Raw genomic sequence first — 133,034 nt, 5'->3', positions numbered from 1 at the left:
AAACGTAATATGGAAGTGGCAGTGTGCTAGGTATTATTGGAAGCACACATTAAGTGCTTTACACACACTTTAAACCCTGCAATCTAACGTACCTTGGCTCCCTCAGCTCTATACTCTGGTTCTCCTGACCTACAGGGCGGCACCGGGGCTGGCCAGAGTGTGTGTGCGACATGAAGGCGTAATATGCCGACCATAACTCTTCTTCATAACACACCTTACACATAGAGGAGATCCGTGTTGACAATTTAGCGGCATGGTCGCTATATTTAGCAAGTAGGGGCGCGCATTAAAAGTGAAAGGCAAGAAGTGTTTCTTGCGTCATGCATTTATTCGGTAATTAAAATACAAGTGGTCCACAAAGGTGAAGTATCTGCCGCACAGGATCTCCATCTCTCATTGTGCAGCAGACACACTCCTCCTTCGCCTGGCAGCACCTGCCTTCCTGGTGAAACACTCACAGGTGTCCAATGTGTGGCCCAAGGGCTATCTGTGGAAGGTGGCTCATTGGAGAAATAAAATAAGAAAATACCAAACATTACAAATTCCCTTTGAGAAAATACATGTCACAAACGCCAATTCCGCTACTTTACAGAGTGAAAGATGACATATTAAAGGAAATATTGCATTATTAAGATATATTATAATTTATTATTATTATATATTATCATACCACTGGCTTATTTGGTCTCCAAAAATGTACACAATATCGTTTAGTGTCAATTTGTGGGACAATAAACAAAAAACGCCCTGCATGGCTTTGTGACTTGGTTAAATAAAAAAGTTTGTTTGTCCAGTCATATTTTTTCATTGTATGTTTCTTAAAATTAATGTTGAAATCTCGTCTTGTTTCGTTTCATAGACCCAATCTTGTGTATCGTCTCGTCTCATGAGTTGGGTGCCTCGTGACACCTCCAATATTTTTTCATTGTACTATTCTTAAAAGTAAAGTTCAAATCTCATCGAGTTCTCATAGACACAATCTCGTGTATCAGCTCGTCTCATGACACCCCTATTTGATTCTCATCCCTACACATGAGGCCATCATATTAAAGGGGACCTATAATACTTTTCTTCTTTTCTGACCTATAAATGTTGTTACAATGTCGTATTTTAGTGTTAAACAATGCCAACGCATCAGATAATGAGGTTTGCGCATTTGGAACTTAGCCCTGAAAGCAGTTTTGGACGGGTCTGCATGCTGGGGTTTTTTTAACACCTAGTTCCATTGACGTCAATGCAACCCGGACTGCCTTATATCGGCATGCCCAGCACCCCCGCTCTGCTTCGCTTTGTTCACGGTGTTAGCACGTTGTGCAATGTCTCCCAGGAAATGTTTGTTCGGGTTGCCTAAAGAGGCAAGCATCAGGCAGAAGTGGTTGGAGTAGCTGATTCCCAGCCAGCAAGAGAAAAACATGCTCATCTGTCAGCGGCACTTCACATGGGACTGTTTTGTGAACATGGGCCAATACGAAGCTGGAATATCCACCAAACTGTTGCTGAAGTCCGACACCTTTCCAACATTACTTGGTCGTGTTGAAGAGTCTGAAGAACAAGCTGTAAGTAACAATTTATCAGTGCCCTAACTGTGTTTATTTTGTGTAATTAATTGGACAAAAGGGGTTCGGCAGCTGTCCGGGAGTCCTCGTGAGCCCTTGGGAGTGTGACCAATCACAGCGGAGTGGGCTCGGCAAGAGGCGTACCTGGAGGAGGGCCGGGGTTGGAGTAAATTACACAGACTGTTTAAATCACACAGAGTCTGGAAGATCTCGAAAGCTTTCTGTGCGGGTTATCATGTGTAGCTGCTCTATAGGAATCCAGAACTCAATACAAAGGTCCGAAAATGAGTATAGGAGTATAGGTCCCCTTTAAGGTACATATTAGTTACAATATTAGGTAGGGTCAAATTATATTGGTACTCCTCTGGTCAAAAGAGTGGTACCCCCCCACCTAAAAACAAAAGCTGAAATATTAGGTGAACCAAAAACATTTATGTTCACATTTTGGCTAAATATTAAGTACACCTGAGGCCAAATTATTGAGAACGCTCAAAATATTAGGTACACCTGCAGCCAAATGATTATGCACACAAGGCCAACATATTCGGTACATCAGCACACTCAATATTAGGCAACTATGTTGCCACAATACAAAGTACAAATGAACCCACAATATTCTTTGCTGCTGAATATTAGTTACACCCACGGCCAAATATTACGTGCGCCTAATGGTGTTACACGGAAGGCCAAAATGGCCGCACGGTGGCCGGGTGGTTAGCATGTTGGCCACACAGTCAGGAGATCGGGAAAATCTGGGTTAGAATCTCTGCTTGGGCATCTCGGTGTGGCGTTTGCATGTTCTCCCCATGCGTGCATGGGTTTTCTCACATTCCAAAAACATGCATGTCAGGCGACTGTAAATTGTCCATTGGTGTGAGTGTCAATGGTTGTTTATATACACCCTGCAATTGGCTGGCGACCAGTCCAAGGTGTACCCCGCCTCTCGCGCAAAGTCAGCTGGGATAGGCTCCAGCATACCGCTGCGACCCTAATTAGGATAAGCGGCATAGAAAATGAATGGATGGAAGGCCAAAATATTAGATACGCAATTGGCCTAACTATTTGGTACACCCGAGTCCAACATATGATACGTTCAAAATATGAGGTACATATGAGCAAATTAGCACACACACAAGGTCCACATATTCATTTTTAGGTACACATACAACCCGAATATTCTTTGCAGCAAAAATATTAGGTACACATGCAGAAATATTAGAATTTGCTTAAATATTAGGTATCAAAGATACACCAGATTCCAGAATATTAGGTATAACCGAAATATTAGGGCTATAGGAAGCCACAATATTTGGTGCAGTCAAAATACAAGGTACAAGTACTGAACTAATATTCAATAATAGTACAGATTACACAAAATATTCATTACAATAAAAACAAAATACAAATAATAATACAGTTAATAAAAAATAACAAATGTGAAAGACTTATGTTATTATTGAGGAAATGTTATCATTAGTCTATCACATTGTCTACACATTCTGAGGCCTCATTATTAACTATTATATAATGGTCTATGTCTCGTAAAAGTGTTATTGTGTTATATTTAATCTCGTATTGTACCAACAACATGCGTCATTCTCAGTTATTTTTTCCTTTTTGCTTTTAAAAAGGTTGGACTCGAGACCAAAACAACAACGTGACGTGAAAGAAAACAGACGTCACGGGGATCACAACACTCTTTGTGATGCTGCGTTGAGGCATTGCAATGGGAGTGGATGCTAAAATTAGCCACTTGAGGGCTAAATGTTATTATTATTATTATCATTATGAGGATTGACACTTTTTGTGATTAAACATCATAAACTGTATGACACTTCTGCTCATGACAAACTACAATTCTAACGTCTTAACTGAACAATTTGATATATTTTTGGGCGTGTCTTCCTATGTTCGCTATCCTTTATTTACCTTTGGCTTGCTCAATGTCACATATCCTTTGAAATATATTGACAAGAGTTGGAATGTGCCTCGAACAAAAGAAATAAGGGTGTAGAGGTGTGAGACTGACAGCCTGACGCCCTACGGCCTTTACCCAGGGATTTTAGCTTTGTCCATCGATATTGTCGCGCCACATTGCATCAAAATGCATCATCCCTTTTTGAGTCACATCAATGCTCCTTCTGCCCGCTCCTGCTGAGCTATAAGAAGGATTTCGAAGATGCACCGCCACTTAAGAAGGTGTCTCCGACTGGAGACAAGTTGAAAAAATTATTTTTAAAAAATCAGGACAACACATTGGAAGAGCAGATACATTTCATCTTTGAAGGCCTTGATATGTTTATTATTATAATTTAAGGTAAGTTCATTAGTGTTTTTCTTTTTTTTTTTTTACTGTACAATAATCATTTATATGTAGCTAAGTTTTACATAAAAAAATATTCTATGCAAAATTTGTTTTAAAAAAAACCTAAATAAAAAATAGATAAAAATAAAATTTGAGCTTGGGAGATTTTGTTGTAGCACTGCACTTACACACGATGTAATTTATATTTTATTTTAAATATTTCAATATTCTTTTTTGACTTGAATGTATTAGGTTATTGTGTAGTTTACATTTATATATCTTTAGTGAATTTTATTGACTTATATTAATTTATTCTGAATTAATTTATGTCTTTATCTATTATATTTCATTGTACTTTTTATATCTAACATTTTGTAACTTTTTGTTCAATTATTGTATGCATAATTTATTTTATGTATTTAAAATTGTATTTATCATTTTCTTAATTTTTTGTACTGTACTTTCATACCAATTGTAGGTGTTTGTATTGTATTTTATACTAACATTATGCATTGTCTTTTTATATCCATTTATGTATTTTTTATGGTATTTTCGTTATTTCTTCTTTATTTCTTCTTTATACCCCAAGAAACTGTAGATAACTCAGTAAAGCATAAATGTCTGCTAATACAACAATGTATTTCATATTCATAATATGTATTTTTTAATGTATTTGTATGTATTTTTTGGTAGTATTTTTCTTTTTTTATTTTTTTTTACCTCATGATACTGTCGATAATTTCAGTAAAGCATAAATCGCTAAGGCAGAACAACGAAAGTTTAAAAAAACATTAGCATCCCCAATCACCAGTGTTCGCTTTAACAAGAACGAGGCATAACTTTTTTTTAAATTCGGATGAATAAAAAGGTTTTTACTCAGCACATATGGCACCACTTGACAAAAAAAACCCACATTTTTGGGTATTCAAGCAAGAATGTTTTACTCGACAGATTAAAACCTATGCAAGATGGTCATCAGATGGACCCTAACAACGTTCCTGATTCTAACAGGTAAACTGAACTGGTGAACTAGATATAGCTCATCTGTACTGTATCACTTTTGCCACAATGGAGATGTTCAACTTAATGAATTATGTATTTGAAATACTTATATGAAAAGTGGCTAAAACTATTTCTTTACATTTTATTTTTACAAAACGCAACCCAACATGAATAAAAGGTTTCAGGATAGCCATTGCACTGGCAACAACATCAAGTCTGACACCTGCAACAACAACAATGAAAGCAGTGACAACACCAGTGAAAACAGCTGCTGTAACGACAGCAGAATCCACAACACCTGCTGAAACTACAGCAGAACCCATACCATCAGAGGCAACAACTACAGAGACAACACCTGATGAAACAACTACAGATCCTACAACAACTGCAGTGACCACACCTGTTGAAACAACTACAGAATCCAGAACAACTGCCGTGACAACAGCCGTTGAAGCAAGAGCAGAACCCACCACAACAGAGGCCACAACGGAAGGAACAGCTGCTGAAATAACAAGAGAACCCACAAAAACCGAAGCAACAACTGCAGTGGCAACACCTTCTGAAACCACAGGAGAACCCACAACACCTGCTGAACCAACAGCAGGACCAACAACACCATCAAAGGCAACAACTGCTGTGACGACAGCCGATGAAACAACAAAACTAGCAACAACAGAAGAACCCACCACAGCAGAGGCAACAACTGCAGAGACAAGAGCTGCTGAAAAAACTGCAGTGACAACACTTGCTGAAACCACAGCAAAGTCCACAACACCTGCTGCAACTACAGCAGAAATCACACAATCAGAGGCAACAATTACAGTGACACCTGATGAAACAAATACAGATCTTACAACGAAATCAGTGACCATGCCTGCTGAAACAACTACAGAATCTAGAACAACTGCCATGACAACAGCGATTGAAACAAAAGCTGAACCCACCACAACAGAGGCAACAACTGCAGGAACAACTGCTGAAATAAAAACAAGAGAACCCACAAAAACCGAAGCAAAACCTGCAGTGACAACAGCTGCTGTAACCGCAGCAGAACCCACAACACCTGCTGAAACTACAGCAGAACCTACACCATCAGAGGCAAGAACTGCCGTGACAACACCTGATGAAACAACTACAGATCCTACAACGACTGCAGTGACCACACCTGCTGAAACAACTGCAGAATCCAGAACAACTGTTGTGACAACAGGTAGTGAAACGATAGCAGAACCCACCACAACAGAGGCAACAACAGAAGGAACAGCTGCTGAAATAACAAAAAGAGAACCCACCAAAACCGAAGCAACAACTGCAGTGACAACACGTTCTGAAACCACAGGAGAACCCACAACACCTAGTGAAACTAAAGCAGGACCTACACCATCAGAGGCAAAAACTGCTGTGACAACACCTGCTAAAACAACAATCAAAGCAACAAAAAAAGCAACAGCAAGTGCAGTAACAGCACCTACCGACACAACAAAACTAGCAGTGACAACACCTACTGAAACAACAACAGAACCTACAACAACTAAAGCAACAACTACAGTGACAACGTCTGTTGAAACAACAACAGTATCAACAACTGAAGCAACAACTACACTGAAAGCACCCACTGAAACAACGCTATCAGCAACAGGAGCAACAACACCTGCTGAAACAATAACAGAATCCACAACAACTGTGGCAACAGCTCCAGTGACAGCCCGTTCTGAAACAACAACCATCGGAACGTTAATGGCAGTGACAACGTCCACCAAAACAACAACAGCCACTACAACAGAGGCAACGACTGCAGTTACAATACCTGCTGAAACAACAATCATAGCAACAAAAAACACATCAAGTGCAGTAACAGCACCTACTGAAACAACAAAACTAATAGCAATAGCACAAGCTACAACAACTGAAACGCCTGCACAGACAACTTCCCCCAAAACAGCAACCATCACTGCAACAGAGGCAATACCTTCAGAAACAGCAACTACAGTAACAACAACAGAATCTACAGCTACTGTAACCAAAAGAGTGACTTTCAGGTCAATTCAAAGCACATTCACAAATGACTTCCTGGATCAGTCATCTGCAGCTTTCCAGAATAGAGCTAATTTGATAACACAACAGGTAAGTCATTGTGACAAATTAAGACAACATATTTCACACTGTTTCAAAGCAATGAAAATCAATACAACCTAAGTTCATGTGTCTTTTTTGCAGCTTGAGCCAATATTCCTGCAGGCTTTTCCTTTATCTTTCAAGGTCCTGATTATAATTGCATTCAGGTACAGTCATATCATCATCAATATTAAATATAATTGTTCAAATATTGTATTTGATTTTGATGTTCAATCTGCAGAAGTGGGTCAATCATCAATGAAATGGATGCTCAGTTCACAACCACATCTACGCCAAGTAACAACGACGTTTCAAGTGCCTTGTCCACTGCAGCTTCAAGTATCACTGGCTTTGACATTGACACAAGTTCCATTACTGTTGCTTCAACAACAACAGATGTCACAACTCATGCAACAACAGCAGAAACCACCCCAACAGAAGCAACAACAGTGACAACACCTGCTAAAACAACAACAAAAGCCACAACAAATGAAGCAACGACTGCAGTGACAACACATGTTGAAACAATCATGCTAGCAACAACAACTGAAGCAACAACTGCAGTGAAAACACCTACTGAAACATCAACACTAGCAATAACAGAACACACAAAGAGTGACGAAGCAACTACAGTGACAACACCTACTGAAACATCAACTGTAGCAACAAATGAAGCAACAATAGAGCCTACAACTGATGCAACAACTACAGTGACAACACCTGCAAAAACAACAACTGAAGAAACAACTACAATGGCAACACTTGTTGAAACAACAACCACCGCTACAACTGAGGCAACAACTATAGTGACAACACCTACTAAAACAACAATAGCAACAACAAGTGAAGCAACAACTACAGTGGAAACACAAACTGAAACAACACTATCAGCAACAGAAGCAACAATTCCAGTGACAACACTTGCAGAAACATCAACACTAGTAACAACAGCTGAAGCAACAACTATAGTAACAATTCCTTCTGAAACATCAACACTAGTAACAACAACAGAACTCACAAAAACTAAGGAAGCAACTCCATTGACAACAGCTACTGAAACAACAATAGCAACAACTGAAGCGACAACTGCAGTGAAAATACCCACTGAAACAATGCTATCAGCAACAGAAGCAACAACTACAGTGAAATCACCCACTGAAACAACACTAGCAAACACAGAAGCAACAAGTTTAGTGACAACACCTACTGAAACAACAACGGAACCTACAACAACTAAAGCAACAACTACAGTGACACCGTCTGTTGAAACAACAACAGTATCAACAACTGAAGCAACAACTACACTGAAAGCACCCACTGAAACAACGCTATCAGCAACAGGAGCAACAACACCTGCTGAAACAATAACAGAATCCACAACAACTGTGGCAACAGCTCCAGTGACAGCCCGTTCTGAAACAACAACCATCGGAACGTTAATGGCAGTGACAACATCCACCAAAACAACAACAGCCACTACAACAGAGGCAACGACTGCAGTTACAATACCTGCTGAAACAACAATCATAGCAACAAAAAACACATCAAGTGCAGTAACAGCACCTACTGAAACAACAAAACTAACAGCAATAGCACAAGCTACAACAACTGAAACGCCTGCACAGACAACTCCCCCCAAAACAGCAACCATCACTGCAACAGAGGCAATACCTTCAGAAACAGCAACTACAGTAACAACAACAGAATCTACAGCTACTGTAACCAAAAGAGTGACTTTCAGGTCAATTCAAAGCACATTCACAAATGACTTCCTGGATCAGTCATCTGCAGCTTTCCAGAATAGAGCTAATTTGATAACACAACAGGTAAGTCATTGTGACAAATTAAGACAACATATTTCACACTGTTTCAAAGCAATGAAAATCAATACAACCTAAGTTCATGTGTCTTTTTTGCAGCTTGAGCCAATATTCCTGCAGGCTTTTCCTTTATCTTTCAAGGTCCTGATTATAATTGCATTCAGGTACAGTCATATCATCATCAATATTAAATATAATTGTTCAAATATTGTATTTGATTTTGATGTTCAATCTGCAGAAGTGGGTCAATCATCAATGAAATGGATGCTCAGTTTACAACCACATCTACGCCAAGTAACAACGACGTTTCAAGTGCCTTGTCCACTGCAGCTTCAAGTATCACTGGCTTTGACATTGACACAAGTTCCATTACTGTTGCTTCAACAACAACAGATGTCACAACTCATGCAACAACAGCAGAAACCACCCCAACAGAAGCAACAACAGTGACAACACCTGCTAAAACAACAACAAAAGCCACAACAAATGAAGCAACGACTGCAGTGACAACACATGTTGAAACAATCATGCTAGCAACAACAACTGAAGCAACAACTGCAGTGAAAACACCTACTGAAACATCAACACTAGCAATAACAGAACACACAAAGAGTGACGAAGCAACTACAGTGACAACACCTACTGAAACATCAACTGTAGCAACAAATGAAGCAACAATAGAGCCTACAACTGATGCAACAACTACAGTGACAACACCTGCAAAAACAACAACTGAAGAAACAACTACAATGGCAACACTTGTTGAAACAACAACCACCGCTACAACTGAGGCAACAACTATAGTGACAACACCTACTAAAACAACAATAGCAACAACAAGTGAAGCAACAACTACAGTGGAAACACAAACTGAAACAACACTATCAGCAACAGAAGCAACAATTCCAGTGACAACACTTGCAGAAACATCAACACTAGTAACAACAGCTGAAGCAACAACTATAGTAACAATTCCTTCTGAAACATCAACACTAGTAACAACAACAGAACTCACAAAAACTAAGGAAGCAACTCCATTGACAACAGCTACTGAAACAACAATAGCAACAACTGAAGCGACAACTGCAGTGAAAATACCCACTGAAACAATGCTATCAGCAACAGAAGCAACAACTACAGTGAAATCACCCACTGAAACAACACTAGCAAACACAGAAGCAACAAGTTTAGTGACAACACCTACTGAAACAACAACGGAACCTACAACAACTAAAGCAACAACTACAGTGACACCGTCTGTTGAAACAACAACAGTATCAACAACTGAAGCAACAACTACACTGAAAGCACCCACTGAAACAACGCTATCAGCAACAGGAGCAACAACACCTGCTGAAACAATAACAGAATCCACAACAACTGTGGCAACAGCTCCAGTGACAGCCCGTTCTGAAACAACAACCATCGGAACGTTAATGGCAGTGACAACATCCACCAAAACAACAACAGCCACTACAACAGAGGCAACGACTGCAGTTACAATACCTGCTGAAACAACAATCATAGCAACAAAAAACACATCAAGTGCAGTAACAGCACCTACTGAAACAACAAAACTAACAGCAATAGCACAAGCTACAACAACTGAAACGCCTGCACAGACAACTCCCCCCAAAACAGCAACCATCACTGCAACAGAGGCAATACCTTCAGAAACAGCAACTGCAGTAACAACAACAGAATCTACAGCTACTGTAACCAAAAGAGTGACTTTCAGGTCTATTCAAAGCACATTCACAAATGACTTCCTGGATCAGTCATCTGCAGCTTTCCAGAATAGAGCTAATTTGATAACACAACAGGTAAGTCATTGTGACAAATTAAGACAACATATTTCACACTGTTTCAAAGCAATGAACATCAATACAACCTAAGTTCATGTGTCTTTTTTGCAGCTTGAGCCAATATTCCTGCAGGCTTTTCCTTTATCTTTCAAGGTCCTGATTATAATTGCATTCAGGTACAGTCATATCATCATCAATATTAAATATAATTGTTCAAATATTGGATTTGATTTTGATGTTCAATCTGCAGAAGTGGGTCAATCATCAATGAAATGGATGCTCAGTTCACAACCACATCTACGCCAAGTAACAATGACGTTTCAAGTGCCTTGTCCACTGCAGCTTCAAGTATCACTGGCTTTGACATTGACACAAGTTCCATTACTGTTGCTTCAACAACAACAGATGTCACAACTCATGCAACAACAGCAGAAACCACCCCAACAGAAGCAACAACAGTGACAACACCTGCTAAAACAACAACAACAAAAGCCACAACAAATGAAGCAACGACTGCAGTGACAACACATGTTGAAACAACAACCATTGCTACAACACAGGCTCCAACAACAGTGACAACACCATCTGAAACAACAACAGTAGCAATACCAACTGAAGTAACAATTGAAGTGAAAACACCCACTGAAACAATGCGATCAACAGCAGAAGCAACAACAATTTCAGTGACAACACCTGCTGAAACGCCGACAAAAGCCACAACAACTGAAGCAACAAGTGAAAGGACAACACCTACTGAAACAACAACAGAACCTACAACAGAAGCAACAACTACAGTGACAACACCTTTTAAGACAACAACTATCGCTACAATTAAGGCAACAACTGCAGTGACAACACATGCAAAAACAATCATGCTAGCAACAACAACTGAAGCAACAACTGCAATGAAAACACCTACTGAAACATCAACACTAGCAATAACAACTGAACACACAAAGAGTGACGAAGCAACTACAGTGACAACACCTACTGAAACATCAACCGTAGCAACAAATGAAGCAACAATAGTGCCTACAACTGATGCAACAACTGCAGTGACAACACCTGCAAAAACAACAACTGAAGAAACAACTACAATGGCAACACTTGTTGAAACAACAACCACCGCTACAACTGAGGCAACAACTATAGTGACAACACCTACTAAAACAACAATAGCAACAACAAGTGAAGCAACAACTACAGTGGAAACACAAACTGAAACAACACTATCAGCAACAGAAGCAACAATTCCAGTGACAACACTTACAGAAACATCAACACTCGTAACAACAGCTGAAGCAACAACTATAGTAACAATTCCTTCTGAAACATCAACACTAGCAACAACAACAGAACTCACAAAAACTAAGGAAGCAACTCCATTGACAACAGCTACTGAAACAACAATAGCAACAACTGAAGCGACAACTGCAGTGAAAATACCCACTGAAACAATGCTATCAGCAACAGAAGCAACAACTACAGTGAAATCACCCACTGAAACAACACTAGCAAACACAGAAGCAACAAGTTTAGTGACAACACCTGCTGAAACAACAACAGAAGCCACAACAACTGAAGCAACAACTGCAGTGACAACACCTACTGAAACATCAACGGTAGCAACAACTGAAGCAATAACTACAGTGGCAATACCCACAGAAACAACACTAGCAACAACAATTTCAGTGACAACACCTGCTGAAACAACACAAGCCATGACAACTAAAATAACAACAGAACCTGCAACTGAAGCAACAACTACAATGACAACACTTGCAGAAACATCAACACTAGCAACAACAGCTGAAGCAACAACTATAGTAACAATTTCTTCTGAAACATCAACACCAGCAACAACAACAGAACTCACAAAAACTAAGGGAGCAACTGCATTGACAACAGCTACTGAAATAACAATAGCAACAACTGAAGCGACAACTGCAGTGAAAATACCCACTGAAACAATGCTATCAGCAACAAAAGCAACAACTACAGTGACAACACCCACTGAAACAACACTAGCAAACACAGAAGCAACAAGTTTAGTGACAACACCTGCTGAAACAACAACAGAAGCCACAACAACTGAAGCAACAACTGCAGTGACAACACCTACTGAAACATCAACGGTAGCAACAACTGAAGCAACAACTACAGTGACAACACCCACTGAAACAACACTAGCAAACACAGAAGCAACAAGTTTAGTGACAACACCTGCTGAAACAACAGAAGCCACTACAACTAAGGCAACAACTGCAGGGACAACACCTATTCAAACAACAATGGTACCAACAAGAGAACCTACAGCAATTGAAACACCTGCAGATACAACTACTGAGGAAATATCTCCAGTGACAACACCTTCACAAACAACAACAGCAGCAACAATAACCGAATCTCCAGCCATAGTGACCAAAAGAGTTACTTTCAGGTCTCCTCACAGCACATTCACAAATGACTTGCTGGATCAATCATCTGCAGCTTTTCAGAATAGAGCGACAATGATAACACAACAGGTAAGTAACAAATTAATCTTGTTCCAAAATGCTTCTGAGGGGTGTACTGTGAAGAGAGCTTAGTGGGTTAGCAAGGTCTATTGAGTCTACAGCCAGGCTTGCCTGTTCTACAAAGGTGGCTCTCTTGTAACGCGGCTATATCACCATGGTAACTTAGGCTAACTTTCAGCATAAAATCATCTATAAAAGCCCCGCTATTTCACTGTGTAACTAAATCAGAGATGGTATCACCATTTGTTGAGAACCTGGTGGAGCAAGAGTAATTCGGGCAGCACTACGACAAGAGTGGCTTTTTCAAGATCGCACTGACCCGCTAGCATTCCCTGATGAAATTCTCTATGAGAGATACAGCTTTTCAGCCGAGGGAATATGCGACATTTGCTCACTTTTTGAGCTGAGCGTCAAGAATAAAGTGCAATATGAAATATTAATGTTAGCAGACGTATATGTCACAGGAGTGACATACTGAGACCATTAGTCTTTTCATACTAGAATATTTGTTGGACAAATAAGTGCTGAGGCATTAATCAACTGGAATAAATCACTTTTTTATTTTAACAAAAAGGAAAAACCTGTCACAAAACATGTCAACACTGCCATCTAGTGGTCACCACGAGGTACAGTACGTGAAATATCCAACCATCCGTCTTCTACGCCACTTGATCCTCATGAGTCTCGCGGGTATGCTGGAGCCTATCCCAACTGATTTCGGGCAAGAGGCGGGGTACACCCTGGACTGGTCGCCAGCCAATGGCAGGGCACATGTTGACAAAAAACCATGCACACTCACATTCATACTTATGGACAATTTAGAGTCGCCAATTAACCTAACATGCATGTTTTGGGAATGTGATAATGACATAACCAGCACTGTTAATGCTGGCTGAGCAGTTTGCTGCTTAAAAGAGATAGTTCAGATTTTTTGACATGAAGTTGTATGACATCCCCATCAGCAGTGTACTACAGTAACAGTGACTTACACGCCCTCTTGGTCCTGTGAGTCCAGTTCTGGTCAGAGATCCGTGACGAGGAATGTAGTTCCGCTTAGTTGCTGGGGCCATTTAAGTAAAGAGTTGGGCTTCTCAAAACAATATGCGTTCAGAAGAGTAATACATTTGCATCACAAAAAATGCCTCCTCAAAAAAAACAGTAGAAATATAAAGCAGAGCGTTTTGTGAGATCTGATTTTTTTGAGGAGGCATTTTTGTAATGCAAATGTATTACTCTTTTGAATGCATATTGTTTTGAGAAACCAAACTCTTTACTGAAATGGCCCCAACAACTACGCGGAGCTATGATCCTCGTCAAGGATATCCGACCAGAACTGGACTAATAGGGGAGGGTAAGTCACTGTTGCTGTAGTACACTGCTGATGGAGATGTCACACAACTTCATGTCAGAAAATCCAAACTATCCCTTTAATGCTATTACAGCTTTGGTTCTGTTGCTGCTGTGTTGTATAATATACTTATTAATAAATGACCATGTGATTGAATTGAATATGAATAAAACTTCAGTTCATGTTTATTTTTTGCAGCTTGGGCCAATATTCCTGCAGGCTTTTCCTTTGTCCTTCAAGGTCCTGATTATAATCGCATTCAGGTACAATTGTTTGTCTAACTTGAATACTAAATAGGATTTACAATACATACAGTACTACAGTATTTTGGTTCTTTTTTTTGCAGAAGTGGGTCAATCATAAATGAAATGGACGCTCAGTTCACAACCACATCGACGCCAAGTAACACGGATGTTTCAAGCGTCTTGTCCAGTGCAGCTTCAAGCGTGACTGGCTTTGACATTGAAACAAGCTCCATTACTGTTGATTCTACAACAGCAGATGTGACAACACTTGCTGAAACAACAACTGTAGCAACAACAGCAGAGCCCACTACAATGACTGAACCACCTGTGGAAAAAACAACTACAGTAACAACACGAGATGAGACAACAGTTGATGCTGTCACTGTTGCTACAACTGAGGTAGCAGCAACTACAATGACAACACAGACTGAAACAATTCTAGCAACAGTAGAAGCAATAACAATTTCCGTGACGACACTTAATGAAACAACAGTAGAACCCACAACAACTGAAGCAACAACTGCAGAGATAACACCCACTATCACAAAGCTAGCAACAACAATTTCAGTGACAACACCTGCTGAAACAACAACAGAATCTACAACAACTGAAGCAACTACTGCAGTGACAACACCTGTTGCGACAACAACAGAACCCACAATTGAAGCAACAACTGCAATGAAAATACGCACTGAAACAACGCTATCAGCAACAGAATCAACAACAATTTCAGTGAAAACACCAGCTGAAACAACAACAGAGGCCAAAACAACTGCAGTGACAACACCTTCTGAAAAATTAACACGAGCAACAACAACTGAAGCAACAACTGCAGTGACACCTCTTGAAACATCAACAGAACCTACAACAATTGATGCAATAACTACACCAAAAACACCTACTGAAACAACACAACCAGTAACAAAAGCAACAACAAGTTCTGTGACACCTGCTGAAACAACAACAGAAGCCACAACAACTGCAGTGACAGCACTGCCTGAAATAACAACAAAACCTAAAACAACTGAAGCAACAATTTCAGTGACAACACCTGCTGAAACTACAACAGAACCTACAATGCCTGGAGCAACAATTACAGTGACAACACCTACTGAAACAACAATGGTCGCAACAACTACAGTGACAACACCCACTAAAACAACACAAGTAACAACGGAAGCAACAACAATTTCAGTGACAACACCTGCTGAAACAACAATAGAAGCAACAACTGCAGTGACAACACCGACTGAAACAACAGAATCAACAATTGAAGCAAGAACTACAGTAACAACACCAACTCAAATAACCCTAGCAACAACAGAAGCAACAACAATTTCAGTGACAACATCAGCTGAAACAACAACTGAAGCAACAACTGCAGAGCCCACTACAACAAATGAACCACCTGCAGAAAAAACAACTGCAAGAACAACACAAGATGAAACAACAGCCATTGCTGAAACTGTTGCTACAGCTGAGGTAGGAACAACTACAGTGACAACACTGACTGAAACAACTTTTGCAACAACAGAAGCAACAACAATTTCAATGACAACACTTACTGAAACAACAACAGAACCTACAACAACAGAAGCAACAGCTACAGTGACAACACCCACTGAAATAACGCTAGCAGCAAAAGAATCAACAACAATTTCAGTGACAACACCTGCTGAAAGTACAACAGAACCTGCAACAACTGAAAGAACAATTACAGTGACAACACCTACTGAAACAACAATGGTAGCAACAACTACAGTGACAAAACCCATTAAAACAACTCAAGTAACAACAGAAGCAAGAACAATTTCAGTGACAACGCCTGCTGAAACAACAATAGAAGCAACAACTGCAGTGACAACAACTATTGAAACAACAACTGAAGCAACAACTACAGTGGCAACACCCACTGAAACAACAACAGAACCCACAACAACTGAAGCAACAACAATTTCAGTGACAACATCGACTGAAACAACACCAGTAACAACAGAAGCAACAACAATTTCAGTGACAACACCTGCAGAAAAAACAATAGAAGCAACAACTGCAGTGACAACACCTACTGAAACAACAACAGAATTAACAACAATTGAAGCAACAACTACAGTGACAACACCCACTGAAATAACACTAGCAGCAACAGAAGCAACAACAATTTCAGTGACAACACCAGCTAAAACAAAAAGTGAAGCAACAACTGCAGGGACAACACCTAGTGAAACAACAGTAGCAGCAACAAAAGCAACAACAATTTCAGTGACAACACCTACTGAAACAACAACAGAATCAACAACAATTGAAGCAACAATTACAGTGACAACACCCACTGATAAAACCCTAGCAGCAACAGAAGCAACAACTGCAGAGATAACACCCACTGTCACAAAGCTAGCAACGACAATTTCAGTGACAACACCTACTGAAACAACAACAGAATCAACAACAACTGAAGCAACAACAATTTCAGGGACAACACCTACTGAAATAACAGTAGCAGCAACAGAAGCAACGACCATTTCAGGGACAACACCTACTGAAACAACAGGAGCAGCAACAGAAGCAACAACCATTTCGGTGACAAAACCTACTGAAAAAACAACTCGAGCAACAGCTACAGTGACAACATCTACTGAAACAACACTAGTAACAACAGAAACAACAACAATTTCAGTGACAATACCTGCTGACACTACAACAGAACCTACAACTGCATTGACAACACCTACTGAAACAACAACAACAAAATCAACAACAACTGAAGCAACAACTACAGTGACAACACCCACTGAAATAACCCTAGCAGCAACAGAAGCAACAACAATTTCAGTGACAACACCTGCTGAAATAACAATAGAAGCAACAACTGCAGTGACAACGCCTACTGGAACAACAACAGAATCAACAACAATTGAAGCAACAACTACAGTGACAACACCCACTGAAATAACACTAGCAGCAACAGAAGCAACAACAATTTCAGTAACAACACCAGCTGAAACAAAAAGTGAAGCAACAACTGCAGTGACAACACCTACTGAAACAACAACTGAAGCAACAACAATTTCAGTGACAACACCAGCTGAAACAATAACTGAAGCAACAATTACAGTGACAACACCTACTGAAACAACACTAGTAACAACAGAAGCAACAATTTCAGTGACAATACCAGCTGAAACAACAACTGAAGCAACAACTGCAGTGACAACACCTACTGAAACAACAACAGAATCAACAGCAACTGAAGCAACAACTGCAGCGACAACACCTACTAAAACTACAACTGGAGGGACAACACCTATTGAAACAACACTATCAACAACAGACCCTACAGCAAATGAAACAACGACTGCTGATCCAAGAACTGAGGAAATAACTCCAGCAACAAAATCTTCACAAACAACAACTGCACCAGCAACAACAGAGTCTCCAGCCACAGTCACCAAAAGAGTTACTTTCAGGTCTCTTCAAATCACATTCACAAATGACTTGCTGGATCAATCATCTGCAGCTTTTCAGAATAGAGCGACAATGATAACACAACAGGTAAGTGATAAATGAATGTTGTTGTTCCTAAACGCTCCAGTTATTGCTTCTATTCAGTTCGGACTATAGTTGCTGGGTGCATGTTTGACAACAGCAAACCTTGTGATGTAGTTTTTTAAAATTAATTCCTAAGATGAAAGAAGCTGTATTTACATATTATGAGCTAAGAATTACCAGCTTTATTTACCTCTTTAGCTGAACAGTTTGATGCTTAATGCTACTACAGCGTTGGTTCTATTGCTGCTGTGTTGTATAATATACTTGTTAATAAATACCGATGTTATTGAATCGAATGTGAATAAAACTTCAATTAATGTTTATTTTTTGCAGCTTGTACCAATATTCCTGCAGGCTTTTCCTTTGTCCTTCAAGGTCCTGATTATAATCGCATTCAGGTACAATTTTTTGTCAAGCTGGAAAACTAAATATTTTTCACAATACACACAGTACGAAGGTATTTTTGTTCTTTATTTTGCAGAAGTGGGTCAATCATAAATGAAATGGATGCTCAGTTCACAACCACATCGACGCCAAGTAACACCGAAGTTTCAAACGTCTTGTCCAGTGCAGCTTCAAGCGTGACTGGCTTTGACATTGACACAAGCTCCATTACTGTTGATTCTACAACAACAGATGTGACAACAACACTTGCTGAAACAACAACTGTAACAACAACAGAAGAGCCCACTGCAACAAATGAACCACCAGCAGAAAAAACAACTGCAAGAAAAACACAAGATGAAACAACAGCCGTTGCTGCAGTTGTTGCAACAACAGAAGCAACAACAATTTCAATGACAACACTTACTGAAACAAAAACAGAATCCACAACAACTGAAGCAACTACTGCAGTGACAACACCTCCCAACATAACAACAGAACCTACAACAACTGAAGCAACAACTACAGTGAAAACATCCGTTGAAACAACAAGCATCGCTACAACTGTGGCAACAAAAGCAGTGACAACACATGCAGAAACATCAACGCTAGCAACAACTACTGAAGCAACAAGTTTTGTGACACCTGCTGAAACAGAAGCCACAACAACTGCAGTGACAGCACCGCCTGAAATAACAACAAAACCTACAACAACTGAAGCAACAACTACAGTGACAAGACCCACTGAAATAACGCTAGGAGCAAGAGAAGCAACAACAATTTCAGTGACAACACCTGCTGAAACTACAATGGAACCTACAACAACTGAAGTAACAATTACAGTGACAACACCTACTGAAACAACAATAGAAGCAACAACTGCAGTGACAACACCTACTGAAACAACAACAGAATCAACAACAATTGAAGCAACAACTACAGTGACAACACCCACTAAAACAATGCTAGTAACAACAGAAGCAACAACAATTTCAGTGACAACACCTGCTGAAACAACAATAGACGCAACAACTGCAGTGACAATACCTACTGACACAACAACAGAATCAACAACAATTGAAGCAACAACTACAGTGACAACACCCACTGAAACAACAACAGAATCAACAACAATTGAAGCAACAACTACAGTGACAACACCCACTAAAACAATGCTAGTAACAACAGAAGCAACAACAATTTCAGTGACAACACCTGCTGAAACAACAATAGACGCAACAACTGCAGTGACAATACCTACTGACACAACAACAGAATCAACAACAATTGAAGCAACAACTACAGTGACAACACCCACTGAAATAACACTAGCAGCAACAGAAGCAACAACAATTTCAGTGACAACACCAGCTGAAACAACAACTGAAGCAACAACTGCAGGGACAACACCGACTGAAACAACAGTAGCAGCAACAGAAGCAACAACCATTTCAGTGACACCTACTGAAACAACAACTCAAGCAACAACTACAGTGACAACATCTACTGAAACAACACTAGTAACAACAGAAGCAACAATTTCAGTGACAACACCTGCTGAAACAACAACTACAGTGACAACACCCACTGAAATAATCCTAGCAGCAACAGAAGCAACAACAATTTCAGTGACAACACCTGCTGAAACAACAACTGAAGCAACAACTGCAGGGACAACACCTACTGAAACAACAGTAGCAGCAACAGAAGCAACGACCATTTCAGTGACAATACCTACTGAAACTACAACAGATCCTACAACTGCAGTGACAACACCTACTGAAACAACAGAATCAACAATAACTGAAGCAACAACAATTTCAGTGACAACACCAGCTGAAACAACAACTGAAGCAACAACTGCAGGGACAACACCTACTGAAACCACAGTAGCAACAACAATTTCAGTGACAACACCGGCTGAAACTCCAACAGAACCTACAACTGCATTGACAACACCTACTGAAACAACAACAGAATCAACAACAACTGAAGCAACAATTACAGTGACAACACCCACTGAAATAACACTAGCATCAACAGAAGCAACAACAATTTCAGTGACAACACCAGTTGAAACAACAACTGAAGCCACAACTGCAGTGACAACACCTACTGAAACAACAACTGAATCAACAACAATTGAAGCAACAACTACAGTGACAACACCCACTGATATAACCCTAGCAACAACAGAAGCACCAACCATTTCAGTGACAAAACCTACTGAAACAACTGAAGCAACAACTACAGTGACAACACCTACTAAAACAACACTAGTAACAACAGAAGCAACAACAGTTTCAGTGACAACACCTGCTGAAACTACAACAGAACCTACAACTACAGTGACAACACCTACTGAAACAACAAAAGAATCAACAACAACTGAAGCAACAACTACAGTGACAACACCCAGTGAAATAACCCGAGCAGCAACAGAAGCAACAACAATTTCAGTGACAACACCAGCTGAAACAACAACTGAAGCAACAACTACAATGACAACACCCGCTGAAATAACCCTAGCAGCAACAGAAGCAACAACAATTTCAGCGACAACACCAGCTGAAACAACAACTGCAGGGACAACACCTACTGAAACAACTGTAGCAGCAACAGATACATTGACAACACCTACTGAAACAACACTAGCAACAACAGAAGCAACAACAATTTCAGTGACAACACCCGCTAACACAACGCTGGTAACAACAGAAGCAACAACAATTTCAGTGACAACACCTTCTGACACAAAAATAGAAGCCACAACAAGTGAAGAAACGACTGCAGGGACAACAATTACTGAAATCGCAACAGTACCTACAACAACTGAAACAACAACTACAGTGACAACATTTGTTGAAACAACAAGTATCGCTACAACTGAGGCAGCCAAAACACGTGCAGAAACAACAACACTAACAACAGCAACTGAAGCCACAACTACAGTGACAACACCTACTAAGACAAGGCTAGCAACAACAGAAGCAACAACAACTTTAGTGACAACACCTGTTGAAACAACAATTATCACTGCAACTGAAGCAACACCTGCAGTGACAACACCCACCGCAACACTAACAACAATAGAAGCAACAACAAGTTTAGTGACACAACCTTCTGAAGCAACAACGGAAGCCACAACTAAAGCAACAACAATTGTGACAAGCCCTTTTGAAACCAAAACCATCGCTACAACTGAGACAACAACAGAAGTGACAACACTTGCAAAATCAACTAAAGCAAATACAGTGACAACAACTGTTGAAACAACAATGTTAGCAACAAGAGAACCTACAGCAATTGAAACAACAACGGCAGATACAAGAACTGAGGAAATAACTCCTGTGACAACACCTTCACAAACAACAGCTGCAGCAACAACAGACTCTCCAGACGTCGTAACCAAAAGAGTTACTTTCAGATCTCTTCAAAGCACATTCACAAATAACTTGCTGGATCAAACATCTGCAGCTTTCCAGAATAGAGCGACTATGATAACACAACAGGTCAGTGACAGATTAATGTTGTTGTTCCTAAATGCTCCAGTGAATGCCTCTGTTCAGTTAGGCTTTCTATAATTGTTGGGTGCGTGACTGACGGCAACCTCCTGTTGTTTACAATGAAATCATCAGTACTGTAAATGCTTGCTGAGAAGTTGGCTTCTTACTGCTATTACAACATTGGTTCTGTTGCTGCTGTATTGTACAATACACAGTAATCTCTTCCAGGCCCAACCGTGATAGGTCAAAGTAGGATTCCTTATTATAAATCAAATATTTTTGTAGTTAAAGAATAGAAAACCTGTTTACAACCTTCTAAATATGTTTTTTAACATTATTAAAACCCTCTAGACATTAAATAACACCCCTATAATCACCTTTACACTCGTATTACCCACTACAGTAGACATAATAAGAGTAAATAAGCCATTTAAGACATAAATGAGACTCGTGCTTGTATGTGCTGCTGTAAATGTCTTCCAGGCGGGGAGGACAGTAGTGACCTCGGTGGTCAAGTGTTTGTGCTTGTGTCTAACAGTACAGTAACATTAGTGACACCTTGTGACCAGTGTAGAATACTACATATCACGTCTTTGAATGCATCCTCTGAAAACACAGCAAATGATGTGCAATTTGCTTGAATTTGCATATTATTTCACTATTAGTAGGCCGTAATCAACTACAAAACAACAATTATTTATTTACTTATTTATTTATATAGACAAGACATGAGAGTGAAGCCGTGCAATTCGAACCCTGATGTGGCAAGGGATGACTGTACTCATTAATAACCATGTGATTGAATTGAACATGAATAAAATTTAAATTCATGTTTCTTTTTTGCAGCTTGGGCCAATATTCCTGCAGGCTTTTCCTTTGTCCTTCAAGTTCCTGATTATAATTGCATTCAGGTACAATTGTTTGTCTAACTACATATGATTTACAATACCATATTAACCTTTATATTGCTTTCAAAGTTCTCTTTTATTGATTTTCAAAGTGTATACAAAACACAACAAAAAAGTCAAAAAAGTCAAAACACGTGGATCAACATTGCAACTGTCAGAGCTTACACTTGTCACATATTGGGTTAATTTGTGGAGAGATTTTAGCTAATTGGACTTAACTTAAGAATAATGCACTCGACACACCACTGTGAACTGATCAAGGTGTGTCAAGCGCACACTGATGATAAGTGCAACCCCTCAAAAGCTTTGGTCCACATTCCATCATCTAGTAGTGTTTGAAGATATTGTTCCCATACGATTTTTATTTTAGAGAGTGAAGAAGAGTCTATATTGGAAATCAAACACATTATGCATGTAATTGTCCCTTTTTCTGTTGGCTTAAGGAACGTAATGTCATCCATAGTGGTCGTTGGGGGTTTGTTAGGGAGCTATGGTATGAAACCTTTAACATAATTCCTAATTTGCAGATAACTGAAGTGGGTTGGTGATATAAAATTCTTTGATTAGTTGTGTGAGAGAGGCAAATATATTATTTTATATATATTTATAAAGTTAGTTAAAAGTCCTCTGAGGCCCCTCTCAGTGCCATGCTTTAAAAGCTTGGTCTATTGTTGAGGGTATGAATTGATGATTTGAAACAACCAAGCTGGAGTGTATTACAATGTTTTGTTCTTTATTTTGCAGAAGTGGGTCAGTCATAAATGAAATGGACGCTCAGTTCACAACCACATCGACGCCAAGTAACAACGAAGTTTCAAGCGTCTTGGCTACTGCAGCTTCAAGCGTCACTGGCTTTGACATTGAAACAAGCTCCATTACTGTTGATTCTACAACAGCAGATGTGACAACAACACTTGCTGAAACACCTGCTACAACTGTAGCGACAACACAAGCAACAACAAAAGAGGCAACAACGGCAAGGACAGTAGCTGCGAAAACAACAACTGCAACATCTGCTGGAAGAGCAACAACTGCTGTGATTACACCTGCAGAAACAGCAACAACTGTGACGGCAGCGGGAACAGCAATAACCGTATTAACCACACCTGTGGGAACAGCAACAACTTCAGTGAGGACACCTGCTAGAACAGCAACAATGGCAGTGATAACACCTGAAGAAAAAACAACAACTGCAACAACACCAGTGGAAGCAGTAACAGCCGCAGTGACATCAGCTGCTGAAACAGCCACAACTGCAGTGATGACGCCTGCAAAAACAGCAACAACCCCAGTACCGACATCTGCAGTAACAGCAACAACCCATGTGCTGACACCTGTGGAAACACCAACAACCAAAATGATGACACCTGCAAAAATAGCAACTACCCCAGTAATAACACCTGTGGAAACAGTAACAACTGCATTGACATCACCTGCAGAAACAACATCAAGTGCAGTGACGACAACTGCTGGAACAGCAACAACTGCAGTGACCACGCCTGAAGGAACAGCAACAACCCCAGTGATAACACCTGCGGAAACAGTAACAGCTGCATTGACATCACCTACTGGAACAGCAAAAACTGCAGTGACAACATCTGCAGAAACAGCAACAACCCCAGTGATAACACCTGCGGAAACAGCCAAAACTGCAGTGACGACACCTGTAGAAACAGCGATAACACTTTTGGACACAGTAACAACTGCAGTGACAACACCTGCAGAAACAGCAACAACTGCAGTGATGACACCTGCTGGAACAGAAACAACTGCAGTGACAACACCTGCTGGAACAGAAACAACTTTAGTGATGACATCTGTAGAAACAGCCACAACTGCAGCGACAACACCTGTCCAAACAGCAACAACTACAGTGATGACACCTGCAGAAACAGCCACATCTGTAGTGACAACACCTGCTGAAAAAATAACAACTGCAGTGATGACACCTGTCGAAACAGCAACAACTGCAGTGATGACACCTGCTGAAACAGCAACAACTGCAGTGACAACACCTGCTAGAACAGAAACAACTTTAGTGATGACATCTGTAGAAACAGCCACAACTGCAGCGATAACACCTGTCCAAACAGCAACAACAGCAGTGATGACACCTGCAGAAACAGCAACAACTGCAGTGATGACACCTGCAGAAACAGCAACAACTGCAGTGACGACACCTGCAGAAACAGCAACAACTGCAGTGACGACACCTGCAGAAACAGCAACAACAGCAGTGACGACACCTGCCGAAACAGCAACAACTGCAGTGACAACACCTGCTGGAACAGAAACAACTTTAGTGATGACATCTACAGAAACAGCCACATTTGTAGTGACAACACCTGCTGAAAAAATAACAACTGTAGGAATGACACCTGTCGAAACAGCAACAACTGCAGTGATAACACCTACAGAAACAGCCACAACTGCAGTGACAACACCTGCTGAGACGGCCGCAACTGCACTAATCACACCTTCAGAAACAGTATTAACAGCATCGACATCACCTGCAGAAACAGCCACAACTGTAGTGACAGCACCTGCTGAAAAAGCCACAACTGCAGTGACGACACCTGTCACAACAGCAACAACTACAGTAACAACATCTGTAGAAACAGTAACAATCACACTGACATCACCTGCAGAAACAGCCACATCTGCAGTAACAACACCTGCAGGGACAGCAACAAACCCAGTGATGACACCTGGAGGAATAGCAACAACTGCATTGACATCACCTGCTGGAACAGCCACAACTGCAGTGACGGCACCTGTCGAAACAGCAACAAATGCTGTGACGACACCTGTCGAATCAGCGACAACTACAGTGACAACATCTGCTGAAACAGCCACAACTGCAGTGACAGCACCTGCAGGAGCAGTAATTGCGACATCTGCTGGAACAGCAACAACCGCAGTGGTGACACCTGCTGGAACAGCAACAACCACAGTGACGACAAATCCAGCAACAACAAATGTAGTGACCAATGCAGCAACTACAACTGCAGTGACAAATGCAGCAACAAATGCTGTGTCAAATGCGGCAACAACAAATGAAGCAACAAATGCAGCGACGAACACGGCGGCAAATGCAGCCACAAATGCGGCAGCAACAAATGGAGCAACAACTGAATTGGCGACACCTGATGGAAGAGCCACAAGCGCAGTGACGACAAATCCAGCCTTAAGAAATGTAGTGACAAATGCAGCAACTACAATTGCAGTGACAAATGCAGCAACAAACGCTGTGTCAAATGCGGCAACAACAAATGAAGCAACAAATGCAGCGACGAACACAGCGGCAAACGCAGCCACAAATGCGGCAGCAACAAATGGAGCAACAAATGCAGCGACGAACACAGCGGCAAACGCAGCAACAAATGGAGTAACAAATGCAGCGACGAACGCGGCGACAAACGCAGCCACAAATGCGGCAGCAACAAATGGAGCAACAAATGCAGCGACGAACACAGCGGCAAACGCAGCAACAAATGGAGTAACAAATGCAGCGACGAACGCGGCGACAAACGCAGCCACAAATGCGGCAGCAACAAATGGAGCAACAAATGCAGCGACGAACGCGGCGACAAACGCAGCCACAAATGCGGCAGCAACAAATGCAGTGACGAACACAGCGGCAAATGCAGCCACAAATGCGGCAGCAACAAATGGAGCAACAAATGCAGCGACAAATGCGGCAGCAACAAATGGAGCAACAAATGCAGCGACGAACGCGGCGACAAACGCAGCCACAAATGCGGCAGCAACAAATGGAGCAACAAATGCAGTGACGAACGCGCCGACAAACGCAGCCACAAATGCGGCAGCAACAAATGGAGCAACAAATGCAGCGACAAATGCGGCAGCAACAAATGCAGCGACGAACGCGGCGACAAACGCAGCCACAAGTGCAGCCACAAATGCGGCAGCAACAAATGGAGCAACAAATGCAGCGACGAACACAGCGGCAAACGCAGCAACAAATGGAGTAACAAATGCAGCGACGAACGCGGCGACAAACGCAGCCACAAATGCGGCAGCAACAAATGGAGCAACAAATGCAGCGACGAACACGGCGACAAACGCAGCCACAAATGCGGCAGCAACAAATGGAGCAACAAATGCAGTGACGAACACGGCAACAAATGCAGCAGCAACAAATGGAGTACCAAATGTCGTGACAAACACGGCGACAAATGCAACCACGAGAATAGCAGCTGTGGCTACACCGGCAGTGACAAGAAAACCAACGACAGCTCAGGAAACAACACAAGTCAGAACCACCGCCACAGTTACAATCATAATAACAAGAAGAGTATCGTTTCGATCTCTTCAGAGTACATTTACCAGCGACTTGCTCAACCAATCGTCACCGGCTTTCATAACAAGAGCGACAATGATAAGAAGTCAGGTAAGTAAAAGAGTAATACAGGTGGTCCTCGGTTTACATTCTTCTGTTGTGAAGCTTCACATAAATTCTTAATTCAGTACTGTACAAGAAGAAAAAGAGAACGAGTTACATGCACACGGTGGAGTACTATGTAGGCGGATTAATACGTAGTCATGTCACTACATTGATAGGAAGGACAACTTCACTTTTGTTCTTTTTAATTAACTTTCACCTCCATTATGTCCTCCAAGCATGAGGCAGACTTTTAAGGTGGCAACATGTAAATGAAATGGAAAGGGAAAGTGAAATTAGAATTCGGGTCAAAGACTCAACCATCATGAATGATAAAGATGGTATTCTACTGTGAAATGGACAGTGATAACTAAACTTCCTCCTCACAATAAGCCTGTCTCTTCCTCGCTTGCAACATCCCTTCCATTGTGTAAATCAACCCCCGGGATAAAAGTAAGGAATATTTCTCTTTTTTTATTACAGTTTTATTGAATTCTGATATTTAATCTTTTTATTACTGTATTTTATATGTCCTTCTTGTGATACGTATATACTGTAGTACGAGTGACTCGGGTGTTAATTTAGCTATAATTCAGGTATACGTTTGTGGCTTACATCACAGTCTAGGAACGGAACTCGTTCGTAACCCAAAGACTACTACGTTGAAATACTACAATTTGAAATGTGACACCTGGACATACACCCTGGACTGGTCACCAGCCAATCCCAGAGTTTTTAAGACAGTCGATGCTGAATTTATTTCTTGTTTTTTTAATTTTGGCAAATGAATATACCGGTAGGCTATATACTGTATCATGTAATATAAATTACCGGTATGTGTGTTTGGTGGTAAAAGGTTTAGATTGATATTTGTTATTATATTATTTATTGTTATTGTATATTTGTTATATTATTTTCTTATATACACAGTGATGTCATAAATGAATGGAGAAAAATGTTTTTTACTCATAATAAAATAGTTTTTTTTATGTTTTTATTTTTTAAAAATGAATAATAATTAATATTTAAATATTAAAATAGCATATTTTAAAATAAAAACATAAAACTTTAAACAACAAATTTAAACTGAGCAGTTAAAATATTTTTTCTGAAATATAAATATCATATATTATTTAAATACACATCACTGTCAGCCATAAATGGAAGAAATTTTTGATACACTTTAAAAATACAAAAAATAATGATAACAACATTGAACAACAAATGCATTTTAATATAAAATTACCTAAAATCTTTTTTCTTTGCAGCTTCATCCTTTATTCCAAATCGAATTCCCTTCCACGTTCCGGCAGCTGATTATTGTGGCATTCAGGTAATTTATTCAACTTTGCGCAAAAATCATACATGTGATGTTTTTAAATGTTTTTGTTATGACTTGTGTTAGCTTTAATTATGTTTTCAGGTAATTTCTTAAAATATATTTACAGAAACGGCTCGGTCATCAATGACATGGACCTGCAGTTCCAGAACACATCACCAAACAACACCGCAATTGCTAACGTTTTGACGAGCGCCTCGTCGAGCGTTAGCGGTTTCGACATCGAGCAAGGGTCCATCACAGTGGATGGAATTGGTACGGAATTTTGACAAAGGAATGATCTACAATTTTTATACAAAGCCAATAAATTTGCCATTCTTTGTTTTCAGTTTCAAGTGGAGCCCCCCTCAGGATCAACATGGTCACTGCATGCTGTCTGGTTGCGCTTTCCTGGCTCCTATCACATCAACAATAGTGTTAAATGTATTTATTTATGCCAAAAAGGCAAGTTTTATGAACGAATTCAATCACTAAAACTGTCTTAAATGCACTTTCTGATGTATTTACTGTATATGAAATGTAACTGCTACATTTTTATAGTAATTTATATATAAATATACAGTATGTTATTATTTAAAATGGCATGATCACAATACAAACTGTGTTTTGAGTGTTATTTCGTGTTGAAAAAAGGCGTGCAATACACAATTGCTGCAACAATAACATGGCCACAATGGTTGTTATGACAAATGCAAGAGAATCAGGTTTTCACACCTATGCAGCTATGTCACAACGAGCCACAAATGAAAGGCACTTTTCTTTATGATGGTATTGGAATTATGAAGAAAAGTAGACGGACATACAATGCGGGTGACACATTTCCACAAAAACACCCACGCCTCTTTACAAAGGTGACAATTGACAGAATGATACACACACACACAAAAAGCTGCAGTGTCAAGCCATGACATTTTTTAAAGATATATTCCTGATCAAAATTTTAAGACCAGTTGAAAAATTGCAAGAATTTACATTTTGGACTGTTGGATCTTAAGGAGGTTCTAAGAAGAGCTTCAAAATGCCCAAAGAAACACAGGACAATCCTCAAATGGAGGTCATTAGTGGTGCCAAGTGCAGTCCGGTGGCATCTGTGAGTGAGGAGTTTTAAGAACAAAAAACATCTTCAAAGGCCTCGTCTCCTTCAACACCACAAAGGTGATTAACAACAATGGCGAGTGTTTTTTTTAAACATTATATTTCTGCTTTCAAGGGGTTTTGCGCCAAAGTACATACCTGACATGTTAGAGTCACATAAACCATCTTAGGTTCTGAGAAGCTCAGGGAGCGGTCTCCTGTGGGTACCCCGAGTCAGGACTAAACACAGTGAAGTTGCATTTCAGTTTTATGCTGCTAAAATCTGGAACAGTATTTCAGGAGATGTGCGACAATCCTCAACTTTGGCAATGTTGGAATCCAGGCTGAAAGCACTTCTATTCAACTGTGCATTTGACAACTGACAGTATTTTGATTTATTAGATTGTATGTAATGATTTTATGTTTTTTGGAATGATTTATGGAATTTAATGTAATGATTTTAGAATAATTTTATGTTTTATGTAATGATTTTAGAGTGATTTTATGTATGAACTGTGCTCTATAAATAAACTTGCCTTGCAGCATTTTAAAATATAGATAATCAAAAATATATATTTTAATTTTAAAAAATTGTGATTTTCATGTTGTAATACAATGCACAAAAATTAAAGTCGAATTTTTTTAAAAATTTTTTATTACAGACTTGACTTAAATTTGATTTCAATGAAATAGCATAAGACATGTTTTCCAAACTTTTGACTGGTACTGCATGTACTGTATGTATATTTTTTGGTGGTAATATAAACATGAACAACACACCATGCACACTCACACAAATGGAGAAAATATTTTCAACGACATACACATTTATTTACTTTAATCTGTCAAACACTGTATGAAGATACCGAGTGTGTATGTGGTTATGTTCAGTGGCGGAACCAGTAATTTTTTGTTAAGGCGGCCAAGGTGAGACCATTACTCACATAGGGGTGGCAATAAGTTGACACCTGAATTGTCTAGATGGCCAGTGGCCACTGCTTTTGAAACGTCTATCAGAGCAATTAATACTGTGGCTGAGCAGTGTGCCGAGAACATGTTTTCAATGAATAGTGTCTGGATTCTGCTCCCAATCATGGCGGTCAAGCCCCCCCCCACCGCATAAATACGGAAGTGGATGCCGATCGCACCGGTTGTCTTTGACGCCTTCGTTTACACGCCCACTCATGCTGCTACCACTGATCTAAAAAAAAGACTGGATCGAGCTTCTATTGTTTTATTTTTGAAGCCAATGGAAATTTGCGGCGGCCATCTTGGTGAGACGACTTTGCTGTGAGACAACAGTATGGCAACGCACTGGTAAAACTTTTCAAAGTAAGAACTTTTCAAAGCAAAGCCGTTCAAGTAGTGGCACATATATCAGGTCAAAAAAAGGTGCCAAGTAAAAGTACTTACGAGTGGAAGGTTCTTGGGAAGTGCTTTTTAAGTTGTGTTTCCTCATCCTCGCTTCCTTCACTGGCACTCCTGATGTTTTTGATGATTTTTCACTAATTCTGCGTTCGTATACCAGCACAATCACAAAGCTGTGGCGTGTAAGGTGGTCTCACCAAGATGGCGGCGATCGAAAAAATCTGGCTTCAAATTTTGGCGCGTGAAAACAATAGGTTGCTCGATCCAGTCTTTTTTTAGATCAGTGGCTGCTACAGAGAGCTTCCGTTATTATTTCCATTATGTGCTGAATCACGCTTCAAAATTTAAGTCAAAGTCAACATAGCGACAAAACTTGACCGGAACCGAACAAAGTATTAATGGAAAACTTACCTGCCGCTTGCAGTTCATGCAGGACGCGGTTTTATTGACAGCTCCTCCACACCACTGATCTGTATAATATATCTGGATAGCTCATTGGCGATGACTTGTGAAGCCACACGGCCGCCATATTGCTACTCGCAAGAAACACTTCTCGGGCAAGCTTTTGCATTCGTGGTGAATTTATTTTATTAATTCGGATTGGACACAAATTTCGACTTAAGATGCCTGTATGTGCAGCTATTAACTGCACAAATCGTCAGTTCAAATGCTGTGGACGAACATTTCACGTGTAAGTATGATTGAAATGTAGATTTATGATTGATAATTTAAGGGTTTTGCACTGTCGATCTCTCAGATATTTTCGATCGTGTAAAATTCCTCTGATTAAATGTATGTCCAGAATTGATACGTTTATATAGCTCTATAATAGCTAAGAGGAAATTTACGTACTTTTTTGTTATATCATGATATATGTATTTTTTTAAGGGACGAAGGTTGCGTTACTTGAAGGAATGAGAGAATCTCAGTGTTTCCATGATGCTTACCAGGCATTGTATACAGTGCAGTTAGCAAGCCAGTTTGCATACAATTGAGCCGGCATGACCCTTCATTTGGATAAACAACTTTTCTTTTTTTTTGCTGCTGAATGACTGACGTAAAAGGATTCATTTATATGATATGTTCTGGAAAATAATATTACTGAACATGCATACCGGTATGTTTGAGATTGCAAACAACGTATTGTCTTACCCAAAGCGTATGGTTTTGTTTCAGTGTTGTTGTTTTTATTCTGTGTGTGTGTGTGTGTGATTGTATGTGTTTATGGTTATTATACATTATGGTTATCACATATTATTCCTGTGGTTTTTGTTCAAATGTATTTCTATATCAGAAAAGAGGTTATTTGTGTTTCATAACACAAACAAAAAAAAATAAAAATCAGCAAAATGTTAAATGATTTTAAAACTTGTCCAAAGTCTCTCTCTTTTATGATTCATATTTTGTACAGACGAGAGAATAGTGAGTTGTATGAAAGTAAGAATAAAAAAGTAAAGGATCATGACCATGGATTTTAGTGGAAAAAGGGATGGGCTATGCTATGGCTAGTTACAATTAAAATCTCTTTCTACAGTAGAGGAGTAAAACTAAAAGGAGAAAAAGTACATTTAATATAGCCAAAAGATAGAGAATAACGTATCAAATCGTTTTTAAGGGACGAAGGTTGCGTTACTTGAAGGAATGGGAGAATCTCCCCGCTTTTTAATTTAAAATATAGATGTTCTGCGAGCCTCTTCATCTGCTTTGTACACTATGTACACTGTGCCAATGTAGTCGCGATGTGAGTGGTAAGATGGCGTCTCTTTGGCTTCAGCGGCTTGCACTCCACCGTGAGACGTATGAGCTATCCAGACTTATTAGTACAGATCAGTGCTCCACACGGAAAGTTATGTGCTGCACTGAAATGCGTCCAAGCGGAAACGGCGGTTAGGCCGAACTAATGTTCTGCACCACAGAGCCGTGTTTGTCAAAATTGTCCCCCAGCCGTGGGGGAGACCCACCACTGGTCATATCCATTGTGCAACACCCATCAATCACAGAAAGTGAAGCGAACTGCCTCTAGGTCATGTGGTTGAAATACAGTACCAGTCAAAACTTGGGGGACACTTTCACATTCCAGAGCAGTCCATGATTACAAATTTGACTTCAATTTGTAATAAATTTGAGCTTTTTTTATTATTATTGTAATGAATTACAATTACAAATAAATATAATACAGTAATAATGAATTAATAGATATTATTACAAATTAATTAAAAAAAATTCCTCAGGAAGCAATTAATTGTGATTTATTTAATATTTTATTTAAACGCTATGTGAGGAATCCTTATTATAATTAATTATCAATATACTGTAACAATGTTTGGATCTAACAATAAATTATAAACATATTGAAAATGATATAATACAATAATGGTAAATAATAATAAATAATAAACATCATATTATTACAAATTAATAACAAAGGTTTTCACAGTCAGCAATTAAATCGTTCACTGTGATGAATTCGCGCATTATTATCTGCTGTGAACCGGAAGCGGAAGCAGCATGGATTAGTGTGTGTGTTTTTAGAACCGTTTAGACGTGTTGTGTACGTGTGTGTACCACCATCTGTGGACGAAGAAGTGGGACAAGGGGAGGCAGATGGCAATGGTGGCCGGGCTTCGGTGCTGCTTGCTCGGACACAATCAGTGATGAATTAGTGCGTCATCGCGGAGGGATATTTGTGTATTTTAAAGGAACTAACAATGGTTGACAACCGCTACGCCACCGCTCTGGTGATCGCCTGCGTGCTCAGCATCCTCGCTACCGTCTACCTCTCCGTGGCCGTGGGCACACAACACTGGTACGCGTACAGCAGCCCCACGATACGTGAGGAGGCCAACGTGACCGAGCTACGGTCCCTCTACGAGGAGTTCGCCATGGAAGGAGAGCTGGACGAGAAGACGTACAGCGACACCTTGTTTAGGCTCAACGGCACCGTGGGCCTGTGGTGGCGCTGTGTGCTCGTTCCAGACAGCCCTCACTGGTACAAGGATGCAGGTACGAATGGGATGGGTCGATCAGGGGCGCGCCTGAGGGATTTGGGGGCGGAGGGTGGTGTCGTATTTTTAATATGTGGGCTCAAGCAGACGGCAAGATATTCTCCACATGCAAGTTCTCTTTATTACTCCATACGTCACACTCCCATGACCAACTAGTTCACCTTCCGGTAACATCCGGTCTTCAAAATAAAGGCACACCAGCAGACATAACTCACTACTAGACGGCAAGGTTTTCAAATGTGTCCAAACTTTTGACTGGTGTTGAACATGTTTTTTCCTACAAATAATGACGCAAATCTAATTGCATGTACCAGTCATGTTCTTGTGACATTGTTCTTAAAGATTGGCACCAATACACTGTCCATCATTTCTCCTTTCGTTCTCTAAGACATTATTGTGTAAAATATGACTCCTTCTCACCAAAACACGTCCATACCTCCACAGGTATGTCATCATGGCCTACTGCCTTCCCATTATTCATCCTACTTTCATCTTACTGATGCATGGAACTTCCTCATTTACAGCAATCACAGCTTCCACCCTTCTCTCTTTCATTTTCCACTTTCAAGGAGATCAATTGACAATGGTCTACAGCCAATCAGGACGCAGAAAACAATGGGTGGTGCAGACAGATGAGAGAGGGAAGAGAGAGACACTCAACATCCCACAATAAAATTCTTCTTAAAGGGCCAGGCTCGGCCTGTAACTGCGTTCACATGCTGTAATAAAAAAAAATGAAGCACTCAGAAAATTCCACAAAACAGCGAATCCGCAAAAGGTGAACCACGGTAGAGCGAGGGAACAGAATTATACAAAAAGGCCTGTTTCAGGGACTACAAAATGCATCAACAATTTAAAGCTCTTGTGCGGAAATTGAAGGTGACCAAGCCTTGGTCGTTGGTGCAACTAATTCCTACAGGTGTTCCATGTTCTGGAGTAATTACTACCTCCTCTGCTTGCATAAAAACAGTGTTCGGAACACACTGTGGTGCTATACCCTCGGGAACATCAGCTGAACAACATTGAAAAATGGCAAGGAAAAAGGAATATATATATATATATATATATAATTTTTTTTTTTTCAGGTGCCAAGATGTTGTTGGAGTGCAGGAGCTTCACCGTGCAGCAACAGCTCACTCCAAAATACAAGGAACCCGGCAACCACAACAGTGGAGAGGACTTGCTGCGAACATGTAAGCAATGTTTTTCTTGTTGCTGGGCAGAGTTCATAGGGTCTCAATCATAACTGCCTTATAAGCCTGTTTATATACATAGACATTTTTATTCAATTTATACAGTTATTGTATTTTTTTTTTACATTTAAACGAAATAAATGCTAATATGCACGTAACCATTCGTTACCTCCATCTGCATGTCTGCGACCTGTTGCTTGTCAGATTAGATGACTGGTTTCAGTCATCACTGCACATCACGCCATTAAAAACACTGCAAGTAAGCCACTAAAAATAGGGATTTTTATTTTATTTACATATTTTTTTTAATTTAAAAATTGTATTTATTTGACAAAAAAAAAAAACAACTAATATTCACATTTCCAATCGTTTGTTCATTGTGCATGGCAGTGACTTTTTGCTAGGAAGAGTTCAGCATGCTTAAGTGTATTTTTTCATTGGCCAATAAATGGCCAGTTTTCTTGAGCCTTATGAACACTGCCTAGCAACAGCTGGCAGGGACAGGTGACCAGCAATAACAATCTCTAACATTTTTATTCTTAAGTTTTATGACAAATAGCTTAGCAATGTCTGTGCAATTTATAATTTGGAAATTGGAAGTCAAATTGGGATACGCCCATCATTTGTTTTATTATTATTATTTATATATATATTTATTGAAGACTTGTATATAGCCATTCAGTGAGTCCTGCCCTTCTTTACCTTTTGTTTGTAGACTTGTGGAGATTCCAGTTCCTTCTCCCGCTTGTTTCTCTGGGATTAGAAGTCTTGGCAGGCCTGATCGGATTCTTCGCCTGCCTTTGCCGAAGTCTCGCCCCGACACTCGCCATCGGTGTACTTCACCTGCTAACAGGTAAGGTAGCTTGCGTGAATGGCGAGTGTCACAGCAAGACCGTAGCCCAGCAGGGATGAACTAACGTTGTGTTTTATTGTTTTTATTATTAACATCATTGGATTCTTTTTTTTACAATTAAAAATGATTCAGCAGAGCTAACTGGCTAGCCATTGACATTCAAAGTGGTTGCCTAGCAACAGTGCCACAGAGTGCAAGAAAACAAAATTCTTCGGGCCAAGGAAATGGAAAAATATAAAAATGGATAACAAAGAGATCAAGAATCTTAGGAATCTTGGGGAGGAAAACAGAGCACTGCGCCATGATATTAAGGTCTTGGAAGATGCACTGCAGGAGCAGTCTGTCAAGGAAGATAAAGACGCAAAGGAAAAAAATCATTAAGCAAATGAAGCATACAATGGATGAGATGGAACAGAACACACAAATGTGTAATTGTGACTGGGCTCCGAATTACACCCAGGTCTTATGCCAGGGCAGTTGAGAACAGAGGATAAATATTAAAGATCAGATTTATTTCAGTGATTTTTTTTTTTCCTTGACAAAACGTTCAAAACGATGGGAATCGTACAGAAAATAGATTTATAACAGTTGAAGGGACAATTATAGTGGTTAGCATGTTGGCCACATAGTCAGCAGAGCTGGAAGATTTGGGTTTGTATGTCCTTTTGGGCATCTGTGTGTGGAGTTTGCATGTTCAGTCCAGGGTGTACCCCGCCTCTTTCCTGAAGTCAGCTGTGATAGGCTCCAGCATACCAGTGAGGACAAGCTGTATAGAACATGGATGGGTAATATAATACAATAATATTTATTGAATGTTATTGTTTGAGGGTTTTTTTTGCCGTTTTTCATTATGACAGATGAGGGTCCCCACTTCACTAAAGTAAAGGTAACTGTAATCCCTCGTTTATTGTGGTTAATTGGTTCCGGGCCTGACCGTTCTAAGTGAATTTCCATGAAGTAGGATTCCTTCTTTATGAATGGAATATTTTTTGCAGTTAGAGCATAGAAAACCTGTTTCCAACCTTCTAAATACCAGTTTTAACATTATTAGAGCTCTCTAGACATGAAATAGCACTCATATTAGCCAGACAAAATAAATAAACCATTCATCCGCAACAGTAGCCTATGCTTTTATTAGGTATTATTGTGCCTGTTGTGAGATCATTCAAACCTGCAATAAAAGGCTGTTGTTCAAGCGATGAAGTCTGGTGTTTCTGTGTCTCACCGACACGGAGTGACCAGTGCAGAATACTGCATATCATTCACAGGATCTTTGAATGAGTCTTCTGAATGCCTTATATTTGTATTTTAGTTCATTTGTAAATTTCTATGCTTGAAATGCTTCATTTAGGCAAAAAAAAAAATAGGTAAAATTTGTTTTACCGCAAAGTAGTGAGGGACGACTGTATTTCAGATACTATGATGGTAACGGACCATCCGTGTTATGCCTCTGCAGGTCTTTGCTCCTTAGCCACAGTGTGTTGCTACTTAGCCGGGATGGACCTCCTGCACAGGGTCTCAGTTCTCCCCGACAAGGTGGATGGCTCGCTGGGTTGGTCCCTGTACTTGGCACTCATGTCCTCGCCGCTCCACATGATGGCCGCCGCGCTGCTTGTGTGGGCGGCGCGCAGCCACAGTCGCAACTACTACCGCATGAGCGCCTACCGAGTGGCCTAAAGCCCCCACCCACCCCCAAGCTGACATGATTGATTTATGACGCTACAGAGAGGATGTGGGTTAATCCAGGACCTGACGGATTATCATGCATCTCTTCAGGGATCAGGGAAAACCCACTGGACGTAACATTAGGGGCACTAGAAACATTCTTTTTGTCAATAATAGCTGGGATTTTAATCACAATAGAGCAGGTTTCATTTGGTTAAGCAGCAAGCTTTCATGTCTTGTCTATACCACTTGTGTTCTCAAGAGGTGATAGTGACTCACTATTATTATTATTATTATTATTATTATTATTATTATTATAGGGCCACACTGAAAAGAAAATTACATATTGACAATGAAGTCGTCCTATTACAAGAAAAAGCTTTTTACTTTACTTTTACGAGAATAGTCATATTTTTACAAAAAAAAACATCAGAATTTTATGGAAATAGTTGTTTTTTTTTTAAGAAATGTAACACTATTCAGATTATTCAAAGGAACAAAAACATTATATAATGAGAATAAATGTCATACTTAAAAAAATGTAATCTCATGAGAGTAAAGTCATTTTTACAGAAAAAAAGTGGAAATAAAAATATGTACTATAACAAGAATGAGGTCATATTTATAGTAAAAAAGTGCGAGTACTGGAGAAAAGTTATTTTACAAGAAAAAAAGATGTAATATAATGAGAATAAACGTTGTAAACATAAAAATAAATAAAGAATAAAGTCATATTTTTTTATGGAATATGGTGGAATTACCACAAGTAATATAACAAGAATAAAGTAGTATTTTGGGGGGGAATTTATTTTATGAAAAAAAAATAATACATGTATTTTGGGAGAAAAAATATGTAATTTAATGAGATTAAAAGTCTTTTTTTAATGAAAAGTATCAATACTACTCTAAAAAAAATACATAATATAACAATAAACATCTTTAGGAGAAAAAAGAAACTTATGAGAGTCATTTTTACAAGAAAAACATAAGACTACAAGAGAAAAGTTAATCTAATATAATATCATGTGAGAATATTAGACCTTTTTTTTTTTTAGAAAAAACATCAAATTAACAACAAAAATTGCATTATCTTGAAAATAAAGTCAGACTTTTATTCGAAAATTGCAGCAAGAATGCTGCGACAAAAATTGTAATAGTATCACAAGAATAAAGTAGCATTTTGAGAAAAAAAGATTGAGAAAAAGGACAATGTTGCAACAAAAGTCATATTTTAACGAGAAACGGTAGTAGCAGTACAGGAAAGACAGCATCTTATCAGAATAAAAGTTTTACAAGAACAAGATTACAAGAACAAGTCATACTATAACAAGAATTTGTTTTCAGGTTGGTATATTACAAAAAAAAAAAAAAAACTTATAAAAACATAACCATAATGTCCCATTTTTACGGGTTGTAACATTAAACGTTATTTTTTTTCTCCAAAAATATAACCTACTCCTACTTTATTCTGGTAACATCATGTATTTGTTTCTCCTACTATTTTGTAGTATTTCAAAAAATACAACTTACTCTCATTATAGCGCGCATTTTTTTCCTCATTAAAAAAAGAAAAAACTTTTTTTTGTACAATTACGTCTTTCTTACAATATTTGGACGTAATTCACGTTAGATGACAGCTTGTTTCTCACAATATTAGGACTTTATTCTGGCAGCATTATGTCTTTTTTTTCTTAAAATCACGAGTCATAACATGGGCACCTACTTCCTGGAAAGAAATATGACATTCTGGTAAATGTATGATTTTATTTGACTTTTTTTTAAATATGAAGACTTAGTTTTTGTAAAAGATGACAGTTTTTTTATTAAAAAAAAAACAACTTCTGGTAAAATTACAGCTTTTTGTTGTAATATTATGACTGTATTTTGGTAACATTACGACTTGTATCCTTACTTATCTTGTTTTTTGTCTTTTCATTGTGGCCCGAACTATGTACGTTATTTTGTAAATTAAGTTGCTATTTATTTACATTTCTTTGCATATTTGCTTTGTCTTTTCTACTACTCTGTAGGTTTTTTTATTTACATTATTTTACGTGATTGTGCTTCTTTGTTTTCCACATTCACTGAAAAGGTTTCTTTATTTTTTGCAAGGCTGTGATTCCATAGAAACACTACAAGAAAATAATGCACAGTGTTCCACCGTTTATCGCAGGGGATAGGTTCCCAAAATAGCCCACAATAAGTGAAATGCGCGAAGTAGCCATTATTTTATATGGTTTAAGGCTGTAAAAGTCCTGAATTGAATTTTAATGATCAACCTACAGGCAGGACACAAGAAATGATGAAGTCACTCACGCGTATTTCTCTCCTGTGACCGTGCCCTTTGTCCTGTCCCCGTTCCGCTGTAGTGTAGCGTTTTTGTATCCTTGTTACATCTCGCTGCAATCCTCCTCCTTCGAACCGAAGATTCATTTACGAGCTATCAAGTTAGCGATGACACAGGGCACACGGCAGGAAGGAGATTGATTGACAATGGTCTACAGCCAATCAGGTCGCAGAAAACAATGGGCGGTGCACACAGGCGAGAGAGGGCATAGAGAGACACTCAACTTCTCCACAGTGCAATTCTTCTTAAAGGGCCAGGCTCAACCTGTAACAGCGTTCATATGCTAGAATTTAAAAAAAATTGAAAAAAAAGCACAAAAATAATTCGGTAAACTGAATCCGCGAAAGGCGAACCGCGCTAGAGCAAGGGAACACTAACCGGTTTTAATGTCGAGCATCATGAATGTAAATGAAAGGCCACAATATTGCGATAAAGCTATAGCTTGTAATGCTTTGCACTTCAATTATTTTTTCATATACTGTATTCTTAGTAATCCAGTCGTGAAGTTAAAGAGAAAGAAGAAAATAATATATAGTATTTTATATATTGAAAACACTGCTTCCTTTGTTGGTTAAATATTACATTTTTATGTGTAAGTGAACAATTTTCTGCTGTTTTTTTATTTTTATTGAAATGTCTTGTGACTGACACAAATAAATATTTTTAAATTATGTTTTCATTGTCCGGTGTCGTCATTATTATAATAAATGTATAAATAAATGTCCTAAAGCGGCTATGTTTCTTACCAGGCATGTTCTATAGTAGATCAATTTGCTTATGAGGTAATAAAATCTGACATATGCTTCTTAAAATAAGCAAAATATTCTGCTATTACAGCTCGTTAGCAGATTATTTTGGTTGTTAAGATCGCTCACATATTGGTGTTATTTACAATAATGAAATTCCAAAATAATCAAATTCTCCCCATTTAATTATGACTAACATGAAATCTAAAACAGTTGAAATATAGTTATATACAGTTCCTTTCTATATGTTAGACAAATTTGTTTGTTTTTAAATGTTTTAATATTTATTTAATAATTTTTTTTTTTTTAGAATTGAAATCTAAGCAAGATCTAAAATCAAGGGTATTTTGACTAACAAGATATATTTCATACTTTGTATGCTAGACCAATTTGAGTACAATAAGTAGTAAAATTGGAGATGCTTGAAAAGAAACCAGGAAGCAAGGTTAGGTTCAAAGTAAGTTACCATGGTTTGACTTACCTCTCTTTCTGGAATAGAAAACCCAGAGTTTCCCTCATCTCAGTGTTTTAGAGTTTTCACCTGCTTTCTGGAATACCCTCAGGTAAGTAAATCATGACTGTGGCTGATACCCTTTTCAGGCTGAGACAAAGGTGTGCGGACCTCTCACCAAAGCCCGCTGCTGAGTGTTTTCTTTCACTTAATTGTTAACACTAGGGATGAAACACTGTAAAAGTCCGTCCTGCACCGGACAAGCCACCTTTTGGACTGGAAGTTATGCCATACATGTTGCACTGTGTTGGTGTCTGTCCAAGTTGGCGAACTGTACCATTTGCCACATTGTACATATTTCAGGGGACAGTGGGACAGTCTGCCTGAATGCGGATGAAAAAGCGAGGCATTCGGCGACAAGTATACAGTACATCGGAGAGTATAGGTGACATTAGCCGCAAGGCCCCGCCCGTTAGTGACGGTGACGGGCTAATGTGACCTGGCGGATCTCCTCAGCTACGTGCACCCCGCTTCCTGGCCTCGACGTTGAAGTGTGGCGCACCCGTTTTTGAACACTTCACCTACGTAAAAGAGACAATGAGACACTGCTGCACACTGCAGCTATGAACGCTGCACTTCAGTAAGGTAACTTTACTAAAAATAAAAATAATCATCAACCTGTTCAAACTCTTACTGTTTCACTTGTAACTTCCTACAAAGAAAAAACAGTGCAAAGACATAGAGTGTTTTTAGATATTACACTAATTTGTCACTTTGTCACCTGTAACACAAAGCTTATATACTCTAACGTATACCGTAGTACAATATACTGAATACTTTGAAAAAGTCAAGTAACACTATTTTTTTCAAGATAATAGTAACATTTCAGGACGAAAGTTGTGTTTTACAAAAAAAAAAAAAAGTTGTATTTTTTTCAAGATAAAAGTTGTATATTTACAGGAAAAAAGGGAATATATTTTTAGACGTTGGAATATTTATATATTCATAAAACGAAAAATGAAATCTTACAAATACAGGTGGTTCTTAGTCTACGAATGAGGTTCGTTCCTACGACCGTGATCGAACTTATACCTAAATGACAGCTAAATTAACACCTAAGTCACTCACAGTGTACATGGAACACCAGGACATATAGAATACAATAATAAGTTGTCTTGCACACTGGACGAGGCACTGCGAGGGAGGGAGAGACAGGTTTCATGTGCATTTCATAGGAGCAGATCCTATCTTTATCCTTCATAGTGGATGCTGCATTGGAGCACCTTGGACCGCGCATGCAGCCGACCATCTCCAATTTCATTTTTCCCACTTTCCTTTTTTTGGCGGGCTGCCACCGGAAGAGTCTGTCTCACGCTTGGGAGACATAAAGGAGGCTAAAGGTAAAAAGTTCATGACAATGAACAAAAATGAGGAAGCGTAGCGACCCGACTCCATATGACTCCATCTATGTACTGTATTACTCCGCATACGTGTTCTTCTGCTAGGAGCACGCAACAGGTTCTCTTTTTTTTTTTTTTTTTTTTTACAGTGTTAATAATTTGTGAGTGTTAGTAACCATGAAATGTTGTAAAATAAGTCCACCTGTAAAGATGGATGATTTTTTTTTGTGAAATCAAAAAATAAGATGGAATATTTCGAGATGCAAAGCTTTAGGCAATTAAAAAGTCGGAATATGATGATTAAATTCAGATTTTTTTAGTAGACAAGAGTTGTAAATATTATGAGACTACAGTTGTATTAAAAAAAAAAAAGTAGCCCATTTTTGACAATAAGAATATCGAAAAAAAAAATGTAAAAAGTTGCTCTTACGTTAGCATGTGTTTATTTTTATTTATCCTAGAGGATACCGAGGGCAGCAATAAGTTGACATGAGCGAGGCTACATATCAGGAAGGCCTCATTTTCTTCTTCTTCTTAATATTATTATTGTTATTATTAGTAGTAGTATTTAATATATACAACAATAATAATAATAATAATAATACATTTCAATTGTAAGCTCCTTTCTAAAAAGGACACTGCACAAGATAAGCAAGGATAAAAGGATAAAAACATGAACAAGTAGAAGGGCAGTGCAGAAGCAGTCATAGGGAGTACGCTATGCAGTCTTGAACAGATAGTGACTCAATGTTTTGAATGTCAGATGGTAATGACTTCCAGAGTTGGGGAGCAGAGAGACTGTAATCTCTGCTCCCCATGTTGCTGAGGCGGGCAGGAGGCACGGTGAGGTGAATAGAAGCGGAGGATCTGAGGGAGCCAACTGGAGTGGTGATATTTTGTATAGACTTTTTTTCCCCATTTACAAGCGTTATTCCTCCTCTTCTTCCGATTGGAATCTCACGTCCTGATAGTCTTCTTTGAGTACCCGGACCGCTGGGATGGTGAAAGTGCGCTTGGTGGCAAGGTAGAGAGCGACGCCCTTCTCGTAATAAGCGCATTCATTGATGAAGAACGGGTAAAGAGCTTGGCTGCCTTTGTAGCTCACGCTTTGGCCTGAAAAAGTCTGGAAGAGGGGGTCTCCAGGGTGGAGGAGGCAGAAATCTCTGTCCTGTGGAGGAGACGAGAGGGAGAGGGGTCCAGGTTTCAGTTGGGATCCTTCCCTTTGCATGGTTGAACTTGACCTTCACTTTTGTCCACTTGCAATCGCTCTGATTTCCATCCATCCACCCATTTTCTATGCCGCTTATTAGGCGGCCTATCCCAGCTGACTTTGGGCGAGAAGCAGGGTACACCCTGGACTGGTCGCCAGCCAATCACAGGGCACATTTAGACATATAGATAAACAACCATTCACACTCACATTCATACCTATGGACAATTTAGAGTCTCCGAATGGAATGTGGGATGACCCAGAGAAAACCCACGCACGAGAAAATGCGGAGATTCAAACCGGGTCTTCCTGATCTCCTGACCGTGTGGCCAACATGCTAACCACTCGGTCACTGTGCGGCCCATGCTGTGATTCCATCCATCCATTTTCTATGCCGCTTATCTACATTAGGGTCACGGGGGTATGCTGGAGCCTATCCTAGCTGACGTCGGATGAGAGGCGGGGTACACCCTGGACTAGTTGCCACAGAGAGCAATGAAGAACTTCATGCCGTGTCTCCATTCTTTCTGCTATGACGGTGCGCTCTGTGCGATGAGGCGTTCAAGTGTACTCGTAATTGTGAGTGTTAGGCGCTAAGTGTTTTTCATTTTCATTCACATACCCCCAATGACAATTGGCGTACCGCACTTTGGGAAGCTAGGAGCTACGCTATATATCAAGAAAAACTGCTGTACTACAGCAGTAATGAGATATATTATGCCAAGCAATCGAGACCTGTTCGATTGTTGACACTTGATCGACACTTAGCAGACACAACTCAAAGAGCTCTGTTCGACACTCCAGCCATCCTCATTCTTAACCATCCTGTACTAGCATATTAAAAATAATAACTTAAGGGACATTTTCCACTTGTTTTATCGCAAGGCAAAACTCCTCACAATGCTCCGGACTTTTCCCCATCTACTGCGGGTTTGTACCTGGAGTTGAGGATGAATGGCCGCCGTGATGTTTTGCGTGTCACCATCTCTCGGATAGTCCACGTGCCCAACCGTGGTGAACACGTCCACTGGTCCCCCTTTGAAAACGACGCCTAAAACCGCAGACGAATAGCGTGATAAAGCACTAGTTTGCATGTTATTTGACATGTAAAACTGTTTTTTTTTGTTTTGTTTTGTTTTGTTTTAATAAATACCTGAGTTGAAGAGACGCACCCAGTCGAGAATATGCTGAAGACCTTCTTTCATGGCGGAGTAAATGTTAGACCTCACCACACCGTGAGGCTGAGGCCCGATCTCTAACGCTGCATTAGATATGAATTTGTAAATATGAGAAGAATAAGATGATGCAATTGCCTCTTAAACTTACCAAAACCATGTTTTCCAACTGAAGCCACGGAAAAAGAATCCTTGTCTGGGACATCCAAATGAATGTACCTCACTGGGATATCTGGCATCTCTCTCTGGAACAATACAGAACTCCACTTATTACACCATTTTTATTATTTGTATGATATGAGCCAAATATTGATTAAAGCTAGATTCATTCATACAAAAAAATGTAGATACTATGTGGGTTTTTTACAGTTAAAATCAAACATTTTAATCATTGTGTTCTTGTCAACAAACATTGACCACATGGTCATTTATTATATTACGTTGTACAACACAGCAGCAACAGAGCCAATGTTGTAATAGCGGTAAGGAGCGGTAAGCGGTAAGAACTGCTCAGTCAGAATGAATAGCACTGACGAGTTCTTTGTAAACAACAGTGCACCATGAGTTTCATACTAACAGCTGATTTTAAAGCACGTAGAGGTACATAAAGCTGCTGGATGCCACCACTCATGATACTTCAAAAGGCTGTGACTGCCATCTTGTGGAGTTAAAAAAACTACATTAGTAGATTTCCTACAGCAACAGCTGCTAATGCCAATGTTGTAAATAGAGACCTTGTGGTTATTTATATTTTTGCGGACGACACACCCCTGCGACTAGAAGAAACTTGAACAGAGGCGTTAAGTGGTACATTTACATGTTTTTTTGGCGCTTACCTGTAGGTGGCGGTATATATGCAGGCTGATCCAGTCACAGTCAGAGAAGTTGATAAGACACAGGCCCATGTTGGATGTGCTGTTGTGGAGGTCACAAACTAGGTCCACGGCTCGTGGACTCCCTTTGGGGCCAAGCATGGCGTTCAGCTCTCGGGCGCGGACTATTTCATAGGGCGCCGGATCGGGTAAAGGGCCGCTAACAGGAGCAAAGATATGGAAAATCAGTGGGAGGTGGTTTAGAGACAATCCAGAACTTACTTGAGGGCGGCATGGGTGAAGCAGCGGTTGAGGTCGGTGTCCAGGTAGCGGCGGCAAAGCTCGGTGGCCAGCGGGTTGGACAGCACCGTCTGCATGGACACATCTTCGTCTCCTGTTCCCACCCTCAGCATCTCCCTCACGAGGTAGACCCCCGAGAGCTCATTTCCATGGGTGCCGCCGCAGACGGCAACCCGGGACAACCCAGGCAAATGGACATTCATCTTGGACAGATTGCAGTAAAATGGGTGAAAAGTAATGAAAACATTTTTTTGAAAGGGAGATTTAACATCTTACCTTCCCTGCGTGTAACCTTTCTCTACCCTCTCGCCCTGGCGTTTACCCTCTGGCACCCTCTCCCAGGGCTTTCATGGCATGTTCACTGACTCAGCATTCTCCTCTCTCTCTTTTACAGGCTCGACGTAGCTGTTTTGTCACCGCACTGCACGCTATCGCAAAGGCAAGCAGGGTGTGTCCAGCCTGTCTTATGTCAGAAGAGAGACTGCCTGGTTTGTGCTAGGGGTGGGCGGTGCTTCAAATTTTGGTATTGATCCGATACCAAGTACATACAGGGCCAGTGTTGCTGATACCAATACTGATTACATTTTTTACTTAAAATTTGTCAAAATCATTGAATGATTGTGATTTTGCCTTTAATTTATTGATCATGATTATAATCTGAATAAAACGCAGGACAAAGATTTCACGCAAACAAAAACATTTGATCAACAACCTTATCTGTGAATAATTTAACAATATATAAATGAATATGTAGATAATGTAACAATAAACAAAATACAATTATTCCCTTCATTACATACAATTTTTGAGCAAACTGAAGTCAATATTGCAAAATTAGTAAATTAAAGCAAAAACTACTACAGTATTGGCTCATTTAAATTTTTGCCACCAAAGCCCTCCTCATTCAAGCACTTATTCCCCAAGTTTTGTAAGCAATATATCTCTTCAATTGCCATTGTTGCCCAGGTAACAAGCTAAATGCATAGAAGCGTAATCCAGCCTTGAGCCCAATAGAATGCCTGGAACACTTTTTAAAACACATTTTAAATTATAAAATATATAGGTACTTACCACTAATGAATGAAAATGAAAAATGGTCGATAGAACAGATGGAATTGAAGTTACAGTCTAGCCTTGAGCCTGGTCATTAGGATAGCGGTACAACCACGCTTCTGTCTCCTGTGGCGCCGCTGCCATTTCCCCCTAAAAGGGCGAGTGGTGGCATGCGGCTCCGTAGACCGTTTGGTTGTCCTGGCTAGCTGTCAGAGAAGGCGTTCCACCAAGCAATGTCTACGTAATCCACACTGCTTGTTGTAATTCCACTGATGACGTACGATCATACTGTATATTAACTTGTGTTCGCCAGCATGTTTTGAGGCCAGATTGTAAGAAAGTTCCCAAGTACACCTGTAGCCATCTTGCACCGATGTCACATCGTAGATGTATGCTGTACTGTATGTTGTATTATTATGCTGTGTATTTTATGCTTTCACAAATTTATAAATGATTACTAACTTAGTGTGAATGAGATGTTTCCTGTAAAAAACTGCTAATTTTCAGAGAAAAAAACAAAAAACAAACGTCAATTATTAAAACTGTAATTTGTCCTGACCAAAAATCCGCTAATTTGTGGGAATTGCAAATGCTGAATCGTGAACTGTGGGGATCCACTGCAGATCAGGAGGGGAGCAGACTCAGCGCGGAATGTCTGCAGTCATCAAAGCTTTCATAGTCGAGCGCACTCCGGCATTGTAGTTTCCAGTGAAATTTCTGTGAAACACTATACTTCCCACAATCCTTGTGTTTTGTTTACATTTCTTTCTGTCACAGCGTCCTACAGTGTCGACAAGGAAGAGGAGCTGCTCTGCCTGCAGTTTTTGAAAAGCAAAGGGGAGGAAGGTGAGTATGCCATGCTGGTGCAGGACATGAGTAGTGGTGCTGCTGAAAAGCATTTTCACTACGTCCAAATGTCATCAGAAAAATTCAGTGAACTAATTCGGGGAGTCACCGTTCATCAGTCATCGCTGCACAGAGGACGGCTGTGCAGCAAAAATGCAAACCGGTGTCACATATAAAGTCGTGTCAATGTGAAAAATGAATGCTGAGCAGAAGGTGTCGGACGTTTCGCTTCTCATCCAAAGAGCTTCGTCAGCGAACTAATAAGTGCTGGTAGCCTAGGCCTTAAATACAGTAAGAGTGGGCGGAATTGGTGTGTCAACACCCTCCTCCTATTGGTTCCTTACACTAAGCCTGGGCGCAAATTAAACCTCAAACCACCATTCTGATTTGGTGGTTTGAGGTTAATTTGGACCCTGTGTTCAGCAGGTTACTGAGACCGAAACCCACAGCTCTTAGTCTTGCAAATGAGGTAGAGCCAGGGCCGAGCCAGAACAATAGATGCTAACGAGCCAGTATCAGAGTCGTTCATACCCAACTCAGGGAGCGACACTTCCCTTTTATCGGAGGTGCTAATGTCAGGAGAGGATTAGACCACTACTCCGCCCAGGCTTAGTGTAAGGAACCAATAGGAGGAGGGTGCTGGCACACCAATTCCGCCCACTCTTACTGTATTTAAGGCCTAGGCTACCAGCACTTATTAGTTCGCTGACGAAGCTCTTTGGATGAGGAGCGAAACGTCCGACACCTTCTTCACAGAAGTACAGATGACGGCTCAAGAAGCCTTTTCCTCGATGGACAACTCCTGTACGACTGAGAGCCTACACAGACGAGCAGTGTTTTGTGTGACACCAGAGTGCGTAGCGTCAGAGTGGTAGTAAAATTTGAGCTTTCGCGCACATGGGGCTTGCGGATTCTGTTCTGTGTATGTTCTGCCTGAGTATGTTTGTGCCTTTTTCTATCCTATTTGTGGTAATAATATTGCATCATTCCTTCATTTGATGCAGTTTCAGCCCTAAGAATGATGCTACAATTAGCATTCACATGGTAATGTTTGCTTAACTGTTTAAGGCTGAATTCTAGGAGGAAAAATATGTAGTCATGGTGGAATCAAAACAAGATAAAAACAGTTTGACATTACAGCATTTATTATACATTTTGTTGTTTTTTTTAATACAAAATACCTAACAATGTTATGGAATCTCCCTTTTTTTCTCTCTGAAATTGAAGACCGTCTTCTCAGTTTTCAAATACATATGGACTTTCTATACATTTATAAAATCAGATTTATTCACAATGCTTTTTTAAAAATTCTTTGTCATTGTTTTAAGTACACTTACAAACAAAAACAACATAACATACTTTTTGGTGTACTGCATTTTAGTTTAGATAGATCACACACTAAAAACAAGTATCCACTTTAAAACTGTTTTTGACAACTGATTCAAAATGGCATCCAATCGTTGCAATACTACAAGTGAGAGTGACTGAGAAGGCGAGGTCTTCTTTTCCGATACTTAAAAAAAAAAAACTTCAAATCCACCCCAAACCAACAAAAGTGATGGAAGACACATTAAGACACAGAACTCTTATACTGTAATTTCTCCCTTAAATTCATGAAGGCCACCAAATTTTTAACATTTATTATTATTATTATCATCATATATATTTATAATTTATATATTAATGTTTTTTAAGCACAGAATTCAAGAGGAAACACTATGTTATCGCATTAAGATAACTGTCTACAATGGATGTGGAAGCACTACTCACTTATTGGGGACGGGTGGGTGTCCTTCGACCAAAGGGCGTCGCCCCCTCAACTGGGGGCACCTCCTTCTCAGTCAGAAAGCAGCAACTGTCCTCCTGGGAGGTCTCTTAGAATAGACAAGGGGGACCCAACCACTCGGGGGGACTGGTGGGTGGCCTTATTCAAGTTAAGGCTGGGGTCAAAATATGTCTGGGCATCCCTCCCAGCAGCCGCGATCCTTTGCTTCCCAGTAGCCCCCCTTGTAGATGTGGACTTGCTCACCCGTAATGCGATCCTGGCAGCGCTCAAACCAAAGGGCCTTGTAGTTGTCGTGGGGTCCACCTGGGAGGAACAAATAATTATCTTAATAGTATGCAAAAACCTGGACAAAGGAGTAAAGCACGAGCTGAGGCTACTACTTGCTTTTTAGTGATGTATCAGTAAGAGAATCCTCATCGACAGCTTTAGGAAAAAGAATCAGGTCGTAGAATTTTTGCAGAAATATTAACGTTAACAAAAACGCAATCTAACCTTCGTCCGATTGGCCAGAGGAGCGCTGGCTGATGGCCTCCCGCTCGCGCTCCCGTCGGGCAATGCGCTGCTTCTCCTCCAGACGCTGTTTCTCAGCGTTGGCCTCATCCCAGCGGCCGTCCTCCATTAGCCGCTGGTCAGGGCGGCGCCGGCTGTCAGTGGGCGCTATGGGCTCCTCCGGCTCGTTCAGTGTGAGCGCCAGGTCAGTGAAGTAGTACATGGTTTCTGCGCCCTCACTGGGGACCAGCAAGACACCAACTAGTTAGCTACTGTGTTAGCAGGTGTGACAGATATCACCATGTAACCAGTATGGACTGAACGAAATAAATTGAGGTTCCCCAGTTTAGAGTAGTTGGCACCTCAATACATCTGAATCCACAACTTTGGTAGCCTCTACATGGGCGTTTTTTCCTTTTTTCCCCCACATTTGAAGGCTTAGCTCAGAGTTTAGTATTTATACAGTGGAACCTCGGTTAACGTCCGCCCCAGTTAGCTTGTTTTGCGGTTCACGTTGAAAATGTATGCCGCAATTTTGCGTGCATTCGGTTAACGTTTGTTTCGTTTCCTTCTGGAACGAAATAATGACACTAACCAAGATTCCACTGTATGTTGAAAATAAAAGTGTTGTTTAAAATGAACAGGAAGAAAGATTTCAGCCATTTGATTTCCCTCAGGGGCAATTAAGTATCTACAGAGTGTCCCAAAAAATGTATACAAACTTTAAATAATTGTAAACTAGGTGTTTATCATAATTTGTTCAATTTTCGAAGTGTAAAACAAATTACAAACATAATTTTATTGTTTTGTCACCGACCCCTTCTCAAACTGACGTCCGTCGTGGTCCAGACACTGCTGACCACGCGAAGCAATGGAATTGCACACATCACGAAACAATTCGCTTGGTTTTTGCGTGCATTCACGTTCAATGGCTGCTGTCAATCCAGTGACTGTTGCAGCTCTCATAGCGTAGACTTTGGCGTTTAGGTATCCCCATAAAAAAAAGTCTAGTAGTGTCAGGTCTGGTGAACGCGGGGGGTATTCAACGAAACCCCTCCGTCCAATCAATCTGTTTGGCAAGATCTCATCAAGGAAGGATTTAACATCACGATAGTAGTGTGGGCGTGCTCCACCTTGCTGAAAATAAAACTCCTCGTCTTCAAAGTCTTCTCTAATACTGTATGTGGTATGACAGACTGTTGTAGCAAGTGTATACATTTTTTTGGGACACCCTGTATAAAGTATCAATCTACAGGGTAACTCTACAGGGTTCCACAGGGTAAAGTAGTTAGCACCGCAATACAAATTGAATTGCCACAATGTTGGTAGCTTAGAGTGGATGTTTTTAGTTATATTTTGCTTTTTGTTACTTTGTGGAAAAAAAGCATAAAAATAGGTCCTCAGGCTAATACTTTTACATTAAAATTACATGTATAATAATATAACCATTTAAGTAAAGTCATAAAAATAAATGAGATGATTATTCATATTTAAGATCATTAAAGATTTTTGTTTTTAAATGACAATCCCAACATACGGTGCTGATTCTCAAGCTACTACTTACAGTATGTATTAATATGGTATTAAACTGTTTAGCTTTGATACGCAGGCTAGTATTTATATAGTATGTATTAAAAATAAAGGTCTAACATTTTCTGACACCTAAAATGAACAACCATCAATGTTACCTCATATTTATCAAGGGAATTTCTTTAAATGACCGCCTCTTGTTATTGCTGATTTGCTTGTTGAAGGTCTCTACTTTCATGGAAGTGGTTTCAAGGTGAAAAACACTCTCTAGGCTAATCTATCAAAAATATGAGTACAAAACATTAAAAACTGCCCCAAGAGATGACAATGAGTGAAATGAAGGCACACTTACGGTAAAGGATTCCTCCTCCACATCTCTCTGGCTTTCAGGGTCTGGTAGACCGTCTTCTGCTTGCCCTCAGAGCCATTGTCGCCTCCTCCTCCTCTGCTGCTTTGCATCACCCTTGAGAACTCCATCTTCTCGTCCCACGTCCCCGACAGCACATAGTGGGCCTTGCCCGTCTTGTCCATCACCACGCCCGTCACCTGTGGACAGTGTATGGACAATGGGATTTGAGAGTCACCGCTCTCCAGAAAAAGTAATTAGGCGTGAAAAGAGCATTTACTCACTTTTCTGGCGACATCTCTGGAGAAGTAACTGTAAGGTGCGAATTTCAAATGGCAGCGGTCTTCGGTGGTGTGGTTTACTACGTCGATCTCTCCTGACTAGACAGGAGGTGGAAACAGGAAAATGTTACTTGCTGGTTCATGCAGCATGACAAACACATCACAAATGGGTCGTATAAATACTGTGATTGCTCCTTCTGCCAGTTATTGATGCTAACTGCCGTCTTGCATAATAGAAATGAACCAAAAGACTAAAAAATAATCCACAAAGTCAAGTATAGTCACTCATGTTAGTACACATGCACAACACAGAAGTGTCACATAATTAATGCAATGCTCCTCCCACCATCATCTGATACAATACAAATAAACAGAAATACTTGAAATAATACACAGTCAAATACGCAGGGGTGGAGACATACACACCATAGACATATAACCGATACAATCGCGCCTCCCGCCAGTTATCAGTGATAACCGCCACCTTACATAATAGACATTATTCTACAAGTCAGTACATTCATTCATTTATTCATGCTTGGACACATGGGAAATGTAGATTTAAGGCTGGATTATACTTTCCGCTCAAACGAGCCGCACAGCTCTGCTCAAGAGACCGTGTGACTTTAAACTACGTGCGGCGTCTGCTCCCAAACTGCAGGGAAAAGTGTATCTAAAACATGCGTCTACCACCGTACTAAACTAGAGCGGAAGAAGTTTGCCATTGTTTACTTGACTTCCAACATGGCGACACTTGTGCGTCTACTTCTTGAAGAAGAAAAATTGTGTTGTATTTATTCGCTGCTGCGACAGAAAAGGAAGAGAAGGTGGTCCACTTGTCCTTTGAATAGGAGGAGTGCTGCAATCGCAGCTCATCATTCTTCCCAACACAGGGACTTGTAGAATGTGCTTAAAAAAAGGCATGCTGAACACGGCAAAAGAAAATAAACTAACAACTGGACTTAAAACACAAATTGTTTCAGTGTTTCTTTATGCTTAAACTAGTGTGCGTCAGGGTAAGCTGCCTCATATAACTGCCAATATTTCTGTATTTCTTCAGCTGCAAGGATCTCCTGCTTGTCTGCCATTTTTTCTCTGCGTGTCTGTATGCGTACGTAGTTAGAAAAAATTTGGAGGTGCGTGCAGCAGGAATTTTCCGCGTGAAAAGGGCCGCTAGAGGGGGTGTGGGTGCGAAAATGACATTTGTCCGCAAGGAGCTGCGTGGACCTCGTGGATTCAAAAAGCATAAGACGGATTTAATGTGATAACTCCTCCTGCCAGTTGATAATAACTGCCACCTTGCATAATAGAATTAAACTGAAAGACTCAAAATAATCCTAAAAGTCAACTACCCTCACGCATGCAAAGACAATGCACAACCACAGACGTGTCATATAATTAATGTGATCACTCTTCCCACTAATTATTAATGAAAACCATCACCTGATCGATCCAGAGTTTCCCAACAATTATGTTGTGCACTGTAGTGGTAACTTTCTTCCACGTGTAGTGATTGTTGCTCTTCTCAAAGGTGGCATGGATTGTGCCTGCGGGGACCAACACACACAGAAAATAAACCACTGTGTTTAATTTACTATATTAATTACAGTGGAACCTCAGTTAGCGTCTGCCCCAGTAGGCGTGTTAACATACCAAATTTATGCCATAATTTTGCCTCAGTTTGCATACATTCTCCGATTAGCGTACATTTTGGCGAGAGTCTTGTCATGTTATTAACACACTAGTTGAGTCCAACTGTTCTTAAGGTATTTTTATAACAAAACGTCCTCATTAGCATCCTATTAGCTTGTCACTACATGGAAACAGGAACCGGAAGTCAGCTACGTCAACTATAAAAACGTGTTTCGTGTTATTATGTTTGGCTTTCTGGAATGGATTAATTGGATTTCCATTATGGTTTATGGGAAAAATGTATTTGGTTAGTATTGCTTTTGGTCAGACCTTGTGGAATTCTAACCAAGGTTCCACTGTATGTCATATTCTGAAACTAACCTAATGGCATGATGGAGAGGTATTTGCCTCTGAATTTGCTGGCAACTGTAATTTCCTGCCTGAGTGTCCAGCCTCGGTCGGAAATCACATGATGGGCTGCAGCCGGTGGGTGGTGACTGACCTGGGGGAAGAGTGCCATTTTATCAAGTGTTTCCCCAAATGTAGACTAGCTTGGCGGGAAACTTGCTGCCCCTACCTGCTCACAGAGGGAGCGGTAGCCACTCTCTCTCCGGCGGTCCAGCTCATAGGTCTCGCCCAGCAAGGGATTGAAGGGCTTGCCCGTGCGGTGGACAGTGGTTGAGTAGGAGGACACGGAGAAGGCGGCAACATAGCACATTTGCTCCAGGGAGCTGTGGCACTTAGCAGCCTTGTCCAGCAGCTCGTGGTACTCCAGATCCTCAGACAGCCGCTGCAGCATGGAGATAGGCTCGTTGAAGTTGACCTGAAGGACAGTAGGAGAGAACGGTTAAGTGTTAAAAGGATTTCAAGGGAGGCACAGCCGCCTGAAAAAAATAACATTGAACCACCGTTTGAGCCAGCTCAACTTCTCACCACATCCTTGAACATATGCTCTGCATGTCACTTTTGCAGCCTTACATTGGTTCCCAAACTAGGGGCACACATCTCGCCCTGCAAAATACCCAGAAGGGCAGCACACAACCCCTTCCCTTGACCGCACCTAATTTGAGAACCATCCAAATGTGAAACACTCACAGGCATGGGGATCTTTGAAAGCTCCTTTCCAATGCAGTTCTTCATGATGCTCCACAGGTTGAGAGAGTAGTTGGGTTTGTCCGGGATGCGTTTACGTCTCTTCTTCAGGGGCCCAAGTTCCTGCGAGGGCGACTCCTGGTTCATTGCGAGAGGTTCCTCATTGAGCTGGAAGTCAAAGTAAACGTAAACATTTGTATCAAAATTTAACCAAAATCTTTTCTTGTTTTTTTGTTTGTTTATGTCACCATAGGAGAGTAACAATGATGCAAATGACCAACCTGGAAAAAATTGCAATGTAGCTTTGTATAGAGACGAAAATGCTTCTTGTAATTTCCAATGTACATGTGTTCTTTGTTTTGCAATGCATGATTAACTGAGGTTCACAGTCACAAATTTCAATGGGTGAATTTTTTTTCAAGACAATTTGTTTGAATACACTTCATTTCATTGTTTATTTTGGAGACTTCAACATGTAAAGGTTTCTCCATGAGCATGGGCCGTATCGGCCGATATTCAAGGCTGCAATATCAAAATTTAATCAGAGCAAAAAAGCTGCATAGGACACCCCTAGTTTTTACACAGTTTTGACCCTGGAACAGATTCATTCAACTGCTACCATTGCCACTTACCGACTGATCATCAGAGCACATTTCGCTGTTGAAACCGCTTGCATTACTGCTCGACCTCCTGGGAAAAGATAGCAAATCCAACAATTAAAAAAAGAGCGTTGTATGGGAAAAAGCCTTCATTTTGCATGTACTAACTTATGGAAGTGAGGATCTGCGGGAACAGTGATGAACTCGGGCGCCTCCTCCACAGCATCAAAGAACTCATTCTCGTCGTCCTCATCGCTGGCCTCTCCTTTAACAGCTCCGACGGAACCTAGATATTCATATTATGCTAATGATGTATTTGATTTGATTTGCATCAATTAGTTACCTTTACTGTCAGCGCTGGTGGCGTTGGCCTGGGCCGCTCCCCTGAATGCTCGCTCCAGGTGGTTGTGCTGCTTGGCCAGCTGCTCCAAAGTCTCCTCTAGCCTAACCCGCTGCTCCCGCTCAGCCTGCAGGGCCTTCTGCCATCGCTTGCTGTGGGCCTGAGCCAGCGCTAAGAAGTCTCTGCAAGCCTGAGTCGCAGAAAACACCAGGGAGGACAAGAAAGAAAACAAATATAAATCAATAGCAATGATTCGTTTTACAATGTTTGCCATATTTACTATACTACTATGTTACGGCAGAAAATTTGGTCTGCAGAAGCAATCAATGTTGATTTAAAAGCTAATAACCAAATTCGTTTAAAGTGTTAAGTATTTGGGCTAAAACAAATTGCAGTCCAAAAATCATGTCACTTGAGCAAAAACCTTTTAATATTAAAATATTGTTCACGTTATAATTCTCTGAGATACAGTAAATACAGTGGAATACGTTTTTGAACAGACAGCAGTTAGTTCACATTGGTTTCTTCCATTTGTGCAGATTTTTATTTAGATTATTATATCATATGATATTTTAGGTTTTTATCTTGTCTTTCTTATCTTATACAGTATTTTGCTGTATGACTTGACTACAATGGTTAATCTAAAATAGGTGCAATTTGTTAGTTGCTGTGATAGAATCCAAGTTAATACTGGCATGTCGCATCAACAACAAGCTGCCAGCTTTCGAGAACCAAAGGAGGTGGATGTAGATATTAACACCATTGATACATTAAATTCATGGTATGGTAGAAACACCACCCCAACATCCATCATCATTAAGTTCACCAACAGAACCGCACTGCTGAAACAGGGAAGGAAGCTGAAGGGTACAAACACCTACATGAATGAGCATCTGACAAAGTGCGAGAGCGACATCGCCAAGAAAGCATGCAAAATTTAGGGCACTAGCAGCGTCACTTGCAAAATCTACATCAAGTTGAATGGATGACCAGAAGCAAGAGTACTTTTATGTCAGATATCAAGGACCTGGATGAATGTTAAAGATCCCAACTCACAAAGAATGATGCAGTCTGACAAAATACATTCATTTGCATTTGACACCACCACCACGCTACAGAGGATCTGGAATTAGGAACACATTTATCTACATTCACGATACAACAGAATGGATTGCTGAACAGGAAGCTGTGGAATACAAAACATTTTGCCACACAGACCACAAACAACTGTATTTGGGGAATGATATTTAGTCAATATTGATTCGGTCATATCCTGTTAAAATTCCAGCATGTTTTAATGGACCTTACTCAGCCCCAATGCGTTTCAGCCATCCGGCCAGTACAAACATATGGTGTTTACAAAGAATAAGGAAGAAGATACATACACACACACACACACACATATATATATATGTGTGTGTGTGTATATATATATTTATTTATTGTGTAGAAAGTAAAGTAAAAAGTTATATATATTTAAAACTTTGTCTTGTTAAATACAAAGCTTTGTGTTATTATTGGCTATTGGCATCAACATTTCAGCTTTTTCTCATTGTCCCTTTTGCTCCATTTTTACTGTTTTTTTTACATTTTATTTTGTTTCTGCAGTGATGCTATTTCAAATGAGCCATGGGCCGCGGATGGCACCCGATCCGCACTTTGGCCACCCCTACTTTTGTAGATCTTCGTCAGGGTCGGGCTTGTGGTGTGGGCTCTATGAGCAAACTACACCTCAGCTTGTTGGCTCAGTGTTGTGGGTGAGCGATGGTGAGGAGAGCGAGAGACTGGTAAATGTCGCCCTAACGAGCTGCAGCTCAAAGGTTTTTTTGGAGGCGCACGTCTATGGAGTTATATTTGTGCCTTAATTTTGAGGTAGCAAAGGCATATTTGGAGCCATATTAACATGTAGGCGCATCGCTGTGTGCTCTGTCTCTCTCTCTCTGGCTGCCTCCCTCCCTCCCTTAACCTTGCGGCGAGACGATCCGCTGTACGTGCGCTGATACCTCCAGTCAGGTTTTGGCTGGACTTTGCGGGTTGTGTGCCTGGAGGGCGGCGAGGTGTACAGGCGTGTTCGGTAGTCAGAATGCGTGCCTGTTGGTCACTCTCCGGGAGGGGAGGGCACTGTTGTAATAATACTTTCTTTTTTTCTAATATTCTCGCGATCATAATTACAATTAAAACCTTGTGATAGTCCAAAAATAAAGTATTTTTTATCAGATAGACAGTTGTAATACGATGACAGTCATATTATTATGAGAAATAAGTTGTAATTTTATAAGAAAGTCTTGATATAATTCTAATTTTGCGAGACAAAAAAAATCATATTTGTTTCATTCAGATATCTTAGCATATATTGACCCTGAAAGTGCCCCCACATCCTCCATTTTTCCAGATGTCAGCAGCTTTTTATGTTTCATTTTAAAAATCATTGTACACAAAAGCTAGGTTTATGTTTTGCATTGTGTTGCCTTACCATACCTAAAATTAACCGAACCTTAAGCCAAGGTTGGTACCGAACCATGATTATGCCGTACTGTTGCGCGTTACACAATTAAGTCATACATGCTAGGAAATCCTTTTAAGGTGAAAAGAATACATTTTCCTAATTTTACACGATAAAAAAAAATGTACTTAATGAAATGATAAACTTACGTTTATCATGGCATTGGAGGTGATGCGGAACAGCGTGGCCCTTTCAGTCACCTGACGAATCTTATCCCCCGCCTCGCCAGTCAGACGCAAACTGTCCAGTTCCGATAACGACCTAGCGCAGAAAGCGAAAGGGGCATTTTCATAATACCGTGTAACATAAAGAAAACATGTTTTAAAAACAATGAAGGTCTAACCTCTGCAGAGCGGAGCCGTGCTTTGAGATGAGGTCGTTGCATGTGCTCAGATCCTCCACCTTGCTTCCTAAGGTTCTTAGCGTGGACTGGACTTCAGAATTCTGCGACCCGCCGCCTTGTCCGGGAGCCGCAGGAGGGGACGAGGGGGAAGGGTCGTCGCCTGAGTCATCTGGTTCCACAATGTAAGTGAGAAGACAAAAAAGAGCGCACATAAACACCTTGCTGATTTGAATTAAGTAGGTGAAAGGGGAGAGGGAACAAAGATAAAGTGCATTCACATAATCAGCAGTCAGAAGTCAGATAGGATGTACTATGTTTGGGGGTGGGGGGCATGTTCTATTTTGCACAGAAAAAGGTGCTGTTAAGAGTCCTACCACATCAGCTAAGACACAATTCTCAGCTGTAGTCATCATCACACTATCACAAAAGAATGCAAGGTATGATAAGATATTTTTTGGCGCAGACGGTCTGAGGAAAACAACTATAAAAAGGCAGGGGGGACTAGCAATCAGGGCCAACTCTCTTTATCTCCTTCTGGTCAGGAAGCCGCAGGAGGACATGAGGAGAGACAGTTAGCCCGGATATCTGAAGAATGTGAAATTATTGTCTGAATTATTTTCAATACATTTTGTAAATCTTCAATTGTAGTGCAAGTCTTCTTTTCTTCTCATAATTTGAGATTAACAATTGGAGATTAAGGGGAGGTTACATTTGTTTAATTAATTTAATAAAGTGGTGCTTGTGGCCTTATTAAGGTGCGGAGAATTTAATCTCCAACACAGTATGCCGATCACATGCTATTCCACGGAAATCGGCCGATATTGATCCGTGGCTGATTGATAGGAGCATCCCTAATATACATGTGTGTGTGTGTATGCGTTTAGATTTTGTAGATGACAAGCAAGTGTTTTGCCTCCATTTCTTGTCTAACACTAGTTAATTATAAGTCTTCACACATTTTAACGTCTTAATTTGGTTTGTTGCTGTCCCCATCTCTTTGTGCCTGTGATGTCACATGCAAGGCAGCAATAGAAGAAACACAAGCTTTTTGGTGTTTAGTTTTTTTTTTTTACTTACCTGATTCCGCCTGAATGCGGGCCGCTTTGGCCTTGGCCAGCTCGAGCGCTGTGATCCAGCGCTGGCGCTCCACCTCGCAGCTGGCTTTCAGGTGATAAGTCTGTGCGCCACCGATGGAGATGACAAAATTGCACGCATCATCCACAGTGATGGTCGCTGTCGCCAAGTTGATGGTGCCGCGGCACGTGTGACCCATTTCCGCCTGAGTCCTTTTTCATTAAAAACAGATAAAAGGGTTCATTTGTGTAGTAGAAAAATTCCAAATGACTATATGAATGTTAATACCTGTAGTACGACAACAAGCCATTGCTTAAAACAAACCACCTCCGCTGGTAACCCTTAATGTAGTTTGTCCATTTAAACACCCATCCCTTGTATGTATCTCCAGCAGGGGTTGGAGTGGGTGTCTTTGGGGTGGGCTCAGACATCACAACCCCCAAAACCCAGAGACGAATACACAGAACCTTTGAAGTCAACACAAGGACATTTTTAAATGATGATTCACTGCTGTTTGGGCCCTATAGTGTCTGTGTTTGTCGCGTAACAGGTCAAAGTTCAACCCAGCTAGCCGACTTACAAAGTTTGACAGCTAAATCTAGTAAACAACCAATAGTTTTCACTTTGAGAGAACATGTGTTTCTAATGACACATTTTGTTACCTTGACGTGTCCTAAAAGTTCACCCAGCGAAGTCACTGTTAATTGTGACACCCATACACTCAATGTAAGATGGCTACTTATTAGCTCACAGTGGTGCTAAAGTGAACCCAACAGGAGGTGGCTCGGTGAAAAAGCTGGAGAGAATACAGCGAAAAAGACGTCCGAAAACAACAGCTGCGGTGGTTATAAACAGATAAATCACCGGCGACTGTAATAAACATCTCTCAACACGCGTGTAGATAACGTTTCACTGGCTAGCTCCTCGTAACTATAAGCTAGCTAGGCTACTTCTAACTAGCCTAATGGTAGCAGCTAGCTGTGGGTGTAACACGAATTGTGCCTCGTGTAGAAACAAGCAACCAGCGCAAACGTAGAACATCTTAACTGGCTTAACGTGCTACGATGGTGGCGTTGATTGTGTCCCGTCTCGAAACAACCACCTCAAACTGGTAATATAATCATAATTATTACGTAGAGACGACATTAAATACACGCTGTAAGGTTATTTAGACAGCAGTCAAGTTTACTGTCAGAGTAATGCCACTTAGCCATGTTATTTTTTCCAATGTATGCTATTTATTTTCCGATTAATTGAATAAACCGCATAGAAAATGGGTGGATAGATGAATGGTCACTATTCTTACTAGTGGACAAATCGTAATTCGAGTTTTCAGGAAAGACAATTGCATGAAACTTCGCCATCACGTAGGACTTTGGACCACTTTGTGTGTAACAAAAAAGACGATTTTTTGGAGAAAAAAAATACTATATGCGAAAAAACTACATTACATTCCATTTTCTATGTTGCCGTAATTGCGGTCTTTAAGCTTTACTATTTTCTTTACTATTTTTACCATCATACAATTCTGAAATTGACCAACGTTTTCAGGAAAAAATAGCGTTTAAATCACAAAACTTTGCCATCGTACAGGGCTTTTGAGCCGTTTTGATCAATTTTAAGGGAAAAAAATCTTCATTTAACAACGTAATGATTTCTATTATACATTTGTCGACTCTGGAATTTTCGGAAATGTTGAAATCAACTGAAGTTTTTGTGAAAAATGTGCATTTAAACTGCACAAAACGTCAATGTTGTCGATGTTGTCATCTATGTTTTTTGGTTTTTTTTGCTAACATGTATTCACTTTTCGTGAAAAATAGCAGAATATAAAAATAACCAGCGTATTTGACTCAGAAGACAGGAATATTTGCATATCGTCACATAATACCCAGTCATGTTCTTATATATTTTAACTGTTTTCTTTTTGGATCTGGACCAGAGTACCCAACCATAAGTGTGAACGCAGTCTAAGCAAACAAAAGAGGAGGAGTTGTGATGACAATTTAAAGATAAAGAGTTGTTAAACAGCTGATAGGAAATATGATTAATGAAATATAACGAATATTATTTTAAAACATGATTCAAAATACGAATCATAATGTCAAACAATATTTTCCAAAAGCGGATCTAGAAAAACGTTGTCAATTAAAAAAATGTAAATCAACAATGACAAAAAAATGCGACTCCGGTGGGACTCGAACCCACAACCTTTGAATTGCTACATTCTAAGATCTAGAAGTCCAATGCGCTATCCATTGCGCCACGGAGCCACCTGTTGGACATTCGTGCTACAGCACATAAAAGGTCTATGTCATTGGTCCATACGGCAGCCTTTCTGGGATTATGGCACATTCAGGAGAATGCCCTAACGATAGACATAAATACGCAGACGCCGCATCGAGCGCTATACCTGATGTTAACGTCATCGCCATGTTGGATGTGTCACGAGTCGGAGCGGAGAAGACGCCTCATTCATGTACTGCATGGAAGTGTACGACTCGTTTTACTGCCCAAACCAAATCCCAGGGAACAACCTTTCACATGAAAGACAATTACCTTTGTTAGTATTTGCCTATAGACTGCACGATTACGTCATTATAACATCATTTGAGAGCATAATTTCCCGACGTTGTGGAAATTCAGTATTTATTTTACCAATGTTACAAAATTTTGAAATCTGTAAAATGAAGTCTGTGATTATTTCTCTCTGACAAAGCATGACTTGAACTTTAATTTGATACTTCATTCACTTAAATGCTGCCATCATTAGCTACCAATAGTTTACTGTATGTCCTTTTGCCATCATTAGATTCTCTCTGTATTATCTCAAAATCTGGGCAGTCCTGACATTGCAGTTCAGGGGTGTCCAAGTAAACTGTGGGAATTAAAAGTGACGTCAATAGACGTCAATAAGATGAGATGGACAGGTCAGCTGTCTCGCCTTGCACACGGTCACTGCTTGGCTGAGGCTGATGTAAGTGTAGTCCTCTTGAATTCTCTCTCGATCACCCTCTCTGTCATGCTCCTAAAGCTGTTTCAAATTATCATCATGAGGAGCATACACTGTGGACTCCAGTTCCTCCACAATAGGCTGTTGTGCAGGGCTTTCCCACAATGCATGAGGTAAAAGGGTGTAGATGGCCAGTTGCTTCCTCTCCCCATTTTCTGTGAGAACACTCAGGCCCAACTCTCTCAGGACATCCTTATCTCCAGAGGAGAAGGCAGGGTCAAAAGCAAAACAGTCTTTGAGTGGAATCTTTCAGCATCCAGGAGCAGGAGCATCATGGCCCGGCTGGTGACGTGCAGACACACACGAGGAAAAGGTGCCCAAGCCGTAACACACGCACTGCCGTGGAATTATTTTGCTATCTAAACTCTCTTGCAACTTCTGTGAGACTTTGACAAATATGTGTGGAACATATATTACAACACAAACTTTCACTGTTGTCCGGTAAGCGTATAATGCATCCGAATACTTTATGTGCGGCACAGCTTTTCCACTGCTCGCTACACTCGCTCTATGAAGAACAGCGACCTCTATCGGCTGGACGGCTTCATCTCTCAAAATGGCTGCACGGGGTGCATTATGGGATATGTAGTTTTGTTATCATTATCCTGAAAAGAGAGTAAAAAAGCAGTTTATAAACGGCGTCACGTGACTGTATTGAGTAACATAAACGTCTTACAGTGTGGATATTCATCAAAAATAGTATTACTTAGCTTCAGTGTTACATTACGGCTGTTTAATTGTCGTGGGGTCGAAGAAGTTAGCGTCCAAAAACGAATATGATTGGTTTATGAGAGTCACGTGACGGCGGCTAACGCTAAAGCTAAGCATCCCTTGGCTTTCCGTTAATGGAAAGGCGAGCTCGCTTAAATGCCTGCGAATATGTCAGAGAATAATTGCTGACATTTAGGTCCCAAAATACACTCAATGTAAAGGTTTTGTAAGCGTTTTTAAGTGCTTTTAATCGGCGTGGATTGGGGATTTGGATTACTGCTGGATTATTATTGGCCTCCTCACGCAGTCGCTAATTAAATAACCGGAAAACAACACTAAGGTAAGGCTCATTACTATTACTATTATTTAGATTATTTATTGTTTATTACACGCATGCGCACTTTTCCACCACCAAAAAGGTGATAAAGGTTGTATTATTCCTCTGCCAACACTAGGCAGAACAAAAGGATTGTTCCACATAGGCCCAAATTCCACTACAGATTGTGTGGGGATTAATTAAAAGGGCTCTATTGTGCTTCCGCTTGATATTATTATTATTATTATTATTTAAATAAGTCAATATTGTAATGTGCAACATTATAACTTTATTGCCCATAAGTACAACAGAAACGGGGGGCGTGCATTACAGTACGGTATTTAATATATTTATGAAAATACAAATAAACAAATAAGTCAACATCTAGAGAAGTAAAACAATAAATGCATTAATAATATAAAGCAACAAAATAATTTAAACAATAAGCAAATTTGAGTACAATATGTAGGTAATTATTTTTTTTATAGATTTGAAAATGAGGGGTTGAAAAAACACAATGTAGGGCTCCATGAGTGCATCCAAGCATATCATAGCAACCCCCAGATAGCTACAGCTGTGAGCTGCATAAGGATGACATCATCACAATCTGTTTGGAGGCTATAGTCAAGTTTTATAAACGCCTGTGTGGCCACTAATTGCTATTAGCAGATTCTGTGAGACCGTGCGCATTTTCTCCCGAGAAGCGGTGAGCTAATAAACTCTGAATAGTTGCCTGGCGTCTCTGCAGCTCAATAGTTGTAAAAGTACACAGTACGTATGTAAAGTAAAAGCCCCTGGGTATGAAATGAAAATGTACAGTAATGTAGCAGATACCGTGACACCATGCGAATCTGCCCACAGAGGCGGTGAGCTCATAAACTCCTGGTCCTATCTGCAGCTGATAAATAAAGTTAAATGCCACTCTAGCCATGACTTGGTATCATGACAGGCACAGTGTGACCATGCAAACCTGCACATTTGACGCTGTAAGCCAGAAAAGAAACACCTTACCCTTATATATACTCCTGTTTTTCTCTGCAGAAAGGGTAGCACATCTAGGAACTGCAGTGTCATAGCAAGAGACCATGCAAATGTACCCATTAGTTGCTGTAAATCTAAAAAAAAGTGCCTTACCCTTAGTAAACGCTTCAGCTTTTTGACACTTGAGTAAATAAACACCTCTAGCTACTGTAGGAGGACTACCAGTATGATCGCACATACCGTGAGACCATGCTTATAGCTCCCTTAGAGGGTGTAAGCCAGAAAATAAACACTCTACCCGAATAAATGCCTGTTTTTTGCTGCAGTTCAGTAAATAAACGCCCTTGGGGAAGTCAGTATGATAGCAAGTACCGTGAGACCATGCCAATAGCCTATTCGTGACTGCTTCATGCTATTCTTTCCAGGAAAAAAAAATGTCTTTCCGGCGGGGCGTGGTCAGGCAGAGCAAGTTCCGCCATGTGTTTGCTCAGGCGTGGAAAGCCGAGCACTGCATCGACGATGTCCGTGTGTCCCGCGTCACTTGGGACAGCCCGCTGTGTGCCGTCAACCCTAAATTCATTGCTGTCATAGTGGAAGCTGGAGGAGGCGGGGCCTTCCTCGTCGTCCCCATCGGCAAGGTCCAGTTAGCGTCTTCTTTGATGCGATATTTTTTGACAGGATTGACATTTTTTTGTCCCTAAAACAGAGCGGCAGGATCGATCAGTCCTGTCCAATGGTGTGTGGACATGCCGCGCCTGTGTTGGACATCCAGTGGTCTCCTCATGATGATAATATCATAGCAAGTGCCTCAGAGGATTGCACCGTAAAGGTCTGTTTAGTCTTTTCTTTAACTGCAGCTGGCTTAGCATGGTAGCATAGCTGGTTAACGTAGCAGGTTAGCATCTTTCCGGAAGTCCTTTGAAGATCCCCTCGGTCTATCAGAAACCAGCAGTGACTTACATGATCTGTGATGCAGGTGTGGCAGATCCCCGACGGGGGACTGATGGCACCCATGACTGAGGCTATCGTCACCCTTGAGGGGCACAGTAAAAGGGTGGGCATCTTGGCGTGGCACCCTACCGCCTTCAACATCCTCTTAACTGCAGGTAACACAATCCTTTCATAAAGTTTTTTTTTTAATATATATATAAATATATATACAACAGAAAGTCAGAAAGCCCTGACGGCAGACAATTTTCAAAAACAAAATAGTGAAAATACATCTCTTTTTACCATTTACCACATTTTTACCACAGCTAAGAATGTTGAAATTGGAACTGAAAAAAAAATGTGAAAAACAATTACAAAATCTTATTTTTTTGGTTTTATTTCTTTCATTTTTTAATTTTATGTAATTAATGTATTAATTATTTTTGTATTTATTATTTAAGAGCTTCATTCATTTAGTCCATTAACTGATACCCATCGTCACTTGTTTTTGAAGTTTTGTTGTTTTGAAGTGGTTGTTTAACTATTCCATTAAACTGTATTAAGTTGGTATTTTTTGACATGAAGTTTACATGCCCATCAGCAGTGTAGTACAGCAACATTAACCCCCCACTCCCAAGTTTCACCTAAAATCTCATTAAATGTCTTAAATATGATTTAGAAAGATCTTTAAAATATATTAGGAGTACTTTTAGCGAGAACAACCAGCTAGTGTGCAGTGCTTGCAGCAAAGACAAATTACTTGTATAAGATGGGTAAGTGCTGTGATTGGCTGACAACCAGTCCAGGGTGTACCCCGCCTCTCACCCGGAGTTATCTGGGATAGGCGCCAGCATACCCCCGTGATCCTAATTAGGATAAGCGGCATAGAAAATGGATGGATGGAAGATGGTTAAGTGCAACTTTTTGGAGCTATTAATACATACAAATATATAAAATCATGTCCTGTCATTTGTCTTTCTTTCAATAAAATTCAGTAAAACTGGGCATATTCCAGACATAGCTGCACATTGTGATTAATTATGATTAATTAATTTTAAACCCATGATTAATCCTATTAAAAAATGTCATCATTTGACATTAAATTTAATGCATACACTGTACCTTTTGCAAAAAAACTTTGGCATCACGTCCCTGGAATCTCGTGGAATGGGTCTTAAATTGTATTTATTATGGTCTTTTAAAAAAGGTTGTGATTTTTTGTCTTGTTGAAACTTACAGAGACACGGTTATTTTATTTTTACATTTTGTTGACTAATTATATCAATATGTTTTTATTAATTTCAATTACATTCATCGTATTTATCAAAGTGTATTGTTTTGCGGAGTTTTTGTTTTCTTTTGTTAATGAATAAAATTAATTTTCTTTATTTATAATTTATTTTATTTATGAATAATTATTTTATTAATGAAGTTGAATTGACAACTGCTAGAGCTGGCTGCAGGTTAGCTGACTAGCCGCAATATACGGCGTCACTTGTTTTTAAGGTTTTGTTGTTTGAAGGTCATTATGACCATTTTATTCAAATAAAATTAGATTAAATATTTTTTTTAAAATGGTATATCATATTTTATGGAGTTTTTAAATTCTGTTCACACATTTTTAAAATGAAAAATAAAGCATAATAAATTAGTTGGGTCAACTGCAGCCAGCGCTAGCCACATGCTATGTGGCTAGTTGCTATACACGTGGACACCTTTTTTAGTGGTCAACTTATTTTTTACAACTTTTGTATTGTTCAATATGTTCAAATGTTGCCTGTATAGTTAATCAAGAGTTTACCAAAAGGTGCAGTTTGACCCTGGAACAGATTATTTCCTTTGGGGATAAATGTATTTTAATCTGTTTTCTCAACGCCCTAAAGGCTGCGACAACATGATTCTGGTGTGGAACGTGGGCACGGGGGAGTTGGTGTACCAGCTGGCCGACGCCCACCCGGACCTGATCTACAGCGTTAGCTGGAACAAGAATGGGAGCGCTGTGTGCACTGTGTGCAAAGACAAGGCCTTACGCGTTATCGACCCTCGCAGGGGGACCGTCCTTAAAGTAATGATGCTTATAGTCACTAGGGAGAGTGTATAATACTGTATTATGATTATCCTTATTGTTTATTCTAAGGTGAAAGAGAAGGTCCATGATGGTACTAGACCCATGAGAGCCGTGTTCCTCTCTGATGGAAAGATCTTGACGACGGGATTCAGCCGCATGAGTGAGAGACAGCTAGCACTATGGGACACGGTAATTAGTACGAAAACATATAATTTTACAATGGACTGTTCAGATTTTGAATAGTTGATGATGCTAAATGTGGTAATGCTAAAATGGGTTCCTGCTAAATGTAAAGATCTTAAAATGCGGCATTATATGATAGAAGTACAATTGCAAAAATATGGCAACCCTAAAATGATACAGTACAATCATGCTAAATACGACAATGCAAAATGTAGCAATGTGATGGTGTTAAAGAACAAGGCTAATACACGACAACAATAAAATGCCACAACGATAGAATGAAATGATGCTGAACGGATTGACGGAATGGAAAATGCGATGATGCGACAATGTTAAAATGCATCAGTGCTAAAACGCAACGTTGCTTAATGCTAAAGATGGAAAAGAGTCTTGCACGACCTTTGACATGGTTTTCCAGCGTATGTAAAAGAAATGTCCAGTCTCACTTTTTGTATGTTTTGTGGGGGGGGGGGTTTCCAGAAAGATCTCTCTGAGCCGATGGCCGTACAAGAAATGGACACGAGCAACGGCGTACTTTTACCATTTTATGATCCAGACACCAACATGGTTTACCTGTTGGGAAAGGTTTGTTATTATTACCTCACCACAAAAAAACAGCTTCTTTAATAACCCCCCTTCAGACTTGGCAGTTGTCATGTTTGTCCTTCAGGGTGACTGCACCATCCGCTACTTTGAGGTGACGGAAGAATCACCCTACGTTCATTTCCTCAGCCTGTACAGCAGCAAGGAGCCCCAGAGGGGGGCAGGCTACCTCAGTAAGAGAGGGGTGGACGTCAACAAGTGTGAAATTGCGAGGTAGGATTAACGTGTGTGTGTGTGTGTGTGTTGGGGGCGGGTGTGGATGTTTTTTGAACACTTGTTGATATTCTACACAGGTTCTACAAATTGCATGAAAGGAAGGTTGAACCCATTTCCATGACGGTTCCAAGAAAGGTAAGGCGCTCTAATGAAACACTGTAGTAATACTGTGACAGATACCCCCGAGGGAACCGGCCCATCCATCCATTTTCCTTCATCTATTCCCGTGCGGGTTGCCAGGTGCGGATGTCTTGAGTGGAGAAGCTCAGAATTTTCTGACTCTGGTCAGAAAGTTATACTGCGACTGGTATACCAAAAGAGACGGGAAAGTGTGTCTCAGGCCATTTGTGGGAAAAATAAGGCAAAAGGGATTATGTAATGAGAAGCTGAAATGTACTAAAAACTAATAATGACACAAAGCTTTGTCTTTAAACATAATATTTTTTTTAGCCTTTTTACACACAAAAAATATCAGTGTGGTATAAAATGTCTTCAAGGTTGGCAGGTCTCCTACAGCTCCATTATCCGACTACGACTGGTACGTTAAAGGGGACAGATCTATCCAGTCATTCATCTGCTTATCATGGTCCCTGTTGCAGTGAAACTCGAGACTTCGTAATACTGCCAATAGTATCCCAAAGGGGACCAGGAAATTCATCATTTTCCTCCACTTATCCGGATCCAGCTAATCAGTTGTGACAGCCTGAGAATTGCCTATCTCCTAGGTGTGTGTCTCCTAGGGGTGTGAGACCACCTCTTGGTTGGGCATGGATCTGGATTGCCCGTAGTAGTGGGCCTTTAAATCCCCACAAGGGGGCACCAGTCCACAAAACACATGTCCTGGACGGTTCCCAACCGGTTCACAAAACACATGATAACTGGTTAGACATCCTCCAGGACCCTGGCAAGGGTCTAGACCGGTTCCAGTCCAGTCAAAACTTGCATACCAAAAGGAACTGAGTCTGGGTAGAAACGGGTATTTAGTCATATGTAGCTGCTAATGTGATGCCCTGGTTCTTGCAGTCTGATCTGTTCCAAGGAGACCTTTACCCTGACACAGCCGGCTTAGAACCGGCGCTCCTGGCAGACGAGTGGATATCTGGTCAGGATGCACCCCCAATTTTGATGTCCCTAAGCGGAGGCTATGCGGCACCGCCGTCCAAGCATAGAGACACCATCAGGACCAAGCCCAAGCTCGTCTCGCAGGACTCCAGCACCGGGGCGGCACCCCCTCCAACCTCCACGCCTCCCGCCAAGGAAGTTGAGGAGGAGGAGCCACGCATCGCCGCCAGAGAGACATCCGGGAACATGGACAGGTCTAAGAGAGAGGTCAGTCTACATGTGTTAAGAGTTTAGAAAAAATAGTCGGCCATTATAATTTTACATTAATAACGTTGGAGTATAACAAGAAAAATATTGAATGTTGTATTACATCAACTATCCGACATAAAAGGAAAATAGAAAAGTTATGTTCCATAAAAACCCTGAAATTTCACAAGCGAAGTTATGATATAACAGGGAAAAAAAACTGAATTTTACTGTAATCTGTAATGTTAAGAATAATTTTACGAGAACCAACAAACTTACTTACTTAGTTACGTTACTTTTACACAAAAAAGTCATTTTCAGAGACTCAAAGTTGTATTTTTAGAAATACAGTCATCCCCCGCTACTTCACGGTTCGAACATCACTCCATCGTGTTTTTTTTTAAAGAATTAATTAATAAATGATCACTGTTTTGTGGTTGAGTATATAGCCTATTAGTCCAAAAATAATGAAAGACAAGTCATATGTAGTATTGTGGTCACTAGGTGTCAGTAGTGTTACACTAAAGAGACATTATCTTACATTACATTACCTTAACTCTGTATGTAGTCAGCCAAATTTGTATATTGCCACACTAAATTTGGATGTAAGCAGAATTAAGTCGTAATGTCACAGGAAAAGACGTGTCATTTTACAACTATAAAGATGTAATATTGAAAGAAAAACATTTTTTCAGTGTTATTTTACAATCATGACAGAAAGAAAGACATAATATTCCAAGAAAAAGTCTTTATTTTAAGAGAATCAAGTCACATTTTTGGGGGTAATAAAGTTTTGTTCCCCAGAATAAAATTGTGATGTGGAAAGTGGACCTTTACGTCCACAACCTTTCCATTTTATGAACAAAAATCTGTGTTTTTAAAATGATATAAAAACCTTATAAAAGAGGGCACAAAATGTTTATTTTTATTCATGTTTTCCAGGATGATGTGTTAAGCGAACTGCTCTCGGAGATGAAGGCGCTTCGTGCTGTTGTTCTTGCTCAAAGTCAGAGGATTGAGCTTCTGGAACGCCAGCTAGCTCGCATTGAGGACGGCGACGTATAAAACTGTTATTATTATTATTATTATTATTATTATTATCATTGTTATTATTATTATTATTATTATTATTATTATTGTGATTATTAGACTTTAAACACAGTGAAGGGTACCAAATTACTGTAGCACAGAGTGGCACATCATCTGCGATAATGATGATCTTTTCACCATTAGGGCTATTTAATCAGGTAGAATGCTGCTATGATCTGTGGTGATATCCCAGACCTCAACATGTTTTTTAATGTAGTGTGTGAAAGAATTTTGTTGTGTTTTTTTTTTTTTTTGTGAGCCACATTCCTCCATAAAATAATATTTTTTAGCGTTAAAGACGTGACCTCTTTTTAAGACACGTAGCAACATGGCGGTTTTTATTATGTGAAATACTCAATGAAATGTGATTGTGTTTTGTTTGTTTTTTTTTAGAGGGATGAAGTTGTCACTAAAATTCCACCTCAACATGCACTGATCTTTCTATGTGGTTGTAGCGACTGTTCAACTAATAAATGCTCCTTTGAATTCCTTCAATAAACTGTCAGGTTTTTTGTGTGGAAAGGATAACATAAAAGCAGAAAATGAAGTTGTAACTTTAGGGAGAAAAAAACTAGTATGACAAGGAGAATTTTCCAAGAAAAAATGTGTAAAAATTTGACTACCGTACTTTCCAACATCTATGACAACAAAATGTGTACATGTTTCAGGGGGGATTCTGGCACAATAGATACTTTTTCAAATACTGGAAGATTTGAGCCTGTCGCTTGGCTTTTCAATGAGAATATATACATTTTAAAGAATAATCTACTTATTTTTTGCATTTCTCATGTGTTTAAACATAATTATTAGCATCACCTAAAATGCATTTAGTTTTTAATGCCAAACAGAACAGTAAATGCATGGGGAAGAACAAATAATGCGTGTGTTTGTGTTATCAAATGGGGGAAAGGGGCTCAATTAAAAAATACAATCAAATGTACAAGTAGCACGTTTAGTCAGGCCCATCGCTGCAGGGTGAGAATGCGGCCACCGACCGGCAAGGGGGCGCTAGTCTAACTAACATCCCCTCTTTCCCTGCTCGCCTAGATCTTCTCTCTCTCTTTAGGATCGGGTTACGCTACGCCCCGTGTTTATTAAGCCCGGGTCAGTGCGCCGTTAGCCGCGGGACAACGGATGGTCGAATTGGACACCATCAGCTGGAGAACCGCAGCTCCATGTAAGTAATATGTGGTTCAGCAACAAAAGTCCATGTTTGTAAACGATGTTTTGGTTCGCGGCGAGAGTTTTATTGTTGACGTCAGGATAGGTTCGACACAAGTGGTGCCTCTGAACGTGCAAGGTGTGGTTTCATTTTCGGCTCGTGCACTTAATACCGGCGTAATGCAATGAAACTTGGCCCGACTTTTGTGCTGGGAAGCCTGTTGCTTTCCCCGAGAAGCCAGGCAGGAGGAGGAGGAGGAGAAAAAGGAGGAGGAGTCGAGAAAAGCGGATTGTCCCTCGCTGCAACTATTCAAAATAAGAGTTAACGCTCACAACAATGCACAGTTCATTGGCGAATGTTGCATATAGTCTGTTATTGTTCTATAAAATGGGTTCTACAGCTGGGTTCCGGGACTGAAGTCCTCTACCTGAAGCTGGCTAATAAGTGAACTGACCTGTGGATCATTACTAGCTGGTATATGCCGATAAATAACTCTGAACGTCGTTAAGTGTTATTTTTAGTGTTCAGTATGCTGACAAACAAAAGCACACAAGTATCACGATACAGCGAGTACGTGACACGGGGTGTATTGGTGTACTATAACTGTCCATACAAAGTTAATCACTAACAATATATTTTCAACTCTATTGTCATGATCCGGCGATTGTGTGACATCACATACAGTACATTGTTTTTAACGAATTCACTCATGAAAATATTGCAATATCCTTCCAACTGTAGTTTCATGATCAAGGTAACCAATGACAACAATTCACCATCATATCACAATACAGTATACTGTATTTCCAGCTATGCTACAGTATGCAGATTATGTGATATCAGACACATAGGCGTACGATACCTGTGGATATCAAAGTTATATAATGATGTAATGTTAACCAATAGCAATACATGAAATTAAAATTCAGTGATGATGTGCTAACAAATACTTTGGTGTACAATACCTGTCGATATCAAGTTAACTAATAACACTAATTCATGAAATTATAGCAGTATCTTTCCAATTATAGCGTCACAATGGAGCGATTATATGATACTGTGTGATAACCGACAACAATAATGTTATCTTGATGTTATCTTTTAATATGATCTTGTAGCAGTATACAGCGATTGCATGATATTTGATAAATCAAAGGAAAGCTGAGAACTGATAACATGGTACGATATGATATCAAGGTAACCAATAGTAATATAGCGAATGTGTGATAGTCAAAATTGTGTGATATCAGGTACAACAACATTGACACTGTTATATTGGTATTGTATCAATATGATACTGTATATACTAGATGTGGTATTCGATATATTTGAGGAAAATGTACACTACACGATGATATCAAGGTAACGGTTAACAGTAATATTGTGATATCTCCACAGCAATTGCACCAAATCAAAAGACACAATTACATGATATCAAACACCAGTGATATTGATACAGTTCTATTTATACTGTATTATTACATTACATTAATATTAGAGCTGCCTTCCTCTAAGGATTTTCATACTTAAATCTGATTTGTTAGATTTTGTCCGTAGTCGACTAATCGTTGTTGGTTTGTTTTTCGTTGTTTTTTTTTTTAAGATCAGAGCTCATGGCGATCCCGACAAATAAACAGATCTCATTTGCGACTTTTTCCACCTGAAAGAAAAAGACTCAAACACTCAGATAAACATATAAACATTGTAGATGTGCAACAACAGTACCTTAATTTATTTAGTGACACTAAACAACAACACGGTTGCTGTCGCCACACATCATAAAAGTGCACAAAAACTAGGAACAACATGGCTTGAAAAACAACAACTCTCAGTTAGTAGCCTAATTTCTTGCCTTAAAATTCACTGTCGGGATATAAAATGAAGTTGGCATAACAGCATTACCTGTTTTAAATGATATTCAGTGTTCTATGATGATCTTTGTGGAGTCATCCTTAACCTTTTCAAAGTACTTCCACACTTTGGATGATTTTATTAGTAGCCATTTTGAGCAAAAAAGTCCACACTCAATCTTCCTAGCGTTCAAAGCTACCGCTCACCTCAGCTCCTTTGGATTGGGCCCCTTTGGATTGGGATTGTAACTTGTGCTGACACGTACGTAGATGGGCCAATGACTGATCGCACAGTGACTGAAAATTGGGGAGGCTAATGTTATGTTTTGCTCTACAGGCCTCGAAAACCCAGATAAAGTGTGAAAAAATCCTATCGATGGGGAGAAATCCCATTCCTCCAGAGCTCTAAAAATGATCGAAACAATGGGTGAGTCTGCTTTTCTTGAACTGTGGCCTAAATTACAGCTTACAATAACAAATATGTCCGCATGTAGAGAAGCTAGCATCAGTTGTGTAACTTCACTAGAATGCTGTGTCTGCACATTGAAGCAATTAATGTAATAAGATTACTTGTGTAGTTCCAATAGAAGGGAAAAAGACAACATGCTGACGCTCAAGTGTTGTTAGCCTTTGTTCAAACAACAAATCGGCTTTGTGCACGCCCGATTTGATGTTAGTCACAGTCAGCCAGCACTGGAAATTGCTTCATTTTTGGCCAGATGACAGCATCATGCTGGTCCATCCCTGAGCTTATACTGTATATGCAGGGTCTGGCAAGCATGCAGGATATTCATTTCTCCACTTCTTCATTTCTACCCGATGGGCAGGGAGCTCTGAAAACAACAATTTTGATGAAAACTGAACGCTAGTTAAGCCTACATGCAGTTCATTGTGCATGGATAATGACTGACATGTACACTGGCCAATAGCTGATTGAATGGTGACTGAAAACCTCGCTAATGACTACCAGACTGTACATTTGGTCTGATAAAATAAGTACTGTAAATTTCTGACTTGAGCGCATGAGCACACCTGAATATAATATACTGTAATGTAAAGGCAAAAAAGTATTTGTACATATAGGCCACACTATATACATATAGGCCGCAGGTGTCCACATTGTAACGGATATTTACATAGAAAGACACACTATAAACTTTGCAATCCTACCTACACTCGGTGTTCTCAGCGTCACTCGTCACGCGCCAATGAGTGAGATGGGGGGGAAAAAAATTCCATCAGCATTCAACAGTTGCCACGGTCCCAGCAGAAGCTGTAGTAATTCTACACGTGATCAAACTTACTTAAGATTTGTCAGATCAAAAAATGATCACTGCATAAGACTTTGAAACGTGGTATTAGCATCCACCTCACTACTCCAGTTCACAACTTCATGAATCTACACTCTAAGCATCATGGGAACTGTAGTTCTTTTAGCCATAAATTAGTCACATCATTGTTTAACATGCAGGGTTCAAAGCGTGTGAAAAAAGTAGCGGCTTATAGTCCGGAATTTACGGTATATAAAATGACACTCAATGTTTTGCCGGAAAATACATATACAAACAACTAAAATAAATAACATTTACTCACAAGTTAATGACATTTACACACCCTGGGGGACACCACAACCAACCATGGGTGCTGTATACAATAACTTACATGTAGACCGACCAATGACACTTGAGAATTAGCCAGAAAATGCAGAAATAATTAAAATAATAACATTTACCCACTAGAGGCAGATACACCTGCTAAATGACACCATGGCCAATCAATGGTCCTGTATATGATGACTGACATGTAGACCAAACAATGACAATCAACATTTTGGCTAAAAATGAATAAATGACTGAAATAAGTAACACTTACTTATCGACTTATTTACTTATATGACAAAAACACACAATGACTGACGCCACGGTCAGTGCAATCAGAGGTGCTGTATGATGACTGGCATGTAGACCGACCAATGACAGCGTGAACAGTGACTTCAAAATGGGCGGGAATTAAACAATGCAGCAGAAAATATTGACTATTTAGATGGTGTCTTGACTCATTATGGTCAAAATGCGTTACAATATTGCATAATTTGTGGCCCCAGCTAACTAAACACTAAAGCTACCCTCCATGAATGAATAATGGCTGCCCATGTTCTGTCCTGCCTTTATCTTTACACACACACATCTGTCACTGAAATATGCGACGTCTTGCAGACACGCAGCGCGCCTTACAGGCGGTGGAGCGTCTCCAGGCCAAGCTGAAGGAGCGGGGGGAGGTGCCCACCGAGGAGAAGCTCAGCCTGCTCAGGTCGGTGCTCCAGAGCCCCCTCTTCCACCAGATCCTGGCCTTGCAGAAGACCGTGCAGCAGCTCAAAGACCAGGTAAACTACACACACTGTATCCAGATGACTTCCGGGGTGACATCATCAGGAAGGTTACAAGGTGACGGCCATTCATAGAGACTCATAATGAGTTCCGAGGGGACGCTTGCCAAGGCCAGATGGTTGCATTATAGCTGGTTAGTGCAGTCATAAATAGTACTCAAGGTTGGCTACTAAAACAACAACAGTCTCTGCTGTTTTTATGTGTCTACCGCTAGATCTTCTACAGTCACAGAAAAAATTATGACATTATAGATTATTATTATTCAGTTTCTTGTTCATTTTAATGCCTGATACAATTAAATGTAGCTCAAAAATAGCTCATAAGAGTTAAATTTTTTGGCAGTACAATGCTATAGCTATTCATGTAAGAACACAGGAGTGGACAGGAGTGCTCTTCTGTTTTTAGGGCCCTACTGCAAAATGATGTACTAGCGTTTGACTAGTGTGTTTGCAGTTAGTCCTTAAGAATAGTAGAGCACTCCCGTCACATAAAGGATATTTGACTTTTTGCAGTTGGCCCTTAAAAACAGCAAAGCACTCCTGTCACCTAGATCAGGGGTGTCCAAACCTGTTCCACCAAGGGTTACATACAGGAAAATTTAAGGATGCTTTATGTGACAGGAGTGCTTTGCTGTTTTTATGTGTCTACCGCTAGATCTTCTACAGTCACAGAAAAAATTATGACATTATAGATTATTATTATTCAGTTTCTTGTTCATTTTAATGCCTGACACAATTAAATGTAGCTCAAAAATAGCTCATAAGAGTTAAATTTTTTGGCAGTACAATGCTATAGCTATTCATGTAAGAACACAGGAGTGGACAGGAGTGCTCTTCTGTTTTTAGGGCCCTACTGCAAAATGATGTACTAGCGTTTGACTAGTGTGTTTGCAGTTAGTCCTTAAGAATAGTAGAGCACTCCCGTCACATAAAGGATATTTGACTTTTTGCAGTTGGCCCTTAAAAACAGCAAAGCACTCCTGTCACCTAGATCAGGGGTGTCCAAACCTGTTCCACCAAGGGTTACATACAGGAAAATTTAAGGATGCAGGGACCACTTTGATACATTTTGTGGATTAATATGGCACTTTCACGTTAAAGCAACAAAAGTAATGTATATTATAACACAGCAGATCTCCAAACAATACCCTATCAGCCTGGGTTAGTGTAGCATGTCGCTAAGGTGCGTGCATGCGCTTTGTTACCAAAGAGGATTAAAGTTCCAGTCTGCTACTTGCACATTGAAGAAATTCTTTCTGCCTCACTTCCCACACACACACACACTCACACACACACACACCAGAGAGCGGCCTCTTTAACTACTGTGGCCTTGTCGCCATAGCGACACAAGAGACAGAAAACGGACGGATGGGTGGTCAGATAGCCTCGCAAACCAAATGACCCATCTAACCTCCTATTCAGGTGGTTTAACCCTTAAGAGGTCCTTAAAATACTCACCCTAACCACAGAAAATTTCTGCTTCCATCCGATTTATAATAGAAAATGATGCTCAAAATCCTCACGACCAAAAATGTCTGCTTCCCAAAAACTGCTGTGAAAATATTATCCAATAAATTGATTTATTTTTGCATTTTATACAAACCTAAAATATACAGTACATGTCAATTCCGAATTATATTTTTGGAGGGTTTTAATCCTTTAAAAGCCAGTGTACATACTGTAACTGTTTTTCCTGCTTGCTTTGAATGGGGGAAAAATTAGTACCATCAGTTGGACAAATCTAAAAATAAAAATCTGAAATTTTGTAGTCCCAATTGAAATCTTAATATAAAGGAAATAAATGTGTGACAAATTGTATTTTCAATGACACATATTTGGTCATGAGGTAAGTGTGTCGCTTTTTGTGGTCAATGAAGGTTTTTTTTTGGGGTGGGGGGCTATATTGACCTATATTCATTTAACACAGCCAAAAAGTAAAAAAACAAACTGTCAGAATCACAGAGGATATCGTAGTTAAGGGTTAAAAGTGTTAGAGGAATGTACTGTACAGTCTGTACTAGCAGCCCTTTTCTAATCTAAATTCCACTCAAAAGCCTCCCACTGCATTGCTCGCATATTTTCATCTCTCCTTTTCTGGCCCCCCAGTTTTTTGTTTTTTTGCTATGCTTTAGTAAAAAAAAAAATTACCTAATGCACAAAATGCTAATCAAAGATCCTCCAAATGACAGGAGTGCTCAGCCGATTTTAAGGACCTACCTTAATGATGCTATATACTGTAGATTTGCACTGACGCCACTTTTTTTGTCTGACAGGGGAGTGTCCCACCAGCTTTGCGTGGCAGTGACTTCAGAGATCACGTGACGCCGGTGCAACAACACAACGGCAGCCACGGCTCTCACTCGGACATCTCGACAGCGGCGCCTACCGTCAAGACACCATGCCAAGAATTCAATCAGATTATTCAGACGATGGCGCAGGTATGACCACGCCTAGCATGCTTTGACGCTACCATGATGTGTTCAAAGACCAAATGTTAATGTGTGTGATGCAGGGGCGCTATGTGGTTCACGTGGACTTGAACAAGCCCGTGTCGGGAGCTGGTCTGGGATTCAGCGTGGTGGGTCTGAAGAGCGAGAACTGCGGCGAGCTCGGCATCTTTATCCAGGAGATTCAAGCGGGGAGTGTGGCTCACTGGTACGCAAATGCAAAGTCAAGAAAAGCCGCACAATTTTGACAAAATGCCTCAAAGGGAAACAGAAAAAAGAGGTTTCAGCAAATCTCATTTGATAAGTGTACAAGTGATGGTAAAGAAATATGATGGAAACCATGAAACAGGAAATGGAACTCACTACACTGCTCAGTACAAAAAGAGCAACGCAATTTATTTGCAGTACTACTACTTAGTGACAGTATTATCGCTCTTACTGTTTCTTGTCTACTTTGTCCTTTTAACTTTATTTTAATATTATTTACTTTGATTAAATGGTCATTTAGTGCAATAAGCAATATATTTTAGTTCCAGCAATATCTCTGAAAAATGCCACTAGGTGAGAGTGTTATTGCTCCTCTTTCCTCTCCATTATGTGCAAGTAGTTACTTTAATTTATTTTATTTTTTAAGTACACACAACCATTTTAAGTACAGTCACACCAAAAAAAGGACCTAGATGGCGGTATTATCACTTACTTGTCATTATGCATAAGTAGTTTTACTTTATTTTAGCTTTATTTTGATTACTTGTAAGGTAATCTATAAATCCCCTAGAAGGAGACATTCATTTGTCTTAACATAAAGCATACACACACACTGACATCCTTATACAGCAGTCTACTGTACTGCTCTGCTCATTACAATATGAGCAACTCAATTTAATTACAGTCATACCAAAAAGGCCACCATGCGGTAGTACTTTTGTGCCTGTTTGCCTCCATTAAGTGTGAGTAATTTTACTTTATTTTCTATTTAGTTTGATTATAAAGCTGTCTTATTGCTTTGCCCAGTGCAAGAAGACCAATACAATTTAGCAACAGTAAAAAATGCCACTAGGTGACAGCATTATAGCTCATGTTCCCTCTCCATTTAGTAGTTTTACTTTATTTTACATTTGGCTTATGCAGCCATCATACTGCTCTGCTTAGTACAATATGGCCGCCACAATTTAACTACAATAAAACCAAAAAAACACTACTCTGTGGCAGTTTTAGTGCTCCTGTCCTCATTATGCAAGAGTAGTTTTTCTTTATTTTAATTTTATTGTACAGCAGTGTTACTGCTCTGCTCAGTGCAATAAGAGCAACACTTAATCACAGTAATAATGCAAAAACGATGCTAGACTATTGCTCTTGATTCCTCCCATCATGCATGAGTACTTTTACTTTATTGTGGTTTTATTTTGTTGATTTATACAACAGGTTTAGTGCCCTGCTCAGTACATTAAGACCAACCCATTACAGCATTGCCTTTAAAACACCACTTGGTGACACCATGATCGCTCCTGTTCTCTCTCCATTACGCATGAGTAGTTTTATTCTTTACATCTTTTTTTTAACTACACAGTAATTAAGAAACTAACTTAAGAATTCTAAAATTGCCTACAGTCAAGTGTTATTTATGTGATGAATCGCCTTAACGCTTTGAACAGTAACTTTAGTGCTGATTCTAATAATGTCCCACAGTGTGCCAAGGTTAACAAGCGTTTTTCTTATTTCAATTTGATTTAACTCCTGCTTTCCTGCAGCGATGGCAAACTAAAAGAAGCCGACCAGATTCTGGCCATCAACGGCCAGCCCCTGGACCAGACGGTGACCCACCAGCAGGCCATCGGCATCCTGCAGAAGGCATCTGAGAGGGTTCAGCTCACCGTGGCCCGAGGACCCATACCTCAACTGGTCAGAGAAGCTTGCATAACCGATTAGACCTTCATTTGTAATCATCCACCATGTTTTTTTTTTCCTAGTGGCAACATGTGGAGACCATCGAGCTGGTCAACGATGGGAGCGGTCTGGGCTTCGGTATCGTGGGAGGAAAGACGACTGGCGTTATTGTGAAGACCATACTTCCTGGAGGAATTGCGGACCAGGTAATAACACATATAACATATATATTTGTATTTAATGTCATATGTTCATTAATTTTATCATTTTATTATTTAGTGTTGTTCTTATTATTTATTTATTTATTTTGTTTCTTACATTTACATATTTTAAAATAACGTTTAGAGTTTTTTGATTAGCTCTTTAGTAATATAATTGATTATTATTATTTTATCATTGTGTCAAATGGCCACACAGTGGCGCATAGTCAGCCGTTTGGGCATCTCTGTCTGGAGTTGTGGCTTGTCTGTTTACAGCGCCACAGGTAGGTGTGCCTTATGTATTACATCGTTTCCACCCAATAACACGTTCCCGTGTGGATGCGGCTATTTACTGATCTGACACTGTGTGTACGCAGTTTTTTTTCAACCCGCCAAAAAAACATCGAAGAGCGTTCTCATGTGTGCAGGGCCTAAACTGTTCATTGGTGTGAATGGTTGCTTGTCTGTATGTGATAAATGATTGGCTGGCGACCAGTCCAGGGTGTACCCCGCCTTTTGCCCAAAGTCAGCTGGGATAGGCTCCAGTCTACGATATAGAAAATGGATGGATAGTCATAGGAAAATTCTAAAATCATAAACTATTAAAAATCTAAAATATATTTTCACATTTTATATTATATTATATTACATAATTATTATTATTTACAGCATTATTTTAACGTGTATATCAGGGATGCTCCAATCGATCAGCCACCGATTTCCGTAAAAAATTGTGTGATCGGCACAAGCCGATAAATGCCTTTCAACGCTGATCACAGAAGCCGATCACCTGTGGCTAGTATTATTGCAGACCGCAGCGACCCTTTCATGCAGCGGAGTGTCTTGCCCTAAGTAACGTCCTGGGCAGCGTCATCCTCCCACTTTTCTTCAAAACAAAAACAATCATGTCTGCTGTGTGGAACTGCTAACACATGCCACAAAAACTATCTTGCGGCGGTAGTACGTTAAAAAGCTTTAATACAGCATTTGAAGTACAGCATTCAAAGGAGTATGGTGAGTTTTGGAGGCTCATGGTGTGATCATGAGTCAAACGGCAGCTAACGCAGCCATGTGGCTAAAACTCACTCGTATGTGTGTGTGACAGTAGGACTGCTAAGCTAATAACCCAAAAAATAATTAGTTTCAAGTGAGTGTTTTTGATTCTGTTTGGGTACCAGAGCTAGACAAACAAAATGAAGTTACTAACTGTACTATGTTGTCCCTCAACCACTATGAGACACGATTGTTTTAATTCATTGTTGTGTGGGCCTCAGGATGGCCGCCTGCGGAGCGGAGACCACATCCTAAAAATCGGCGACACCGACCTGTACGGCATGGGCAGCGAGCAGGTGGCACAGGTCCTGAGGCAGTGCGGCAACAGGGTGAAGCTGGTCATCACCAGGGGTCACGTGGACGTGGACAATCCCTCTGTGTCCGCCTCCACGCCAGTGACGGTCCAGCAGGAGGAGAAACAAGTGGTGGACAAGGTTAGTCGTCGCTTTAAAACAGAATGATGTGAAGTGCCATGATATGATATGTTATGATCATCTGTTTGTTTTTACAGGGCTATGAGGACGAAGGGACGGAAGCTTTTGATGTCAGCCTCACTAAGAACAACCAAGGGCTGGGGATCACGATTGCCGGTTATGTTGGGGATAAAAATTCAGGTGAAAAACTAACGTTACGCTATGCTATACTATGCTATGATATGCTGTGTTATGCTATGCTATGCTATGCTATGTTGTGCTATGTACAGATGTACATTACGTTACGTTACATTATGTTCAGTGACGTGCGATGAGGTTCATGGCTCGTGAGAGACTGACTCCTTTGGAGTTTTTTATGTTAATACAGCTTACTCATTAAGAGGATAACCACAACAAGAGGAGAAGAATAATTCACTTTGGTAAAAAAAAGATCCTTCTTAGACCCATTTATATATATATATTTTTTTATAAAGTAGAAAACATTTGTGTTCTTACCTTTTATTTATGTATGAAGTACATGCAGCCTATCGTTCTCCAGGAAAAGTTGTGATACTCTGTTGTAAAAGTCTGATCACCTCCTGGTGCGCTTGGGAATGTAATCCCCCATCAGTCAAATTCATTCATTCATTCAGCAGAGCATAAAAATATATCGGATGCATTTGATTTTCTGCTAGGTAGTGCTAGCAGGAAAAAAAAAAACAAGAAATTTAAAAACTAACAATCTGATAGTTTTCAAAATTAATTGTAATTGTTCTTGACTCCTCAGAGCCATCTGGTATTTTTGTCAAGAGCATCACAAAGGACAGCGCCGTGGATCAAGACGGACGTATTCACGTGGGAGACCAGATAGTAGCTGTAAGTATCTCTAATTAATAAAAACAATAATTGTTATGAGTATCATTTTTAACAGTATGAGCACTGTGTGGACTTGCATAATCATGATGAATTAACAATTCATGTCTCATTCATTTTGCATGTGAAAGGTAATGTTAATGACGTTCAGTACAAATTAGCATCAGTGTTCATTTTGACAACAGTTTTTAATTTCGTTTTAGTCTTGTTTTTGTTTTTTTTTTACAAAAATGTATTTTAGTTTTAGTCATACATTAGCCATCTAAGTTTATTTAGTTTTAGTCAACACAATTTCACAACATATTAGTTAACTACAATTACAGCAAAGTTGACAGTTTAGGCAAATAAAATATAAAGTGTAAAGAATAAGGCATCATAAAGGTTTCCTTGCAACCACACTTATTCAGGCTGCCTGCAAAGCATCTAAATAACAAAATTCATAACAAAAATGTAGACCTGCTCACAGTGAATATATCAGTGAGTCAATAGTTGCACACTAACTTTAGTGTTATATTATTTTACCTGAAATTAAAAAACATTCAAATATTTTTTTCAGATATTAAATAATAAAATGAATAATATGACACAGTACAACTACTGTATGAAGCAATAAACCAACTCTGCATCACTCACTTGGCATTTAATGTAACTGTGCTCTTTCTCAGCAATGCAACAGCAGTAAACATAAGATATCAAAACAATAACCAATTATTGTGCAAAGTATCTCTTCTTTTTGCTTCACTTGTCAAGATGACTCGCCTGCAGATGGCGCTTTGAGTTAGTTGTGTTTTTAGCAGGGGTTTAAACTGTCTTGTTCTCCATAGCATCAAAAGTGACATCCATATGTCTGCTCTTCTTTTTCTCCCAGGCGTAGACATATTGCAGCGTGTAACCTGTTACTATACTGCAGCATATGATATCATTTTCACGGTGGAAAATCCAATAGCCCAACCTCACAAAGAGTCATTCTGATTACTGTAATTTCTATCTACAGAGTGCACTGGTATAGTTGCCACACCCACTGAATTTAAAGAAAAAAATGATACATATACATGTACATGATTGTACATTGTAGATTGTCAACCTGTATTTCTTTTGATTAATTATGTTTTTTCATCAGGAAATAAAGGCAGTTGACAAAAACTAAATTGATTTAGCACCAAAATTAACACTGATTAGCATGACTAGTGTTGTACTTACTTCCATTTATCGCCCCCTGCAGGTGGACGGCGTCGACATCCAAGGTTACACCAATCAACAAGCAGTGGAGGTCCTGCGTCACACGGGCCAGGCCGTCCACCTCAAGCTGATCCGCCGGGGCTTCCGGCCTGAGGAGATCCCCCCCGCTGTGGCCCCCATCATCACCGTCCTGCCCTCGTTGGCTGCCATCTCCCTACTAGACCAGGGAGTTATAGAGAGGCAGAAGGAAGCAGAACAAGGTAAACCAAGGGTCGACACATGGTGCTGTCACCACCTGACGCCAAAATATTACAGCATGTCAGAATGTTATGTGCGTCTGCAGCCAAACTGTTAGGTACATGTCAGCACAAAAGATTCAGTGCATCCAAAATATTAGGTACACATTAGGCCAAAAAGATTCAGGTTCAAGAAAAATATTTGATGCACATTTAGCCTAAATATTGGGTACGCCTGAGGCCAGAATATTAGCTACAACCGAGGACAACATTTTAGGTTCATTTGTAGCCAAATGATTAAGTCCACCCGGAATATTAGGTCCACCCTAGACCAAAATATTACAGACATAATATTTACATTGCAGATTTGCTCCACCCAATAGGTACACCTGCAGCCAAAATATTGTGTTCACTTGTAACCCAAATGTTAAGCATAGTGGGGGCTAAAATATTGTACAAGAAAAGTACTAGTTATTCATTTGGTCTAAATATTAGTTTCACTTGAGGCCAAATATTAGGTACATCTGCAGGGAAAATACTGTCACTTAGTGGCGTTTCACAGGTCTTGCTGGAATTAGTGTTGTGCATCGTATAACAAGTGTATTTATGCTAGCATCTGTTTATTAAAAGTAATTTGTGTGTGTAATTCATACTTTAGCCATTGTATCAGCCATTGCTCATGTTGTATGTCCTTTTCTGCAATTATCATCACGCACAAAAACAATAAGAACCAATATTAAAAGCCCAAACACATTTAATGCACATAATAGCAATGAGCTACTTGCTAATAGTTAATTAAAGGTACCAGAGTTTGGGTTTGTAGTTTTGCTGCAGTCGAGTCGCCAGTCAGTGGCTTCTTTCCAGGCCTCTAATCTGTGTGTGTGCGTGTGTGATTGTTCTTTTGTGTGTGTTCTCAGATGAAAAACAGACAAAGAGCCAAGGACCCGCTGCTGTAGATCAACTGACAGAGGACAAACAAGGTAGGGGGTTTTGTGTGTGGGTGCGTGTGGGTGTGTGGTGGGGGCTGGGGTTGGCGGAAGGGGGGCTTTCTTTCACAATGCTAGCTAAGGGCTGCATCCTAGCGATGCACCATTACAAACACAGTGGTACTGAATTGTATTGTATTTTTTTACTTTTTACTTTATAAAGGAACAACGCTGACACACTACGAAGAGGAGGAACTTGTGAAAAAGTGGCGGGAGATTCTGGGTGCAAACAATGAAGTTGTCGTAAGTGAAAGCACACACTAAAGTGTCAAAAACTAAATGCACATTATTAAATGAATTGTTAATCAATAGGTGGCTCAGGTGGAGAAGTTCAGCGAGAGCAGTGGCCTGGGCATCAGTCTGGAAGCCAGCAGCGGTCATCACTACATACGCTCCGTGTTGCCCGAGGGCCCTGTTGGCCGCTGCGGGACGCTTTTCAGTGGGGATGAACTTGTTGAGGTAACCAGAAAGAAGACGCGAACATTTTATGCTGTATCAAGTAATACACGTGCCGACACTTTTTGTCTTAGGTGAACGGTATTTCCCTGATTGGTGAGACTCACAAGGAGGTGGTCCGGATCTTGAAGGAGCTTCCCCTCTGTGTGTACATGACCTGCTGCAGACCCACCCCCCACCAACAGGACAATGCTTCTAAAGATGAAGAGTCAGAAGCATTATCTGCCAGATCGAAATTAAAGGTACTTTATTCCCTGGAAACGAACTCTGTTATTATTGAGGGTCAACCAGTCGGATCATTGATCCCGTTCACCACCTCTTTGATTGACATGTTGATTTAATGAATGCTGTGTAAATAAAAACAGCATTAATTCTATTAATTATAAATGACATTAAATAACAAAATCAAATATAATTGACTCATTTTAAGAAGGATAATGCAAAATATACATTGGGTCATGATATAGTAAGTATATTGGTCACATGGAGTTATTTGTTTGGTGTCAATTTGTCAGAATTAAATAATAAAGTAAATATGAATTAATTAATTAAAATGTGAAATAATTAAGTTTCCCATTAATTGATCTTAATTCATATCAGGAATGATTCATATATTTCATCACACTTATTAAATGATTTAAAGGCATTTTAATTATGTGTTTTTTTTATGTATTTACAGTTTTATTTATTTAATGTATTTATTTTTTATTTAAGGTAATAGTTGTAATATAATTATTTTAAATTATACCTCACAATTTAATTAATAATAAAAAAATATCACTAAATATTTACATATTAATAGTGTTAACTCAGATTTTATTTGGCTTTATATTTATTAAATTTTGGTTTTTAAAAATGTATTTTAGAAATGACCTTTGTAAATTAATGTCCAGGTGAAAAGGCTGACATTGCAGTACTTCATAGCAAAAAGGTTCTGTTCTTTCTACAGTACTGTATAAGTTGTCAACAGGTTGATTACGTTATCCTCAGCTGTCAGCTACTATATTGGTTCTCCACGCTGGCGAGCATGATGGATGAAGTCCTCACAAAGAAGCACTCCGGTTACGCCTCAGCAACACGAGCTGGGAATATGACACCTCAAATAGGCAGCGAGTGTTTTTTTATGTCTTCTAAAGGCTTGAGCATTCCAAATAGACATTTTGTTTCTCTTTGCAGAAACCAGTCGACTTGAGCAGCATGCCGCTGTTGGAGGTCGATACGGCATTGAAGACAGAAGAGGTGACAGCGGACAACGCGACCCCCGAGACGATCGGATCTCCGCTGGCCATGTGGGAGCTGGAGATCCAGAATATTGAGTTGGAAAAAGGAGCCGGAGGACTGGGATTCAGCATTCTGGATTACCAGGTGGGATTTATACTCTTGATTACGTTCCACCAAACAAGTAAAACTTCAGTGCAATGTGGATTTCTCTGGAAAAATATCCTTTAGGGTCAGAGAAAATGAATTCAAAGTCAAAACTAAAGTCAAAACTTGGTTTTCAAACGTCCCAGTTTTTGACGAAAACTTTTGCCTTGCTTCTCATACACAGTCTCGGTTATTGGACAATATTGTGAGGAACAAACTGTTGTATTTTCTCCTTTGGCACGTTGAATCTTGTGATATTAATTAATTAAAGATGTGGATGGATTACTCCCAGCATTGCATGTTTATTTAGCCATCTTGGATCACAAACCCCACACCAAATCTCATAATACATTGTTAACACAATATACTACGGTATCCTGCAAGGCATCCTCCCTCTCTGCCCCTCGCTGTCTTCCCAACAAGAGTCTTAAATAAAGTAAAAGCAATGTTCTATGTTCACTTATCCATTTCACTTGTCATTTATAATTATTTGGCAATCTTTTCTGCATGTAAAACTCTTTAAAATGTGTTTTTGTTCATATTTTTGGGACGTCTGGAATGGATTAATTGAATTTACATTATTTTCTACGGGGCAAATTTTTTTGGTTTTCGTACATTTCAGTTTTCATTTAATGAGATTCTCTGGCGTTTTGCTATAGGACCCGTTGGATCCAGCCAAGACGGTAATTGTGATCCGCTCCCTGGTCCCTGACGGTGTGGCCGAGCAGGACGGCCGCCTGTTGCCGGGCGACCGCCTGATGTACGTGGACGACACCGACCTAGAGGATGCCAGCCTGGAGGACGCCGTTCAAGCGCTGAAGGGGGCCAAGCTGGGCATGGTGCAGATCGGCGTGTCCAAGCCTTTGCCCGTACGTAATTTAAATCTACATGAACGGCTGTGCTGATGGGGGGGTCTAGTTAAGGAGGGTTTAAGATGGTTAAAGCTTACAAGGGTTTGAATTTTTCTTGCTTTGCGTCACGGTTCAGAATGAATTTTCCTAGAGTGCAACATGTTCATGGCTGCAGGAGGTGGGATTGCACACCTTGAAAATTCCTTTTTGTTCCCATTTTGTACTGCATCTGGATTACCAGTGTCAAATTCAGGCAGATTACAAGCCTCCGTGGGAGTTATCCTGCTCTCCTGCAGGAACACGCTCCTCCGAGGGCCCATTTTCTCTCAAAAATGGAGCCTGACAGTTGTAATCCGCCAATACAGCCTCTTTTTTTTCAGTGTTTACTATCTGGGAACTGTACCGTGGTGGTTGTTCCATATCGCCAAATCCCATTACAAATACATGTACCATTACACCCCACCATCATGATTTTTTCTTTCTCTATGGAGAACCCTCAAAGATGAAATGTCTCCACTTTTCCTCAGGGGATAAGTGGGAATTCCTACTCACCAAAGCTAGTAACGTCATTTGACCTCCGAGATTCAGACGATGAAGGGGAGCTGACCGGTGGCGTCCTTTTCCGAGCAGAGCCGGCATTGGTTAGTTAGTTTTTGAAGCAACCCTGAATAATCACAAAGGGGACGAAAACCAACAACAATTAAACACTTTTGGAAGATTTTTATTTTGCAAATCCTCCACGCTTTTGCATTTGGTTAAACGTACCTCTTTTTGTTAAATAGGTCGACACTGGTGACGTGGACGACAAGATGCTGGAGCGCACTTTTTACGCCGAAGAGGACACCTTTGAGGCGTCCATGCTCGCTCTTCACGGTAGTAGCTCTGACCTGGATTACCTGAACTCATCCACACCCAAGGTTAGCTGACAAAACAAACCAAAAAAACACCAATCAAAGATCCTATGTGACAGGGGTCCTTTGCTGTTTTTAGGAATCTGCTGTAAAAAAAAAAAAAAAAAGTCAAGGAATCTCGATATGAGTCCTTCTCTTCAAAAACACTAGTTAATAACACAAATCAAAAATCCTCTGTGTGACAAGAACGCGTTGCTGTTTTTAGGAATCTTCTTAAATAACGCTCATTGCTCCCAAGTTTGAGCATTCTTTGATGTCATTCATGGCCCAGATTTAGCCTGTGGAGCAGTTCAACAGCCCTGGAAGAAAGCCATAATAACCTTCTTTTTCCTTTGTACAGTTGACTGCCTCAAATCGCCTCAACTATACACCATCGTCCCCGACCGACATCACCGCCCGCCTAGGGGGTGCTGATAACTACCTGTCAGCCACAGAGGAAACGATGGAGCCTTCCGACTCCTACAGCCCGTTTAGTGACCCGGAGAGCAGACACCCTCAAGTCCAGTCGGAAGAGATGGTTCAGTCCACTCTCACATTTGTGGACAAAAAGATGTTGACACAGGTAAACATCAGGAATGTGTTTCATTCATTTTTCAACAGCAAATTTATTGAGGTTGAATCAATAGCTCCTCTGCTGGCTGCAGCCAAGTACTGACGCGCTAAATCAACAATCAATGTGTTGATGAATTAGAAGGACGAGGAGGTGGAAACCAGAGCATGTGCAGACGATGATGCAGAAGAAGCGGCGATGTCAGGAAGCAGCTTTGAAAGGACCATCACGGTTGTCAAGGGCAACTCCAGTCTTGGTTTGTGTTTAATTCCTCACATTTACTTAAGTTTAGATATACACAACTTTTTTTACGTCAGTTTGCCTTCAAGTCAGTCCCAAACTACAAACTAAATAGATAAATAGATAGATACTTTATTCAATCTGCTTCTGTCCAATCAGCTAATAGGGTTACATTTACACTGTAACTCTATTTTACAGTGTATTATAATATATCATTGGAAAAAAGTATTGAAAAAAGTAAAAGTCTCCTCTTTGATGAATGCCTTACAACAAATAGATGCCTGGTACTCTTTGCAGTTCAGTAAAGAAACTTAACCAGCCTCTTTGTGAGGAATTGTGAATGTATATTAATTATTATTACATTGTAATTCTACCATTTTTTATTTAATGTTATAATATTATATATAATTTGGAATAAGTAATACATTTATTATTATTATTGTTATTATTATTATTTTACTGTATTTTATTATTATTTTTATTTTACAAGTATTCATAAGTAGTTTTTAAGTATTCATACCTGTCCAGTGGACACTTACAATATCAACAATTGTAATAATAAAAATAATAATAACAATAGTAATAATAATGATCATGCTTTAAAAAAAAAAAAAAATTAAATAGATTTTTACATTATATTACTATTATTGCTGTTGTTTTTCTATTAAATTACTGTTATATTTGAATAAAAAAAAATTAAACATCCAACTCGATATACCGCATAATATATTATTTATTTAAAAAATACTACTACTGCTAATATATATTAGGGCTATTAACGCGTTATAACCTTCTATTCCCTTTAACAACACTATCTAACAACACGTCCTCAGCCAACACCATAGGTTGAGGAAACAGGGTTGTGACAGTTGATGTGGAGCCACAAGCAGGAAAAAATATTGAGCAGAAATGGGCAATAGAAAAGGGTATTTTGAATGGTAAGAGAGATGGCTCTCTCGACAAGACCAAAGGTTATTTGTATCTACTGTCACCGTGAGTTGAGTCATCACGGAGTACGCCGACTCAAACGGCACTTTTTATTGACTGCGAGCTAAAATTTTGGTTACGAGCTGCTAGTTACCGGCAGGCATTTCCAAGGACAGCTATTTGGGGGCTTGTGTCAATGTGACACATCTTTATTATAATTATTATTTATTTGTGATTTATTAGCGTTTGTGCTTGAACTGCTGTGTCTGGCAAAGATGACAGAATAAAAGTTGCATGTTGAAAGACCCGCGGTTTCTTACACATTGCTGAAGTCGCCAGACTAAGAAAAGTGTGAAAGAAAATGTGTGTAAAACAGTGTTTGTGCTTGCGTGTGTCTCTGTAAAAGTGTTTGAAAGTGAAGTATAAGCTATAGCCTGAGTGCGCTACAGTATGTGGGCGCTGTCCTAGTTCTGTCAACTACTGACTCTTTTTGAGCACTTTCTTTTGTTAAGTGTCAATATTTATTTTAACACCCCATTTCACTTATTCGGTGGGTGTTTTTGCAAACCTTTATTTGTAATCTTAGTCACAATTATATTTCATGAGATTATTTCCTTGAAGAGAATGATGAGTGTGAATGATGATTACTTTACAAATGTCTGCTTGTTGTACATTGTGTTTGTCTTTTATATGTTGAGGTCCATTTTGTTTTGAGCTGTTTAAAAAAACAGAATGTTTAATAAACAAAATTTGCATAAAGCAAACATATTATGCAAACTATGATATGATCTTTCAAACGTACACTTATTATAGGTTAAAAAAACCTCTTTCTATCTGCGATTAATTGTGATTAGTTACAAGCTAACTTGGAAAAATCTAGCCCTAATAGCAGCCCTAATATACAGTATATACACTGTATATATCATCAGCCCTTCAATGTCTTCCTGTTCCCTTAGCAGAAAAACAGACCCAAAGCAATAGCATACATACTGTATATATACATATATATGTATGCATATGCATTATGCATTATACAATATTTACTTATTGCTATTATATCATGTACCTTGATAGGGATGACAGTAAGCGCCATGAAGGACGGCCTGGGTATGCTGATCCGCAGCATCATCCACGGCGGCTCCATCAGCCGGGACGGGCGCCTTGGGGTGGGTGACCTCATCCTGTCCATCAACAGGGAGCCCACTGCCAACATGACCACCACTCAGGCCCGCGCCATGCTTCGCCGGCACTCTCTCATTGGGCCAGACCTAGGGTAAGAGATCATAGTTAAGACCTTTTTATAATTGAACCTAATGCATAAACTGTATAATTGACTAATAGCGGGATTAAATGATACGAGGAGTGGATTTTGCTTGCCTAACTAAAAAACAAGGCACTGTTGTTTGGTGCATACATAAAAAACAATTCTTCACATTCTAGATCGGCACCCGAGGATGATCTGTGCCCGTTTTATGTGTGAGTATGACTAATCGACCTGATCCATCTAAATTCGGAATTAGTGTGAAACTTGAATCATGTACGAATCTTAATTTCACTACTAACCACTTCAATCTTGAGTTTGTAAACCTGTGAATGGACCACTCTCTCTGCATGTCTCGCTGCATGTTTGTGATACCACTAATGGCTAAAGTTAGGGTCAGAAGTTTACATACACTCATCATGGGAATGAATATCATCAATTTCATGCCTTTAATGATTAATTTGAACCATTTTTTTTATGGAGTGGATTTATAATACAACATACATCTTCAATGATCTTCGGTGATTTTTAAACACATGAACTGGGTGCAGAGGTTTGAATTTATTTTGGAAATTACACATGGTCAAAAGTCTACATATAGGCTGAAATACTATATACACATACCCCCACTAACACTGGGTTAAATATCCCTGAGTAAGTTTCACCTCAACACCTCAACCAGACACCTCAAGCTTCTGGCATCATTCTGGCTGATATTAGACAACTCTTTTTGGCAGAAATATTCATTTAAATTGATGATCCTAGCATGGCTTTCAAGCATAGTCTACAAATGTTCATCAGTTTTGATGCCGTCCAGCTGTTGAGTTGAAGTTTATGCAATCAGTCAGTCAAGCTGACAAGCAAAAAGTTTATAGAGTTTTATAGCCTTGTCAAGTTAAAAGACACTCTGGAAAAGATGGGCACCACTTAATATAACATTTAGATGACTGCGTGTATATACGGTATTTGCGCCTAGGGATGGAAATAATATAATATAATAATATTTTAACGATCAACTATGAAGAATTAGCAAGTATTTTGCAGAAAAATAAGCATATCTGCTTCTTTCTGGACGTATGGTGTCTCCAGCCGTGGAGAACACCCTCTCAGACAGGGGTGGAGGGCGCCTGCGCACATGGAGAGAAAATGCAACATTCACTCAAAGTTGTCGCATGCTGTGTGTGCAAATGTTTCTGCATATTGGTAATATTTTCCTCCCTTTGATGAAGTATCCACTTTGCAAATATTGGAAGTTGCCCTGCTGTCATCCTTTCTCATGAAATGTAACCAAACTTTTGAGCGTTTGTGAGGTTGGGGGCCATGTTTCCTGCTGGCTGCACTGGTGAATGACATCGCCATGTGACGTCATTCGCGCCCACTGGAATCAAAAAGGGAATCATTTGCAAAATGTACAAATTATCTCAAGGAACTGAAAAACTGGGAACTCAATTCCCATCCCTATTTGCACCTGCATAGACTTTGGGCCCTGTGTAAATGACAGAAAATCCCAAATCCCAAATAAATTCAAATTTGCACAGCCAGTTATTGTTTTTTAGTATGATTCCATCCATCCATTCATTTTCTATGCCGCTTCTCCACATTAGGGTCGCGGTGGCATGCTGGAGCCTATCCACCTTGCGGAAAAACAACAGTGGTTCAAATAATTCCAACTTCTGAAATTTACGTGGCATTCACTCCCATTTTTAACAATCATTGACGATGTACTGTACATTGTATTATCATTCCATTTTGTGTGAAGAACCATCCAATCATTAATGACTTATTCATTTTTCATCCTTAATGATCTATTTGAGCCAACATTAAAGCCCATGATGAGTGTATGAAAACATCTGAACTGTATATTGATCTAGAATTAGTTTATTCATGTATTTATGTTTGTGTTTAGCATCACGTACGTCCCTGCCGAGTATCTGGATGAGTACAAGAACAGCCTGGAGCAAACCACAGACAACGTCTTCTCTGAACCTCCGCCGCCGATCTCAGCTCCAAAGTGCGTGCTATCTAGTTTAAAATAAGGTGGAACAGTGTTTTTAGGAAAAACAAGACCATGTTTAAGTGTCTTCTGTTGCTATTATAGGGATGTTCCTAACCTTCCAGAGCGGGAAGATGGCGAGGGGGAGGAGAGTGTGACTTATAGCAACTGGAACCAACCTCGACTGTGAGTACACCAATTTACAATGTGATGTGAATTTGTGAAGGGTTTAATATAAAAACAAGATTCACCACTCTTTCGTTAATGTTGGTATTACTGTTTTTTGGGGGGAGGACGGGTTTTTACATATAATAGTGATGACAATAGTATTAGTAGTAGTAATAGTAATGTAATTTTGTAGTTTGAATAAGTTTCTATTATATACTGTGTGGGTGTGGGTGTGCGTATGTGTGTATATTTAAAAAATTATAATTTCATACCAATATTTATATTAGTAGGAGTATTATTATTATTATATTTTAATTTGTTTTTAGATTTGCATGTTTTAATGTATACTACTACTATGCTATATACAGTATATACTATGAATTATAATGTATACTACTACTATTAATAATAATAATAATAGCAATAGTGGTAATTATAAATGTAATTTTCTTCTTTTTGATTTGTTTTTTTGCTTATTTATTATAACACTATGTTGCTATTATTATAGACTATATTTTCAATTTATATTGATTTATTTAGATTTGAATATTACTAATAATGCATAAGAACCCCTTGGTGCCAGGTGTTGACTGTTGTACTACACACCTCCTCAGTGTGGAGCTTTTCAGGCAGCCCGGCAAGTCTCTGGGCATCAGCATCGTCGGGGGACGAGGGATGGGCAGCCGTCTTAGCAACGGCGAGGTGATGAGGGGCATTTTTATCAAGCATGTCCTGGAGGACAGTCCTGCTGGGCACAATGGTACCTTGAAGACTGGAGACAGAATTGTAGAGGTAATTTTTTTTAAAGTTCTACTTCTTCAAGCTTGAAGAGATACAAAATGACGCTACCTGATGTCTCCTGTCAGGTGGACGGCGTAGACTTGAGAGATGCCAGTCATGAGGAGGCGGTGGAGGCCATACGCAAGGCGGGCAACCCCGTGGCCTTCTTGGTGCAGAGTATCGTCCACAAGCCCAGGGTAAGCCTGAATACAAATTACTAGACAGTAGAATATTTATATATAATGCATCATGTTGTGCAGTGTGCATCAGTGGCGGCGGTAGAGTCCAGTGAGGACAATGTCGCACCTGTAACGAAGGACAAGAAGGACAAGGTTGGTGTGACAAGAAACACGGTCTTTATTTTATAAAGACTATTTTTTTAAATATTAAACACTGTGTGTTGATAGTTGTTTTGTCCTTGTCTAAAGTTATGGTTGTGTCCTCTTCTCTGTAGGAGGCTGACAGTCACAGTAGACTTGTCTTCCGCCTCTCCCCAACTAACCCTTTTACTCCTACCCCGTTTAAGGTTTGTGTCTCTCCGTTTCCGCTTTCATCATCGTGCTCCTGCTCTGTGCGTTTGTGTGCATATAGCCTTCAGAAAAACACACAAAACATAGATTTTCAACTTTCGGAGGCATACTGCAGTGTCCTTGCATGCACATGGAAGTGTCTCACTGTTTGTCTGCGTCAAATCACCACATTTCAATGTAGTTTTTTTCCCTCTGTTGTTTTTAAGGACCTAGTGCATCAATGCTAGTTAGAGACCCTCAATATGATAACACACACTTGTTTTAAGGAAGTACTGTAAAAATGCTAGTCTAGTCTATGTGCTAGGAGGGCTCGGTGTCTGACTGCACTGAACAAAATCAGAAAAGTAGCTTACAACAACATCGAATTAAAAGCGCACCACTGGTATGAGCGTGGAGTTTGTTTTCCAGAGAGAAGATTATCACGTCGATGTTTGATGTGCAGGTGCCAAGCAGCTATTTGAGGTGATGCACCGCTCGAACTCAACACAGATATAATATCATCAAACCTCACCTTTTTGGAAACAAGAATGAGGTGAAAGAAGAACGGGAAAAATATCAATCTATTTGTGGCAGCATCAGAGAAAGATATGCGGAACTTTCACTCGGAGAACTATAGTGCGTTCAAAGACGCCGAACAAAGTGGGAATGAACGCAAACAATGAAACAAAACAACCTAAACGTACAAATACTGTGAGCTTTACAACAGTATATTATTTTTCCAATACAATAATAGTGCTTGTTTCCAAAATTCGTATTCCAAAATGTAGTTACTGACAAAACTATTTTTAAACAAAACATGTCTTTTTGTGTCTTTCATTGCTTCTGAAAGTTTTCCACTGCTCACTTTGGTGGGGACCTCTGTTCTATATGACAGGAACTCTCTGCTGTTAGAAGGACCTATTGCAAAAACACTAGGAACTAGGAACTCCTGCAAATCTCTTGTCAAAGATCGTCTCTATAGCTGGAGTGCTCTGCTGTTTTTTAGGACCGACTGCAGCCTGTTGCTGTTTTACATTTAATCACGTACTAGCCAGAACTAACATAAATCAAGCCTATCAACTCCTCCTACAAAGAGTATTGATCCCAAACAAAAAAATGTGTCACCGTTTGCAAATAAGGTTGTTTTCCCAACAGGCAAAGAAGTGTGAGACAAAAGACGTCCTTGGTGGCGGCGGCGGGAGCGGCGTCCTGGCCCTGCCGGTGGTGCCGCATGTAGGGGAGACGGACACCGACATGTTGACGGAGATTCCGGGCTGGATTATGGAAGATGCTGAGGAGGGGAATGATGAGGAAGAAGAGGAGCTGGATGAGTTTGGATACAGCTGGAGTGAGTACAGTGTTATTACTGTATGTACAGTGGGAAAAATAAGTATTTGATTCCTCTACCAACCAGCAGGCATTCTGATCCGCACAGATTGTTTATGTGTCCATAAAGCACACAAATTAGTCAGAAAGTACTCTTCATCTCAACTTGTTATGTGGATAAAAGACAACTGTCACGGAAACTGTCTCTCCCATTCAAACCCCTCCATCACCATGGGCAAGACCAAAGAGCTGTCAAAGGACCTCAGGGAGAAGAAGACTTGAATAGAAGACCATCAGCAAGAAGCTTGGTGACAAAAAGACCACTAGTGGCATAATAATTCACAAATGGATGAAATACAACAGTCAGTCACCGATGGTCTGGAGCTCCATTCAAGATTTCACCTCGTCGGGTAAGCATGATTGTGAGAAAGGTGAGGGACCAGCTTAGAATGACAAGGGAGGAGCTGGTTAATGCTGTCAAAAGAGTTGGGACCACAGTCACCAAGAAAAGCATTAGTAACACACATTGATGTAATGGATTTAGATCCTGCAGTCTCCTCAAGGTCCCCCTGCTTGGGAGAATGTGATACGGTCAGATGAGACCAAAATTTTTGCTTTTTGGCATCAACTCGACACAACATGTTTGGAGCCAGAGAAATGAAGAATATGAGTCTAACAACACCATCCCTACTGTCAAACATGGAAGTTGAAACATTCAGCTTTGGGGCTTTTCTTCTGCTAAGGGAACAGGAAGACCGTACCAAGAATCTTGGTCGAGAACCTCCTGGCCTGAGCCTGAACACTGAAGAAGGGTCGTGGGTGGGACTTAGGCCATGACAATGACCCAAACGTATCGCGCCATGGCTCAAGAAGAAGCGTCCTGGAGTGGCCTTAATCCATTTTAAAATCTGTGAAGCAGATGCAACTTCGATTTGAAACTCGAAAGCTTCAGAATTTGGAGAGTGTCTAAAAAGGAGTGGACTAAATTCCTCCTGAGATGTGTGCAACCCTAGTGGCCAACTTCACTCCCTTTTACACTCTTGTTCTCTCTTAATAAACTTAACCATTTAAATAAATGTACAATAAAAAAATATGGATTGCACATATCTTCATAAAGTGGTAAATTTACAAAATCAGCAGGGGATCAAATACTTTTTTCTCACCACCGTATTTAATACATATTCAGTGCCTTATCACTAATAAATTACTGGTAAATTATTACAATATCAGTATAAAAACTATGTTTCAGAGAACGTCATCCAGCGCTATGGCAGCCTGCCAGGCGTCCTGCACATGATCGAGCTGGAGAAAGGCAAGACAGGTCTGGGCCTCAGCCTGGCGGGCAACAGGGACCGCTCCCGCATGAGCGTGTTCGTGGTGGGAATCGACCCTGCGGGAGCGGCCGGGACGGATGGACGCATGCTTGTCGGGGATGAGCTACTGGAGGTAAGATAGAGTTTACTGGTTGATTATTTTTGTTTAATTGTTTTAATTATTTGTTTTTCTCCAGATTAATGGGGAGGTCCTGTACGGCCACAGTCACCAGAATGCATCATCCATTATCAAAAGTGCCCCATCTAGAGTAAAAATCATCTTTATCAGGTAAAAAAAATGAATAAGTCCATCCATCCATCCATTTTCTATGCTGCTTATCCTAAGAAGGGTCGCGGGGGTATGCTGGAGCCTAATAAGTCAAAACTCAAAACATATACAGTATTGTTAATATTATTATATTAAAATATGTTATTTTAAGATTGCGTCTATGTAATCACGGTCTCTCCCAATTGTAATGTTATCAACATCCACTAGAGGAAGCAAGTGTATCATACTGTAAATCTTTTTGCACTTTTAAGATAACATAAGCCAGTTGTCCCCAACCTTTTGCAGCCCACAGTGAAGAAGAGAGTCTGAAGTTTGTTTTCCAGAGGGAAGATGGTAATAGCGTGGTTTGATGTGTGTGATTGACAGGCGAAGCACGTTTTTATTTTTGCTGCTGCGTGTTGGTTTGGTAGTGGACAACACTGTAAATATAGTCTCACAAAAGTAATTGGATGGGACTGGAAACAGCATCTTCAATGCCATTGTGGCAATGCCATTTAATCCTAAATGATGGAACAACAAATGTCTCCATTTGTCTACATTGTTACAGTTTCCAAAAAAGAAACCTTGGAAACTATTGTATTTCATTTTTATTTATTATTCCAATTATTATTATTTTTTACTTTTGGAACAGGAACACAGAGGCGCTGGGGCAGATGGCGGTGGGCCCGGTGAGAGAAGCTGAGGGAGATACATTGGAGTCCCATGTGGAGGTACAAGAAATGTTGCATCAACAAGTGGTCAGACACAGCAGTAGAGTCCCATCATACTCTGAAAATAAACTTTTAACACACACTTGAATGACATTCAAATGTGAAGTGGACCAGTTTATACCAAGAAAAAGTATGTAATATTGCAGTTAGTTGGTGTACAAACTGCAGCTGTATCTAAAGAGTGGACCAGAGACAAATTGCAGAATGCACTGTATTTATTATAATACACGACAGTCGTCCATCACTACATCGTGGTTGGAATATCACTCCCTCACTCAATCGCGTTTTTTCAAAAGTTAATCAATTAATAAATGATCACAGTTTCATGGTTGACTATGACCTATTATTAGTCACAAATATTGAAAGACAAGTTATATGTAATATTCTGGTCACTAGGTGTCAGTAAGGTGACATTGATGAGGCATGACATTATATTACCTTCACACTGCTCGTAGTAGAGTTGTGAACGATAAACCGATGCGACTGGATATCTGGTTTGAAAAGCAAGCGACGCGGTTGCATCGGTAGCAGCCTGCTGGATTGATATGAATCAGCCATAAATCCTTAGATTAATCGATTGTCGAGACATGGGCCTGGTATCGCAAGACTAGCAACTGGTTGACAGTCCATCACTTAAACAACGCGAGAGCCCGGGCTGCACATGCGCCGAAGCTTAGCATGACTGAAGACAAGAATGGATTTAAATAGCAGCAGCATGCTAGCTAGTCCAAGGGAAAGATTTTCAACACATCAGCAAGACATATGTACATCGTAGCAATGTAATTTATCTTATTTATTATGTATTGTGTAAAACTGAGAAAGGAACAACATCAAATTAAAAGCATTGTCTGGAACTGATGTCCATGTTTGTAAACTTCCCTTGCAATCTCCAAATGTTCTCAATTGGATTTAGAACAGGGGAACACGCAGGATGGTCCAAAAGAGTGATGTTGGACATTGGACATCTGGAAGATGTCAGGCGGGCATTGTGAACTGCAGCGTTGTCCTGTTGAAAAAGCCAGTATTTACCACACAGACGAGGGCCTTCAGTCATGAGGGATGCCCCCTGCAACATCTCCACATAGCCAGCTGTTGTTGGTTGCCCCTGCACAACCTGAAGCTCCATTGTTCCATTGAAGGAAAAAACACCCCAGATCATGATGGGGCCCAGTTCCACTGTGCTATGTGGAAAACATCTCAGGAGGGATCTCCTTGTCATGCTAGTAACGTTGGAAGCCACCAGGACTGTCAAAGTTTGGTGCTCTGGTGCAAACTGCAAACGGGCGATTTTGTGGCGTTGACAAAGATGAGGCCTTTGAAGACATTTTTTGTTCTTAAAACTTTTCTCTCTCAGATGCTGTCTGATTGTTATTGGACCGCACTCAGCACCAGTAACAACCTTCATTTGGGCTGAGAATCGTCCAGTGTCTTGACGGACAGCCAATCGGATCCTCCACTTTTACCACTTGACTTTTTGGTTCCACAACCCTCAGGATCTTAAAATGACCATCTTACTGCGTCCAACCTCAGCAGCAATGGCACGCTGCGAGAGGCCTTGCTTATGAAGCCCAACAATCTGACTGCGTTCAAAAAGAGAATGCTTTTTTGCCTTTGCCGTCAAGAGATCACACGCGCATATATTATACAGTTTCGATTGCACCATATACAGTAACACAGTATTATTTTAATTATACTATGTCTCCTCACAGCCAGAAACTGCTGCCAATGGCAATGTGGACGGCGCCGCAACGCTAAAGGTGAGTCGCTTACTTCCATAAAAACAATACCAAATAATAGACTGTATTCTTGGAGGTCTGGCCACAAGGAGGGAGGGAGGTTTTCCAAAATGATCATGTCAGAAAAAAAGTAAACAGAAACATATCCTAAGTATTGGGTTGGGACCTATCATTAAAGAAACCTATTTATGTTGTGGTCACCATTAAGGAAGAAGATGAAGGGCCCACAGAGGTGAAAGTGCATAAAGAATATAGTGTTCAGTACACTGAAGACTGCACAGGAGGCGCCGTGAACGGGGAACCAGAGCTTGGCTACACTGTGGAAATGCTTCAGAACAACCCAAACGAATGCCTACCCAGCGTGATTTCCGGCAGTCACCTGGAAACAGCCAGGAGTGAGTTATAGTTCTTTCTTAAGGGTGATAGTTAAACAACACATTTGCTGAACTACCTAAACTATGTTCCTTTTAAGGTAATTGCTGTTCATCGGTTCAAAACAACCCAGACGAAGGCCTCGCCAGCCTACCCAGCATGACTTGTCAACCGGAAACATCCACAAGTGAGTCATCTTTCCTTCTTCAGGGTGATTAACAAAACAACACATACACCAAACTGTGTTCTTTTTTTAAGGTCTTAGCCATTCATCAGTTGAAAACAACCCAGAAGAAGACCTCACCAGCTTACCTAACGTGCTTTGTCAAATGGAAACGGCCACGAGTAAGTCAACCTTCCTGCTTCAGGTTGATTAAGGACACATACACCAAACTGTGTTCTTTTTTAAGGCTATAGCCATTCACCGGTTCAAAACATCTCAGAAGAAGGCCTCTCCAGCCTATCCAGCATGCATTTTGAACTGGAAACAGCCATAGGTGAGTTATCTTTGCTTCTTAAGGGTGATAATTAAATGACACATACACTAACACTGTTTTTTTTAAGGTCATAGCCGTTCATCAACCCCTTCTACACTAGCCTCCGACCCAGCCACATGCCCCATCATTCCGGGCTGCGAGACCACCATTGACATCTCCAAAGGCCGGACGGGCCTGGGGCTCAGCATCGTAGGGGGATGCGACACCCTGCTGGTAGGTGGAACGACCACTTATCTGACTTATCTTTTCTGACTTTTAGAACACACAATTTCTTGCAGTTTCTTCCCACTTGCTGTAGGTTTCCCACCCATGACTTAGTGGCACAATTTATAATCTATTCTGTGCTTGTTCAAGCTTGGCAGTTTTGCCACCACAGAGTATCCATCCTGGGATGTGATCTCTGACGCGAGTATTTTTTTTTGGCGGGTTGAAAAGAATTTGCATCCACACAGTGTCAGAACTCCTGGGTCAATAACAGTGTTGTGCAATAACACCAGAGGAGTTGCACAGTAGGGGATGTAGAAGTAGGTAGCTTCACTTTCTACAGCTGATGGACTTCTTTAGACAGCAAACTAGTTCAATCAACAGCGTCTCTGTTGGTTGCAGTCAAGTACTGCACTCCATTGATCATGTCCATTCTCGTCATTTTATACCGTTACTTGTTTCCTGCGAATAAATGCTAACAATGCAGACTTTTTCCTCTCTATTCCTGGCTACAGGGGGCCATCATCATCCATGAGGTCTACGAAGAAGGTGCAGCCTCCAAGGACGGCAGGCTGTGGGCCGGAGACCAAATCCTAGAGGTGTGCTTTTCATGAGAAAAATAAGGAGAGGCATTTCCATTCATGCATGAGGTTTAACCGAGGATCAAGTAGAAGCGGATTGACGATAGAAGTGACCTGATTAATGGAAACAGATTCCGATATGTGGTATCTAATAAAGTAAGCCTGTAAGGCTTGGTTGTCAGGGGTGAAGGTCAGTCAATACGCACACTCATATGACTACACGCGTCTGAACTTTTCAATCACGCAATCACGCAACGTCTTTTCTAGGGGAGGCTGGGGGAAAACATCCAGTTTTATCTGAAGTGACGCCGTGCTCTTGTATTGCAGGTGAATGGTATCGACCTGCGCGCAGCAAGCCATGACGACGCCATCAACGTGCTACGCCAGACCCCACAAAGGGTCCGGCTGAGCGTCTACAGGGATGAGGCCCAGTACAAAGAGGAGGACTTGTGGGACTCGTTCACCGTGGAGCTGCACAAGGAGCCCGGACAAGGACTGGGACTGAGCATCGTTGGGAGGAGGTACTAACCTACCGTAATCAAAAAGAGCTATAATGCAGTTATAGCAACATGCTAACTAGGCACGCTTTAAAAATGCATGATTGTTTCAGCTTTACTGTAGCGGACCAAAATGAACTCTTGGTGGAAATGTGTCATTCTATCAGCTTTACTGTAGTGGACCGAGCCAAACTCTTGGTAGAAACGTTTCATTGTATCGGCTTTACTGTGCCAAACCAAACACACGAAACGTGTCATTGTCTCAAAAGCAAATAAATATTACTGGTACAGTGCTAACATCACATCGTGTGTCAGTTGTAATCAGACATACTAGCTGTGTATCCGACTAAAGTGGACTAATATATTCAGTAACTAGCAAAATGAAATTTTACAAAAAGTTCACACAATTGGTGTATTGTGATATCAGATATCTGACAACGTTGCATCAGAAATTAGTCTGCAATTTCCACCTGAAGTAAATGATAGCGTTGTAAATGATATACAGATAAAAATATAATATAGTTATTTACAAATTATTTTATTTTGGATTTTTTTAAAGTGTTTTTTTTTATCATTGCACCTGAACATTTCCCGCGGCCTGGTGATTGGGGCCTTACAGCATGCTAGGGGATATGATGTGCTCCTTTACACGTTTGAAAATACTGTAAGAATAACACTTTTATAGAGGTGGCTTCTTTATTTTATAATGTAAGAATAACAAATGTAACCATTAAATCAAATTGAATCAAATTGTTCTGTTTTTAAATATTTTGTTTTTGAATCGTATCTTAACCCGTGTATCTAGATGCGTATCAAATCGTCTACCACAAAGAGGTTTACATCCCTAGTAAATATGTGACAGAAAACAGTTTAAAGTCGTCATTGCAATTTCCCATATCTGATGGTCCTCTGTCTGAGAGTAGCAATTCTATTGCACCGGGTCAAATACTTCAGAAAATGCTGAACGGATCCATGCTGCTTGGTGTCTAAAATGTTGAATACTCGTAACAAAATGTCCCATTTTCCTTTTGTTCTTCAGATCGCGGGACCAAAGGTAAAACCATGACTACCGCTCAGTGTATCATATGTGCTAATCATAGGTAGAGCAGATAGAAATACCCAAAGACATATATACATTGACACTCACTGAGCTGGTTGGTGCATTGCTGCGATACGTCAACATGTCCACAATATTGGATGTGGCAGATCTGCCCGTAAAGTAATGCAAGGAACTGGAGCGGATTTCATCAAGCTATATTCAGTGATTCATATATACATACAGTACATATACAGTATGTCTACCACTATACAACTACAGCTGACGGATGTTTACCACTGCTTTCTCACCTCTCTTTCTTTGGGAAACCTACAGTACAAGCCAAAAGTTTGGACACACCTTCCCATTCAATATATATTCTTTATTTTCATGACTATTTACATTGTAGATTCTCAAAACTATGAATGAACACATGTGTAGAGTGTGAAATAACTCTAAATATGTGTTATATTTTAGACATATATTTTTTGTCTTTGAATTTTTTTTGATAGTGCTGCAAACCCTCGGTGTTCTCTCAATAAGCTTTATTAGGTAGTCACCTGAAATGGTTTTCACCTCACAGGTGTGCCTTGACAGGTTTACTCAGTGGAACTTCTTGCCTTATTAATGAAGTTGGGACCATGGGGTTGTATTGTGTGTTTCCTGTGGCATGTACAGTACATAGTACATGAAAAGTTATCTAAGCAAATAACAATCACAGTAGCCAATTTAGCTAAAGAGAAAAGACTTCCTTGTTGTCTGGAGGCTGGTTTCACCGCAGGAATCCACTGTATTATGCGCGGGGCTTCACAGTATTAGCCACAATGTCAGGAAATTCTGTTCATAAAATTATGTTATAATGGCCAAATACAATCAAAAGTCATTTTTCAGTCTCACCTATGAAAAGTAATCCCATGAGATCTGGTTTGGACTCTAAACCGGTTTGTACAATTCCATGCAGCACATGAATGAGGCATCTTGTTCCTTCTCTCTCACCACATCCAATATGGCAGCGACGTTCACGTATGATTCAGTGCTCAATGAGGCGTCTACGTATATATGTCTATGGAACTACCCCACCAAAAAACCTTATCTTCTGTCATGCGCAACCCATTCCTTACAGTCAGTAGATTTTTTGAGTTGAAGTGTCCTCAAATCACAGATGAAACTGTTTATCTGGTAGGAACGACACAGGGGTCTTTGTCTCAGACATTGTCAAAGGAGGCTTGGCGGACACAGATGGCCGACTCATGCAAGGCGACCAGATCTTGACAGTCAATGGCGAAGACGTCCGGTCCGCTACTCAGGAAGCTGTCGCCACTCTTCTCAAGGTACTTCAGATACCAGATATCCAGTCGCATCGGATTCTACCGGAAGACGGCATATTCTCAATGTAACTTTTTTCCCCTGGTTGCAGTGCTGTGTCGGTTCTCTGAAGATGGACGTTGGGAGGTTTAAAGCCGGACCCTTCCACTCAGAACGGAGGCTGTCTCAAAGTAGCCAGGTGATCCCTCTTGCTAACTTCACACATACACTAGCCGGAGAAATATAGTGCTGGGAGTTGTCCAACCTGGAGGAGGCCCCAGGGTAGAACTAGGACCCGCTTGAGGGTCTATGTCTCACAGCCATCCTGTGAACACCTTGGTATACCCACGGTGGAACTTTAGGAGCTAGCCCGAGACAAAGAAGCAACCCTAGGAAAGAAAATAGACAGATGGACCCAGGACTTTTGTCCAGAGGCTTGTGAGCTTGATAGTCTGTGCAGGGCTGTAACAGGCTATTGTGGTGAAGATTTTGTACCTTCACCAGTTTTGCGTAGTAAACGAAAGGCCAAAATTGTAAATACAAGTGGCTTAAATTAACTTCATCTGCAGGGTGTCTAGGCTTATCTTTAATGGACGGAGTGAGGAGTTCGGTCATGCGCCGCAGGCACCTATTCCAGGCATGACTAACTGTGAGGGATCCACTGCTGAGACAACAGGAGGTGGCCCGAGACGGGGAAATTTGGGCATCTCTACTTAGACTGTTGTTGTAAGAAAATGGACGGGTGGGCTCAGGACTTTTGTCCAGACGCTCTTGAGTTCAACAGACAGATCTGTGAAGTACTGTTTAGGACTGTTGTGGTGAAGATTTATTAGCCGATCTATGTTTGGGGACTATGGCTTATCTTTGCCTTGGAATCCATGCGTTGGAACCACAGGAGGTGACCTGAGACAGGAAGTCTGAGCATCTTGACTGTTGCTGGAAGAAAATGGACAGATGGACTCTTGCCCAGAGGGTGCATGATGGAACGTGTCCATTAAGTGTTTTCACACTGATTTCTTGCATTTCAGACAAGTGAACCAAGCAGCTCCAATGTGGCCTTGGACGTAGGAGGTGACCCAGACAAGCGGAGCAGCATTCAAGAGCGTACGCATCCTTCTTTCTGAAAATAATGGGAGAAATAACATCAAACAAGACTTCCGATGTTTTGTTGTTTCCAGAGCACCAGGACGACGTGAGAATGGTGGAGTTTACCAAAGGCCCCAGCGATTCCTTGGGGGTCAGTATCGCAGGCGGTGTGGGTAGCCCTTTAGGGGACATACCCATCTTTATCGCCATGATGAACCCTGGTGGCCTGGCGGCACAGACACAAAAACTGAAGGTATGGGATTTGCAATTCATTTGGCTTGCAAATGCGCATACCGAGAGCCCCCCCAGATTTTTAGCGACGTTGACAATGGCTGCTTTGTGCGACGCAGACCAGAGAAGGCTAATGAATCACCCACTCATGAATTCAGATGGTTGGCGCCAACAGAAGGACTCATTGAACACAATTACATAGCCTCATCAAGCAGCTGAACACAATGTTTTGCTGTTCTCCCATGTGGCAAATTCTGTTTGTACAACAATGCGGTGAAAAAGCGTACATTGGTGAATTCTCATATAAGGGCACTCAGACAACCATGTTTTGTTTAAATACATTTGTTAGGGAGAATCCTTACAAAAAATGTGTCAATACATAACTGAAAACTCATTAAATTTTGCCAAAATTAAAAATAAATATTCATTCATGAATTAATTAAGTAATCATTTTAATTTCTCTGTTGCGCCTCAGAGATCTTTAACATTTAGAAATAATATCAATAAGCTAAAATAAAACGTAATAAATTAAATCAAATTAAAAGATAAAAGGTAAAAACATGTACTTCATCCTGCTGGATAATATTAACATGTACAATATTCTTCTCGAGGTCGGGGACCGGATCGTCAGTATCGGTGGAGCCTCCACTGAGGGTATGAGCCACTCGCAAGCAGTCACGCTCCTCAAGAACGCCACAGGGACAATAAAGCTGCAGGTGAGATGACGCAATATCCACAGGAAATAAATCATTATATATATATATATATATAGCTACTTTTTTTCCCACTTACTTTTTTTCCCCACTTTGAACCCTGCGTCTTAGACAGCAGTGCGGCTAAGTTATGGCTAAATACTAATCTCATGACACCTCCTTTACTTCAGAACTACGAATTGTTTAAATACTGGTATATATATATATATATATAAAGCAGAGAGAGAGATTTTAGATAACAGTGAAATCTACATTTAATTAATTAAAGGTGGTGGCAGGTGGTGATAACACTGTGACGGGTCCAGCTCAGGATCAAGTGGTTGGGGGCCTCACAGCAAGCTGCATCTTTCAGGATGATCTCAGGTTTGAATCCACTGTATCATGTATGCAAATAATGTAGATAACTGACAAATCAAATGCACAAATACACCAGTAATCAAGCAGAGGTGGGCTGCCTGTGGCCAAGTGGGCCATGTCCGGCCCGCCAGATTGCTCAAATTCGGCCCGGCTTGAAAGTCCAAAAACTTTATGAACTGTTAGCATGTCTCATTGTGTCCCCATCAGCCCCCCTCAATATAAGACCATCATTCTGGAGAGAGGATCCGACGGGCTGGGCTTCAGTATCGTCGGAGGCTATGGCAGCCCCCACGGGGACCTGCCCATTTACGTGAAGACCGTTTTTGTAAAGGTGTGCGCCATGTCATTTGTTTAAGACAGCAGGCCTTGAATAATTAATTGACGTCTTTTTATGTATTTGTGAAGGGGGCAGCAGCAGAGGACGGCCGCCTGAAGCGCGGGGACCAGATTATGGCCGTGAACGGGCAACCACTAGAGGGTGTCACGCACGAGGAAGCCGTCGGTATCCTGAAGAGGACCAAAGGGAGCGTCACGCTCACTGTGCTGTCGTAATTTTGACATTCCGTTGAAGTATTTCCCCGATATTAACTGTGAAATTGTTAATTTTTTCAGATTATTTTCACTTAAATTGACGAGGACAGCGCACTGGAGGCCACAAGCCGATTAGGCAGAAATGAACTGCTAATGATTTATTATGTATTCTATCAGTGTTAGATCCCCCTTACTCAAGTATTAATGCAAATACATATAAACTGAGTGATAAATGGCACGATAAAGCTGCTATGATTAGTATTTCATCAAAATATCATTATTAGGCATTTATGTTGTCTAGTCTAGTCTTACCACCTTTGTGTGTGATGCAAGAACTGTCCAAGCGACAGAATTCAATTTATTCATGCTGAATTTGAATAAAAAAGTGACCTTTTCGAATTATTATTTTTTGATTACTTGAGATCTCTATATATACTTCCTGATCAAAATTGTGAAGATGGTTTCACGGCGAGAGAGAGAGAGAGGGCAAACTGGTGTTCTTGCGTACCACCAGTGGTCCGCGTACCCTTGTTTGGCAAACTATGCAATGCATCCCAGATTTTTGTGATGTTGTTTAGCCAACGTTTTCAGCTCAACACCCTCAAAAGACATTGCAGGCCCACACACCTCAGTTTGGAAAACCTGGTTTAGATATGCTTTATTATTACTGTTGTATTATTACTTCTTTTACCTTAGCGTAGGCATGGGTCCATTTGAGACGTGCTTCAACAGAGATGCTGAACTTCTAAGCGTGTTTGGTGAGGTGGGTTCATTATAACACGCAGCTATCACAGCAATCAGAAATGGAATGAAATCAGAATGTTGAACAAATGCTTTGGATAAGGTAAGTATGATGGTCGACTATAACGTGTAATAGCAGTCAACTAAAGTGTGGCTTCCTCGTCTTTCCTCTCACCTCTTCTCCTCCCTGACACAAGCAAGTGTGCGCCCTTCATAATTTCCATAGTTGCCCACCTATGCCCATGTAACCAGTGCCTCCACACTTCTGCAGTCAGCAACCTAAACCTGTGTTCCCTCTTTTATTGCGGGGGATAGGTTCCCAAATTAGCCCACAATAAATGAAATCTGCAAAGTAACCAACTTTTTTTTTTTTTTTTACAATGATTATATGTTTTAAGGCTGTAAAACCCCTTACCATTCACCTTTTCCACTTTTCTCAGACAGACATTATTTTTATCACATTTCGCTCTTGTTTAAACATTCTCAAAGAAGTTCAAACCTTGAACTTTTAATGATCAACCTACAGGTAGGACACAAGAAATTATTACAAGAAATTATTAAGTCACTCACTTGCATTTTTTCTCCTGTGACTATGCCTTTTCATCCTGGCGCCGTTCAGCTGTACTGTAGCGTTTTTGTATCCTTGTTAAAACATATTACTGCAGTTTTCCTCCTGTTGCAGTCCTCCTTCGAACCAAATATTAATTTACAAGCTAGCAAGCTAGCTATCACACAGAAGACACGGCAGGGCGGCAAGAAGGAGATTGATTGACAATGGTCTACAGCCAATCAGGATGCAGAAAACAATGGCCGGTACAGACTAGCGAGGGACGAGACACTCAACTTCACACAATGCAATTCTTCTTAAAGGGCCAGGCTCTGCCTGTAACAGCATATGCTGCAATTTAAAAAAAAAAGGGTGAAGAGTTGTCAAAACATGCACCCCTACTGAATTGCCTGAGCTATCATTTTACGGATAAAAACACCACTAGGTGGCCCTGTTATTAAACCAAATTTGGACTGACTTGAAATTTCTCACAATGCCCTCTCCAAAAGAACCACTGTAACTTTAGAGTGTCTGGCCGAATCGCCACAACATTTGGTAACACACCTTTAGAGGACGTACAAGCAAGTGTGTAAAATTTGAGCAGTACTGGTTGAGATCAAGCAAAATGTCTTTGCATACAACCTAATTAGCCAAATGTCATTGACCATTTGTCGAATGATAATAAAACTTTGAGGACATTGTATAACATGTATGCTGGTTTGCCTTCGAAAGCATTTGACCACAACCCATAGGGGGCGCCACAAATTTTGGAAACATTTTCACATGACTTTAGTTTTTTTTGCACTCCCTTTTGTGGAGTCTGTTGTGGGGGAGGTGGGGCTTCATCTAATGAGATGTGGGGGTGGTTCTGATTCACCGGGCTGTGTAAACAAAACAAAAACAGGTTTATTTGGAGGTTTCTTCACCTCAAGGTCAGACTCAACAGCTGTGAGAGAGCACCTGTTGTTGGCTTCCGAGCAGCAGGGTCGCACCCACCCTGAGGAAGTCAGATAGGTTAGTCTTGTTTACTTAAGGCATGTCAGGACAAGGCTACCTGATTTAAAGTGTATTGTAGCCTAACCAAAGTTTTATCTTGTAAAATATCCCAGGAACAAAACTTACTGTAGACTTAGACTTTACTGATCAACAAGGGAAATTGCTTCAAAGACTTGACAAAAAGTCGACACATTGCACACAGAGTGATAACTCAAGAGGCGTCATTGTGACTTCCAAACTTATGTCACATACTACGCCCCTGATGGGATGCCATTCAACCGGTCTGACAGATACACATTGCTGATGATGACCATTAGGGGACAACTGAGCAAAATGATGATGGTAATAATTGATATTTTGATATGTATATTTGATATTTTTGAATATCCTTTCATTCATTCATTCTATCCCTTGTCCTGACTTGGGTTGCAGGGGTATGCTGGAGCCTATCCCACTTGACTTTGCGCGGGAGGCTGGGTTACACCCTGGACTGGTCACCAGCCAATCGCAGGACACATATAGACACTCACGTTCATACCTACAGTTGCCGATTAACCTACCGTGTATATTTTGGACTGTGGGCGTTAGCCCGAGTACCCAGAAAGAACCCACACATGCACAGGAAGAACATGCAAACGGAGATTCGAACCCAGAAAATTACATATATATAATACATAATACATATATAAAATGTATTTTTCATTTGTATCATTTATTCATTCTTTGAGGATTGGCTGCGAAAAACTGCAGCATTCTACTGCCTTAATGGGAGGTGTCAAGTTACTATATATGGGAATGGCTACAAGGATTTTATGACATCAGTTTACAGGCGCCAACTGATGTGGTCGTTTGCACCAAGTGGAGCGTGTAGGACAATGTGGTGTGTTTACAAAGGCAACAAAAGGGCATGTTGGGCGCTAAATGCTCCATGTTAGCATCACAAACAGCCTTGGACAGCTACACTATATGGAGTCTTTGGACTACAAGGTGTTAAGCACACCTTTGCGTCTTCCTCTTGGCATGTTTACTTTTCAGCTTGGTATGACATCACCGTGTGGCTCAGGTGCGATAAGGCTTAGCGTGTAATCATAGCTTTTAGGAGCTGTGTTTGAAGTATGCTGCAAGTGATGTTTGCAAAGGGTGGTGGAGGGCGTCACCCCAAAATCTGACATCATCAGTGTCAAATGAGTTTCAGGTCAATACCAAGCTGAATTATCGAGCCAGTTTATAAATAAAAGCAGCCTATTGATTTGGACAGCGGGATGGAAAAACATTTAATGCCTCCGGCCCTCGCTTGGTGTTCCAGTCGAACCTCCATTCTTGTTGAGCAGACCCACAGATCATCTTTTGTGGTCAAAATACTGAGTGCACCTCAAATTGAATACTTACATCAGTAAACTTAAATAAGTACTGTGTACTGTGCACACTCATGACTGTACACATTTTGACAGTGTGGTGCTGTCCCAAATCAATTATGTACAGACACAGCACTGGACTAGTAGCACCCTCAATAGTCGTCATCTTCACTGTTTACAACAAATTGCGCCTACAACTCTTATGCTGCAGGCACTCAAGACTGCCGGTAGCTAGCAAGGTAGCGAGCTAACAAGCTAGCATGCTATCGAGCAAACCAGTTAGCCTCGAACGCATTTCTTCTAAACTTAAGAAGCCAAAAACGTACTCACTTTTTTTTTTTTTTTACCAATTTTAATGTCCAGGTCTATTTCTAGTAATTGTACTTTTAGAACGCGCCGCAGAACAATAAAAAAATGAGCTGCGGACTGCAGCACTTTGGACACCCCTGTACTATACAGTGTTTGTGTCTATTTTTACTCCTTTGTTTATTCATTTATTAATGAAGACGCTCACAAAAAAACTCTACTATTCGACATTCTTTATCCTTTTTCACCCGATAAGAAAATAGAGGACGTGAACAAGTTATCAGTAATTGCTGAGACAAGGAGAAGGGGTAGGATTAAATAAGGTCTGCTTCTTCCTACTCCTTTTTGGACATGTTGAATTGTACAAGCGTAAACTATACTTCAATATAACTTTGTTAAGCATGTTAAATAAAACAATTGACATTACCATTACAAAATGTGAGCATACACTTTTTCAATGGTGATAAGTAATTACGCAGCAACGATGCCGTGGCCCATCAGATTATTATTTTTATTCATGTAAAATGTTATTTATTTTTCTTTTATTCATTTGTATTCATTTATTTATTCATTATTTTCTATTTGATTTGATATTTTTATTATGATTGCTATCTTGATATGCTATTGATATGTTTTTATGGTATCTTCGTCAAAAAACAACATCAAAAAACAAACAACCGATTGACCTTCGGACCGGACAGGATTGTTGTATTGATACCTGTCTGGCTGCCGTTGCAGTTGTTCAGACAAAAAACATTTAAAAAACAAAAAAAGGTGACGGCATCTCACGTGCTTCCGCTTATGTATTTTATGGTGAGCTTGTGTTTACATGAATGAAGGAGTGAACAAACACATGTGGGCTAATATGAAACAAAACAATGTTGCATGGGGCCTTTAAATACGCTGGAACCCCAAAATGTGAAGAAACTCACCTCCCAAGCATGAGCGTCCCTCTGCACTTTCACCCATAACAGATCCCCTACCTTTCTGTACAATTTTTGCACTCTGACTCCGGAACAGATTATTTCATTTCAACGCGCTGTACCTCACCTCCCAACAAGCAGGTGCTCGTGCCGATGATCCCGATCCCTCGAGGGCGTTGTTTAATTTACCCACCAACCTGAGAAAGAAAGCACGCAATCATCAAACAAGAAGAAGAAAAAGTGGAAAGGTTCCAGCAGACTTGCATGAACGTGTGAATGGTGTGTGTGTGTTTGGTTTTTTTTAGACTTTATTTTCACAGATAAATGCACCCTGCAATATACACGTATCCCTGTAAATTACTCTACTGTAGAACAACAGCACATACAGAACATCAATGATCAATATAACCCAGTGATTTTTATTTTTAATGAATTTATTTGTAACATTAAATACGGTACTGTATTTAAAAGCATTTTTAAATTAAAATAATAATTATACCCAAAAATGCAATTTGTATTTGCCTAAACTATTAAAATTATACTAACAATAAATATCCATCCAGGTTCTTCCACTTATCCGGGTCACTGAAGCTCAGACTTCCCGGTCTTCGGCCACCTCTTCTGGTTCCACCAGGATGACACCGAGGTGTTCCCAGACCAGCTGCGAGACATAATCCCTCCGGCATGTCCTCACTCTTCCCCAGGACCTCCTCCCGAACACCTCACCGGGGAGGCGTCCAGCATGCCTCAGTCCCCACTGTAAACATTGTGGATCGATTTATATATGAATATTGTTATTTTTTATGTATTACTTCATGTATGTCTAAATGAAACTATTTTAGATTTAATTTGATTTTTATGAAACTATTAACCTCTAACATAATTATTAATATGAACAATAAACACTCATTATTTGCATTTGATTTGATCTTTTAATAAAAATGTTTTACACGTATTTCAAAATTCAACTATTCATTAAAAAAATACAAATAAATATTAAATAAATACAATAAATATTTTTAAAAAATTATCTTTTAAAATGTAATTTTAAATAATTTTTAAAATGTATTCCAAATCCCACTTTAACTAATTTAGTTAAAATAGAAATTAAAGTGTCTTAATGCATTTTTGTATTTATTTATAAATTAAATTTGATTACAAAAACTAATAAAATTTCAAAAAAACAGCAGCTGAACATTGTTACTGAGCATTAGTATGTACCGTGCATATAGAGGCAGCATGTTCTTTAAAGATGAAGCTCAAAATTACACAAAGGGAGCAACAAAAGCGATATTTGAGTTTGACAAATAGCAGCATGAACAAGAGATGCTGCAGGACAGTTTTTAGCAAACGTACAGAACAAACTGTACATCACAGAAGATCACGGCGTCCTCAAGGCAAAGCATGGCGAAGCATGCAAGTCAACTGTAAGAGAACGACTTGTAACCTTGTCCTTGGAAGTACTTCTACTATATCAGCAGTACAAGTGGACATTTTTGTTTTAGTTGCACAGACCAGCTATCCATCTACTGTACATGAGCAGACAAGCTCTGTGGGAGCCATGGGGGCAATCATTAACAAGCGAGCCAGCGGCGGCGGGAACGACGTTAGGTCAGCTAAGTGGTAATTGCTGGACTGTCCTTTAAAGCTGTACTGTACTATTGATCGGCTGCGTTTTTAGCGCTTGCACAACCATGTGACTATGACACACTGCTGCACTGCTATCAGTGACAGGCTGTTAAAGCCCTCCCACCATCCCCCCTTTCTTTGCAGGCAAAGAAAGAGCCGACTGTTAGCCAAGGAGGCTTCATCCGTCCCAGGAGTGGGTCGAGACAGGTGGCTATCCCCACAGGGAATGTTCATGGGGGGGCTGGGGGTAATCGGAGACAAGTTGGGACAAAAAGCAGCGGTGTGGTTTTACAGCTGTTGCAAGGGAAGGGTAAACTGTTTAATGCAACTCAAGCTAAGCGGGTACTTGACTGGCTTTAGTGGCATTCATTTGAAACTTTTGGGGGGTTCTCAGTGTGGTCCACCCAGTGGGTGCTGTCAAACAAACACGTTTCATGCTACCAAAGAGAAACAACCAGCTGCAGTCCATTATAATCACTAACAAAAAGTTAAAGGAAAACGGCACTCTTTGGGGAATTTTCAGAATTTTCATCATCCACAATCCTTATGTGAGACATGAACACAAATGTCTTTGTCTTTTCTGTGCGTTCTAAAGATATAACAACAGATTAAAAACAGACAGCTCAGTATTATACAGTATACATGTAATGAGATCCACCTACGCCGCCGACAAACACCTCCAAAAACCTCCAACAAGGTTTTATGGTTTTACATACATGCTGTGACCATGTAGATAACGTAGATAGATCAAGATAACGTGTAATACTAAGAGTATTTTGCCGTATTTTGGCAATTCTAACCATTACTGGAACTGCAAAGCATTTGACGCATTGATTTCACGTAGCAGTATAGAAACATCCATGCTTTTATTTTGAAGCTTACTTTGCACTGAACAGGAAGCCACTGTGTGCACATTTTAATGCTGTGTAACGAGACAGTAGTGATGTTGCTGTTGTCGTTTCATGCTTCTTAGCCATAATGATGACGTTAACAATACAACACATATCAATATAAACGGACACATTTTTCATACAAATGACCCCCCTAAGTCTCTAATTTTATGTCGACAAAAGCAGTTGGCTATGTATGTTGATGTCAAACTAAGTGGGCAGTTTTAGTAATAAGAACAAGGTGGACCAGGACACAATTGGGATGTCGACATAAACCGAGTTCACTTAAACGGGTTGCACTGTAGATAGTGTCGACAGTAGCGTACGTCCCGGTTTGCGTGTTTTTCGCTTTACATCAAAAATTTACGCCAAAGTCTTCACTCGGTTTGGGTACCTTTTCTGGTTAGCGTACTGGTTAGTGTGCTATTAATACACTGCGTGAGTCCAACCATGTTCTTAATGTATTTTTATCACAAAGCTTCCCTGTTAGCAGCCTATAAGCTTGATACTATGTGGAAACGCAAACCGGGGGCTAGCTCTGTCACCTGTTTATGATGTCATCAGCGGTTAACTGTAGTTCTTTGCCAACTAACACTGTTACACCACAAGTCTCAAAAATGTTAACACAAAAATCAATTTCATAGTTTTACAATTATAAGCAAACGTAGTTTTACATGCATAAAACAATTCTAAATGCATATCAATGACAAATGAAAGAGATAAATGAACATTCAAGGTTAATTTTACCTTTACTGAAGATGTGATTGACACAAATTGAAGGACACATTGTGGCAGCGAGATCGGACACCACCTTTGTGTTCAAAACACGTAGGTGGTGGCCGTGTTGATGTCCCTGCCACAAAGTGTCTTTGTCAAGAATCAAGTCTGCAATGAAGGTAAAAGTGATAATGTTCGTTAAGCCCTTTCATTCATCATTTATACGTATATATATGAATTTTGAATTGTTTTTTGCATTTAAAACTATAAAAACGTGATTGGTGTTAACATTTTTGGCTTTCTGGAACAGATTAGTTGAATTTCCATGACTTCTTATGGGAAAATTTGATTTGGATAGCGTACATCTCGGTTAGAGTCCGACCTTCTGGAACGCATTCATGAAGCCAACCGAGGTTCCACTGTATTTAGAAAAAGATCACGGCAACTCCTCGCCCAAGCCTGTCCTGTACTGTACAAGGTAAACACTGCCAAAATACTGGTTTAGCTTTTCTGAATAGTATTTACTGTATGTCCACATTTTTGTGTACTATTATTATGAGAGAGACCGAGGAGCGGGAGAGGGTCTTGTCCACAGAACGGACACAGAGAGACTATTTGTCCTTTCCCCAAGAGGATCGCATAACATTCCCAGGAAGAACAGGGCAGGACAGTGCATCTGAGAGGTTGGGGAAAATGAATCTCATTGTGGCAATATGTCTGCTGAATCACTTGTGAAGACCAGAGCAGCACTTTATTCCCATTTAAGAGGAGTTGTGGGATGGAACGGTTGAGGCAGCTCAAATATTCAATTCCTCAGCAGAATTCTTTCTGGGCCTATAAAAGCAGACGCAAAATCCTAAGCAAACATAGTCTTTGGCTGTTATTCTCTGGGTTTCCATCAGGAAAAAAAAGCCAAATGCAGGTCATAACATAAATCATATCTTGCTGTTTTACTTAAGGGGTCATGCTCCTGCGTTTGACCTGCCCCCACCCCCGAGCTGTCTTTATTTTGCATGAATCCAAGGAGTTTCTCAAAGCATTTGTCCGAGGGGACTCATTTTTGTTAGGTTGCAAACCTTTACGCTGCTCCTTGTTAATGACCCGGAGTCGTTGTGTTGCCAGGAAACCCTTGAAAAGAGTTTTTGACCTTTTGGCTCCGTGATTGCTCGCGGGTTTGAAAGGGGCGGGATCGGGAGAGTCCTCCAGGAGTGTCGCTTCAAGCTAACCCTGTCAAATCTGCAGCGTGAGAACATCTTGAGAGGATGTTTGGGTTCAAAAATGGGTTGCGTAACCGGCATTTTGGGAACAGACGCGAGCCGAGCTTCAAAGCGTCCACGATAACGCTGATGACTCACATGTCTTTCATTCTTAAAATGGACACGGAAGCACTTTCTAAAAAAAAGCCCTCTGTCTCAGATGAGTCATGCATTTCAACATTTGAACCCTTGAAAGTGTTACTATTTGATGCTAGGCGCTAAAATATCTGGAGACACGCATCATTAAGGCTGGATTGCTGCTAGATGAAACATGATATTCAGGCGACGGAACAGAACTAATGAACTCAGTTTCACGGAGCACCGCGTGTCTGGGAATGTGGACATAGTTGACATACTCATAAGGGAACTCTTCAGGGAACACATTTACACGATAAGCAATGAGTAAAAACTGGTTTACAAAAGTGTACTTTGCAGGAGATGTTTTGTTTTCCCACAAATCAAGAACTACAGCGTCCAATTTCCATATAAAGGCTGAAAACTGTGTAGTTCCCATGAAAGAAAACGGGCATGATTAATTGTCCTTTTCCACTGAAACACTAAAAACGGTGACACTACGGTGTAAAAAATGTATACTTTGAGAGCCCGAGATACAATAAATGTTTGTACTGTATTTGCAGGCTCCTAAAAGTACTTGTCACCGTTTTTATTCGTGTCACATTAATTTTAACACAAATTTTATGCCTTTGTTACATACGTTACAAACGTGATAAATATACTCTTTGCGGGAAAAGTGAGATTAGATACTCTATCGGTGTTTCGTGGACACTTTTGACAGTTTTCACAATTTCCATGTAAATGATGACGCTGTCAGTTTCAATCGCATTCAATTGGAGTTTGTTTATAGGCTTTTGGCTACGTGACACTCATTTTTAAAACAAATGTTACCACTTTGTTGCATAAATTAATATACAAATTGATAATATAAGTTGTTTTCTGTACACTTTTGACTGTTTTCAGCATTTACATGAAAACAGTGATTCATGTCAATCCCAGAAAAATGTACTTTGAAATCTGTTTTGAAATATAGCCATTTTTGAAGCTCCATGAATGTGCACATTCAAAATGACACTGTTTTGTCCGTTTATTAATATAGTGGTAGCTTGGTTTTCGTACACCCCAGTTTTCGTAGAATTAGGTTTTCGATTAAATTTTTTGCCGAAATTATGTCTCAGTTTTCGTACTGCCAAACAATCTAGTCCGTTTGCCTTTCTCCTAATAAGCAGTGTGACCTGCACTGATGAGGCGTTCAAGTGTACTGAGTATTTCTGAGTGTTAGAGGCATATGCTTTCAGACAGTCGTGTGCGTTTTTTTATTGAGCAAAAAAGTTGTAAGTGCCAGAACGTTGATAAAGAAGGTGAAAAAGAAAGAAGTTGCAGCAAAGTACAAAGGTAGCATCTGTTACATTAGGATTGTATTTGTAAATGTTCCTAATTAACACATGTTGCAGAGGGAACAGTTTAAGAGAGACACGTGACAGAAAGTGAGCTGGGTGTGCGTAATAATGATTGTACCTGCTGCTGAAGTTTACAATAAAGTTCAAGGAGCTAAGTATGCATCTCTAACAGACCAATCTTAGTTGGGTTTAAAGTTACGTTAACGTAACGTAACGTAGTTAACGTAAAACAGCGCCCGCATGGCTCTTCTGTCCCCTCCCCTACTGTCACCACCCATCGTGTGTTCACGTGAGTCTTCAATATAGGTAAAAATGAGTTAGTTGTTCATCTATTTCATTCATCATTTATATGTATTCCACATCGTTGCATGTAAAACCATACTTTTCTCTATAAAATGTTTTGTGTGAATATTTTTGGGTGTGTTGAAGGGATTAATTGGATTTGCATGATTTCTTATAGGAAAAATGGATTCTGTTTTCGTACTTTTCAGTTTTCGTTGGACCTTTTGGATTAATGAGGGATTAATGATTTTAAAAAAGCGGGGTTTCCACTGTACTGTATTTAAAAAGACACGGATTAATGGTAATTAGTTTTTGGTAATCCGAAGAAAGACAGAGACCGCTCTTAATTACATCAGGATGCAGTAGCTTGACAGTTGAGTATATTTACCACCGACCGCCTGCTTTGACTTGCTTTTGATCCCTCCCTCCCCTCTCAACCCTTACTCAGATAACCCATATCCTGTGTCCTCACATGGTGGCTTTGGTGACAGTTTCCCAGATTCCAGACGGTCTTAGTTACATTTTAGAGCACGAGCCTGGCCACGGTGTTGAATTTGCTGAAGGCTCCCTGCTGCTTTAAGTCTCAACTGTAAAGGAATGTAATTGTAGTCAGTTGCAAATACTTGTACTATCATTGTTTTGCAATCTTCATCTCTTTGTTGTGGTTACTTTAACAGGAAAACTGCATTTTTTTGGAATTTTGCTCGTCATCCACAATCCTTATGGGAGACATGAACACGTCTTTCGCTTTTCTGCATGTTTTAAAGATATAAAAACAGATAAAAACAGACAGCTCTGTAGTGCATGTAATGGGATCCGCCTACAAAGACTGCTATTTAAACATCTCCAAAAACCTCCAACAAGGTTTTTTGGTTGTATATACATGCTTTGACCATGTAGTAACAGGTACATCCATGATAACATGTAATACCTACAGTATTTTGCTTATTTCGACCATTCTAAGCATTACCAGAGCTTCCTTGCTCAGCGCATTGATTTCACACAGCAACGTCGTAGAAATGAACGCCTACACCTAGCGTTAACTTTTCCAAACTCGGCAATAAAAACACAGTAGAAGTGGTGGCATTTCGAATATGTAGCCTTGCCTTTAGGTAGCGTCTGAGGCGCTGTGAGCGCGACGCTGAGTAGTAGCTAGCCAGTGTGGTATAGCTAAGTGTCAATACTGTACGCCAGTAATGTACTTGAATCGGCTTAACAATGTTCAAACTAATAACAATGATGCTGTAGCTTGGTTCATATGCATGTCACATTATATGTCAATGGAGCGTTGTTGGCGCTTTTTTGAGACTTTTTATCTGTTTTTATATCTTTAGAATGCACAGAAAACAGAACGACGTGTTTATGTCTCACATAAGGATTGTGGATGACGGGCGAAATTCCAAAAAAAGTCCAGTTTTCCTGTAAGCCGCGGGTTGTCAACCAACTGTGGAACTGTCATTGCAAACAGAAACACGAAACTTTGACGGTAGACTGCTGGTTTGTTTTCTCTTGGTTTGGAGGTAGCAGGAATTCAGTACATTCAGAAAAAAAACTATTGCCACATTAGAAATAATGCAAAAAAAAAGTGAAGCGATTACTACCTGCATAGACTGGAATTGTAGCCAATATATTTCTCAGAATAATACACACTGAAATTAAAGAGGTTCTTCCTTAGCATACATGCATCTCAAAAGCAATCTATTTCATTTGCTATATAACATATCACACCTCTTGTATGCAATTGTTGGAAATATCTAGAACAAGTGTTGTATCCTGTTTGAAATGCAATTAAAAGTCATCAGGGATCTTCCCAAAAAGACAATAAAAAACGAGCCGAACCTCCTTAGTAGGTCAAAAAACTATTACTGTATTGATAATAAAGATAAGAATGGTAAAAATCAACATTCTGTGTTTGTAATTAGCGTGAGCTTCCATTAAGAAGGGTTCTACTGTTTGGGGAGTAAAGCTTCCCAAAGCTTGCATTAGATAAAGGCAGCATAAACCCAAATCAAGCAGCTTTGCACTTGCGGTGAGACAAAGTTACAAGCATGTTTAAAGTGTCTGGATTAAGGGAGCGTACCTCTGTGGAACTAATGGGACACGGTGAGTGCTTCATTTTTGGAGCACCAAGCCATTTTACTAACAAGAAAAAAAGACAGTGAACCTCGAGTAACAAATCACAAATATATTATGCCATTTACTCAGTAACAATCATCAGTAATCAGTACAAAACAAGGCAGCAACTCACACCGTTTAAAGCTAAAAATGACATGTTTTTAATGTAAATTTTTATGTTTAAAAAAAAAATGTGCCCGCACGGCAAACATGTGTTTCACACATGAACACCATCAACAATTCCCCTCAGGCTAAAATTATCTACGAGACAATGAGTATAGCTTTGGTTTTCAGTCAAGCATGTGTGCTGTAAATGTGCACTCAATCTTGTTTTTTTTTTTTTTTTACTTTCGGACTACAGTCTCTGCTTGAGGTTTATGAGAATAACCTTTATTTAATAATGACCATTTGTGGTTGGTGTTGCTCAGGATTTGGCACCTGAACACACCAATTAAAACCTCCTGAATCACTCAGCATGAAACGTCCAATGCCAAATCTTGCTCCCCTCCTTTACTCCCAAAGTAGCTTCGAGGTTACCACACAAAAAACTAACCATGGTACCTCTTAAAGGTTGAATTCGTCATAATCCCAAATTGTTAAAGTCAAGTGTCAAGGGTACAAAGTTGTAACTATGAGGTTACTTCCCAAAAAACAAACCATTGTAAATCTGAAAAGTGCAATTTGTGTCCAATAATCAAATTAGCCTAACATTTCTGCCCCTTTGGACTAATCATTGGACTATACAGCACCTTTTCGGAGACTGAAGGGTTATATGTATGTTCTCAAGTTCTCAAAGTTAACAGCCAAGGATCCAAACGTAGAAACTTTTAGTGTACCACCAAATAAGAAACAATTGTACTAAAATTTTGACTTTGTCGTGAAATGTGAACAACTTAGGAGTTATGACTGGACTTCCCACATTGCAAAAGTCCACAGTCACGGGAACAAAAGCCACTGGTCCTTTGGAGAGCTGGGTGTGCTACATTTTCTGAGTGTACAGTACTGAATAAATTAAGTAAATAAATAGGTTCTATGCACCTGACAAGCAAGGTTACCATAAAGACAAAGAGCAGAACAGGTAAAGAGGTTTGGGTGTGACCATAAGTGGTTTGGTGAGGTGTGACAAGTTACAGAATTTAAAAGGACAAAAAAGGTCACACGAATGAGTCAAGTGAGCATGTGTTAATTAAAAAAAAACAAGACCACACATATAAAAAAAAAAACCTTAAATATCTCTGCGAGCATCGTTATTTATCCAAAGCAGTAGTATTCATCGGATTCCACCCCCAGTTTCAGTGGCGATTTGCTGAAGGCGTGGCCATCTATTAAGGATTTATCCACCAAACAGTCCAGGTTGGATGGTGAAGAGTCTTCTGGGAGATCTTCAGTGAGCGTGTCCAGATAGCTGCCCACGGACAGAGCATCCAGACCATCGCTGTTAGCGTCGTTCAAGCTGCTGAGGCTGCCTCCCAGCGAGACGCCATCCTGGCTGTCGGACAAACTGTACAGACTCCCCGACAGGCTGCCCTCTTGGCTGGCCACGCCCCCCTTGTCGTCGATCATCCAGCGGATGGACTCAATGCCCTCATTGATGGACAGGAGCTGATGCATTAGCTTGACGTCGATGGCGCGCAGGTTGGCCTAGGGGAAAGACACTCATGTTAAGACTTAGCATCAACATGACAACTTGTCCTTTAAGCACTCAAAAATCAGACGTCTACAGCCTTCGGGTAAAATTGAGCTAAAATGAAACTAAAACAGAGTTTATATTAGTGATCGAAAACTGTGTTATTTTGGCTCAGACGCAGCCGAGCCTTTCTGTCTGCACCGGGGAAAGTTGGCCAGTAGGGCCTTGCCCGCCTCGGTTCATCCCACATTTGGTCCCCGACACGGGATCGCCCAGCCCAAGGCCGGGGGAGATATATCACTCCCCGCCCCAAGGAGGCCCGGATGGCAGAGGCGAAACACCCAGTCCCCACCCGCACTAAGCCAACCCCCGTGTACCTGGAAGCTGCGTCGAGGTACCCGAGCAGGGCGCCCAAAGCATAAACGGCCACATACTGTCTTTTTCACCACTAGTAATGTGGAATCCATGATAACTTGTGTTATTATTAATGTTTTTCTATCTAACCATATGTTTAATTTTATAAAGCTTTAATATTGTAATATAATATATAACATTTTTATCACCAATATTTTCACTTTGACTGCAAATGAATATTGGCTCCGAATATCAGTTATCGGCCTCCTTGACTACTAAAAATCGGTATCGGTATGGGCCTTGAAAAAAATGATCGTCGATCTCTAGTTGATACGTGAAAGCACACCATAGCAATTTCAAGATACCAATAAAAGAATAATTATATTTACATTAAATACTTTTAATGTACACATATCATGAGTAATAATAAACTAAACCAGTGAAAATAAAGTGAAACTATTACTATTACTATTATTAAAAATTGTTTTTTAAAAAATGATATAAATGCATAAATTAATTGGGTGCATGAAGACCTCATTTGGGGATTTAAAACGCCAACGAGTTTCATGGTCTTGGTGCGATTTTGTTGAGACTCTCTTGGGTACAAAGAGACCCAACTAGTATGTAAACAGGTCTCAGCCAGGAAACAGACAGTATCTTGTTTTCTTGAAGGGACAACCGCCCCTACCTAGTTTCCGACACACAAACAGATGGGAGTCATGTTGCTGTCTACATCTCCATAAAGCCTCTCAAGCTCAAATCCTGGTCTGCAAGTCTTCAAAACCATGACCATCTGCTAAGCAATCCTAATTCCTTTTGAAGCTGTACTTAAATGGAGGAGCTTGCTGTGACTGTACCCATCAAGAAAAGTGTACTTCAGCAGCAAGGACGGTTTCAGGTGTGAATGGCCATGTTCAGTGCACTCTGGAAAGACAATAGAATGGCTTTTTTTTGTTGCATTTAACAGTCACATTGTAATGGTGAGACTGAATGAATGAGCATTCTGTGCCTTAAGAGCAATGCAAATTGAAGGGACTTGTGAAACTCGCAACCACGAGAACTTTTCAACTGGCGGTCCACAGACGGAATGCAGCCGGTGAATGACATAACAACAGTTCAAAGCTTGGGACTCTTGTCATTCGGATCTTTGGAGGGTCTCTGAGGGGGCGCTGGCAGATCTTATAGTACTTATAGTATAGAAATTTAGGGCTGTTATCGTAAAAGCACAGCATCAAATTAAAACCACCAAATGAATCCTGACCTATCATCGGTGCGAGTCTGGAGTTTGTTTTCCGGACACAAGATGATAATGGTGTGATATGCTGTGTGTGGGTGACAGGTGTGGCATGTTTTTACTGTGCATGGACAGGAAAGGCAACGTCTTCAGTGGCATTGTGAAAAATTCTTTGTTACTGGTTACGTCTCCTCACACACACACACACACACACACACACACACACACACACACACACACACACACACACACACACACACACACACACACAACGAACACCAAATAGTTTGGCTCATTAGCATGCGAGCGACAGGCGACATCATTGCGTGCGACCAACTCTGATGTGACGTCGGAGTAAAATATTTCTTATACTATTTTTCAAATGAAATAAACACTTTTATTTCCAAAGTGATATGCATGTACATAAATTTGTTTTAGTTATTTACAAAACTTAAAGTTGAAAAAAAAATCTGTTTGTATTTATATTAGCTTCTGAAAATTCGGCGCGGTGCTTGGAGACCCCTGGTCTAGAGGATCTTTGACTTGCCTTTTTGCAGTAGGCCCTTAATAAAAGCAGAGCACTCCTGTCATATAGGTGATCTTTGTCCAGTGTTTTAACAGTAAGTGAGTGCACGTAGGTGTTTTTTTTGCTTCTGAAAATTCGGCACAGTGGTTGGGGACCCCTGATATAGAGGATGTTTGACTAGCATTTCAGCAGGAGGTCCTGACAACATCAGCACTCCTGTCATATAGAGGATCTTTGACTAGTGTGTTTGCAGTGTCTCCTTAAAAACAGCATAGTGCTCTTATCATATAAAAAGACCTTTGTCCAGGTTCTTAAAGACAGCACTCACGTAAATTTGAAGATACCGGGTTGCTATGATATGCTGTGATGGGAGTATTTAAACAGCACGTGCTCGCATTCATTTACAATTAAATTGGGATTTCCCACATTTACTCGGAACAGGAAGCTGATATCCAGAAAAGGCAAATGTGTATGAGTTATTACTAATACAGTTTATACACTTACCATTTCTTGTTTGAGGAGGAGCATTTTACTCTCCAGCCGTTTAAAATCCGCAGAACTTGCTTGAATCTTGCCATACCCGACACGCGCTGCTGCTGATGTCGCATTGTTGTCGTGCTGTCCTCCGACAAGGCAGCGAATGAGACTTTCCGGAACTTTACGACCCATCTTAGTTTCGATGTCCTTCAATTCGGGAAACACATTGCTGTCCTCGTCCATGACAAATGTTTTAATAAGAATTTAAACAAGCTGAAATAAAATGGCGTCCACTAAAAGAAAGGATACAGTGTCGTGCGCCCGTCTTGCCAACTTCATTCATATTAGGAAGTGAGCAGAAGTGGCTCGACTGCGCTCAAAATGTTGTTAAACCTACCAATTGATGCGTCCTAACACGACTTTATACTGTCGGGGGAGGGCCGCCATAGGACCTCCCTCTGAAACCAGAGACTGAGCAGACAGGTGAACCATGACGGTGACGTCACATGCCCACACCTTCAGCGGGGGAAACTTCCGTGTTTATTAAAAAAAAAAATAAAAAAATAAAACAATACGTTGCATGTTTGAATACATCATGTTTAACACAAATGTGAGGAAAAGTTGCTACATTTAAGCAAGAGTAGAACATGTGTCACATTTTATTTTAGAAATGTTTAAACGAGGACAGTTTTTCGCTTGCTATGAAATGGATCCATGAATGCGTCACAACTCATTAGCGTGCTTTTCAGCGCCAAACTGGTTTGCAGTGCCACCCAATGGGCAAACGGTGCAATTACAATTTTTTTGACAGTTTTTGACACAAAATATGCGTGGTGGCATAAATTATAGGGTGAACCAGTTGTCTTTTCACGTGTTAAGAGCATTGTAGTTGTATAATATTATAATATTGTTGTACAAAATTGTATTTATTTTTATAGGAATATTATTTGCTCCAAAATAGGTTTTGCAGTCTTTGCAAACCTGCATGATCTTATTGGTTTAAACTGTCGTAAACATTCAAAAACAATCAACTTCTAACCCAAATATCTCTCCATTCAGTATATAAATAAGCTGTGCTGTATTGAAGAGGCACATTTGGTGAAAAAACAAAACAACAATAAGACATTATTATATTATACTCTATATTAGACAACAGATTGGCCTTTGTCGTCCCCATAGCGCTGGTACTGGTCCTCAAGGAGCGGCTGGCGGCCCTCTGCCTTGGACGCGCGGGAACGCACGGCACAGGTGGTGGCGACAAAGATGGTAGCGACGACGAGGAGGGCGGCGATGACGCACATTGTGATGATTTCAATCAGAGTGAACGTTTGACCTAAAAACACATTTTTAAAAAATTATATAATATTTTAAATACATTAATATGGATTATTCATGCTATATTGAATTTTGCATACCTGGCCATTCAACTTCATAAGAGTAACCCAGATTTTCAGGGGCAGTTACAAACATCTCAGCATTGCTAACCGGGGGCCAAAAAGGCACCATATTGTATCCCCTGTTGTGACCAATAGGGGCGTTTTCTTCAGGATACACAGTCGACCCTGCCGTGAAAAGTCAAAAATCAGCATCAAAGTTGACGAGAGAGTGGTAAAGATGGGTTTAAAGTTGCTGGTATATTACCTGGGTTATGCCTTCGCAGCCACTCATCGAATATAGCGTCTGTGTAGGTGTGCAGCAACACAAAGATTGGGTCGTTGGGAGAAAGGTGGGTCTGTCCCCCAGTGCCGTTCAGGAAGAGGTGAGCCAGGTTGTGGAGGCTCCTCACCACGGGATCATAGTTCCCCTGGGGAGCGCTGTAGCCTTAAAAAACACAATCTATGCTTAGCTGCATCCCAGTGCATAAAGAGACCCAGAAACTTCATGATTGGAAGAGTTTGGTGTTGAAGAACCAGATGCAGATGAGTGGGATTGAGCCCAAGACCTCTTATATGTTCTTATAAGCACTCTACCGTTGCGCTGCATCCCCGTTTTCTGTTGTGGGTGTCTTTCAAGTGTGTCCTCTGACTGTACCATCTCCAACAGTCATTGGGCAGTCCTCCCACATTCCCAAAAAAGCATGCATGTTAGGTTAACTGGTGTCAAACTTGTGCCATGGAGGGCCGAGACACTGCAGGTTTTCTTTCCAGCCAGTTTCTCCAGCAGGTGACTTAATTTATGAGCTCCTCACCTCAGATTGAAGGAGGTGTTGATCGTTAAAATCACCTGCTGTAGTGACTGGCTGGAAAGAAAACCTGCAGTGTCTCGGTCCTCCATGGCACAAGTTTGACACCCCTGCTCTAAATTGTCCATAGGTATGAATGTGAGAGTGAATGGTTGTTTGTTTATATGTGCTCTGCGATTGACTGGGGACCAGTCCAGGGTGTACCCCACCTCTCGCCTAAAGTCAGCATACGCCCGCGACCCGAGTGAAATGGATGGATGGATGGATGGATGGGTTGTAGATGCCAGGTTGTTTCTCATGTGTCATCTTTTTAGTCCCTGGTCTTGGGGTTTAATTGGCTGGTCTGCATGTCAATCCCATTTATGAAAAAGCTGCAAAAAACACACAGTTAGCATGTCCCTTTTGCTATGTTATTACTTGCGTTACCATCATTAGGACTTGGACTTGGATCATTGGTTGGTCCTCAGTCATCATTTTTTTAGCCCCTGTTCATGAAGTCATGGGTCGGTCTGTATGACTTTGATATTATTATTATTGTTATTGTTATTGTTATTGTTGTTATTATTTCTAGACGGCGGACGGTTGCATTGGTGCCGTAGTAATTCAAATGGTGAAAGAAAAAAAAATTATCCAGACTGTCACCAAATTATCAAGGGTGCTTCTTACTCCCTACACACCAACCCTATATAACATGGTGATATATTTTGCATAGTCCTGCAATGCATTGTAAAGTTGACAGTCTTGGCAATGTCTCACCTTCTATTGTGTTTCTGAAGCTTTCAGAGGATGTGGAGTAGTATGGCGGTGTGTCAAAAGCATCCACTTGCAGGCAGTCAGCTACATCCTGAGGCTCGGGTAGACGTTGGACCATGGGTCTGTTCACGTTCCCTGCAGGGTTCCGTCTTATCGGTGACGTCTCAGTGCCTACAAAGAGAAATAGAGACATAAGACACTAGCTGACTAGCTTAAGGGCATCACTGTGTACATCAGCACAACAATTGTCCTACTGTTGCAAATGGTTCCCAGCGTGTCGTAGTCATCCACGCTCTCACAGATGACCCTCCACTGCGAGAAGATGGAGTTGGGGCTGAGTGAGTTGACGTCAAAGCTGCTCCGGGCTCCCATGAGATCGTCTGTGCAAATGTCACATGTGTTGCCCCCGATGGCGAAGTTCCAGTAGGGCAGGGCGAACGTGGGGTCCTGCAGCATGTCCTGGTTGTTGTTTTATGAAAGAGAAATCAACAGAAATGGGGACAATGACTGACATGTCGAGCAGTCAATGACTGCATAAAAAGGGACTGAAAAGTCCACCAATAATAGTGACACAAACCATAGCACAGAAGAGGCTACATGTCAACAAACTTCAGTTTCATTAATCCAGGCATTTTAGTAGGTCCCCTAACGATTAACGTGCAGATCGCCCAATAACTTCATGAACAGGGATAAATGAGAAACTCCAACTTCATCCAATTATCTAAGTCCTCTTTTTGTTCACTAAGTTTTGAAATAACACTGATGTAGACTGCCCAATAACTGCATAAACAAAGACTAAAAAGCCGATTATTGTGTGAACGTGCCTCCAAATCTCACTTTTAAGGAATGAAAACGGGGATTTGCTTGGGGAGTGTTTGCTTCGCATGTAAAATGTATCCGGTTCAACCCCAATATCATGTATAATATTCCACACTTTTTATGTAGACCGTCCAATGACCACATGAACAGGGACTTGCGAAGAAGTTATGTAAACTACTGCCCCTGTGCCCACATCCTTAAAGTGTGTCATTCAGGAAACCGCTGTGTTTAATTGCTGTTGACTTATTTTGAAAGCCGAGCTTGAAAATGAGATTTTACACAGTGCTCATCTCTTAATCTGTGAAAACGCATCCTAAATTGGATTTCCTGGTGTGTTTTTCTTCAACAAACAAGAAACTTAGTAGTCGTCAGTGGTGGGACAGCTCACCTGCATGTCTTGCTCGAGCTGGATTAGGTGGTACCGATGCCAGGTGACAAAACCAGGACCCTCATGGGAGAAATCCACCCCTCCAAAACTGGGCTGTCCAGCCCCCAGGAAGGTCTTGCTGACAGAGTAGTAATGACTCCACACAAAGTAGTTATAGATGGTGATGTTCTCGAACTGCGTTGTGTTGCCATCTGGGCCGAAAATCTCTGCATAGCGGCGGGTGGCGATCACCAAGTCAGGATGCACGGTGCGCTTGGCCCGGTCCAAGGCGTTCACGAAGGCCAGCTTCTCCTGGGCGCTGAGTTGCATTATGTTTCTCCTCACTGGAGGATTAAGGAGTGGATTAAGTGAGTTAGTCATGCGTTCAGTGGGAATCTGTGGTTAACAAGCGTGATGGATCCTGGAAAAACATGAATGACATGTTTTGTAGCTGTTTTTTTAATCCTTTGTTGTAGCTTCATTCACTGGCCACTACATTAGGTATACCTGCACAATCTATTGAGTCAATGCCAGCAATATCACATATTGAAAACAACAATTACAGTGTAATATAACTCAAAAATATGTCCGATATTTGTTTTGTTATAATTATATGTATTTTTTAAAGTTTTTATGGTATTTTACTAATTTGCATTATTTTATGCTTAATTATGCGGCCAAAAATACAATAAAATTAAATGCATTACATTGAAAATATTATGTATAACTAAAGATGAAATACAAAGTTTTTTGAAATTATAATTACATATTTTTTTATTGAATTTTGTAATCTTTTTATGATTTTATTTATTTTTTTCATATTTATATTGAAACAAAGTACATATACATACTGCAGATCGATCTATGTTATATAAATTATACACATTTTAGTCAATGTAATGTTTACATTTGATTACTTATTACTTTAGATTTGTATTTATTGCTTATATGTTATTATGATATCATTTATACATTTACTTATTAGCATCATTTTATGTTTGCAAATTAAATTAAATTTCCTTTTTATTATTAAATGTTCTATATTTTATTTCATACTTATTTATACTGGCAGAAAAAAAAATACCAAAAAATTAAATTAAATGAAAAAAATTAATGTTTACAAAATTAATTTGTGTCCATTCATACAGAGTTGCATTTGTGAAGGCGGTTTCACTAATGCGCCAATCTTAGACATTACAGTCGCATGCTTACGACAAAGTGAGGCAAACGTGGACAAGTACCGAACAAAACAAGCAACCCTTACTGTAATATGCAAATCCAAAGATGTCAGCTTGTTAGAAAACATACAAACATCCGTCAAAATAGCAGAAAATGATTTTTGCTGACTATACATATATATGCTATCAAAATGGCACAGTGTATATATAAAAAGTAAGTACAGGTATATAGAAAAGTATATAGAAAAAAGTAAAAAAATATACTACGTGGACTCACCAACAGACACCCTCTGGTCACAGTTGGTTCCGATCCATCCATGCCTGCACCGACCGCAGTTAAAACCACCAAAGTTGCCGTTGCACTGACACGTCCGACTGAAGAACCGCGCTGGCCACCGCTCCCGGTCATCTCGTCCGTCATGCGGGTACTGGGGGCCGTGGGGCCTTGCGTCCACCGCTACCGACACGCACTGACCTCGGCCCTCTGTGGAGCCGCATCGGTCGTCGCCCAGGCCTGACGGGGATGGGCAACACTCTCCGCTCAGGAGCCCCTCGGGCGTCACACACTCTCTGGGGAACTGGGCCCCCACCATTAGAAGGGAGCCCACCAGGACCAGTAAGCAGCGCTGCCACATTGTGTCCAAATAACTGATTGAACACCCTTCTCCGAAGCACACTCGGCCTCAACGTGACTCCCCCACCACCCTCAAACAAGTGACCCAACCTTAAATAGCAGATTAGCACATGACTTAGCACATTTCTGACTCCCGCGTGATCCTATCACACTCACTAACATCGTATTTCCTACTGGAAAGAAGAAGAAGAAGAAACTAATGTGCCCTCTATTCTTTCAAAGGAGAACATAATATCACAAAATAACAAAAGCTGCATTCAGTACTGTTATTTTAAACCAGACATAACTAGCATATAGTTTAGAATTATAAACCCATCAGATACAACGCAAAATCTTTACTTACTTTACTTTACTACGTCTTCACTTAGCACTTGCAAAAATAACTTTATGTAGTAACCCAAAGTAAGTAATATATCAACATCAGCATGCTGATGCTGATGTTTATATACTTATCTGAGATGTCATCAAACCATTTAAAAACATATAAAACATTGTAACAAAGCAATGTAT

The 133,034-nt window shown here is 40.2% G+C and overlaps 10 protein-coding genes and 1 non-coding gene across 15 annotated transcripts; 5 read left to right on the top strand and 6 right to left on the bottom strand.

The window, feature by feature from the left end:
• The first annotated feature begins 3,712 nt into the window (after positions 1–3,712).
• On the top strand, positions 3,713–18,835 carry LOC129168114 (mucin-2-like). Of its 2 annotated transcripts, XR_008566222.1 has the most exons (12): positions 3,713–3,873; positions 4,813–4,872; positions 5,042–6,987; positions 7,081–7,145; positions 7,220–8,804; positions 8,898–8,962; positions 9,037–10,621; positions 10,715–10,779; positions 10,854–13,128; positions 14,666–14,730; positions 14,814–18,659; positions 18,743–18,835. XR_008566222.1 is itself a non-coding variant. In XM_054753011.1 (9 exons), the coding sequence occupies exons 2-9, from the start codon at positions 4,830–4,832 to the stop codon at positions 13,189–13,191; spliced, it is 7,692 nt and encodes a 2,563-aa protein (XP_054608986.1). In that variant the 5' UTR covers positions 3,713–3,873; positions 4,813–4,829; the 3' UTR covers positions 13,192–14,030. The 2 variants fall into 2 exon arrangements, 1 of the variants encoding a protein (XP_054608986.1); XM_054753011.1 differs by lacking the exons at positions 14,666–14,730; positions 14,814–18,659; positions 18,743–18,835 and having other exon boundaries at positions 10,854–14,030.
• Positions 18,836–26,163: 7,328 nt separating this feature from the next.
• Positions 26,164–29,599, top strand: LOC129194990 (GATA zinc finger domain-containing protein 14-like). The gene is made up of 5 exons (XM_054800643.1): positions 26,164–26,228; positions 26,338–27,473; positions 28,733–28,797; positions 28,913–29,058; positions 29,133–29,599. Exons 1-4 carry the CDS (start codon positions 26,164–26,166, stop codon positions 28,931–28,933), a joined length of 1,287 nt encoding a protein of 428 aa, XP_054656618.1. The 3' UTR covers positions 28,934–29,058; positions 29,133–29,599.
• A 4,172-nt stretch (positions 29,600–33,771) lies between these two features.
• Positions 33,772–39,349, top strand: LOC129168127 (claudin domain-containing protein 1-like). The gene is made up of 4 exons (XM_054753038.1): positions 33,772–34,248; positions 35,336–35,443; positions 36,159–36,296; positions 37,753–39,349. Exons 1-4 carry the CDS (start codon positions 33,954–33,956, stop codon positions 37,971–37,973), a joined length of 762 nt encoding a protein of 253 aa, XP_054609013.1. The 5' UTR covers positions 33,772–33,953; the 3' UTR covers positions 37,974–39,349.
• Positions 39,224–48,517, bottom strand: LOC129168126 (N-acyl-aromatic-L-amino acid amidohydrolase (carboxylate-forming) B-like). 2 transcript variants are annotated; one of them, XM_054753037.1, is made up of 7 exons: positions 46,679–48,517; positions 46,385–46,605; positions 46,127–46,322; positions 45,442–45,535; positions 45,269–45,376; positions 45,054–45,166; positions 39,224–44,073 (listed from the first exon to the last, which is right to left on the bottom strand). In XM_054753037.1, exons 2-7 carry the CDS (start codon positions 46,603–46,605, stop codon positions 43,834–43,836), a joined length of 972 nt encoding a protein of 323 aa, XP_054609012.1. In that variant the 5' UTR covers positions 46,679–48,517; the 3' UTR covers positions 39,224–43,833. The 2 variants fall into 2 exon arrangements, with proteins under 2 accessions (XP_054609012.1, XP_054609011.1); XM_054753036.1 differs by having other exon boundaries at positions 46,385–48,517.
• An 861-nt stretch (positions 48,518–49,378) lies between these two features.
• On the bottom strand, positions 49,379–61,321 carry LOC129194803 (oxysterol-binding protein 1-like). 2 transcript variants are annotated; one of them, XM_054800202.1, is made up of 17 exons: positions 61,068–61,321; positions 60,605–60,783; positions 60,320–60,528; positions 59,243–59,411; positions 59,049–59,160; positions 56,400–56,586; positions 56,225–56,342; positions 56,090–56,147; positions 55,461–55,625; positions 54,943–55,188; positions 54,747–54,867; positions 54,177–54,280; positions 52,737–52,832; positions 52,459–52,652; positions 50,580–50,815; positions 50,472–50,510; positions 49,379–50,390 (listed from the first exon to the last, which is right to left on the bottom strand). In XM_054800202.1, exons 1-17 carry the CDS (start codon positions 61,197–61,199, stop codon positions 50,248–50,250), a joined length of 2,508 nt encoding a protein of 835 aa, XP_054656177.1. In that variant the 5' UTR covers positions 61,200–61,321; the 3' UTR covers positions 49,379–50,247. The 2 variants fall into 2 exon arrangements, with proteins under 2 accessions (XP_054656177.1, XP_054656178.1); XM_054800203.1 differs by lacking the exon at positions 50,472–50,510 and having other exon boundaries at positions 49,381–50,390.
• An 809-nt stretch (positions 61,322–62,130) lies between these two features.
• On the top strand, positions 62,131–72,226 carry coro1b (coronin, actin binding protein, 1B). Of its 2 annotated transcripts, none has more exons than XM_054800205.1 (11): positions 62,131–63,642; positions 65,763–65,975; positions 66,044–66,166; positions 66,314–66,443; positions 68,151–68,332; positions 68,405–68,524; positions 68,999–69,103; positions 69,189–69,334; positions 69,415–69,472; positions 70,361–70,666; positions 71,588–72,226. In XM_054800205.1, exons 2-11 carry the CDS (start codon positions 65,772–65,774, stop codon positions 71,708–71,710), a joined length of 1,497 nt encoding a protein of 498 aa, XP_054656180.1. In that variant the 5' UTR covers positions 62,131–63,642; positions 65,763–65,771; the 3' UTR covers positions 71,711–72,226. The 2 variants fall into 2 exon arrangements, with proteins under 2 accessions (XP_054656180.1, XP_054656179.1); XM_054800204.1 differs by lacking the exon at positions 62,131–63,642 and adding an exon at positions 64,084–64,380.
• trnar-ucu (transfer RNA arginine (anticodon UCU)) lies at positions 62,500–62,589 on the bottom strand. Its single transcript is given in 2 exon segments — positions 62,500–62,535; positions 62,553–62,589. It is a non-coding gene; the product is annotated as a tRNA-Arg (tRNA).
• LOC129194989 (SRR1-like protein) lies at positions 63,216–65,457 on the bottom strand. The gene is given in 4 exon segments (XM_054800642.1): positions 63,216–63,307; positions 63,310–63,458; positions 63,460–63,715; positions 65,454–65,457. Coding segments are annotated over 4 exon segments (501 nt in total).
• A 546-nt stretch (positions 72,227–72,772) lies between the features above and the next one.
• LOC129194805 (multiple PDZ domain protein) lies at positions 72,773–109,600 on the top strand. Its single transcript, XM_054800206.1, is given in 49 exon segments — positions 72,773–72,911; positions 75,084–75,173; positions 76,963–77,129; positions 79,406–79,570; positions 79,645–79,787; positions 81,331–81,481; positions 81,550–81,672; positions 82,941–83,153; positions 83,231–83,333; positions 83,920–84,008; positions 85,228–85,444; positions 86,338–86,400; positions 86,570–86,649; positions 86,719–86,865; positions 86,937–87,104; positions 88,039–88,227; positions 88,887–89,096; positions 89,606–89,719; positions 89,861–89,995; positions 90,330–90,551; positions 90,681–90,795; positions 92,781–92,979; positions 93,147–93,182; positions 94,874–94,978; positions 95,066–95,146; positions 95,743–95,920; positions 95,995–96,240; positions 96,363–96,434; positions 97,573–97,765; positions 98,993–99,189; positions 99,254–99,345; positions 99,977–100,055; positions 101,765–101,812; positions 102,000–102,186; positions 102,264–102,350; positions 102,422–102,508; positions 102,574–102,660; positions 102,728–102,873; positions 103,380–103,463; positions 103,773–103,966; positions 104,982–104,996; positions 106,162–106,309; positions 106,396–106,482; positions 107,312–107,387; positions 107,462–107,622; positions 108,212–108,316; positions 108,582–108,676; positions 108,878–109,001; positions 109,076–109,600. Coding segments are annotated over 48 exon segments (6,186 nt in total). The 5' UTR covers positions 72,773–72,911; positions 75,084–75,157; the 3' UTR covers positions 109,223–109,600.
• Positions 109,601–119,923: 10,323 nt separating this feature from the next.
• Positions 119,924–127,051, bottom strand: LOC129168446 (leucine rich adaptor protein 1-like). Its single transcript, XM_054753735.1, has 2 exons — positions 126,619–127,051; positions 119,924–124,014 (listed from the first exon to the last, which is right to left on the bottom strand). The coding sequence occupies exons 1-2, from the start codon at positions 126,832–126,834 to the stop codon at positions 123,625–123,627; spliced, it is 606 nt and encodes a 201-aa protein (XP_054609710.1). The 5' UTR covers positions 126,835–127,051; the 3' UTR covers positions 119,924–123,624.
• A 176-nt stretch (positions 127,052–127,227) lies between these two features.
• Positions 127,228–132,577, bottom strand: LOC129168445 (5,6-dihydroxyindole-2-carboxylic acid oxidase-like). Its single transcript, XM_054753734.1, has 7 exons — positions 132,168–132,577; positions 130,734–131,056; positions 129,781–129,985; positions 129,530–129,697; positions 128,233–128,412; positions 128,007–128,153; positions 127,228–127,924 (listed from the first exon to the last, which is right to left on the bottom strand). The coding sequence occupies exons 1-7, from the start codon at positions 132,523–132,525 to the stop codon at positions 127,737–127,739; spliced, it is 1,569 nt and encodes a 522-aa protein (XP_054609709.1). The 5' UTR covers positions 132,526–132,577; the 3' UTR covers positions 127,228–127,736.
• Positions 132,578–133,034: the final 457 nt, after the last annotated feature.

Source organism: Dunckerocampus dactyliophorus, chromosome 15 (assembly GCF_027744805.1).
Source record: "Dunckerocampus dactyliophorus isolate RoL2022-P2 chromosome 15, RoL_Ddac_1.1, whole genome shotgun sequence".
Lineage (NCBI taxonomy): Eukaryota > Metazoa > Chordata > Actinopteri > Syngnathiformes > Syngnathidae > Dunckerocampus > Dunckerocampus dactyliophorus.
The sequence above is the reverse complement of the archived record's forward strand: the minus strand, read 5'-3'. Positions and strand labels throughout refer to the sequence as shown.

Bases quoted from the DNA above. Each gene is read 5' to 3' on its own strand.
- LOC129168114 (XM_054753011.1), top strand. From the start codon at position 4,830: ATGGTCATCAGATGGACCCTAACAACGTTCCTGATTCTAACAG. The intron at 4,873-5,041 runs GTAAACTGAACT...CATGAATAAAAG, and splicing joins AACGTTCCTGATTCTAACAG to GTTTCAGGATAGCCATTGCA. The intron at 7,146-7,219 runs GTACAGTCATAT...TTCAATCTGCAG, and splicing joins CTGATTATAATTGCATTCAG to AAGTGGGTCAATCATCAATG.
- LOC129194990 (XM_054800643.1), top strand. From the start codon at position 26,164: ATGCGGCAGCAACAAATGGAGCAACAACTGAATTGGCGACACCTGATG. The intron at 26,229-26,337 runs GTGACGACAAAT...CAACAAATGAAG, and splicing joins ATGGAAGAGCCACAAGCGCA to CAACAAATGCAGCGACGAAC. The intron at 27,474-28,732 runs GTAAGTAAAAGA...TTTTCTTTGCAG, and splicing joins CGACAATGATAAGAAGTCAG to CTTCATCCTTTATTCCAAAT.
- LOC129168127 (XM_054753038.1), top strand. From the start codon at position 33,954: ATGGTTGACAACCGCTACGCCACCGCTCTGGTGATCGCCTGCGTGCTC. The intron at 34,249-35,335 runs GTACGAATGGGA...TTTTTTTTTCAG, and splicing joins TCACTGGTACAAGGATGCAG to GTGCCAAGATGTTGTTGGAG. The intron at 36,297-37,752 runs GTAAGGTAGCTT...ATGCCTCTGCAG, and splicing joins TGTACTTCACCTGCTAACAG to GTCTTTGCTCCTTAGCCACA.
- LOC129168126 (XM_054753036.1), bottom strand. From the start codon at position 46,605: ATGAATGTCCATTTGCCTGGGTTGTCCCGGGTTGCCGTCTGCGGCGGC. The intron at 46,323-46,384 runs GTAAGTTCTGGA...TGCTCCTGTTAG, and splicing joins TTCACCCATGCCGCCCTCAA to CGGCCCTTTACCCGATCCGG. The intron at 45,536-46,126 runs GTAAGCGCCAAA...GTATTGTTCCAG, and splicing joins ATATATACCGCCACCTACAG to AGAGAGATGCCAGATATCCC.
- LOC129194803 (XM_054800202.1), bottom strand. From the start codon at position 61,199: ATGTTTATTACAGTCGCCGGTGATTTATCTGTTTATAACCACCGCAGC. The intron at 56,148-56,224 runs GTTAGTACATGC...ATCTTTTCCCAG, and splicing joins GCAGATCCTCACTTCCATAA to GAGGTCGAGCAGTAATGCAA. The intron at 52,833-54,176 runs GTGATGGTTTTC...CCTCCTGTCTAG, and splicing joins GGAAACTCTGGATCGATCAG to TCAGGAGAGATCGACGTAGT.
- coro1b (XM_054800205.1), top strand. From the start codon at position 65,772: ATGTCTTTCCGGCGGGGCGTGGTCAGGCAGAGCAAGTTCCGCCATGTG. The intron at 66,444-68,150 runs GTAACACAATCC...AACGCCCTAAAG, and splicing joins CAACATCCTCTTAACTGCAG to GCTGCGACAACATGATTCTG. The intron at 69,104-69,188 runs GTTTGTTATTAT...TTTGTCCTTCAG, and splicing joins TGGTTTACCTGTTGGGAAAG to GGTGACTGCACCATCCGCTA.
- LOC129168446 (XM_054753735.1), bottom strand. From the start codon at position 126,834: ATGGACGAGGACAGCAATGTGTTTCCCGAATTGAAGGACATCGAAACT. The intron at 124,015-126,618 runs GTAAGTGTATAA...TCTTTCCCCTAG, and splicing joins TCCTCCTCAAACAAGAAATG to GCCAACCTGCGCGCCATCGA.
- LOC129168445 (XM_054753734.1), bottom strand. From the start codon at position 132,525: ATGTGGCAGCGCTGCTTACTGGTCCTGGTGGGCTCCCTTCTAATGGTG. The intron at 129,986-130,733 runs GTGAGCTGTCCC...AACAACAACCAG, and splicing joins AGCTCGAGCAAGACATGCAG to GACATGCTGCAGGACCCCAC. The intron at 127,925-128,006 runs GTATGCAAAATT...ATGTGTTTTTAG, and splicing joins TTATGAAGTTGAATGGCCAG to GTCAAACGTTCACTCTGATT.